This window comes from Mustela erminea, chromosome 14 (assembly GCF_009829155.1).
Source record: "Mustela erminea isolate mMusErm1 chromosome 14, mMusErm1.Pri, whole genome shotgun sequence".
NCBI lineage: Eukaryota > Metazoa > Chordata > Mammalia > Carnivora > Mustelidae > Mustela > Mustela erminea.
This window is the reverse complement of record NC_045627.1, coordinates 54,710,980-54,820,395: the sequence shown is the minus strand read 5'-3', so window position 1 is coordinate 54,820,395 and position 109,416 is coordinate 54,710,980. Positions and strand designations below refer to the sequence as shown.

Sequence of the window (109,416 nt, the reverse complement as noted above, 5' to 3'; positions counted from 1 at the left end):
CAATCCCTGAAGGTGACCCAGAAGACCCAGGGAGAATGCAAAGTTTTCAGTTACAAGACACCTTAGGCTACAGGGTGGGTGGAAATGGCTACCAGGTGGAGATTTTCTTGATATGTTATGGGGTTAGTAATTATTACCATTTTAATTTTTGGAGACTCTTCATAAATAGGAAAAGATGAAGGCATTCATCACAGGTTTAGCAGACCAAATTATTTTACAGTCACTCGTTATATTGGGGGAATGCTTGGCATAGTGGCAGATTATGAGTCGATGACAATAGTAAAGAGCGGTTTGTCAAAAGAAGCTGACTCCAGAAAAGAAAAATGGGTAAAGTAAAAGCAAGAGCGGTCAGAGGAGGTGAAAATGTACTAGGAGAAAATTAAGACAAAATTACAGAAAATGGGTCCTACAAAAATCAGGTGTTCTTCCTGGGTGGCTCAGTGGATTGGGCCGCTGCCTTCGGCTCAGATCGTGGTCTCGAGGTCCTGGGATAGGGCCTCGCGTCGGGCTCTCTGCTTGGCGGGGAGCCTGCTTCTTTCCCTCTCTCTCTGCCTGACTGTCTGCCTACTTGTGATCTCTCTGTGTCAACTAAATAAATAAAATCTTAAAAAAAAAAAAATCAGGTGTTCTTAAGAAACCCCATGATGACTCCATCACAGCTCACGCTGTATAAAGTCTGGTTCTGGAGAGAAAATGCAAGCAGCCAATCTGAGGCAAATATTAAAATTGTATCAAAAAAGTAGTGCTTCAGAATGAAGACACCGTGAAGCCAGGTCCAAGAAGATATCTTCATGTTGTCGGTTAAGAGAGACTCAGCCAAACGGGCTCTCAAATCCCTTCAAGTCTGACAGTTCTCCATTATTCATCAATGATGCAATAATCTTTGATGGCTTCCCTGAATGAAAGACTAAGACCTTGGCCTGATTATGAACCTCCCTCTGGTTTTAGGAGTCATCACAGGTGCCCACTATGCTTTTTTCCTGAGATGGGAACCGGCATGGTCACATGTAGACCCTCTTTCACAGTGAGGGCTGGAATTGCTCATACTAGTACCACAGATCCAGGCCTTTTCCGCAAATGTCCATCTCACCAACTGGAAAATGTTTGCCCACACCTGGTCTTCTTGGACCACCTCAGCTATAGGGTCTTAGGGGCCTCCATTCTTTTCACCTCTGTGTCCACAAAAGGTATCTCACCTAAGCTCTGAAATCTAAAGAGACATGTTTGTTTGTTTGTTTGTTTGTTTGATTGTTGGGAGTACCTACAGAGAGATGCACCTTTAATGTTTGTGGTTTAAAAACAATTGAATTCACCACAAGTGAAGATCGCCCCAAGATGTACCCTCTCACAGAGACTGACCTGCCTTTTTATTCCCTGTTATTTATGTAAATAGATTATCACAAATTTAATTCCTTTCAATAAATATTTTTAAGTTTCAGATGCAGGCTCCTCTGTGGAAGCCACTCATCCATAACAAACGGTACCGAAGTTTGTATTGTCTGGAGTCTATTAAAATTATCCAGTTAATACCCCCTTGAAAGAACATTTTACCCATTAAGCTTTGCCCTCCCCCACAACCCATGCACCTTCCCCAAGAGAGTGCTAATGGGTAGGCAGGATCCCTGAGGCTCAGAGAAGGCTTTTATTCAAAGCCATAGTACCTGTCAGATAGCAATGAAGATTACAGTAGTTTACATGTATTGCACCTTCACTGTGGTTTGCACTGCTTCTGAATACGCAATTTCATTTAACATCATAGCAATCCAGCAGTAGATGTTACTACCATCACCATTTAGTGGAAAGGAACTGAAGTGCAGAGTCACAGACACCTACAGATGGCACACTGAAACACTCTGGTTCTGTGGTATGCACTCTTAAGTGCTGCACTCTTGAACCCAAAAGAGAGAGATCTTCTAGACTGGCTCACGAGCCCCTTTTCTGGCTTCCTTTCCCATTGAGAGAAGGAAAGAATGAAGTAAAAGAGCAAATTGAACTGTCCAGCAGCAGCAAAGAGCCTGTCCAAATGTAATGTTTCTCCTTGAGGTCAGGTGCTCTAGTAGGCAGAGATTGAGGGATGAGATAACCCAAGGGGAATGAAGGCTGGTTCAGCAGTCACAGCCTCATCTGAAGAATTTTCCTGACCAATACAGAAAAATACACCTTTCTGAAAGAGGTCAGTTGTATGGTAGTTAGAAATGTGGTCACTTCGTAGTATATGCAGATATTGAATTATGTCTACACCTGACATGAATACAATGTTATATGCCAATTTTATGTTAATAAAAAAAAAGAGAAATGTACTTTGAAGCAGCACCAGTGCTTCAAGAAGTAAGTCATCACCCCAGATGGCGGGCCCCTTGGGTTATTTGCTGTCATTTCAGGGATTACTTCACAGTTATTTCAAACAGCACTTCATATTAAGAAGTGAAAGAGGAATTATGGCACCTCTCTGAGCTTAATAGTTACTTGCTTGAATTAGGTTTGTTTTTGTTTTTGTGGGGTTTTTTTTTTTTTTTGGCCTAGCAAAAGACTTCTTGTGGACTGGGTGATACTGGGCAGTCCCTTTGACCATCTCCTCATCAGGGTGAGCAAGAAAAAAGCCCTGGCTTGGACATTAGTGAACTAGGTCTCTCTGTTTTCATTCAGAGTTGTAAGCTTTTAGCTTGATTAGAAACTATGTACAGAAGATGCCTGTATACAAAACTATGTACAAAACTATGTACATTTAGATGCCTTCATTTCTGTGGGGGCTCAGGAGAGTCAGAAAACTTCACTTGGACCGCATGTGGTGCTTTTCAACTCTTTAAAAAGCAATTACTAGGGCGCCTGGGTGGCTCAGTGGGTTAAGCCGCTGCCTTCGGCTCAGGTCATGATCTCAGGGTCCTGGGATCGAGTCCCGCATCGGGCTCTCTGCTCGTCAGGGAGCCTGCTTCCCTCTCTCTCTCTCTCTGCCTGCCTCTCCATCTACTTGTGATTTCTCTCTGTCAAATAAATAAATCTTTAAAAAAAAAAAAAAGCAATTACTATATATATATACAGTTTTTGAATGATGAACTATTTCATCCCAGGAGAATCAATGGGAAGTATTAAAGTTTGGGGATCAGAGAAGTAACAAAAATGTATGATCATTTACATACATTTTTTGAAAGAATATTGCTTGCTGTGATACAAGATTGTATGAGTAGTTGTATCTTGATCCAGTTTTGAGGCCCTGGCTAGAAGGTAGTTAGTTCTTCTGGAATGACCCATTAAGTCCACAACACCAAACATCTCCCTTATCTGAATTATATACTCTGGACCACCATACACCCACTCTGATTATGCCAGGGTCAAGGATCAGGTATCCTGGGATAGCCCTGAGAACCTAGAGCCTGGTGAAATTATTCCAATTAGCCAATCCTAAACCTTTTTGCCTTATCTAACCCTTTCTTTCCCGCAAAGACCAGAATAAAGGTGCTTGCCCACAGTTACCCATTGCTCTGCCTTTTGACCAAACTGGTGCTTCCCCTGAGTGGCGTTGGGTGACCTGATGTGTTCTCTGAGAGCTGTTGAGTACAGAAAACTCAAACCATTTTCTTTCTCTTGATCAGTGCCTGACCTCACCACACCTCACCCAAGGTACTATGGTGAAAACGACTCCTTCCCACTTCAACTTCTCTTTCAAAACCATCATGGTTGGGTGTGTGGGAGGGAGCTTGCACTGAGGTCCCTGTGTCAGCCCCACAACTCCCCTGAATACTAACCCGTTATTAGGGAGCAGTCTCTCCTGCCTCCAATTCTTCACAGCAGACTTTGTGCTCCCCAAAGGCAAATGAGAAAGGAGCCAGTGTTGCCAAGTGATTCCTGAGCCTCACTACATATGGGGAAGAGGCGATAGGACAGAAGTGTGAGCAGAGGCCATGTAGATTCCAGTCCCCCCTCTGAGAGCTGAATATATGCTAAGCATTTTCATTATCTATGCTTTTCTCAGAAGGTTTTTTTTTTTCTCACTTTTTTTCACTTGAGAGTTATTAAGCTGCAATGGTGTCCTGCTAACATGTACATTTTGACTACTTTATTTATAAAACAACAACAACAACAACAAACAAACCCAGATGTTATCTTACAAAACTGGAACAACTTTGAGATTTTTATCTTCATAATAGGAGTTCATAATGTTGAATTTCAAGGTTTTTGACCTATAACAGAAAAAAAAAATGGGGGACAGCAGTTGAGTAAAGTGGTTTGGTATATGGGTGGCAATGAGATAGAGAGAAAAAAAAACAGTGGATAAGTCTCATTCTCTGTACAAGAAAGAAAAAAACAAAAATTACCTGTATCACAGTATCAAATCAAGAATCACTAAAATGGGGGCGCCTGGGTGGCTCAGTGGGTTAAAGCCTCTGCCTTTGGCTCAGGTCGTGATCCCAGGGTCCTGGGATCGAGCCCCGCATCGGGCTCTCTGCTCAGCAGGGAGCCTGCTTCCTCCTCTCTCTCTCTCTGCCTGCCTCTCTGCCTACTTGTGATCTCTGTCAAAAAAAAAAAAAAAAGAATCACTAAAATGTGCTAAATAAACTCTTGCTCTTCTCAGGGCATACCAAAAGGGGGGGCCACATGGAGTACTATAAAGAAACCAGGGTCAGTGGCTTCACGCTGTGGCAGCCTGGTTAAGCTAAAGGATATTGCCCAGAATTCCCTTCCCTGTGTGTTTACATTTGGGGAGGGGACTCCCAAGAGAGATCCTTGTGTGAGGTTTCAGGGAGCAGAATGGGCTGTTCCTTATCATCATCGGCGGGTGGCAGAAGCCAGCCTTATAGCTGCTATATATACCTCCCCTATATTCTCCTTTAACTTCCCCAACTCCTGGGCCAGGAGTGTGTTTAGCTCAGGAAGGTCTTCTGCCAGATGCCCACACTACCAATGTAGAGTCAAGAACAAGGAGAGCTAAGGCGAATTTTCGCTTGATCTCTGACTTGAATTCCAGCTGTTCTGGCTGTCCCCGGCTTTATATCCATCTTCCCTTCTTTTTTTTATTTTTTTTTTAAGATTTTATTTATTTGAATAAATAAACAAAGAGCAGAGAGCCTGACACAGGGCTCAATCCCGGGACCCCAAGATCATGACCCAAGCCCAAGGCAGAGACTTAACCCACTGAGCCACCCGGGGGGCCCCTCCATCTTCCCTTTTATTTATTTATTTTTTTAAAAGATTTTATTTATTTATTTGACAGACAGAAACTACAAGTAGGCAGAGAGGCAGGCAGAGGGAGAGGAGGAAGCAGGCTCCCTGCTGAGCAGAGAGTCCAATGTGGGACTCAGTCCCAAGACCCCAGGATCATGACCTGAGCCGAAGGCAGAGGCTTTAACCCACTGAGCCACCCAGGCACCCCTCCATCTTCCCTTTTAGACAGAGACTGCTTAACCAGCTCCCACAGTGGCATAAGGCTCAAATTCCTGTAACAAATTATACATACACATTACCTGGTGGTACTTTTCCTCTCTTTGAACCTTGATAAATATGGAAGGCCACTCAAAATTTTTAGTTGTGCTTATACAATAAATGCCTACTTAATGACATGGCTGAGTTCTCAGTGCCCTCCTGCTTCATATACTGAGAGAAATAAATCACCTGATCTAACAAGCAGTTAACTCTGCTGCTTTCCTGACATGCTTTCCTGGCATGCCCAGCACAGTGCCTGACACAGAGCTCAGTCTCATGACCCTGCGATCATGACCTGAGCCAAAATCAAGAGTTAGACACTTAACCAATTGAACCTCCCAGGAGCCCCTAGCAGAAATCCTTTTTTATTTTATTTTTTTTTAAAGATTTTATTTATTTATTTGACAGAGAGAAATTAGAAGTACACTGAGAGGCAGGCAGAGAGAGAGAGAAGGAAGCAGGCTCCCTGCTGAGCAGAGAGCCCAATGCGGGACTCGATCCCAGGACCCTGAGATCATGACCTGAGCTGAAGGCAACGGCTTAACCCACTGAGCCACCCAGGCGCCCCTATTTTTTTTTTTAAGAGTGGTCTTGGGGTGTCGGGTGGCTCAGTGGCTTAAAGCTTCTGCCTTTGGCTCAGGTCATGATCCCAGGGTCCTAGGTTTGAGCCCCACACCAGGCTTTCTGCTCAGCAGGAAGCCTGCTTCCTCCTCTCTCTCTGCCTGCCTCTCTGCCTACTTGTGATCTCTGTCTGTCAAACAAATAAATAAAATCTTTTAAAAAAAAAACAGTGTTTTTTGCATACATTTTCCTAAAATTATGTATTTACATCAAATGTGCAATATATATCAACATACATGAAGAATTTCTATAAAAACGTACCTAAAAGTGTTAACAAGGTTTCCTTCATGCTCCCACTTTTCTGAATATTGGGATAACCACCTGCAGTTATTCCTGCCCTTTGTCCTTCATGGTTTCTCCTGTTAAAAAAACAAAAGGCTACTGAGTAAATCTGAAGATTAAACTGGCTTTATTAAGTGATTCATGAATCAAGCAGTATCTCATCAAGCAAAGAGTTACTCCAAGGAGTTTTACAAAACAGAAGGCTGTTATAAAAAGGAGGGTTAGGCAAGGAAGTCATTGGCAAAGGAAAATTGAAGGTTCATTGGAAGAAAATAAGAGTTCAGGGTGACAGTGGCTTTTCATTGGCTGAGCTGCAGCATTTTGCCATTGTTTGGGCTTCTTGCTGGGCAGAGGAACATTTTCCTTCTTCTTGGGAGGGTAGTAAAGTAGTGACATCTTCCAGTCAGGATAGGAAGGGATAAGTGTTTGGGATAACTATTTGAGATAACTGTCTAGTGGTGGTAGGGGATGAGAGCTTTCTCTAGAAGTCTTCCCAACTCAAATGTTAGTTCAGGTTTCCTCTATTAATTTTCACATTTCTCCCGTTTGGGCAAGATCTGTCTCTAAAAGCATCACTGATCAAGAGTTACATTTCCCAAATTCAGTAGCCTTTGTTTCTTGGTGCCAAAAAGGACCTTTCCTGGGGCACCTGGGTGGCTCAGTGGGTTAAAGCCTCTGCCTTCGGCTCAGGTCATGATCCCAGGGTCCTGGGATCGAGCCCCACATCGGGCTCTCTGCTCAGCAGGGAGCTGCTTCCTCCTCTCTCTCTACCTGCTTCTCTGCCTACTTGTGATCTCTATCTGTCAAATAAATAAATAAAATCTTAAAAAAAAAAAAAAAAGGACCTTTCCTGTGGATTGTTTCCTATGTCAGAGGGAAAATTCATGAACCAAAAAAAAAAAAAAAAAAAAACCCTTGAGGCCACCTTTCAGTTACCAAAAAAAGTAGTAGGGAGAACTCTCAGGTATTTTTTAAACAAAGTCTATATTTTATCAAGGTCACAAGCATTGGAAATCATCTCAAAATTCTGAGCAAGGATCACACTCCAAACTTAGGGGCTTCATTGTAGTGACTTCACTTGTAGGTCATCTGGGTACCCTTCTGAAACAAGTTGTCTCTTTCTGCTTTTACAGGTTTTAACTGCCCAATATCAGTGTTAATTTCATCGACTACCACCAGAATCTGAGGAACAATCCCTCGTCAGAGAGAAAGTTCTTATGCTTCCTCAATGACCACTTGATAAGAACAAGGAATAAAATATTAAAGACTATGAGTCATTTGCCTTGTTATTCTTTTTTTTTTTTAAGATTTTATTTATTTATTTGACCCACAGAGATCACAAGTAGGCAGAGAGGCAGGCAGAGAGAGAGGAGGAAGCAGGCTCCCTGCTGAGCAGAGAGCCCAATGCGGAACTCGATCCCAGGACACTGGAATCATGACCTGAGCCAACGGCAGAGGCTTTAACCCACTGAGCCACCCAGGCGCCCCTGCCTTGTTATTCTTAATGCCTATGACTAGTCAACCTATATATATATATATATATATATATACACACACACACACACACACACACACACACGCTTCCATATATATGCTCTTAGAAAAGAACAGTGAGGAGTGTCTGGGTGGCTTGGTCATTGAGTGTCTGCCTTAGGCTTGGGTCATGAACCCAGGGTCCTGAGCTAGAGTGCCACATCGGGCTCCCTGCTCAGCGGGGAGCCTGTTTCTCCCTCTCCCACTTCTGCTGCTTGTGTTCCCTTTCTCATTGTCTCTCGCTGTCAAGTAAATAAATAAATCTTTTTTTTTTTTTTAAAGATTTTATTTATTTATTTATTTGACAGAGAGGGACACAGCGAGAGAGGGAACACAAGCGGGGGTAGTGGGAGAGGGAGGAGCGGCTTCCCCCCTGAGCAGGGAGCCTGATGCGGGGCTCGATCCCATGATCCTGGGATCTTGACCTGAGCCAAAGGCAGACGCTTAATGAGCCACCCAGGCACCCCAATAAATAAAATCTTTAAAAAAAAAAAAAGAACAGTTATACAGAAAACTAAAATTACAGATGTGGCACCTGGGTGGCTCAGTTGTTAAGCATCTGCCTTCGCCTCAGGTCATGATCCCAGGCTCCTGGGATTGAGGCAAACATAAGGCTCCTTGCTCAGCGGGGTTCCTGCTTCTCCCACTCCTACTCCCCCTGCTTGTGTTCCCTCTCTCGCTGTCTCTCACTGTCAAATAAATAAAATCTTAAAAAAAAAAAGCTAAAATTACAGATATCAAAAAGATAATATGTTAGTTGTTATTGGAATGTATTTATTTTCTCTCTCCCTCTCTCTCTCTAAGTAATCTTTAGACCTAACATGGGGTTAGAACTCACTACTCTGAGATTAAGGGTCCCATGCTCTACTGACTGAGCCAGCCAGGGACCATTGGAATGTATTTATTTTTGCATTTTGCATTTGTTTTTATTTAAGATTTATTTATTTTATTTTATTTTTTTTTTTTTAAAGGTGGTTTATTAGAGCACGGGGACAGGACCCGTGGGCAGGCAGAGATGCGGCTGCCTAAGATTTATTTATTTTAGAGAGAGAACACTAGCAGGAGCAGCAGAGGGAGAGGGAGAGAATTCTCAAGCAGACGCTATGCTGAGCATACAGTCTGATGAGGCCTCAATCCCAGGACGGTGAGATCAGGACCTGAGCTAAAATCAAGAGTTGGATGCTAAACTGACTGAACCATCCAGCTGCCCCTATTCTTGCACTTGCTAACAGACTAGATAATGGGGCACCTGTGTGGCTTAGTGGGTTAAGCCTCTGCCTTCAGCTCAGGTCATGATCTCAGGGTCCTAGGATTGAGCCCCGCATCAGGCTCCCTGCTCAGCTGGGAACCTGCTTCCCTCTCTCTCTCTGCCTGCCTCTCTGTCTACTTGTGATCTCTCTGTCAAATTTTTAAAAAAAGAAAAAAAAAAACCAGACTAGATAATGTTCTGGACATTGTTCCAACCCAAATTATAAAGATACCATGTAGATGTGACTCAGAGAAACACAGATCATTGCCCAAATGCCATCCTTTTCCTTACCTAACACCCCAGTTCCACCTTCTCCCTGGTACCTTCCTCTAGATAGTAACTTCCTTCCCCACCCCCTCAAAAGTGGACACCTTAAGTAGTTTTAGGTTTCAGACTGCAGGAAGATGAAGAGATATGCTTCCACAAAGTATTTTATCTTCCTATTTAATAACAATAAGAATATAAAAATAATTTTGGAATTGCCTATGGAAAATTTCTATTCTATTTCTGCTGCTACTACTACTACTCACAAGCCTGGAGGGTATCTGTCCAGTGCTGTGAAACAAGAACTTGATGTGATCACTATTTCTCATAGTAACCTGAGAGATGGGATAGTTTTATCTTTACAGGTCAGGGATGTGTCTAAGATGTGAAAATGTGTTAAGGAAACCTAACTCAGAATTAGGAAGTCATGAAGGGAGGACTCACACACACCACTCCTCACAGCTTGCAAAATCCAGCAGGAGGAAAATTTCCTCTCAGTTCAGTAACCAGTGAAAGGCCACCACTGCTTTGCCTGCAGCCAATGAATTCCTCCAATGGACTTTTGTTTAATAAACCCCCTCCCAACTTCCTTCTTTCCTCTATAAAGTATGTTCTTCTCCACTGTTCTCTGTACTTGCCTGTGGTTTGCCATAGTGTGCTTGTCCCACATTGCCATTCTTTTTCCATTCCCGAATAAACTTGCTTTTACTGGCCAAATTCCTTACCTTTCTCTTTTAAAAGATTGACAGTGGTTATCCTGAATTTACTTATTTACTTTTTTTTTTTTTTTTAGGATTTTATTTACTTATATTACAGTGAGAGTGAGAGCATGAGCAGGGAGGAGGAGGCAGAGGGAGAGGGAGAAACAGACTCTGTGCTGAGCAGGGAGCCCAATGCTGGACTCAATCCAGAACCTTGGGATTGTGACCTGAGCTAAAGGCAGAGGCTTGAGTGATTGAGCCACCCACGCACCCATGGTTATCCTGAATTTAAACCAGTCTAACAAAACCCAAGTCTATGTTCTTCTTAAACTCTCTAGTAAATTGTACCTGGACATAGCCAGATCTCACTTTGAAGGGTTCCCTTATGCACAAATTACACTCACCGTAATTTAGTTGCATAACAGTTCCTCAAAAACAGTGCAAATTTTAGTTACAACACTGTATCAACTGTAATTGCATAAAGTATAAACTTCACTCCTAGTTCTTCAGACCACAGATCACTATATAAATAAAGGATGTGTATCGTGGTAAGTGACAAGTCATGTAAACTCTCTGAAAGTCTGCCAGTGGTCACTTTGAGTCTGTTGCTTAGCTCTCATATGGACAGAAAAGCATGTGATTGGGTCATCTTGTCTTCCAAAATCAACCCATGGGACATTTAGGAAAAAAAAAGGATGATCAAAAGAGGGAACTGATCAACAAGGACAAAAGTGCAGCAAATAAATGAAAAGTGTTAATGCTGGGAGTGAAATTGGAACTGAGCGTAAGTGGAGTTATATCCAAAAGAGCTGACGGGGAATGTTGATCATTGCTGTTGTCCAAGAGACTCCAGATCTGCAGCCAGAGGAACTTGTCCAAGGAGAACTTAACATAGGAAAAGTGTTTATGATGAAAAGGTTAAAGATGTCCTAAAAGAGATGATGCTGGCAAAATAACTTTATGCTGGGGATTTTTGAAGATATTTCTTTTTTTTTTTTTTTAAGATTTTATTTATTTGACAGAGAGAGATTACAAGTAGGCCGAGAGGCAGGCAGAGAGAGAAAGGAGGAAGCAGGCTCCCTACCGAGCAGAGAGCCGGATGTGGGACTCGATCCCAGGACCCTGAGATCATGACCTGAGCTGAAGGCAGTGGCTTAACCCAATGAGCCACCCAGGTGCCCCTGAAGATATTTCTTAACATTGAAAGTGTGAATAATAAAATGTTGGAAGGTGATCCAAATTTATAAAGGAGTATGAAAATTGAGAGAAAAATTGAAAAGATGCTCTTTCTGTCATACACTATGCAATGAAAATAAGAGGCAAGCATTGTTTAGACTATTCCCAGTAAGGTTTTACAAATAAAACACTGTAATTCTCAATGTTTCTAATAAGTTACAGAGTACAGAAATAAATATTAGTTTTAATGTTGTTTTCATCTCCCAATACACTTAGAGCATTTTTAATGTTTTGGCAAAAATTTCAAAGATTACAGAAATAATATTTTTTCCCCATAGACCCATAAGATTGCTTTGCATAGTTTCAACTTGCATGGTCACTTTGACGGTTTCACGCTACTGTACAGAGTGAGGGACACACAAGCACACACACACACACAGCAAAGAATCAGTCTGGCTTAAGAGGATCACTAGAATGGGTCCCAAGCATTCTGGGTTTCTGTGCAATAATTTACTGTTTGGGTGACTTTGGAAAAGTCATTTAACTTCCTGGGCTGAATCTCCTCAACCCTGAAATAAGGGGTCTTAACAATGACTTTTCTGTTCTGGCCAGTCCGAGTCCTGCTAATTGACAACCAACAAGTTAATATTGCTAAGGACCTTCCTATTACCTTCTGAGAGGGTAGCCTGAGTCAGTCTACAATGTAGTCATGAATGTTGAATCTACAAATAATTCTACTGAAATCTGTAAACGCAATGAAAAGCATTTTGGCATTTCCTGAAAATGTGAACTATAAAGTCTTCATTTTCTATTAGGATGTTGGCTTATTTAGAGTCACAAAGTTGGTTTTCATTCGTCTTCACCATAACTGACAGAGGCCTCCATTTCTGTGGCTGAGCTCCTGTGAGCATGACTCTTCTGGTTCTGAATGTATTCAGGCAGCTGTGCCCTTTAAATGTGGCTTTATGTTTATAAAATCTGAGAGGATGTCAACAACCCAACTTTTATATGGAAGTTCTTAAGGATCAAGAAATGCAATTACCTACTCATTTTGTTTTATTTTTATTTTTTTAAAGATTTTATTTTTAAATAATCTCCACACCCAACGTGGGGCTTGAATTTACAACCCAAGGGGGCAACTGGGTGGCTCAGTGGATTAAGCCTCTGCCTTCAGCTCAGGTCATAGTCTCAGGGTCCTGGGATCGAGCCCCACATTGGGCTCTCTCCTCAGCAGAGAGCCTGCTTCCTCCTCTCTCTCTGCCTGCCTCTCTGTCTACTTGTGATCGCTGTCTGTCAAATAAATAAAATCTTAAAAAAAAAAAAAAATTACAACCCTCAGAGATCGAGAGTCACATGTTCTACCTACTGAGTAAACCAGGCGCCCCATAAAGTACACCTTTGTTTTGTTGTCTTTTTTGGTTGTGTAGGTTTGTCTTTTTTTTTTTTTTTTTTTTTAAGTCATCTATCTGCCCAATGTGGGGCTTGAACTCCTGACCTCAAGATCAAGAGTCACATGCTCTACTGACTTGAGCCAGCCAGGCGCCAGCTCTACTCATTTTAAAGCAGTTTACTTAAAAAAAAAAAAAAAAAAGTTAGCTTTCATTTACTTATCTATTCAATACTACTTGAGTCCAAGTCCTTCAGGCAGGAGACCATCCCAGCTGTTCTGGATACTCAGAGACTAAGCTAAACTTGGTGCCTGCCCTTGATAACTGGTGAGCAAAAAGATATTTAAACCTTGTTAAATAAAACAGGATAATTCATTTAAAAACACATTAACACCTATAGAAAAAGCATTTCTGGCCATCAGCAAAAATTTAATGAGAACTTATTTGAGACCTGTGCTTTATGGTATGGAAGACAAAGAGAATTAAATTGTTACATCTTTGCATTTAGAGAGCTTACCACCAAGCCAAGGGATTTTTGTTCTTTTCTGAAAAGGCAAAATTTATTTCTTATCAGTCTTTCTTATACATTATGCCTTTTCAGAAAAGAATAAAAATTCTCAGGAGCCACGTTAACTAAAAAGACTTTGAGAATAGAAAAACTGAATCACATAGTAATAAAATACAATGATTACTATAAAAACAACTCTAGGGGTGCCTGGGTGGCTCGGCCAGTTAAGTGCCCATTGAGCTCAGGTCATGATTTCAGGGTCATGAGATTGAGCCCTGTGTCTAGCTCCATGCTGGGCACAGAGCCTGCTTAAGATTTTTTCCCTCCCTCTCTACATCTCCCCCCCTACACTAGCTTCGTTCACACTCTCTCTCAAAAAACAAACTTAAAATAAAAATGAAAAAACTCTAATCTTTTTTTTTTTTTAAACTCTAATCTTTATCTAAAATATATATTGAGCTGCTGATACGAAACGTAAAGTATACTAAGAACTGTGAATAAAAGCAAATCACAGTTAAGACCTAGAGCGAAAGTCAAGGGCAAAACTTGATGATGCCTCATTTAGCTCCTTCACCTTTCTTTCTGTACCTGAGATGTCAAATCTCTGTGCTCTTCACAAATGAGACTTTATAAAAATTGCTTTCAAATCCTATTCATTGGATCACAGTGATTTCTGTGTTAATCCATTTTGGAATAAACTTTCACGGGTTGACAACTGGAGTTAGAGGAAGTCTCTTGGGCCTTCCTTTGAGAAATATTACACCCACAGAGTCAAAGTAGATAGCTAACAATTAGCCTGCCCTGCTCTCTGTATTCAAGTGAAACTCCCTAAAGGAAGCCAAAGCTTATTCTGAGTATTTCTAACTGGCAAGACTTAGGTAACAGGTTCTAGCCCTCCAGGCAGTGTGAAGAAAGCCAGTGACTTAGAGCAGAGACAGAGCCACAAGAGACGGCCCTTTCAAAGTGACAGTTGAAGATAGTAGCATTTCAGTTCCTCCCTTCTTAGCCTAAAGCTGCACTGTGTGATAAGAGGGCCATTTACCCACACAGCCCGGTTGAGCACTTGAAATGGTAGGCAGAGAAGTAGGCAGAGATAGAAGAGGAAGCAGGATTCCCGCTGAGCAGAGAGCCAGATGGGAGGCTGGATCCCAGGACGCAGGATCATGACCTGAGTTCAGCTCAGCAGAGGCTTTAATCCACTGAGCCACCCAGGCACCCCTGGGTTTTATTTTTTAAAAGTAATCTCTACACCCAACGTGAGAGTTACATGCTCTACTGACTCGGCCGGCCAGGTGCCCCTGACTTTTTTAAAAAATTAATTTGTTTACTTACGGGGGGGATAGGGCAAGGAGCAGAGGGAGAGAGAATCCCAAGCTGACTCTGAACTCAGTGCAGTGCTCAGTGCAGAGCCCAATGTGTGGCTCATTCTCAAAACCTTTAATCTCACGACCCTGACTAAGATCATGATCTAGGCTGAAATTAAGAGTTGGACACTTAACTGAATGAGCCATCACCCAGGCACCCCTGACTTTTCATTTCAATTATAAAATACACACCATAAAGTTGACCGTCTTAATTTTCTAAAATCAGTAGTATTGGGGCGCCTGGGTGGCTCAGCTGGTTGGCATTTGCCTTCAGCTCACGTCATGGTCCCAGGGTCCTGGGATGGAGACCTGTGTCAGCCTGTGTCAGCCTGTGTCAGGCTCTCTGCTAAGCAGGAGCCTGCTTAGAACTCTCCTTGCTGCTCCCCCTGCTTGTACTCTTAAATAAATAAAATCTTTTGAAAAAGTCTTTAAAAGGGGCACCTGGGTGGCTCAGTGGGTTAAAGCCTCTGCCTTCAGCTCAGGTTATAGTCTCAGGGTCCTGGGATTGAGTCTTGCATCAAGCCCTGCATCAGGCTCTCTGCTCAGCAGGGAGCCTGCTTCTTCCCTCTCTCTCTGCCTGCCTCTCTGCCTACTTGTGATCTGTCTGTCAAATAAATAAACAAAATCTCTTAAAAATAAATAGCCTTAAAAAAATCAGTAATGTTAAGTACATTCAGTGTTGTGCAAGCAAGCTCCATAGTCTTTTTGTCTTGAAAGCCTGAAACTCTATACATAGTAAATAATTCCCCATTTCCTGCCTCCCCACAGTCCCTGGCAACATCACCATTCTTCTTTCTGGTGCTATGATACTGAGTACTTTTGATACCTCATCTATGTGGAACTATGCTATATTTGTCTTTTTGAGACTGGCTTCTTTCATGCAGCGTGATGTCCTTGTTTCATCCATGTAGTAGCATGTCTTAAATTTCCTTCTTCTTCTCCTTCTCCTTCTTCTTCTTCTTCTTCTTCTTCTTTTTTTTTTTTTTTTAAGAGAGAGCATAGCAGGGAGGGGGCAAAGGGAGGAAGAGAGAGGGAATCTGCTGAGCTCCAGATGTGGGATTCAATCTCAGGACCGAGATCATGACCTGAGCCAAATATCAAGAGTTGGGATGCTTAACTGACTGAGCCACCCAGGCACCCCAGAATGTCCTTCTCTTTTAGGGCTGTTATGCATCTATCAATGAATTGGGTTGCTTCCACCTTTTGACTGTTGTCAAAAATGCTGCTATGAACATTGGTGTACAAATAGCTTTTAGATTTTGCTTTCAATTATTTTGAGTATATCCAGAAATGTAATAGCTGGATTACATGGTAATTCTTTTTTACTTTTTTAGTATTTGCCGTACTGTTTTCCATACTGGCTGTACCATTTTGCATTCCTGTTGGCAACACACAAGAATTCCAATTTCTTCGCATGTTTGCCTTAATTTAAATTTAAATACTGATAATTCAGTTACTGGAAAACTTTTAACTATGTTTGGAACAACATGGATATGTGAATCTACTTTTTTAACTGTAAGTTTTACAAAATATAAATAATATTCCCAACACAAATTTAACATCTGTATTCAGATGTGTTGTTCAGTAGAAAATACACACCAGGTTTCAAAGATTTAATCCAGTAAAAAAATAATAAAAAGTGTCTCATTGATAATTTTATATACTGATTACATGTGAAATAATATTTTGGGAGTGTTGAAACAAACAAAAACATAAAATTAATTTAACCTATTTCTTCCTACTTTTGTAAATGTGGCTCCTAGAAAAATTTTAAATTACTTATAGGGCTTACATTCTACTTCTATTGGATAGCACTACTGTAGAGGTAGCCTCCACTTTAACATAGTGAAAATCACCAGATTCCAGAAGATAAACTCTTCCCGGGGTCCCAATTGTTTTAAAAAAAAAAAAATTAAAAAAATAATAATAAAAATAAAAAAATAAAATTTTTTATAAAGACCCTGAGACCACCCCCCCCCCCCCCAAATCAGGCTCTCTGCGCAGTGGAGGAGCCTGCTTCCCCCTCTCTCTCTCTGGCTGCTTCTCTGCCTACTTGTGATCTCTGTCTCTGTCAAATAAATAAATAAAATCTTTTTAAACAATAAATAAATTAAAAAAAAAAGATTTCATTTATTTGAGAGAGAGAGAGAGATGGAGAGCACAGAGGGACCAGGAGAGGGAGAAGCAGACTCCCCAATGAGCAGGGAGCCTGACAGAGGGAGATCATCCCAAGAACTGGAAATCATAACCTGAGCTGAAGGCAGACACTTAAGCACAACACAGCCAACCAGGAAGCCCCCCTCCCACCCCGCCCACCCTCACCAGTTGCTTTAATATTTGTATCATCTGCCCTTAATATCTTAATACATCTATCTTTCTTTTACTGCAGGAGGATTCCCTGAATGAAAGCCCCTCCCCCCTTTTTAAGATTTACTTATGAGAGAGAGAGAGAGCGCGAGCACGTGCACCCAAGCGAGCATGAGGTGGGGAGGAGTAAAGGGATAGGGGGAGAGGAATTTTAGCAGACTCCGTGCTGAGCAAGGGGCTTGATATCAGGAGCCTGAGATACAGACAGGAGCCAAAACCAAGAGTCTCTTGCTTAACCAACTGTGCTACGCAGGCCCATCCTGAATGACACTTTCTTCACTGTTACCACAAAAAGCCAGGCCGTTATACCCATTTCCCTAGCGAGTATCTGGTGTTCAGTTTTGGTATCCTATTTTCTATGTTTTGTTGGTCTATCAGAACCTATGCCTTCCATTGCAGAGTCCTCCTGTTTGTGGTGGGGGGTGGGTGAAGGGGGTGGGAGTTAGGGGGAGAAGGGGGATGGGGAGGTGGCAGTGGTGCTGGCAGATGCATAACACCTCAGCAAGGAGAGCTCAGGCGGTATGTTAATGTGTTTACAAAAGAAAAGAGGCAGTTTCTTTAATTTGACAGTGCTGCCTGACAAAACTGTACGTTTTGTGTTTTTTACCACTTACAGCTTATTTCCACTCTGAAAGTAGTCATAAATCCTGGACTGACTGACTTCCATATTACAACAAAGTAGTGGGGCAGTACATGGACGAGATGTGGTCACTTTCAGTGACTAGGGGCTACATGACAGAGAGGTGTGTGGGAGCCAGGAAGAAACCCTGTCATGCTGGGATGGGAAGAACCAAAAGCTAGATTTGAGACAGTCGAATTGTAGTTGTGAATGTATTTACCTCTCATACCAGAGTCACTCAGGATATAATAGCCATCACTACCACTCCAGTGCAAACAAACAAACAAACAAACAAACAAATACCTCCTCCATGGAGGATAATTGTTCATAAATTTTTTAAAAAGATTTATTTATTTATGTAAGAGAGCGAGCAGGGGCACAGGGGTAGAACAGAGAGGGAGGGAGAGAAAGAAACCTCAAGCCAACTGCAGGCTTGCTCCAGAAATCATGACCTGAGCTGAAACCAAGAGTTGGACGCTCAATCAGATGCTTAACTGCATGAGCCACCCAGGTGCCCCAATTCATAATTTTTTTTAAATAAAATTTTTATTTTGGGATCATTTTAAATATACAGAAAAGTTGCAAAGATAGTACAGGGAATACCTGCATACCTTTTACTGTTTTTCCTATATTCGATGTGTGATATAAACATGGCACATTTAACAAAACTAAGAAATTCACACTGAGAGTGCTGGGTGGCTCAGTCAGTTAAGTGTCTGCTTTGGGCTCAGGTCATGAGCCCAGGATCCTGGGAGAAAGTCTTGCATTGGGCTGTTTAGTGGGGAGTCTACTTCTCTCTCTCGCTTTACCCCATCCCCCTGCTCATGTGCTCTTGCTTTCTCAAAAATGTAAAAAAAAAAAAAGAAAAAAAAAAAAGAAAGCGATTCATATTGGTAGAATACTCTTAAACTATAGACTTCAATTTGATTTTACCATTAATGTCCTTCTACTTTTCTGGAACCCAACACACAAGCTAAACTGCATTTCTAATGTAAGCTTTTTATATACCAAGATCTTGCCCCATTTTGCCATTCACATTAATGTTTTTACTTCTTGGTACAGACTGTAAGGTTTTATTTTTGTGTGTATGCTTACTTATAATTCTGAAATACGTGTTTATTCATACTGGTGGTGCCTACCAAAGACTACCAGACATAGTTGTGGTCAAACAATGAAGGGTTATTAGCTGCTGTAGTGAGGGAAGACCTCACCCCAGGGGGAGTCTCGTTTCCGTAGTGTAATGGTTATCACGTTCGCCTCACACCCCAGGGGGAGTCTCAAGATGGGGGTGTTAAAGAGGGCTCATTATAGTATATGGGCTTCTGTTAGATGATTTGGGGGAGGGTCCAAGGAAACAGGTTTTGTTCTGGTTCAGTCAGAAAGCAGGGGCAATTCAAGGACTAGCTTAATTTTTATCAGAAAGCAGGAGGAATTGGAGCAGGGCTAGAGTTGCCATTAAAGCGGTAGTCACTCACGTTAGCTGGAGATGGGATGTTTGGTCATCTCTGTGCTTGCACAGTGTCTGTTTTTATCTGTTCATGCAGAATTAAAGTGGTCTTATTTTCTTCTTCTTTGTCAGAGAGAGAACTCATTCTAACTTTAATATTCCTCGGCATTGCTTACGTTCATCAGGGCATCCAGGCCAGCTCCCAACCGTGGCTCTCAGAGCTGCTTTTCTTAGCGCAGCACCTGATCATAATTAAGACAGAAAGCAACAGAAGACTGCTTAGCAGCTTTTGCTACAGAAATGGCAACTCTGGTCCGCGATACTGCTAATTCCAGCTGTGTACATGTGCTTAACGAGCAACTCCCCATCAAGGGCTGACAAGTTCAGTCTGTCTCGTTTAGAGCAAAAACACGGGTGGCCTGGATGTAATAGGAACTCAAATGACACTGAACTGGAGCGTTTCTCCAGCAACGAACATTCTCTCCCCCCCCCCCCACCCCCGCCTTGTCTCTGAGAACCAGGCCAGAGGGCCAAAGCCCTGCCCGCCGGGGGAACCGGGTGCCAGGAGAAGCGACCCGATAGTGCGGAGTAGCGACCCAAGAGCCGGGAGCACAGCCCGCGCCCGCTCCTCAAACTCCGCCCTTGGGAGCCGCCTTTATGTCTTCACTGTTCTCGGTTCCTTCTTTCTCCCTCGGCAGGAAATGGCTCCCATTTTCTCCTCTCACGGTGGTCTTCGACCCAGGCGTCTTTGGGGCTCATTGATTGGGGTGCTTTTCAGTCTGTACTTTCCGGGGCTCAGGATTGCTCTGCCGGCCGCTGCCCTCCCGCCCCCCTCCGCGGGTCCCGGCTCCCGCACATCCTGGGCGCGCTCATCTCCGCTCCCGGCCAGGCGTGTCACAATGGCGCCTTCGCGGCCTCGCCCGCACCCAGCCGCGCTCCACTTCCAGTCCCATCTTCCCGGAGAGGTGGGGTTCTGCGGGGAAACAGGCCGGCGGGTGCGCGGGCTCCCGGGCTGTGGCTCCTGGGTGCTGGGTACAGGGCCGAGAGGGGACCGAGCGGGGACCGAGCAGGGACAGAGCAAGCCCAACATGGCGTGCGCCCGCCGGGCGGGAGTTGTGCACTCGGGCCTGCGGTGCGCCGACCCCGCCCGGCGGAGGCCCCGCCCAGGGCGCGCTGCCAGGGGTTTCCATGGTGATGGCAAACTAGCCTCAACTGCCTCAGCTACAACTGCCAAATTCCCCGCGTTCCACCCTCCTCTAGGTGCTCAGAGGGACGATCGAGGTGCGGGATGTGAAGAGCGGGAGCGTGGAGACTCGGATCCCGAGGTGAGGGGCGGGACCGGCGGCGGGTCCGAGGCTGAGGGCCGCACTACTGGGACCGACCGAGAACTGGGTCCTTGGGTGTGGGGACAATGTGTGTGTATGTGGGAGGTCGGGGGGAGGATTCGTTGTAGAGGGAGCCAAGATTCTTGGCTCCAGTGGGGGAATCGCCAGTCCATCTGGGAAGATGGAGATGAGGGGATCTAGAGGGACTGAGTTTGAGGAATCCCTTTCTTAGGCCAGGGATGGCGGGGGAGTCCTAGACCCGCAGATCTGAGACGTCTGCGCCAGCCCGCAGGGACACCTTTAAGGGTAGTGAGACGTGGAGGGGTGGGGGTGGGGGCTCTTAATTAAAGGCAATACATTCACATATTTCAAGAGTCACAAACTTGCACAAGGCTTTATTACTCAAAAACTTTTCTTCTCTCTATCGCCCCATTTCCTGCCTCCCTGAGGAAATAATTTCCAACCTTTAAACTTGTCTTCTCCAGAAATGTTACTTCTTCCTCTTTTATCTGCATCTCTTCTCTGTGCTCTTCTTTTATTTGCTTTACTAAATTTGAACACTTCAGTCTGAAATCTTTCCTCATTGATTTCCTTTGTCTCTTGGTCATACTTTGCTGCTGCCTGTGTGTAGTCAGCCGTTTGTTTTTCTTTACCTTTTCCTAGTCATACCCTTGACTGCTTTTTTGCACTGGTTCCTTTTTGACATCTCATCTTGGAATAAGCCTAAATTCAGAGGGGTGGGAATGAGTCCAGAGCTTTGTCTCAGGCTCTCATATACTTTCTGTATGATCAAGATTTTCATGTGTAGTGGTTTTTTAATTTTAAAAATAAGAGATATGACATTTAAGGATTATATTGTGAAACATGTCTTGAAGGTGATAAGAATACTACTTAACCTAAAATCTGTGTATGTACCACTAATCTTAATAGAGCTCTACCCTGATTTATAACTTTTGGTGTAGTATCAATCATTAACTGCCCCCATTACTGTTTTGAACTTTATACTTTTAAATTACTTGTTTTTAATTAGAATTTAACTAAAATTGTTTTTATTCCTTCCTCCCCAAAATGAATTGAATAGTTTTGATGTAGGAAAGATGTTAGGGTTCAAAGCCGAGAGCCAAGAAAGAATTGAGACGTCTTTGGTGCAAAAAGATGATTTTTTTAAAGCAGGGGGACAGGACTCGTGGGCAGAAAGAGCTACCATGGGGTCATGAGGAGTGGCCCATTGTATACTTTCAAGTTGGAAGGGGGTTAGGAATAGTGTAAGTCTCTAAGGAATTTTGGAAGCAAGGTTTCCAGGACCTTGAGGGGGCTAGCTATTGTTAAGAAAAAGTCATTTATTACAGTCTAATAAAACCTTAGTCATGTGACCCTTCATATGTATATTGGTGGGCCATATGCTTGGGGGATGATTACCAACACATATATTGGGGGATTGAGGGGGTTAGAGATAAGGGAAGTTTCTGAAGGAATTTTTATGTGTTAAAGTAGACTTACAGGATCTTAGGGGGAAGGGGTGTCAGGCCAGGATTGACTTTTGACCTTAGCAAAATATTAACATCAAGTTAGTTGAGTCCCTAGAGTAATGTCATTCTGCCTGTTTCAAGGACTTGTCAAGGGTCTGTAGGTAATAAGGAAATTTAATAATTTTTCTTCTGCCTTTGTTTACCACATCAGTTTTACATGTCTTTGGATTCTATATATTAATGTTTTCATACTGTTTTCCTCAGTGCCTTTCTTTTGTTAATTAGCCTTGTCTGTTGTCTTCACAGGATTATTCTAAGACCAAGTATATAGCTGTAATATTTTTTGCTGCTTTATAGTATTCCATTTAATAAGCAGGCAACAACTTACTTCTCCACTATTCTGTTAAAGGACATATAAGTTGTTTCCAGTTTGGGATATTATAAACAGTGGTATTTTGAACCAGCACATGTCTTCTGGGGGCACCCCTGATATAGGAAACAAAGGCAGAAGGAAATGTAGATAAAATTAAATGTCCATATAACCTGCAGCCCATTGACAAATACTTGAGGCAAGCAGAATATAATCATCCTTCCAGAAGTTCCTAACTGTCTCCTAAGTGTCTTAATGTTAATAATTTGCTAAACGGAAATACAATCTCCCTTTGACAATAGCGAGGTCTATGATATCCTGTATCTTCTTTAGCTTATGAAGATCCTTTTGAAACTTCTCTTATCTCATGAATTCTTTCTTGGTTGTCAGCTCCCAAACTCACCCCACCAAACCTCACCTATATTCCAAAACTATGTCACATGTGCCAGATTTACTTTAGACCATCCCTACTGCGGAATTCCTGGGTTCTAGGATTTGCCCACATTTAACTTCCTCACATAAAGATACTTTGTAAAACAGTTGTACCAGTTTACCTCCCTCAAGCCAGTGGGACTGCTAGATTATAGAGTGAGTAAATGTTTAACTTTGTAAACAATTACCAAACTTTTCCAGAGTTTCTGTACCATTTTCCCATTAACAATGCACGAGAGTTGCAGTTCGACATGTTTGCTAATTCTTGATATTGTGGGTTTTAAAAACTTAAAATATTTATTTTAGCCATTCTAATGGAGTATATGGCCGTATTTTATTATGGCTCTATTTACTTTTTTTAAAGATTTTTAAAATTTATTTATTTATTTATTTGACAGAGAGAGAGAGAGAGATCACAAGTAGGCAGAGAGGCAGGCAGAGAGAGAGGGGGAAGCAGGATCCCCTCTGAGCAGAGAGCCCAATGTGGTGCTTGATGTGGGGCTCGATCCCAGGACCCTGAGATCATCCCAAGCCAAGGTAGAGGCTTAATCCACTGAACCATCCAGGTGCCCCTGAATGTTAGATCTTCTGTTACAGTCCCAGAGGTTCCTTCCTGAGGTTTGGTTCTGGTTTTTTGCTGCTCTTTTTCTGTCATTCAGATTGAGTAATTTCCATTATTTGTATTCAAGTTCACTGATACCCTGCTACTCCCCCTCCCCCTTCTTCATTCTGCTTTTGGGCCCATCTAGTGAGTTTTTTAGTTTGTAATTATATTTCTCAGTTATAGAATTTCTGTTTGGTTCTTTAAATCTTCTGTTTTGGTTCTTTAAATCTTCTGTACTTTTTCACTTGTTTCAAACATGTTCGTAATTGCTCACTGAAGCATTTTTGTGATAACTGCTTTAAAATCCTTGTTAGATATTGCAGCTATTAGTGTTGATGATGGTTTTCTTTTCTCATTCAAGTGGCATTTTCATGGCTCTTGGCAGGTGAGAATTCTACCACTGAACCACCAATGCTTTCATGGCTCTTGGTATGACATTTCTTTAAAATTGGATCCTGGACGTTTTGAGCAATTTTTTGAGGCTCTGACTCTTACTAAATCTTCTGTGTTGTTGTTGTTTTTAAGATTTATTTATTTTTATTTTTTATTTTATTATTTTTATTATTTACTATTTATTATTATTTTATTTTACTTGAGAGAGAGAGAGTGAGAGTGAGCGTATGAGCAGGGTAATGGGATAGAGGGAGAAGCAGGCTCCCCACTGAGCAGGGAGCCCAATGTGGGATTCCATTCCAGGACTCTAAGATCATGACCTTAGCTGAACGCAGATGCTTAATGACTGAGCCACCCAGGTGACCAGATTTATTTATTTTAGAGAACGATAGAGAGCAGGGGCGAGGGGTAGAGAGAGAGGGAGGGAAAATCTTCAAGTAGATTCCCCGCTGAGCACAAAGCATGTTGCCGGGCTTGATGCCAGGACCCTGAGATCATGGCTGATCCAAAATCAAGAGCCCTACTATCCTCAACTGACTGAGCCACCCAGGCATCTCCTAAATCTTCTGTTTTTAGGAGTTCTTCTCTGACACCACACTGGCAAGAGAAGGAAAGATGCTATCTCATTGCTGCCCATTAAGGTAGAAATCCAAGTTTTCTACTTGGCCTCTGTTGACAGTCTGGAGATTGGGAATGGAAGGAATGTTTTATTCTACTGGACAGTAGTGGCTGTCAGGTTCCCCACTGGACCTTCAATGATGGCACCTTCATAGGAGGGTGTACTGTGTCTTGTTAAAGCCTAGAAGAGGGGTAAGTCTAGGCTTCCTATTAAGCCTTTGCTGATATGGGTAGGGGTGTTGTCACACTTGTTGTCTATGGAGTTTGGCTGGAGCAAGGTGTTTATTATCTCAAAGTTTTCTGTCTTGTAAGGCTGCCCTTTTCCTGTCCTTTTGCTGGAAAAAGCATGCTATTCTTAGGCTTTTAAAAATCTGCATCCAGGGGTGCCTGGGTGGCTCAGACGGTAAGCGTCTGCTTTCAGCTTGGGTCATGATGCCAGAGTCCTGGGATCAAGCCCCACATTGAGCTCCCTGCTCGGTGGGGATCCTGCTTCTCCCTCTCCCACTCCCCCTGCTTGTGTTCCCTCCCTCACTGTCTCTCTCCATCAAATCAATAAGTAAAATCTTTAAAAATAAAAATCTGCATTCATTAACATTTTCAGATTGGTGGCTTTTTTTTTTCCATCGGGTCTTTTTTTTTTTTAAAATAATTATTTATTTGAGAGAATAAGAATGAGAGAGAAAGAAGAAGCAGCGGGGAGGGAGAAGCAGGCTCCTCGCCGAGCAGGGAGCCTCATGTGGGGGCTCGATCCCAGGACTCCAGGATCATGACCTGAGCCAAAGGCAGACGTGTAACTAACTAAGTCACCTAGGTACCCCCAGATTGCTGGCTTTTCTAACACATAGTTGGTAGACAAGAGGCAAAAAGAAAACCCAGGGACCCCAACATCATGTCATTTCTTGGGTCCTAAGATCCCTTCTTGATCTGCCATTTTCTCTCTACCTTTTAGTCTTATTTATTTATATAATGTTCAGCATGTTTAGTTGTACTTAGTGGGGGAATATGAGGTATAGCTACTCTATCTTGTCCTGCACTGGAAGTTTTGCCTTTATTTTTGAAAGATATTTTTAGTATCTCTGCATATAAAGTTTTATCTTTTAATACTTTAAAACCATCATTCCAGAGGTGCCTGGGTGGCTCAGTGGGTTAAAGCCTCTGCCTTCAGCTCAGGTCATGATCTCAGGGTCCTGGGATCAGCCCCGTGTTGGGCTCTCTGCTTGGCGGGGAGCCTGCTTCCCTTCCTCTCTTTGCCTGCCTCTCTGCCTGCTTGTGATCTTTGTCTGTCAAATAAATAAAATCTAAAAAAAAAAAGTGTAGACTTAAAAAAAAGCCATCATTCCACTGTCCTGTTTCTTACATTGTTTCCATTTTTTAATGTAAGAATTAACAAAACTTTTGCATAAAATATTCTTTTACAGGTGACTTAGTCTCTCATATTTCTTTGAATATATTAGACACACATCTTTCAGAATCTCTTGTTTGGTGTGTTGGCTTATTTTCCTTCAGTATTAGTTTTTGTCCTTCTGGTTGCATAATACTCTTTGGGGTGTTGGTGTTTCTCAGATGTCATATGAGAGTCCTGCTGGCGTGACTCCAAATACTATTGACTTCTACCCTTTACTGGCAACAGGATGGAGCGTTGTGTGGTCTGGGTGCGGGAGACAGTAGTGAGGTGGCATTCCTAAGGTATCTTAGTTGCTGCCAGACACCAAAGGCACTTCTTTGAGGCTCTGGTCATACTAACTGTGTCCGCCTGGGAGTGGACCCACAGCTGCTTTCCAGCCGTCTGGGCTGGAGGAGGAGGGAGCCCCAGCCCTCAGACTGTCTGTGGTGCTTCTTGCCTCTTTTCATGCTGTCATCTTCTGCTATTCATGCTGTCATCTTCTGCTATTCTTAGTCTTTTAAAAATCTGCATCCAGGGATGCAAGGGTCCTGAACTGTGGATCCAACTCTGTGGTCATCCCATCTTTAAATCCTTTAAAATTGCATGTCCACTGAGGGTGATGCTTCTCATTTTCCAGCAATGATAGCCACTTATGTTTTTAAAATACCTTTTGTCATTTTTAGAGTTTTTGGTCCAAAGTCCTACTGAAGTATGTGCTCTGAGTGTCATTTTGATTCCATTCAATTATAGACTCTCTGTAATATCAGAAAGTGCTTGTAGGTGGGGTGGGCGTATCTGTACATGCTTTGGAATCAAGAGTCTTGGGATTAAATCTCAGCTCTGAAACCTATTTGATTTTTTTTTTTTAAAGATTTTTATTTATTTATTTGACAGACAGAAATCACAAGTAGGTAGAGAGGCAGGCAGAGAGAGGAAGGGAAGCAGGCTCCCCACCAAGCAGAGAGCCCGATGTGGGGCTCGATTCCAGGACCCTGAGATCATGGCTTGCACTGAAGGCAGAGGCTTCAACCCACTGAGCCACCCAGGCACCTCCCATTTGATATTCTTAAGGCCGTTTATATTTTACTTTACCTTCCTCATCTATAAAATGGGGAAAATAATGTTTATTATGTATTCTTGTTACATATATTAAATGAAAAATTATTCAGTTTTTACTTTGTTTTCAGCCACAAAAGATTGCACCCAAACTAGTTTGATGCTCTCCTGTCCAGTGTCCCTTCACTGATGCTTGTTCCTGAAGACATTGGAGGCCCAGCTCACCTTGGTGCTGTCTGCTGAATTTGTACAGAATTTCCAACATTGAAGATGGGGTATCAAGTGTTCATTTCCTTTTTTGTTTAACTCTAAATAGAAGATATATCAAATGGTCTTAAAAAGGGGGCGGGGAAGAAACTGTGGAACACAGATATATTAAATTATTCAAGTCCCACAGAATTGAAGCAGCTCAGGGTTGAAGGGCAGTGTCATATATAGTATTAGTCAAACAGCTCAAGCTGATATAGCTTGTTTTATAGGAAAACTCCACTGGCTACAATCTAATCTTATACAGGGAGCCCAGGAAAAATGTGCAGCTTGTTATTACAGAAGTGGAAGCTGTGTGACCGATTTGTACCATGAAATTGTGAAATCAGTATTTAAAAAAATTTCCTTTTCAGTATTTTGTAATGCCTCAAAATGTCTCTTGCATTTTGAGCTTGCTTCAGTTTATATTGTAGTAGTGTACCTCAGCAATTAAATGTGCATATTGAAATTATTTCAGTTATGTGAAATAAAAAAATAAAAATAAAATATCTAAAAATACCATGTTGCTGTAAACATATTTGAAAAATTCAATTAAAGGAATTAGATTCATCATTTTTAAAAATTTTGGTTTCTTGGGGCACCAGGGTGGCTCAGTGGGTTAAAGCCTCTGTCTTTGGCTCAGGTCATGATCCCAGGATCCTGGGATCGAGTCCTGAATCAGGCTCTCTGCTTTAGCCAGGAGCCTGCTTCACCCCGCCCCCCCCCCCCCCCCCCCCGCCGCCTCCCCGCCCCGCCCCCCACCTGCCTCTCTGCCTGCTTGTGCTCTCTGTCAAATAAATAAAATCTTAAAAAAATTCTTTTTTAATAATTTGTTTTATCCTAATCCTTTTTTTAGGATTTTATTTACTTTAGAGAGAGAGAGAGTACACGTGAATAGGGGGAGGAACAGAGGCAGAGGGAGAGGGAGAATCTTCGCGCTGAGTGCAGAGCCTGATGCAGGCCTCCATCCCGTGACCCTGACATTATAACCCTAATGGAAACCAAGAGTCCAACACTCAGCCAAATGAGCCACCCAGGAGCCCCTTTGTATCCTAATCTTTTTGGTTTTTCTTTTTTAAGTCTTATTTTTATTTAAGTAATCTCTACACCCAATGTGGGGCTCAAACTCACAACCCCAAAATCAAGATATATATATATATATGTTATTATTATTTATTTTTTATTTTTATTTTTTAAAGAATCACATGCTTTTATGACTGAGCCAGCCAGGTGCTCCTCTAATCTGTTTTTCTTTATTTATAATCCTTAAGGTAAGTTAAGATTTAACAACATTCAGTTTGTAAATTGAAACATGATACTGTAGGTTTTTGGTCTTTGTGATTATATGAAATTGTGAAGCCTCAATTTAAAGCTTTTTTTTTTTTAAGATTTTATTTATTTATTTGACAGAGAGAGAGATCACAAGTAGGCAGAGAGTCAGGCAGAGAGAGAGGGGGAAGCAGGCTCCCTGCTCAGCAGGGATGCTGAGGCAGGTGTGGGGCTCGATCCTAGGACCCTGAGATCATAACCTGAGCCAAAGGCAGCGGCTTAATCCACTAAGCCACCCAGGCGTCCCTTAAAGCTTTCTTTTTAACGTTAGTTCATTTTATTTTATTTTGTCTTATTTATTACAAAGATTTTATTTATTTATGGGAGAGAGATTGAGCATGAGCTGAGTGGGGAGGCAGAGGGAGAGGAAGAAGCAGGCTTCCCACCAAGCAGGGAACCCCAAGAGGGGCTCTATCCCAGGACCCCCTAGCGTCATGACCTGAGCCAGAGGCAAACACTTAACCCACTAAGCCATGCAGGTGCCCCCTGTTAGTTCATTTTAAGTGTGTTTTGTTAAAGTGAAACATTTTAACTAAAATTGCTATTACCAAGTTAAATTATCTTTCGCAGAAAGATTCATAGGACTCAGGATATAGTTATCCTTGTGGCTAAGATTTATTACATTATAAGGACCCAAAGCAGACTCACCAGAGGGAAAAAGGCTCATGGGGTGATATCTAAAAGAAACCAGACCTGAGCTTCCCAGACTCCCCTTACTGGAGTGAGACAGGATGCACTGAATTCCCCCAGCAACAAGTAGCAACAACTTTTGTGAAGCGCTGTCTACGAGGGACGCTCACCAGAGGCTAGGAATTCACGTTCTTCCTCAGGAGTCACGGAGGCACACATTGCTGGCATTACCGTGCCAGTCGCTGAAATTCCAGATGCTCCGAAGGAAAGCAGGTGTCCGGCATACATTTTGTTTGTCAGTTTAAGTGCCGTGGGCCACTCTTACCATTTAGGGAAAGTTTTGTATGAGTGTAGGCAACTGTTTACCAGGCCAGTTCTCAGATGCCAGCCAGGGACCAGCCTTGCAAGCAGGCCTTGATAAGGTTAGCAGGTTCAGGCCTGCTGTGTTAAATTCTTTTTGGCATGAAATAGAAATGGTATAAAAACAAACCAATTAAACAACTGAAATGATCAGAATGGATTAAAAAAAGACTCATTGTGTAAAAAAGTCTAGGTAGGTTTTTTTTTTTTTTTTGAGATTTTATTTGGTTACCAGATTTTTTTTTTTTTTTAATGTAGGTTTTGTTTTTTTTTTTTAAGATTTTATTTATTTATTTGACAGACAGACAGAGATCACAAGTAGGCAGAGAGGCAGGCAGAGAAAGAGGAGGAAGCAGGCTCCCTGCTGAGCAGAGAGCCCGATGCGGGGCCGATCCCAGGACCCTGGGACCATGACCTGAGCCGAAGGCAGAGGCTTAACCCACTGAGCCACCCAGGCGTCCCTAGATTTTTTTTTTTTAAGATTTTATTTATTTATTTGACAGGCAGAGATCACAAGTAGGCAGAGAGGCAGACAGAGAGAGAGGAGAAAGCAGGCTCCCTGCGGAGCAGAGAGGCCAATGCGAGGCCCGATCCCAGGACCCCGGGACCATGACCCGAGCTGAAGGCAGATGCTTTAACCCACTGAGCCACCCAGGCGCCTCTTGGTTACCAGATTTAATTTGATGGGGTTCTCTTCATGTTAAATCATTAGTAAAATGTTGCATCGGGCTATCAGAAATCTTTAGTTCTGTTACAAGAGTGTATTATCTCCCTGGTCCTGTTCTAAAATCATGTTCAGAGTCTTCTGGTGTATTTTCTATATTCCAGTCACAAGAACCCTCTTTGGTTATTAATAAAATCCGGGGAGGTGCTTTAGCAGCTCAGGTGCTCCTGTGAGAGGTCTGCCTCCCGCCGTGATTGTAATCTGTGGCCATGATACTACTATTTTCTTAAGGCTGCTGTACAAATTGCCACAAATGTGGTAGCTTTAAACAGAAATTCTCTCACAGGTCTATAGAAGCCAGAAGGGGTTGGTAAAATCGACTCTATCTGGTGTTTCTGAGAGGGGCTCCATGCCAGTCCCCTCTCCTAGCTTTTCATGGCTTCCGGCAGTCCTTGGTGTTCCTCGGTTGGTGGCTGCCCTACCATTTCTGCTACCATCTTCACATGGCTTTTTCTTCTATGTTATCTCGGTACAGCTCCTTTTCTGTGTCTTATAAGGACACCCGTCATTGGATTTAGGGCCCATCCTAATCCAGGATGATCTCATCGTGAGATTCTTTAATTATACCTGCAAAGAACCTTATTCCAAATAAGGTCACCTTCACACGTTCCAGGGATTAGGACTTGGACATAATCCTTTTGGGAGGCTGCAATTAAACTCACTACAGTACTAGTTTGTTTACTAAATGTAACAACTTGCCCGAGCCCCTGTTTTGGTCAGGAATGGTGCCAGGCCCTGGAAATAGAAAGATGACTAAGAGTGATACCTTTTTTAACATCACAGAGCCTAATTCCAAAAAAAAAAGATATAAAACCCCTCACACACATAATGAAATCTAAGTATAATGAAGAGATAAATACAAATCTTGTGGAAACACGAATTGGGATTCTCACAAAAGAATTCCTTAAAAAGAATGTTTGCCTAAAACTGCCCTGTCTGATACGAAGCCACATGTGGCTGTTGAGCACTTGAAATGTGGCTGTTGTGACTAAAGAACCGAATTTTTCCCGATGCCTGGGAGGCTCAGTCGTTAAGTATCTGCTTTTGTCTCAGATCATGATCCCAAGGTCCTGGATCAGGGCCCTCTTGGGGCTCCCTGCTTGTTGGGAGGCCGGCTTCTCCCTTTCCCACTTCCCCTGCTCAGTGTCTCTCTCTGTTAAATAAATAAAATCTTAAAAACAAAAAACCTGAATTTTTCCTTTTAGTTTTTTAAAGATTTATTTATTTTTTTTATTTTGAAGGAGAGAGTGAGCATGCTCAGGGGGAGGGGCAGAGGGAGAGAATCTTTCAAGCAGACTCTGCCGAACATGGAGCCCAAGGCTAAGGGGCTCGATCCCACGACCCATGAGATCATGACCTGAGCAGAAACCAAGAGTCGAGGGCTTAACCAACTGAGCCACCCAGGTATCCCTCCTTTTAATTTTAATGTAAGTGTGTATTAAATATAGATATTTGGGGAAAAAATACAGATACTTAATTTAGTTACTGGTATTACGGAAAACTTTTAAATGTGCCTGGAATGATTTGGTATATAAATATTTTTTCAGTAGTAAATTTTAGGGGCTTCTGTGTGGCTCAGCTTGTTGGGCATCTGCGTTCGGCTCAGGTTGTGATCCCAGAGTCCTGGGATTGAGTCCTGCATCTGTCTCCATGCTCAGCAGGGAGCCTGCTCCTCCCTCACACTCTGCCTGCTTGTGCTCTCATTCTGTCAAATAAATAAAATCTTTTTTAAAAATAGTAAATTTGGGGGCACCTGGGTGGCTCAGTGGGTTAAGCCTCTGCCTTCTGCTTGGGTCATGATCTCGGGGTCCTGAGATCGAGCCCCGCGTCGGGCTCTCTGCTTGGTGGGGAGCCTGCTTCCTCCTCTCTCTCTCTCTCTGCCTCTCTGCCTACTTGTGATCCCTCTTTGTCAAATAAAGAAATAAAAACTTTAAAAAAATAAAAATAATAAAAATAAATAGTAAATTTTATGAAATCTAAATACAGATAAAATATTTCTTTTCTTTTTAAATTTTATTTATTTGACAGAGAGAGAGGCAAGGAGAGACGGAATACAAGCTGGGTAGTGGGAGAGAGAGAAGCAGGCTTCCCGCTGAGGAGGCAGCCCAATTTGGGGTTCAATCCCAGGACCCTGGGATCATGACCTGAGCCAAAGGCAGAGGCTCAACGACTGAGCCACCCAGGCACCCCAGATAAAATATTTCTGATGAAAATTTAGCAATTGAATTGAGATGCTCTTAAGTGTGAAATACACACCAGATATTGAAGACTTAGTACAAAAAAAAAAAAAAAAGCTTCATTGTATTGTCTCCATTTCCTCATCTGGAAATTGATTGACAACACTTTCACTGTGCTGATCATATTAGCAATCTATTCGGAAAAGCACTGTCAGTTTCAAATTTCACATCGTTTTATTATTGGAGAGTTTATAATGCCTACTAATTAGTGGTAGGATGAAAGAGGAGTGGAGTATTAGAAAAGTGTTCCTGCATCTCAAGTAAAAACTGTACTGGTTCTCAGAGGAGGAGGACGATAGCATGCTAAGAATAAGGGACTTATAAAATCCAAATGGATGAAAGTGTGTGAAATAAATATCAGAGGCATAAAACTCTTTGTAATAAAAAATGTACCTTGATAATTTTTGTATTGATTACATGTGGAAATAATATTTTGAATATTTAAAAAATGTTATTGAAGTTAATTTCACCTGTTTCTTATTTTAAATAAAATTTAAAATTACATATATGATTCTCATTATATTTCTTTTTTAAAAATTAAAAACATTTGTAATTTTTAGACAAAAAGAGAGTATGTGACCAGTGGGGAGGACCAGAGGGGAAGGGAGAAGAAGGGGGACAGAATCTCAAGCAGACTCTGAGCTAAGGGCAGACCCCAATGCTCGACTCCATCCCACAACCCTGTGATCATGACCTGACTCTGAGATCATGACCTGAGCCAAAACCAAGTCAGATATGAAACCAAGAGTCAGATGCTCAACCAACTGAGCCACCTGAGCTCAACCAACTGAGCACCCCATCTCATTATATTTCTACTGAACTACAGCACTGCCAGGTCTAAAATGGTGAAAGGGAATGAGATTAGGGAAGAAAGAGTATTTCACAGAAGAGAAAGAGGTATTCTGGGTCATGATAATTAATTACTGAATGAATGTATGGATTTAGTTTTATCCCAATGCCCTATTCTTGCTAGATCCCCTTCCTCCACCTTTAAAAAAAAAAAAAAAACCAGGAATGTGAAAGGGTGAGAAGGAAGAGCATTTGTACATGTCTCAGTGTTAATCTCCACCTTTGGGCATGGGGAGCAGTCAGAACAATAGTAGTTCACCTTTATCTCCAGAGGAATTTACTGAATCTGGGACATTCTTAATGCATTCTGAGTAAAGTATCTGGAAAAAAAAAATCTTGATAATATCTCTGGAAATTTTTGAAACCAGAGATCCCTGTCAGATTAAAAAATCTTTAATCATTACAGTCTCTTAAATTTTTTTGCCTTTTTAAAAAAAGATTTTATTTATTTGACAGAGATCACAAGAAGGCAGAGAGGCAGGCAGAGAGTGAGGGGGAAGAGAGCTTCCTGCTGAGCAGAAAGCCAGATGCAGGGCTCGATTCCAGGACCCTGAGATCACACCTGAGCCAAAGGCAGAGGCTTAACCCACTGAGTCACCCAGGCACCTCCTTTTTTACCTTTTTAAAAAGGGATTTTACTTTACTATTTTTTAAGTAGGTCTCACACCCAATGTGGGGCTTGAACTCTGGACCATGAGATCAGGAGCCTCACACTCTACCAACTGAGCCAGCCAGGTGCCAATATACACAGCAAAATTTATCTTTTTTTTTTAAAAAATATTTTATTTATTTGAGCGAGAGAGAGAGAGCACAAGTAGGCAGAGTGGCAGGCAGAGGCCCAGAGGGAGAAGCAGGCTCTTCACCGAGCAGGGAGCCAGATGCGGGGCTCCATTGTAGGACCTGGGGATCATGACCTGAGCTGAAGGCAGCCTCTTAACCGACTGAGCCACCCAGGTGCCCTGCAATATTTATCATCTTAACCATTTCTTTAAAATATTTTTAGAGCGTGCGAGCAGGGAGAGAGAGAATCTCAAGCTGACTCCCCACTATCTGAGGCAGGGCCCTATCTCAAAACCCCGAGATCAGGACCCAAGCTGGAATCAAGAGTTGAAAGCTTACCTGATGGAGGCCCCTAGGCACCCCTGAACCATTTTTTAAGCTACAAAGAGAAAACCAGAATACAAGGGAAGAGTTGAAAAATGGAAGAAAAAATGCAGAAGAACATCCAGAAGAGAAATAAGAGAAATATGGGTGGGTGTGAAGAACTTCACACACACACACACACACACACACACACACACACACACACACACGGCCCTGTTTGCCTTCTATGGAGGACATCACACTCTCCTTCCTTCTGGGAATTTGTCACTCTCAGTAATCCTGCCCCCAGATTCACCTCTTTGTATAGTCCCCTCCCACATTGTGTGAGGGTTGCCTGTGCCATCAATAGAATGCAGCAGAAGTGGCATGTCACTTCTTTTTTTTTTTTTTTTAAGATTTTATTTATTTGAGAGAGAGACAGTGAGAGAGAGCATGAACAAGGAGAAGGTCAGAGGGAGACGCAGACTCCCCTTGGAGCTGGGAGCCCGATGTGGAACTCGATCCCGAAACTCCAGGTTCATGACCTGAGCTGAAGGCAGTTGTCCAACCAACTGAGCCACCCAGGCGTCCCGGCATGTCACTTCTGGGGCAAGTTTCTGAAGGACACTATGTCTTCTGTCTCTCGTTCTCTCCCCACCCGCCTCAGACTGGTTGTCCTGAGGGAAGCCCGTTGCCATGTTGAGACGCTCCCAAGGCCAGGAAGTGAGGCGCCTGCCAATAGCCATGTGTTGTGTCATCCTGGAAGCTGATCCTTCAGCCCTGGCCAAGCCTTCAGGTGGCTGCAGCCTGGCTGATCAAGCTGTGGTGCCACCTCAAGAGAAAGCCTGAGACAGAACTATAGAGATGAGCTACTCCTGACTCTCAGAAGTGGTGTGAGATAATAAACATTTTTTAATTTAAGCCACCAGATTACGGGTTATTCGTTATGTAACAAGTAACAAATAACTAGTAAAACAAATAATAAATGCCTGCAAATCTGTGATTGTAGCAATTTCCCTTTTTTTAAAAAGCTGTCCTTTTTTTTTTTTTTTTTTTAAGGATTATTTATTTGGTGTGTGTGAGAGAGAGAGCACAAGTAGGGACAATGGAAGGCAGATGGAGAAGCAGGCTCTCCACTGAGCAAGAAGCCTGATGCGGGACTTGATCCCGGGACGCTGGGACCATGACCGAAGGCAGATGTTTAACCGACTGAGCCACCCAGGCGTCTCTGTAGCAATTTCCTAAGAACTAAATTGCAAAGGGACACTTGTCTCACTATTTTCGTATGTGCACAAGCATTTTGCTGGACATCAATATATTGAGTTGATAGAAGACTAACACAGTGACTGAAAGAAACAAAACAGAGAAACAGCATCACTTCCTTAGGACTTCATCCCTTTTGTCATTTCCGTCAGTTCTGTCGAGTTCCCCTTCTGCAGGTTCCTCGGGCTGTAAATCTAGAGCCTCTTAAATTGGTGACAGTGTTGATACTCCTTGGCCAGCTATTGCTTCTGGAGCTCTAAGTTCGATCTGAGTTTCACTTCCAGCATTGTAACTTCCGCTGTCTTTGTTGTAATTTTATCTTCATTGGCCGATTCCCCCTTAGTTATCTAATTTTTTTAAAAATGCCATTTGAGTTTGTATAATAGTTTGACTCTGTATTTAACCCTGGATTGATGACAGCTTCCAGCTCTACCCCTTTCTTCTCCCTCTGCCCTGTGTCACAGCAAGCAGATGAGAAAACCCATGTGCTCCCCTCTGACTCTGGAGGGAAGTTCAAGTCACAGAAGCCCCAGCTCCAGCCACCCCTTAATTACAATAAAACCCTTAAGCCAGTCTTTTCCAAGCTCTCACAAGCCATTTTTGGATTGAGTGGTAACTATCCCTATTCACTCCACAAAGCCCCATTATATGAATAATAAACCTAAATTTAAAAATAAATAAATAAATAATAAATATTAATAATAAACTTAAAAAATGTAGAGTGCCATCCGTTTTAACGTCCAAACCAAACTTGGGGTGGGGAATCCATCTCATTTCTTCAGGGTATCAAAGATAAACACAGCTGGACATTAGTTAAGGCTGTGAAAATAGATTCTATCCAGTAACTACTGACAGTAGGGGAAAGAGTTGAGCTCCATTCTAATTTTGCAGAGGTGATAGGATATTTTAAAAGGAGAATGTGGTGGGGAGCAAGGAGAGACTCAGAAAAGTGAAATATTAAAAAGTAGAAATGCAGAGCGCCTGGGTGGCTCAGCCAGTCAAGCATCCAACTCTTGGTTTTGGCTCAGGTCATGATTTCAGGGTCCTGAGATCGAGCCCCACCTGGGGCTCTACCTTGTGCCTGGAACCTGCCTAAGATTCTCCCTCTGCTGCTCCCCCACTTGAGAGCCTGCTCTCTCTAAAAAAAAATAAAAAAGACAAATGCAATTAGGTCAGCGGCATCTGTAATTATCGAAATTAGAATTCTTTCCTCCCACAGAGACTGAAAGACACAGGCCCTATCCTTCCCGAGGAATACATTTCATTTCAAGGATCTGGTTTTCAGGTCCTTGACAGAGCTATGTCTGAGTTGTAGGAGATACATGTACATCTCAAAGGGACAGAGGAAGAATTCACAGTGAACACTCTAAGGGAAGTCAGCGGCCTATCCTCCCTGTTGGCTGGCACAAACAGCAAATTCTGGCGGAGTTGAGTTTTTTTGGGCTGACATTTTAATGGTGTGTGTGTCTGTGTGTGTCTGTCTGTGTTTGTCTGACAAGCAAGGTGTGTGTGTGGGGGGAGGGTGGGCATGGGAGTGGTTGGGGTAATCATAAGGACACAGCCTTATGTTGGTAGAAGCCATGCTAGAATTTGTCTCTCAGGAGAGGTTTGGGCAGAATCCTTATGTGCTCACAATTCTGCAATTCTCAGGAGCTAAAACAGTTTACCAACGGGAGACAAAGAGCCCACACAACTACAACTGTTGCTGTCCCTGTGTGAATTGAGGAACAGATTTGCAGTGACTGGTGACCAACAGACTTTGAAAGGAGAGATGGGACTTGTCACTGATCATGATGTGTAGCCATTATTAGTGTAGTGATTTGTAGACCAAAGAGCTAGCAGCTGTTTGTACTTTATGTGATTACTGACAGTTAATATAAAGTGGTAACTGAAGTTTGAATCATGTTGTTGGGGTCCTGGTATTTTTTAACTAAACCATGGTGACTGAAATTCATGCATATGTGAACCGTGCAGAGGACTGCCTGTTGAATGCAGTGCTGTCACATTTTATGGGAATTTAAATTGTGCAAATTTAAAATAATGTGAATAAATACTTGAAAAGTTGTATGTTATATGCAAAGTTTGAAATAATGCGATTCTCAATATTTTAAAAAATTGTTGGGAGTCATAGAATTTTAAAATTGTCTTTTTTTTTTTTTTAAAGATTTTATTTATTTATTTGACAGAGAGAAATCACAAGTAGATGGAGAGGCAGGCAGAGAGAGAGAGAGGGAAGTCGGCTCCCTGCTGAGCAGAGAGCCCCATGCGGGACTCGATCCCAGGACCCTGAGATCGTGACCTGAGCCGAAGGCAGCGGCTTAACCCACTGAGCCACCCAGGCGCCCTTAAAATTGTCTTAAACAGTAACTTGAGGTCAGTATTTGTTATTACTATGCATAATCCCCTTCACCTTAATCACACAAAATTTGACTATCATGTGTCAGTCTCGTATAAGTGCTGTTTGTGTGCTTTGAAACATTCCTTTTGTGAATGATCTGCAGACTTGTGCTGCCACTCTAATATTCAGTGTTGCTGAAATACAAATCTTTTTTTAAAACCAACTAACCCAAATATTTACTCAGGAGTGGTATTCATACTTGTGCTGTAAAACATGCCTGAAAATTGATAACTTTGGAATGGAACTTTTATTTTTATTATTTTTTAAAGATTTTATTTATTTATTTGTCAGAGAGAAAGCTTGAGCTAACACAAGCAGGGGAAGCAGCAGGCAGAGGGAGAACCAGGCCTTCGACTGAGCAAGGAGCCAGATGTGGGACTTGGTCCCAGAAAATAGGAAGCAGAATTAAAACAAAATTTCTCTATCCTATTGGTAGATTTATGCTCTTTTGTAGTAAGAATGCACTTACTACACTTATTCCAGTGGGAAAATAAGTACTCCATTATCTAGAGAGTAAATCTTGCCTTGTTTTCACTTACCCATTCCTTACATCACTACTATGTACTATAATGTGTGGGTTTTATTGTTTTGGGATTTGTTGAATCCTGGTTTTTATTTTACTTATTTATTTACTTATTTTAAATACTTTATTTATTTTTTAGACAGAGAGAGAGAGGCACACAAGCAGAGGGAGCAGCAGGCAGAAGGAGAGAAGCGGATTCCCACTGAGCAGGGAGCTCACCGCGTGGGACTAGATCCTCAGGATCCCAGAACCCCAGGATCCCAGGATCATGATCTGAGCCAAAGGCAGCTGCTCAACTGACTGAGCCACTCAGGCCTCCCAGAATCCTGGTTTAAAAAAAAAAAACCAACTTCAAAAAACTTAACAAAATCTTTGTAGTAGACATTTTGAAACAGTTGGGGAAATATGAATATGGAGTTGATACTAGAAGGTTTTTATGGAATTACTGTTCAGTTTTATAGGTGTGGTAATGTTATTGTGATCATGTAGGAGTATGTCCTTAATCTTAGAAGATCAATGATGACATATTCAGGGCTGAAGTGTCATCATAAATGACTGACTATACATTTAGATAGATAAAATAAACCTGGCAAAATATAACAGCTGTTGACTCTAGGTGAGGTGTTTATGTGTGCTCATTGAATTCTTTCAAATTTTCTATTTGAAATTATCAGTAAGAGCCGGGACATATATTGACCGAGAAAATGTTTATATTCTTCACTGAAAACATGCTATAATAGTCACACCCTTAAAATGCATTTGTATAATGCCCTTAAAATGCATTTGTATAAAGATTGTGTACAGTCATCCACGGGAGATCGGGCTGCGTGTGGTAGTCGTTTTCTTTTAGTTTGTGTGTATTTTTATTCATCTATAATTTTTATGCATTACAAGCAATTTTGAGAAGCTGGCACTATCATATTTTATTATCATTACGACTACTGCCGACACCACCAGCTCTGTGGTAGGAAAAGCTCTGCGGTTACGGGCTTGTTTTCTTTTTTAATGTTCGCACTGCCTGTATTTTTCTCGATCGTTCCCTCCCGGTCAGTCTGCGAAGCTGAAAGTCGGCCTCACGCCCCCTGGCGGTTCTCCCCGACGCAGCTCCGGCCCCACCGCCCTCTCCCGGGCGGGCCTCCTGCCGCGGGGCCTGACGGGAAACGCCCCTCCTGGTCCCGGGTTTGCGTAGCGCGGGAGCCCGGGGGCGAGCGTTTCGGCGCATGCGCCGCCCACGCAGGGCCCTGCCCTGGGCGAGACCGGTACTGTAGCGCCGTTGGGGCGCCGCCCGTGTTGAAAACGAGCTGCGCCTGCGGAAGGGCGGGCCTTGGGCCTCAGGTCCCAACCCGACAGAGCTACCCGGGCGGGCGGATCGCGGCGCGAGCTTTGTTCGCCTATCGGGGCCTGGGGGTTCGCAGGCTTGACAGTGTAGGCGGCTTCTGTTCGGAGTCCGCCGCGCGCTCAGGGATTGTTGCAGGGAGTCTCCACCGTTCTGCTTTAACAGATTAGGAAACGGAGAGTCAAGACAGGCCAGCGAGCGCCTCAGACCGCGCAGCCGGCGGAGGCGGCGCTAGGAGGCACATCCACAGCTGTCGCCTCTTTCAAAAAAAAAAGGGTTGTCCCTAAATCCGGCGTCGTAGCCCACCCAGCACTGAGCCAGGGGGCATTGTCGTCGAGTATAATGTGGAATCCGCTTTGTCGTGGGACATTTGTATTTCTGGGATTCTTGGCGTCTCTGTGGGCTTCTTGGGTCACACTTCATAATGGTTGGTTACGGGCCTGGTCTGAACTGTCCAGCCTGTGTGTCCTCAGTGGTCCTGGTTTGGGTGTTTTGAATGCCCAGCCCAAGATTCCGGGGTACAGGGAGTTCCAAGATTTAAGACCCTTATGGTAGGTTACAACTAAATGGTTTTGGCCGTTCCAGTCCTGCTTCCTAGGAACAAACCAACTCCTAAAGTAAAGCGGAATCCCACCTGGCAGATGGCCAGTCTGAATGGCGACCTCCCACCAGGGCTTCAGAGCAGAGGAGGAGGAGGCTGAGATAGAGCGGACGCTAGATTCACGCTGCTAGTAGTAATATGGGATCCTTGTGTTCTGCAAGCCATTCTTCAAACTGCTGACAGCCCGAGGTCGGAGCCGAGCTTTGGGAGAGGCGAGCTGGGTGAGCTGGGGCTAAGGCAGGCCTGCCAAGGACAAGTCCCTTCATTTGAGGGTCTGAGAGAGAATGGCCTGGGGGAAAGAAAGAACCATCTACCACCAGGAAAATTCTTTCTCAGACCTCCCTAACAGCCTTTGACTTCTTTCAGAGCCTCCGCTGTTTTCAGAGCCACATCTAGCACTGAGACAAGTGGTTGCTTCCGCCTTTCTGGTTTCACAGACGCAGAAAGTAGTGCCGGACAGAACTTCCTGAATTACCTGTTTCTGCTCGCAATGAAAGATGAAAAACACGGAGCTAGAGAGGTTATCCTGTTCATTTGTGGCCTAACCAATAGTCCGATTTTCAGGCACAGTTAAGTCAAAACGAGTTTCTCTCAAAAGACTGAGAAACTACCGCAAAGGTAGGTAAGGACCAAAGGATGTTCTCTAACAGGAGGGCGTTTTTTCCAGCTAGTGAGGTGGAGTTTTATAGGCGGAAGAATCCAGGAGGTATGAGGCAGGTCAGATCTCTTGTGATTATTCTTTCTTTCTTCTCGCCTAGCTCCACCTTTGTAGTTCCCTGCATGTATCCTAGTTCCATAGAAAATGAATAGATCTCAGGTGAGTTGTTTATTGTTCTTCTCCCTGTTTTGTTTACTGTGACTGTCTGAGGCTTTCAAGGGTCAATAGGTTAAAATAGAAATACAGAAATAGATGAAAATCAGCTTCAGAGAAAATATCCAGGAGTGCATCAATATCAGGACTAAGTGGTATGCAGAAATACGCAGGTTTTATGATATTACAGCCAAGTTTGATTTTTCTTTTGTATGGTACCCCCCACCCCCAAGATTTTGTTTATTTACTTTAGAGAAAGAGAGTGCATGTGCTGAGGGGAGGAGCAGAGTGGGGAAGATAAGTAGGGGGAGAATCTCAAGCAGACTCTGTGAGGTGCCTGACTCAGGGCTTATTCCCACCACTGAGGTCATGACTCCAGCGGAAATAAGAGACGCTCAACCTACTGAGGCACCCAGGCACCGCTTTATTCTTATTTTTATTTTTTTGAAAGTAGGCTCCACACCCAGCGTGGGACTTGAACTCATAACCCTGAGATCAAGAATCATATGCTCCAGTGACTGAGCCAACCAGGTGCTCCTAAATTTGTCTGACTTTTCTGAAAGACATTCTTTGTTGCATGATTTGAACTGGCTCTTAAATTGTAGTGGTAATTCCTCATGCGAAGTAAGAGTTCTAAAAAATGTTCCTGTTCTGATTTTCCTGTAGGTAACAGTAAATAATCTCTCAGGGATTAGGGGAAATCAATATAGCCTGCTGCCTATAATTGCTCCTCAAGGGAAGCAGGGCACACTGTGTTGAAGGAGAATTCAGTCAATCCAGGTTTCTATAGGCCCAAGTGCCACCATGGTCCCATAGACTTCTTTCTAATGATCCCACTTGATCCAGGCATAGAACCATGTCTCCAAGGAAGAATGAATAATATAGATAAATAGTTAGATAGATAGATATAGATAATCTCCTTTAATATTATAAATAGATTGTGCAGCAGATGGATTAAAGTTGTGTTTTCTAGCAAATATGTCCCCATTTCCCTTTCATGTTTCAAATCACTTGTTGGGTCTGTCTGGTAAGAGGCAATGGAGATCTTATTATGGCAAATGTCATGGATACTTTAGTACTTAAATTACCTTGAGTTCAGTGAATTGAGCATTCTGTCCAATTTTGGTGCCCATGTCCAGTCTCTCCTAGAAAGTCTTTTTTTTTTTTTTTTTTTTTTTTAAGATTTTATTTATTTGACAGACAAGTAGGCAGAGAGGCAGGCAGAGACAGAGGAAAGGAAGCAGACTTCCTGCTGAGCAGAGAGCCTGATGCGGGGCTCGATTCTAGGACCCTGGGGATTATGACCTGAGCTGAAGGCAGAAGCTTTAACCCACTGCGCCACTCGGGCGCCCCTCGTAGAGAGTCTTCTTGGTTGGTTTCTAGTCTATTCCTCCCCCTGTGATTATTTCTTTTCTGTATTTTCCACAGTGTCTTCCTCCTCTTCTTGCCTCTTATTATTGTTTCTTCCACAGTGTCCATTACTGATTTCCTGTTGTGCTCACTCTCCAGGTCTTGTTGGCGAATCTCTTCAGACTTCTGGGGATGTGCCATTTGCTGGGATGCTTGAATCTGGTCTCTAGTCCAGACCATTCCCTTACCCCGGACCCTAATGGCCAACTCTGCTGGACATTTCTTTATAGCTCATCTACAGATCCAAATAGAAAGTTGTTATTAATAGCCAGCCCCCCTGCTGCCTTTCTTTATCTCTTACCAAATGTTATCACCAACCAGCCCATTGTCCAGGTAACAAACACAACATGGTTTTTTTGTTTTGTTTTTTTAAAGATTTTATTTATTTATTTGTCAGAGAGAGAGAGAGATCGCGAGCACATGCAGACAGAGTGGCAGGAAGAGACAGAGAGAGAAGCAGGCTCCCTGCTGAGCAAGGAGCCGATCCCAGGACTCAATCCCAGGATGCTGGGATCTTGACCTGAGCTGAAAGCATCCGCTTAACCAACTGAGCCACCCAGGCGTCCCCAAACACAACATGTTTTAAGTGTCATCCTTTACCTGCTACCTAAACATCCAGTTGGTGATTAAATCTTGTTATTTTCAAGTTGTTAATATCTCTTCCTTTTTTTAATAAATATTTTTTATTTATTCATTTGAGAGAGGAAGTGAGTACATGCGAGAAAGCATGAGCAGTGGGGAGGGTCAGAGATAGAGGAGCAGACTCCCCGAGGAGCAGGGAGCCCCAAGGAGGGGTGATCCCAGGACCCTGGGATCATGACATAAGCTGAAGGCAGCTGCTTAACCAACTGAGACACCCAGGTGTCTGTGGTCTGACTTCTTTTATTCAGTGTTAGGTCTGTGAGAGCATCCCTGGGTAGAATTAATTTGTTTTTTCTCCCCTGTGTGACTATACCACAGTTTATCCATCCTGTTCTGGATGGATTTGTGGGCTGTTTCTTTTTCTTTTTTTAAAAGATTTTATTTATTTATTTATGAGAGACAGAGAGAGAGGCAGAGGGAGAAGCAGGCTACTGATGCTCTGATCCCAGAACCCTGGGATCATGACCTGAGCAGAAGGCAGACCCTTAACCCTTTCAGCCACCCAGGCACTTGGGCTGCTTCTAATTCTGGCTTTTGTACATGTCTTTTGGTGTATATATGCACTTGATTCTGAAGGATATAAACCTAGAAGTGGAATCGGTGGGTCATAGAAGATGTATATGTTTGGCTTTGACAGATTCTGCCAAATGGTTTGACAAAATAGTTACACTACTTGACACTCCCAGCTGCCATACACCAGTCCTGTTGCACCATAGCCTTAATTAACACTTGACACTTGATGGCATTTGGTATTATTTGTGAGGTTTTCTTTTAGTTTTTTTTCTCTTTTTTTTTTTTTTTTTTTTTTGGTATTTGGTGGGTGAGTGTAGTATCTCATTGTGGTTTTTTTTTTTTTTTTTAAAGATTTTATGTATTTATTTGACAGAGATCACAAGTAGGCAGAGAGGCAGGCAGAGAGAGAGAGAGAGGAGGAAACAGGCTCCCTGCTGAGCAGAGAGCCCAATGCGGGACTCGATCCCAGGACCCTGAGATCATGACCTGAGCCGAAGGCAGCGGCTTAACCCACTGAGCCACCCAGGCGCCCTCATTGTGGTTTTATTTTGTACTTCTCTGAAGACCGATGATGTGGAGCATCTTTTCATGTTAAATGACCATTTTGATATCTTTTTTTTTTTTAAGTGTGTTTCAGTCTTGTCCATTAAAAATTTTGACAGTTGGGGCACCTAGGTGGCTCAGAGGAAAAAGCCTCTGCCTTTGGCTCAGGTCATGATCCCAGGCTCCTGGGATCGAGCCCCACATCGGGCTCTCTGCTCAGCGGGGAGCCTGCTTCCCCCTCTCTCTGCCTACCTCTCTGCCTACTTGTGATCTTTGTCTGTCAAATAAATAAATAAAATCTTTAAAAAAAATTTTTTTTGACAATTTGTCTTTGCTGTATTAACTTATAGAAGTTCTTTGTATGTTCTAGATATGAGTCCTTTGTCAGATATGTGCACTGCAGGTATCTTCGAGACTTGTTCTGAATTTAATTAAGTCCAGTTTATCAATCTTTTCTTTATGGTTAGTGCTCTGTGTGGCCTGTTTGAAAAAAAAAAATCTTTGCCTATCCAAAAGTCGTAAGGGAATTCTCCTGAGTTTTCTTTTAAAAGCTCAAATTGATTTACTTTCACGCTAAGTGTATGATCATTTTGAATTTTTATATATATATCTTTTTTCTTCTCTCTCTCTCTCTTTTTTTTTTTTTGGCATGAGCTATGGCTAACCAGTTCCTGCAGTACCATTTATTTAAGGCCTTCCTTTCCCAACAGAATATTGTTGAAAATCAGGTGGCCACATATATGAGCATTTATTTTGGATTTTTTTAAAAAAAATCTATTTATTTATTTATTTTAGAGAAGCAGAGACAGGGAGAAGAGAGACCAGGGGGAGGGGCAAGGGGAGAAAGAATCCTGAAGCAGACCCCTTGCTGAGCACAGAGGCCTGTGCATGTCCCGCCACCCTGAGATCATGACCTGAGTTGAAATCAAGAGTTGGTCTTAACTGACTGATCCAGCCGGGCACTCCCTTTTTGGATTCTTATTTCTATTGCAGTTGTCTCTTTATCTAGCCTCCTGCCACTAGTACCCTACCTTATTATTGTAGCTTTATAAAAACTATTCGTTTTCTGTGGGTATAAGTTTTCTACTTTCATTCTTCGAGAATTGCCTTGGCTACTTCAAGTTCTTTATATTACCATATCAATTTTATAATAATCTGATTATCCCCCCTCTTACCCCCCCACCCTGCCTGCTGGACTGCTGGAATTTGGTATTGCATTGAATCTAGAGATTGATTTGGCAGACTGGTCATATATATATATATTTTAAAGATTTTATATATTTATTTGACAGACAAAGATCACAAGTAGGCAGAGAGGCAGGCAGAGAGAGGGAAACAGCCTCCTTGCTGAGCAGGGAGCCCGATGTGGGGCTCGATCCCAGGACCCTGGGATCATGACCTGAGCCGAAGGCGGAGGCTTTAACCCACTGAGCCACCCAGGCACCCCCAGACTGGTCATATTAATGTAGAGTTGAATTTTCAATGCATTAACATGGCATTTCTGTTCACTTACTTATGTTTTCTTTTTCTCAGCAATGTTTGATAAAATTCCATGTATGTATCTTTTTTTTTTTAAGATTTTATTTATTTAATTGGCAGAACACAAACAGAGGGAGTGGGAGAGGGAGAAGCAGGCCTCCTGCCGAGCAGGGAGTCCAATGTGGGACTCCATCCTAGGACCCTGGGATCATGACCCAAGCTGAAGGCAGTTGCTTAGCGACTGAGCCACCCAGGCGCCCCTCCATGTATGTATTTTATAGTTTTTTTGTTAGATTTATTTTTAGGTAGTTGAAAATTTTTCTCCTTATTTGGGTGTTGCTAATACATAGAAATATAGTCAGTTTTTGTATATTGAACTTGTTTGCAATGACCTTACCATTCATTAACCTTTATATTTGATCTGTAGATTATTTTGGATTTTCTACCCACACAGCTGTGTTGTATGAATATTTCTTACTTTTTAATTCAATTTTAAACTTTTATTTATTTATTTTCTCTCTTTATTGCTGAGCTAGGGGCTATAAAGTACTATAGAATAGGGATAGTACAGCCTGTTTTCTTCCCAGTCTCAAGGGAAGATTTTCAATATTTTATTATTTTGTTTGATGTTTGCTGTAAGTTTTTTGGTAGATATACTTTGGGCAGTTTCCCTCTGTTCCTAGCTTGCTGGAAGTTTTTATCATCCAATGGGTGTTGATTACTGAGATGATTATATTATAATCTCCTTTATTCTTTTAATGGGTTGATTGATATTAACATAGTGATTGAAGTAACATTTTTGATTGAGGTAATTCTGTTAATATTTTGTTTCTTTTTAAGATTTTATTTATTTACTTGAGAGAGACAGAGCATGAGCTGAGGGAGAGGCAGAAGCAGGCTCCCCTGAGCAGAGAGCCTGATGTGAGGCTTGATCCCAGGACCTTGGGATCATGACCTGAGCTGAAGGCAGACCCTTAAGCGACTGAGCCTCTCAGATGCCCCTGTGCATTGATTTTCAGATGTTAAACCAGCTTATTTTCCAGGGGGGAAAAAAGAAATCCAATCCGATCTTGATATTCTGTCAACTTTAATTATATTTTATGGTAAACTGCATACAGTTTTTGTCTTTGTCTTTGTTCATGAGAGAGGCTGTTATTTTCCTTTCTTGTAATGTCTTTGTTAGTTTTTTTTTTTTTTTAAATATTTTATTTATTTATCTGACAGACAGAGATTACAAGTAGGCAGGCAGAGAGAGAGAGGGGGAAACAGGCTCCCTGCAGAACAGAGATCCTGGTGTGGGCCTCGATCCCATGACCCTGAGACCATGACCTGAGCCCAAGGCAGAGGCTTTAACCCACTGAGCCACCCGGGTGACCCTCTTTGTTAGGTTTTATATCAATTTTCTATTGGCCTCAAAAAACTTGTTAAGTATTTTCACATTGTCTGTTGTCTGGAGGTGTTTGTGTAGACTGGATTTATTTATTCTTTAATTATAAAACTGAATTTATCTCGGGTCTGGATTTTCTTTTTTTAAAGATTTTTATTTTATTTATTTGACACACACACACACAGAGATCACAAGTAGGGAGAGAGGCAGGCAGGGAGGGGGGCAGACAGAGAGAGATGGGGAAGCAGTCTCTCCGCTGTGCAGAGAGCTCGATGTGGGACTCGATCCCAGGACCCTGAGATCATGACCTGAGCTGAAGGCAGAGGCTTAACCCACTGAGCAACTCAGGCACCTGAGTCTGGATTTTCTTTATGTGAAGTTTTAAATTATAGGTTTAATTTCTTTATATTAAGAAAATTGTCCTTTAGGACACGATAAAAGTTGCAGTTGTTTCTTCCCAGTTTGTCATTTGTCATCCCAGGTAGGCAGTAGGTGCTTTTTTTCTCCAGGGCCAAGTATGGTTCACCCACACCAGTTCCGATAACAAGAGTCACACAAAGGGTTTCTCACATTGGCTTTGCTTTCTGGCTCTATTTCCCCCTAGGCTGATCTTCTAGGAAGAGAACCAACAGTGGTGTTAATTTAGCATCCTGATATGAACTGAAACCCTTAATCTTATTCCTGTCCCTTATTATTTTTAGTCAAGGTCAGCAGTGACCTCCATTGCTGAATCCAATGGTGAAAGTCTCAGTCTTCTTACTTGCGTTTTTTTTTGTTCTTATTTTTTAAAAGATTTATTTATTGGGGCACCTGGGTGGCTCAGTTGTTAAGCATCAGCCTTCCACTCCAGTCATGGAACTGAGTCCATGCTCAGTGGGAAGCCTGCCTCTCCCTCTCACATTCCCCCTGTTTGTGTTTCCTCTTGCTGTCTCTCTGTCAAATAAATAAAATCTTCAAAAAAAAAAAAAAAGATTTATTTATTTATTTATTTATTTAAGAGGAGGTGGGAACATGTGAGCAGGGGGAGGGGCAGAGGAAGTGGGAGACAGGTGGGCTCAGGGAGTGTGCTGAGCAGCCAGCCTGAGGATGTGGGATTCGGGGCTCAGTCCCAGGACCCTGGGATCATGACCTGAGCTGAAATCCAGAGTCTGATGTGTAGCCAACTGTACCACCCTGGGCTCCCTTACTTGTTCTTTTAGCCACTTTTGACACCACTGGTTACTTTTTCCTTCTGATTCACTTCACTCACTTGGCTTTCACAGTCTGTTAATAATTCTTTCTCTCTCTCTTAACTTGGTGGTTCCTTCTTTTCCTCCTATCTCTGAATGTTGGTGTGCCCTAGAGCACAGTCCTTGGTCCTGTCCTTCCTTTGTCAGAGGCCCCTCCCTTGATGATCTAGTCTGTTCTTATCTGCTGATAATCTGTGATCAGCCTTCTCTTCCTGCACTTGAGATGCGTTTATCTCACTGTCCAATCTGTATCTCCATTTGAATATTTATAGACTCAAGCTCCCCTTGACTAAAACTGACCTCCTGAGCTTTGCCTCCCAAACCTACTTGCTCTGGTGCCTTCTCCTTAATAGCGGACCCTTTGGGATGATCCTTGACCTGTTTTTTCTTATGCTCTGTATCTTGTTTGTTAGGAAAACCGTGGGGCCCTATATCTAAAATATATCTAGGGTCTGACCTCTTCTGATCTTTTCTGCTACAGTTAATCTCACCAGGCCAGAATAATGAGTCTGGTTTTGTCTGGATTACAGAAATAGTCACAGAGCAGGTCTTGCTGCTTCTCAACCCTGGCCCCTCAACACAGCATCCAGAATGCTCCTTGTAGAATGTGAGTCAGGTTATTTTATGTCACTCCTGTGTTCAACATCTCCATTTTTCTTTGAGCAAAAGCCAAAGTTCTTACAGTGGTTTATGTGGCCCATTTTTTTTTTTCTTAAAGATTTGATTTATTTATTTGGCAGACGGAGATCAGAATTAGGCAGAGAGGCAGGCAGAGAGAGAAGAGGAAGCAGGCTCCCTGCCAAGCAGAGAGCCCGATGTGGGACTCGATCCCAGGACTCTGGGATCACGACCTGAGCCAAAGGCAGAGGCTTTACCCACTGAGCCACCCAGGCGCCCCTGTGGCCCATTTTTGATCCGATCTTGCTTCTTAGCGCCTTGATCCATCTGCTCCAGCCTTACTTGCTTTCTTGCTGTTCTAGAAACATACCAGGCCCAGTGCCACCTTTATCCTTACACCAAATGCATAAATAAATAAAATGTTAAAAAAAATCCTTGATTAATTTTTACCATTTATTATTACATGATATTTGCCTTTGCCCCATTGAAAGTTAAGACTGTAAATTCTACTTTATCTGAGGTAACTAAGGCCATGCTTGCTTCCCTTTTGTTTGCATTTTCTTATAAAATTTTGTTAATTCCTTCATTTTTCACCATTTTTATCACTTTGAGATTTTTTTTTTATATTAACAAATGTCAGCATTTTTGGTTTTTTAGACCATTATGTTAGTCTGTCTTGGATAAGAAATACATCCCTCACATTTTCTGCAGTAATCCATGTATTTGGTTTTACATATCCATCTTAGTTTGCTAAATATTATATTTGAGTATAACATAAATATATACCCTAGTTTTAGCTATTAATTGTACATTTTTCAGAATCTGAATCCTCCAGCCCCTCTTAGGTGACCTTAGAAAGCTTTAGTCCACCCTACCCTTCACCCAGACTCCTTCATTTTGCTAATTTATCAGTGTATTATTGGTTCTTCCCTATGGAGAGTCTTTTCTATTTCAAGACGCCTTTTTTCTAACATTGTATTGTACATTTCAAGTAGGCTCCACATCCAATGTGGGGCCCAAAGGGTGGCTTGAACTCATAACCCTGAGATTAAGACCTGAGCTGAGGTCAAGAGTTGGAGGCTTAACTGACAGCCACCAGGAGCCCCTATGTTGTACATTTCAAATTATGTTAATATTATCCATCTGGTTGAAGCTGTATATCCCTACAAGATCTGTTGTTTCCCACTCCTTCCCTTCCTCTTCAACTTTCCCTTGCTTGAGACTATTGAGCAGTTTATTTGTACCTACTCGGTGTTTTCTCTGTGGAGGTAACATAGGTGATTTAGCCCTTGAGGCACTGCCCATTTGAACACATCTGGTTTGGGGCCTGTCATATGAAAGGCAGTTTATTTGTGCATACGATTTCTAGATTGAAATTATTTTCTCATAATCGCATTGTCTTTTTGTTTTCACCACTGCAGAGGAGAAATCTGAAGTTGGGATACATCTCTTTGTGAGTCAGTTCTTTCATCTGGAAGCTTGTAAGAGTTTATCCTTGTTATTCAGTATTATATAAATGTATGCCTCGGTGCATCTTTTTTCATTAATTCTAGGTTGGTGGCTGCTTCTTTCAACGTTTTAGGTATTTAATTCCCCTCTTCTTGCTTGCATGGATTCTGAGAAGTCTCTTGTAATTCTTATCATTGTTCCTTTGTAGGTAAGAGGCACATCCCTCTAGGCTTCCCCCTACTCCCCACTTCTTTGCTTCTCTCAGGATTTTCCCCTTTGTCTTTGGTTTTCTGGAATTTATTTTGTTTTATTTTTTTTAAAAGATTTTATTTATTTATTTGACAGACAGAGATCACAGGTAGGCAGAGAGGCAGACAGAGAGAGAGAGGAAAAAGCAGGCTCCCTGCTGAGCAGAGAGCCCGATAGGGGGCTCCATCCCAGAACCCTGGGGTCATGACCTGAGCCAAAAGCAGAGGCTTTAACCCACTGAACCACCCAGGCACCCCTGGTTTTCTGGAGTTTAAATATGATATGACTAGATGTGGTTTTGTTGGTATTTATCCCACTTGGTATTGTCTGAGCTTCCTGGATCTGTCATTAATTTTGGAATTTTTTGGTCATTGTTACTTCAGATATTCCCTCTGCTCTGTTCTTCTGGTATTCTACTTGTGCATATATTATAGCTTTTGATGTTCCACAGCTCTTGGATGGATGTTCTATTTTTTTCATTCTTTTTCTCTTCACATTTCAGTTAGTGAAGTTTTGTTGACCTCTCTTCAAGTTCACCGGTTCTTTCCTTGGCTTGTGTAATGTGCCTTTCAAAGGCATTCCTCATTTCTATTACTGTGGTTTTGAATTCTAGCATTTCCTTTTGATTTTTTTTCTTGGAATTTCTCTTTGCCTGCTTATGTAACTCATTTATTCTTGAATTTTGTCTTATTTTTTTTTCATTCAACTGTTTAGCATATTAATCATAGTTATTTAAAACTCCCTCTCATAATTCCAGCATCTGTATTATATCTGAGTCTTGTCCTGATGATTACTTTGTCTCTTCCAAGCGTGTTTTTTTCTTGCTTTTTGATATGCTTTGCAATTTTTTTTTCTTCCAAAGCTGGACACGTATCTTATAAAAGAACTGAGATAAAGGGGTTTTATATGATTCTGGCTAGGAGATGGGCTGTGTTTAATGTTGTAGCTGGAGGTCTCAGAGTCTCCAAATTCCTTAAGTGTCCTTGTTTTTGACTCCCATCTTGACTTTGGGCTTCCCTGTGTACTCCTGTGTCTTGAAACTGTTCATCTGTAATCTGCTCTTATTGCCCTGGAGCCAGTTGATGTGGTGGGAAGCTGTTGAGAGGGAAGCATTTCCTAATCTCATGATTAAATTTCAGTCTTTTAATGGTCCTATATCCCAGAATTTTTTTTTTTTTTATAAAGATTTTATTTATTTATTTGACAGGCAGAGATCACAAGTACATGGAGAGGCAGGCAGAGAGAGAGGAGGAAGCAGGCTCTCGGCTGAGCAGAGAGCCCGATGTGGGGCTCGATCCCAGGACCCTGGGATCATGACCTGAGCTGAAGGCAGAGGCTTTAACCCACTGAGCCACCCAGGTGCCCCATATCCCAGAATTTTTAATAAGCTGGAAAACTGTTACTATTTTATTTCATTTATTTTATTTTTAAATTTGTTCAGTTTTATTGAGATATAATTGACAAATAAAATTGTAAGATTTAAAGTGTAGGGGATCCTGGCTGGGTTGTGGAATAGCATGTAACTCTTGATCTCAAGGTCATGAGTTGGAGCCCCATGTTGGGTGTAGAAATTATCGGGGGGGAAAAAAACTTTAACAACAACAAAAGTATACATTTTGATGATTTGATATACATACACATTGTGAAAAGATTCCCCCATCTAGTTAATTATTTATTACAATTGTTACCTCATAAATTTATTTATTTTTTACTATTTTGTGAGAACATTTAAGTTCTCCTCTCTTAGCAAATTTCAGTATACAGTATAGTGTTATCAACTGTAGTCACCACGTTATACATGAGATCCTCAGAGTTCATTCATCTTATAGCTGGAAATTTGTAACTTTTTACCAAACTCTATTTCCACTGCTTGTCAGCCCTGGCAGTCACCTTTTTACCTTCTATTTCTGTGAGTTTGCCTTTTTTTTTTTTTTTTAAGATTCCATATATAAGTGGTACTGTTCAGTAGTTGTCTTTCTCTGTCTGAATTATTTCATCCAACATAAAAGTGATTTCAGAGTCCATCCATCTTGTCCCATATAGGAGGATTTCCTTCTTTCTCATGGCTGAATAATAGTCTGCAGTGTTTATAAACACTGTTTATATTTATAAACACTGCAGACTATGATCTATCTATCTATCTATCATATATATATATAGTGTGTGTGTGTGTGTGTGTATACACACACATGTATATCTTTGTCCATTCTTCTGTTGATGGAGAACTTAGGTGTTTCTATATCTTGGCTATTGTGTGTAATGCTGCAGTGATTATGAAGACTATTGAAGATGTTACAATGTAACAAAAGTAAAAATATATGTAGGCTTTTTTTGGGCAGAGTATATATGAATATCTTATATGAGAGAAATTTTATGTGATAGGTTTATTTATTAGAACTGAACATTATAGTAGGAAACATATATGTTTGCTTAATAATATATAATTTTGAATCGATGATTTTAATATGAATACAAACTGGGTAAGGTGTCTCATACTTAATACCTATGTAACTGTTTTGTTTTAATTGAAATGTTCATTGTGATAATTGTAGATTGTAAGATGCAGTTTTACATTTTTTCAAAAATTCTAAAAGATTTTATTTATCTGTTAGAGATGGGGAGGGAGGGAGAGCACAGAGGGAGAAGGAGAGGGAGAAGCAGACTCCCCAGTGAGCGGAGAGCCCGAATAGAACTTGATCCCAGGACCCTGGCAGAAGCCCAACTGACTGAGCATTCCTGGTGCCCCTAAGATGTGGTTTTAATAAAACAGAGAAATCAGGTGTTGCCTTTACCCAGCTTCCCCCAGCGGTAATATCTTGCAAAATTGTAGTACAATATTAGCCCAGGGGAAATGACCATACTGATACAATCCACCAATCAGTTTATAGTTTCTCAGTTTTATTTATCCTCATTTATGTGTATGTATATTGAGTTCTGTGCATTTTTTTTAAAGATTTTATTTATTTGTCAGGGAGAGAGTGCACAAGTATGGGGAGAGGCAGAGGGAAAGGGAGAAGCAGACGCCCTGCTGAGCTGGGAGGCGGATGTGGCACCCATCCCAGGACCCTGGGATCATGACCTGAGTCAAAGGCAAACAGACTCTTTTTTTTTTTTTTTAAATATTTTATTTATTTATTTGACAGAGACAGATCACAAGTAGGCAGAGAGGCAGGCAGAGAGAGAGGAAGGGAAGCAGTCTCCCCACTGAGCAGAGAGCCCGATGTGGGACTCGACCCCAGGACCCCGAGATCATGACCTGAGCCAAAGGCAGCGGCTTAACCCACTGAGCCACCCAGGCGCCCCGGCAGACAGACTCTTAATGACTGAGACACCCAAGTACCCCGAGTTCTGCACAGTTTTATCACGTGTGTGGGTTCGTGTATCCACCACCAGTCAAAGTACAGAGCAGTTTCATCACTATGGCGGTTCTGTGTTTCTCTTCTATAACCACATCTCCCTCCCTTCCAGATCTCATTCTAGCTCCTGCCAATAAATAATGGGTTCTCCATTTCTAAAATGTTGTCACTTAAAAAATGTTACAAGAATGGAATCATACAGTATGTAACCTTTCAGAATTGACTTTTTTCACTCAGCATAACTGCCTGAAGATTCATTTAACCGTGTTTCTCTGCATATCAGTAATTTATTCTTTTTTATTGCTCAGTATTACTTTGCAGTCTGGATGTACCACAGTTTGTCTACCTATTAAGCTAGGCTATTTCCAATATTTTATTATGAATAAAAGTGTTATGAATTTTTCCCCCCATTTTGTTTACTGTAGTGACTAGAACTTCTAATACTGTGCTAAATAAGAGCGGTGAGAGTAGGTATCTCCACTTGTTCCTGATCTTAGGGGCAAAGGACAGTCTTTCAACATTAAGTATGATGTTAGCTTTAGATTTTTTAATAGATTCTCTTTACCAGGCTGAGGTAATTTCCTTCTATACTGGGTGTCCCAGGACCCCTGGGTTTGCTGATTTATTTGGAGAACTCAGCATGTAGTCCTTTTCATGGCTAAAATGTATTACAGTGAAGAGATAAGGCAAAATCAGCAAAATGTATAGGCATGGGGGGCAAAGTCTCCCCTTGGGAAGCAGACACAAGCTTCTGCAAGTCCTTTCCCAGTGGAGTCATACAGGATGCATGTGATTCCTCCAACACCAAATTGTGACAGTACATGTGAAGAATTGCCTACCAGTGAAACTCTTCAAAGACTCAGTGCCCAGGGTGTTCTCTCTAGCACATATCCAAATTCCAGTTCCCAGAAGGAAAGCATGTTTTCAGAATAAGGCGTATTGTCTGAACAGTTTAGGCACAGTAAGACATTCTTATTGGGGAAAGATGGGAATACTCCCGAAAATTGAAGTTCCCGGGTGCCAGCAATAGGCCTTGAGAGCAGGCCTTCCTAATGATATATATATATATTTTAAAGATTTTATTATTTATTTGACAGACAGAGATCACAAGTAGGCAGAGGCAGAGAGAGAGAGGAGGAAGCAGGCTCCCTGAGGATCAATCCCAGGACCCTGGGATCATGACCTGAGGCGAAGGCAGAGGCTTTAACCCACTGAGCCACCCAGGCGCCCCCTTCCTAATGCTACTAATCTTGGGCTTGCTATGTTAACCCTTTTCTGCACACTTTCTATTTTTGACTTTTTCAGCGTTTGTCCAGGTGTTGGATTTTGCGAAATGGTTTTTCTACATTTAGTATGATCACATGAGTCTTCTTCATTAGCTTGTTTATATGGTGGATTACATTATGATTGACTGACTGATTTTTAAGGAAGCTCTAGGCCCAATGTGGGGCTTGAACACAGGACCCCAAGATCAAGAGTGGCATGCTCTATTGACTGAGCCAGCCAGAGCCCCTACATTATGAATTTTTAAATGTTTAACCAGCCTCACTACTTGGAATAAATCCCTCTTGGTCATGGTGTGTGGTACTTTTTATACATGATTGGATTTGATTCGTTAGTATTTTGTTGCAGATTTTTGTGTGTAATTGATGAAAGGTATTGGTCTTTTTTTTTTTTTTGCATTGTATGTATGGTTTTGATATCAGACTAATATTAACCTTATTAAATGAGCTGGGAAGTGCCCTTCTTCTGTTTTTTTTTTTTTTTTTTTTTTTTTTTTTGGTAAAAGAATGTCTAATTGAGGGGCGCCTGGGTGGCTCAGTGGGTTAAGCCGCTGCCTTCAGCTCAGGTCATGATCCCAGGGTCCTGGGATCGAGCCCCGCATTGGGCTCTCTGCTCAGCAGGGAGCCTGCTTCCTCCTCTCTCTGCCTGTTTCTCTGCCTACTTGTGATCTCTGTCAAATAAATAAACAAAATCTTAAAAAAAAATGTCTAATTGATATTAATTATTCTTTTAATGTTTGGTAGATTCTCCAAATCTGGATTTGGAGGTGTCTTTTTTGGGAGCTTTATAATTATGAATTTTGTCTGTTTTATATTGCTGAAGTTGTGGTGAAGTTTCTAATTATAATTATGATTTTTTTTAGCCTTATTGTATTTTTATGTTTTATGTATTTTAAGGCTCTACTGGTTGGTTCATATACATTTAAGATTTCTAAATGTTATGTCTTTCTATTACATACCTCATTTTATCATTATGTAATATTCCTCTTTGTTTCTAGTAATTTTCTTTGTTCTGAAGTTTACTTTATTGGATATTACACTTTTGTAATTGTCTCACAGTATTTGGATATTGTTTTGTTCTGTTCTCTTTGCATTTCAGTTTTGGAAGTTATTACTGACCTTTCTTCAAGCTTGCTGATCCTTTCCTCAGCCATCTCATCTCTTCATGAACCCATAAAAGGCATTCTTCATTCCTTTCACAGTCTTTTTGATTTCTAGCATTTGTTTTTGATTCTTAGAGTTTCCATTCTCTGCTTACATTACTTATCTGTTCTTGTATGTTGTCCATTTTTCCATTGGTGCTCTTAACATAGTAATCATAATTTATTTTATTTTAAAACTATATTTATTTGAGAGAGAGCAGTGGGGAGGGACAGAGGGAGAGGGAGAAAGAGTCTCAGCTAGACTCCGCACTGAGTGCAGAGTGAGATCAGACCAGAGCTGAAACCAGAAGTTTGATGCCTAACCAACTGCACCATCCAGGTGCTCCAGTAATCCTAATTTCAAATTCTCAAGTCTCATAACACCAACACTTCTGCTATACCTGAATCTGCCTCTGCTGCTTTCTCTTTCTTTTCAAACTGTCTTTTTTTTTTTTTCTTTTAGTATGACTTCAGTTTTTATTGAAATAGGGACAGTGGCGCCTGGGTGCCTCAGTCGTTAAGCATCTGCCTTCGGCTCAGGTCATGATCCCAGGATCCTGGGATCGAGCCCCAAGTCAGGCTCCCTGCTCAGCAGGAAGCCTGCTTCTCCCTCTCGCACTTCCCCTGCTTGTGTTCCCTGTCTCGCTGTCTCTCTCTGTGTCAAATAAATAAATAAAATCTTAAAAAAATATATGAACATGATGTACTGGTGTATTAGAATTCTCCGGAGAAAGAGAACCAATAGGATAAATGTAGATATTTATAAGAGGAGATCTATTATAGGATTTGACTCCCACAATTATAGAGATCACAAAGGTCAAGGACCTGCTGTCAGTAAGCTGGAGATCAGGACAGACAGTGGTGTCATTCAGCCTGAGTCTGAAGGCCTGAGAGCCAGGAGTGCTGATGTCCAAAGGCAGGAAGAAGATGGATGTCCCAGCTAAAGCAAAAACAGTGCTCTTCCTCCACCTTTTTGTTCTGTTCAGGCTTTTAGTACATTGGGTAATGCCTACTTGCACTGGTGAGGGGGATTTTTACTTAGTCTGCCATTCAAATGAGAATCTCTTCTGAGAATACCGTCACAGAGACACCCAGAAATGTTTTACCAGCTTTGTGGGCATCCTTTAGCATAGTGAAGTTGACACTAGATCATCGCAATTGGGTAAAGGAAATGGAGATAAATAGTCCTTTGGTGTGTGGCCTTAGCCTGATCTGTCTAGGGGTTAGGCTGCAGTTACTGTTTGTTGTTGCTATGTTACCGGGTGAACTGGGGAGATGGCTGGCCTTGGGTCTTCGACCTAGACTATCTGAAAGATGTCCCCAAAGGCTCTTGGTCTCATCATGAGAAAGAATTCAAGGACAAATACAACACAGCAGCTGAGGGTCACAAATGGGAAAGTTTGTTAAAGTCAAAGTACATTCTCAAGATGTGAGAGCTGGTGAGTTCAAGAGAGAGAGCGCCTCGTGCTCTAACTTTTTTTTTTTTAAGATTTTATTTATTTATTTGACAAACAGAGATCACAAGTAGGCAGAGAGACAGGCAGAGAGAGAGAAGGGGAAGCAGGCTCCCTGCCGAGCAGAGCCCGACGTGGGGCTTGATCCCAGGACCCTATGATCAGGGCCTGAGCCAAAGGCAGAGGCTTTAACCCACTGAGCCACCCAGGCACCCCGGGTTTCTAACTTTTATTGATAGTTGTTAACAAGGGGAACAATATTCATTACTTGAGGAGAGGATTTTTCCAAAGTGGGGTTTTGTACTTTTTCTTGCTTATTTGATCAGGAGTTCCTGTTGTAACACCTGTCATCTTGGGCCTGGCTGGTTTGATCCAGCTTTTTGTGCTTTGTTTTGGAGTGCTGCCAAGACACGTTTCTGACTTTTCCAGATAGCTGGCCACGATTTCCTCTTAGTGGACTCCAGGCCTCCCTTTAGAACTTAACCAACTGCCTCTAACAGCTGTAGGTATCAATATTTGTGGCAGTTGCTCCCAGTATCATAATGTATATGTAACTGAATGTTTATCACAGTTGACTTACGTCAGTATTTTACCACTTAGTGTGAAGCATGGAAACTTGACTTCCATTTAGTTGTTTTTCCTTTCCCTACTTTTAAATATTATTCTCTTGAGTATCACATTGATGTAGGCAGGCTGGGTTTGAGGACCCAGACAGGGGGCCTGCAGGACCAGCCAAGAGAGTCCTTGACTTTGCATAGGACAGAAATCAAACTCAGGTGGAGGGGAAGTGAGAACAATTTATTGAAGGCATAGAGAGCAGATAGAGACTGTTAGGTGTCCTTCCGAAGTCACTTATGCTCTGGTGCCAGGGGTCTTGCTCTGTCATTGGTCTGGAACACTGTATGTGACACTGCATGGTCACTCTTTAGATGTTATCTATAGTGCTGGGAGACTTCAAAGAATCGTTAACTCCTTGACCTTTATAATTATGGAGGACACAGTGTGTGTCGGGCACGGGTGTAGGTCCCAGCAAGAACAGAAGCAGGAAAAGGAGCAAGAAGCAGCCCTTTGTGGGATCTCTTCAGTGTCACTGACTCAATATGGTATTTTAATTTTTGTTTCAACCTTGAAATATGATTTATAAAACTCATTAGGAAAGGATAGTTTCTTCTTTAGCCATTCTTTAATGGTAGATCTCCTTACAACAAATTCTGTTAGTTTTCTTTCATGTGAGAGTGTCTTAATTTCTTCTTCATTCGTGACAGAGAGTTTCAAACCAGATGAAGAATTTACAATTTAGAGTATTTTCCTATGAGCTTTCAAAAAAAAATGTGACAATTTGATCAGGCATCCCAGTTAGGCGTCTGCCTTCAGCTTGGGTCATGATCCCGGGGTCCTGGGATCAAGTCCCATGTAGGGCTCCCTGCTTAGTGGAGAGCCTGCTGCTTCTTCTCCCACCCCTGCTGTGTTCCCTCTCTTACTATCTCTCTCTGTCAAATAAATAAATAAAATCTTAAAAAAAAGAAAGGAAAAGAAAAATGTGACAATACCTTCCAGCCTCCATGATTTCAGATGAAAAATCCACTGTCATTCAAATTGGTGTTCTATGGGTGATGTGTTGTTTCTTTAATGCTGTTTTCAGGGTTTTTTTCTTTAGCTTTCAGAAGTTTAATTATGATATGTCTAGGCGTAGATTTTTGGGAGGTTTGACTAGTGTCTTCTATTTAGATTTGTCTTTTGTCAGTTTGGGGACATTTCCAGCCATTATTTTTTTAAACATAGAGCTGATGGCCAAGAGGCTTCTCCCCACCCCCAGCCTATTTTCTCTTTGGTTCAGATGGGCCCATCTGTTGTTCTATCCTCAAGTTCAAGGATTCTTGTCATCTGCAATTGTTATGGGTTGAATGAAGTCCTCTTGAAAGATATGATGAAGTCCGAACCTCTGGTGCCTATTTGTGACCTTGTTCAATTATTCAGTTTTACCCTTAAGAAATTTTAAGTTTTGGGTGCCTGGGTGGCTCAGTCAGTTAAGTGTCCTACTCTTGATTTTGGCTCAGGTCATGATCTCAGGGTTGTGAGGTTGAGCCCCAAATGGGGGTCTGTGCTGGGTGTTGAGCCTGGTTAAGATTCTCTCTTCCTCTCTCTTTGCCTGCCCCTCCTTGCTTTCTCCCTCTCTCTAAAAAAAACCTAAAATTTTTTTAAAAATCAATTTTAGGGACTCCTGGTGGCTCATTTGGTTAGCAACTGCCTTTGGCTCAGTCATGATCCTGGAGTCCAGGGATTGAGTCCCATGTCCGGTTCCCTGCTCAGTGGGGAGTTTGCTTCTCCCTCTGACCCTCCCCACTCTCATGCTCTCTTTCATTCTCTCTCAAATAAATAAAATCTTAAAAAAAAAAAGAAATTTTAGATCTTCTCATAGAATTTCAAAACTGGTACTTATCTTGAGACACTTTACGTATTCAAAAATTTGCTTTTAACTTCTGCTCTTTTTTTAAGTCTTATTTATTTATTTGTCACAGAGGGGGAGGTAGCTAGCATGTGTGCACAGGCAGGGAGAGCAGCAGGCAGAGGGAGTAGCATATTCCCTCCTGAGCAAGGAGCCTGATGTGGGACTGATCCCAGGCCCCAGGATCATGACAGGAGCTGTATGTAGGTAGACGCTTAACTGAGTGAGCCACCCAGGAGTCCTTCCAGCCTTCTTGAATACTAGACTCTATCCTCCATACCTGCTCTCTGCAGGGGCTCAAGCCTTATTCTCAGCCCTTGTTTGTGCCAGAATTTGTTAAGTGGTCCTGGGTTAGAAGTGGGTGTAGATACTGAAGAGCAATTCACTACAATTTCTAGTGTTTTCATATCTTGCCTGTTTTGTTTTCAGAAAGTCTTTATTTTATTTTTTTTAAAATTTTTTAAAATTTATTTTCAACATAACAGTATTCATTATTTTGTCACCACACTGAGCGCTCCATGCAATCCGTGCCCTCCACCTGGTACCCTAACCTCCCACGCCCCCTGTTTTCAGAAAGTCTTTATATTCTAAGCGCTACAAGAGGGAGATAGACTTCATTCTGCCTTTTCGGTCTCATCTCATTAGTCTCTTAGTAGAAACTCTTGAATCTGTCATTCCTGTCATAGCATACCACTGCTCAAAGTGTGCTTGCTTTGTTTTTTCCTCAGCAGAGACATAGTACCTGGGGCAAGACAAGCCCAGAGGCTCTGCTTGCATCCAAAATTGGAAAATGCTATCAGGAGAAGCACACACACATACAAACAAACAGCAGGAATTTGGGAGTTCACCTCCTTGCGATTCTTTCTGTTCTCAAGTTTTGGTCTCCTTTATCCTTTGTTGCTCCCACAACAGCTGGATGCCTTTAAGTATATTTTTGTTGTTTATATGGGTTGTACTAGATGTTTTTAGAAGGAATATTGGCCTAAAGCAATGTAATACATCCTACTGTGAAGGAGGGGTGTGTGTGTGTGTGTGTGTGTGTGTGTATTTTAAAAGAAATATATAGCTGGTCAGGCATATGGGGAGTGCTGAATTTAAAGCAGGTCTCTACTTCTCAGTTACATGGGTTGGTGTTTTCACTGTGAAGTCTGGGGCGTCATGTGTTTTATTTTTGAGCTTCCCCAGAAAAGACTGGCTTGGAATCCAGGTTAATGCAGATTCCCTCCTGGTTGCAGAATTGTCTGGCTGACCCAACTTCAAGATGCAGGCAGCCTTTCTCTTGCTGAAAAAATGAATTTCCCAGATGATACTCCTTTTCTGGTGAAAGTGAATGGGTAGCCCAGTTGGCAGATAATTCACAGGAGACATCCTTTTGCATTCATGGGATTTGAGCAATTCTCCATTTAAAGAAAAAAAATTTTATTTATTGGGGTACTTGGGGCCTCAGTTAGTTGAGCGTCTAAAAGTGTTGATTTCTCTTTTTTTTTTCCCCCAAGATTTTATTTATTTATTTGACAGACAGAGATGACAAGTAGGCAGAGAGGCAGGCAGAAAGAGAGGGAAGCAGGCTTCCCGCAGAGCCGAGAGCCCGATGTGGGGCTTGATCCCAGGACCCCGGGATCATGACCCAAGCCAAAGGCAGAGACTTTAACCCACTGAGCCACCCAGGTGCCCTAAAACTGTTTTCTTTCTTTCTTTCTCTCTCTCTTTCTCTCTTTCTTTCTTTCTTTCTTTCTTTCTTTCTTTCTTTCTTTCTTTCTTTCTTCTTTTTTAAAGATTCTATTTATTTGAAAGAGAGGGAGATCACAAGTAGGCAGAGAGGTAGGCAGAGAGAGAGAGAGGGAAGCAAGCTCCCTGCCAGGCAGCCCCCAAACTGTTGATTCCAGCTGAGGTCTTGATCAAAGTGTCATGAGTTCAAGCCCTACACTGGGCTCCATGCTCGGGGTGGAGCCTACTTAAAGGAAAAAAAAAAGACTCTTTTACTACTCAAGTCTGTGTGTCTGTGTGTGTGTGTGTTTATGTCTTGCATAAGAAAGTACTATAGCATTTTGGGGAAAATTTCAGTTGTGCAAATATGAAAAAATATTTTTCTATATTATAAGTAGTACTGTATAATACTAATAAATTTTAACATTATGCACAAAATTAAAAACAATGCAGTTCCTTCTCAAATTTTCAAAGTTGTCAGGAATTGTGAATGTTCAAAAGCTTGTGTGTCCAGTGAATTAGGAGCTGTGTTTATGGTAGTATTACTCCCTATTTCCCTTCATACCCTCATTAGGTATTATTATTATCTTTTTTCCCTGGTTTAATTTTCTTTTCTTTCTTTTTTTTTTTTTTTTAAAGTAAACTCTGCCTTCAATATGGGACTCAAACTCATAATCCTGAGATGGTCACATGCTCCATGGACTGAGCCAGCCAGGTGCCTCTGGTTTAATTATTTTTTAACTTACTGGTTATACTCCATTTCCCTAGAAACTTTATTTCCTCATTTTTTATAACAAATTTATTGAGATATAATTAATATAACACAAAATACAAGTATGCAAATTAGGGATTTGGGGTATATTCATAGAGTTACGCAATCATTACCATGACAAGCTATATCAGGTATCTTGTAGGTTCAGTTCCAGAATACCAAAATAAAGCAAGTATCACAATTAAGCAATAAATGCCTGTCTAGACCTCATTTGTGGCAACCCTGAGTCGGGCACTCAGTGTTGTGTATTTCCTTCTTAGCACTACTTCAGTTAGTGTGTCATAATTTTTGATATTTTTTTTCACTTTCTTTCAGTTTAATGTATTTTTAAAAATTTTGTCTGAGAGTCCCCTTGACCCATAGATTTTCTTACAAATGTATTGTTGAGTTTACAAGGGTTAGGAAATTTTCTTGTTCTCTTTCTTTTATTGATTTCTAGTTTGGTTACATTGAGGCTAGAGAATGTACTATATGTGATTTCAGTTCTTTTAAATAGGCTGAAGTTTGTTTTATGGTACATGTTCCATGGGTACTTGAAAAGAGTGTGTATTTGCTATTGTTGGGTGAAGTATTCTATAAATATCAATTAGATCTTGTTTGTTGATGTGCTACTGAGTTCTTTTATATTCTTGGTGATTTTCTGTCTAGTAATTGTTTCAGTTATTAAGAGTATGTTGATGTCACTAGCTATAATGATGGATTTTTCTATCCTTCAGTTCTGTCAATTTTTTTTTAAAGATTTTATTTATTTATTTGACAGATGGAGATCACAAGTAGGCAGAGAGGCAGGCAGAGAGAAAGGGGGAAGCAGACTCCCTACTGAGCAGAGAGCCCGATGTGGGACTCGATCCCAGGACCCTGAGATCATGACCTGAGCCGAAGGCAGAGGCTTTAACCCATTGAGCCACCCAGGCGCCCAGTTCTGTCAATTTTTACTTCACATACTATGTGCTCTGTTATCTGGTATATATGCATTTATGCTATGCCTTCTTGGAGTAACCCCTATTATATAATGTTCTTCTCTTTATTGGTATTTTTCTGCATTCTGAAGTCTACCTTATTTGATATTTATATAGCCACCCCTGCTTTTTTATATTAAATTTAAAAATTAATGTTGGCATGATTTTTTTTTTCTATTCTATTACTTTTATCCTGCCTATAGGATTGTATTTGAATTCAGTTTCTTCTAGACAGAATAGTTGGGTTATCTTTTTTTTTTAATTTATTTTTTAAAGATGTTGTTTATTTATTTGACAGGCAGAGATCACAAGTAGGCAGAGAGGCAGGCAGAGAGAGAAGGGGAAGCAGGCTCCCCGCTGAGCAGAGAGCCCGATGTGGGGCTCAATCCCAGGAGCCAGGGATCATGACCTGAGCTGAGGGCAGAGGCTTTAACCCACTGAGTCACCCAGGTGCCCCTAGGTTATCTTTTAAAAATACACTTTGGCAGGGTACCTGGGTGGCTCAGTGGGTTAAGGCCTCTGCTCAGCAGGGAGCCTGCTTCCCCCTCTCTCTCTGCCTGCCTGTCTGCCTACTTGTGACCTCTGTCAAATAAATAAATAAAAATCTTTAGTAGAAAAAAATTAAAGATTTTTATATTAAAAATATATTATATTTTATATTAAAAAATAAAAATCCACTTTGGCAACCTCTGGAATTATCTAATAATTGGCATTATTAGACCACTTAGATTTAATGTAATTATTGATATGTTAGAATTTATGTCTGCCATTTTGGTTTGCGTTTTATATTTGTTCCCTTTGTTTCTTGTTTCTTCATATTGCCTCCCTTTCTGTGGATTACCTGAACATTTTTTAGAATTCCATTTTGATGTATATATAGGGTTTTGAGTCTATTTGTAGAGCTATTTTAGTGGTTGCTCTGTATATTATATATATATGTAACTTACTAATTGTTCATTTTATTTGAGTGGAGAAAAGAAATTTTCCCTTTACATTTTTTTCCCCTCTACTGCTTATAATGTTTTTATTTATTTATTTGTCAGAGAGAGCACAAGCAAGGGGAGCGGCAGGCAGAGGGAGAAGCAGGCTCCCTGTTGAGCAAGGAGTCTCATGCCTGGCTGGATCCCAGAACCTTGGGATCATGACCTGAGTGGAACACAGACGCTTTACCGACTGAGCCATCCAGGCACCCCTGGAATATTGTTGAAGACTGAGTCTTCTTTTTGTGAAAATCATAGGGCTATCTACCTTTTCAAGTCTTTTAATGTTATGCACCAAAAAATGTCTTTTTTTTCCCACAAATTTACTTCTTTTATGAACTCGAATTTTTAAAAAAACTTTATTTGAAAAAAAAAAAAAAAAGACTATTTATTTGAGAGAGAGAAAACAGCAGGGGAGTTAGGGCAGAGGGAGAAACTGACTCCCTACTGAGCAGGAAGCCCTATGTGCTGCCACATCCCAGGACCTCAGATCATGACCTGAACTGAAGGCAGATGCTTAACTGACTGAACTACCCAGGTGTCCCTATTTTGTACCACTTTTGATGTTATTGTGAATGGATTATTTCTGCTATCGTAGGAAAATTTTTTTTCCCATTTTACAAAATATTTTTTTCTGCAAGGACAGTGATAAAAACGATGCATATAATCTCATTCCTGCAAACTACAAGAAGGTTGTGTATCTAACGGTTAAGCACATAAATCTCAGGGAGCAGGAGGTGAAGCTGTGTCCATTGTTTTTGTTGTGTGTATTTTCTGATTTTCCTAAAATTTTCGTGTTTCACTGTATAATCTTTGCAGGCTAGCATCGTCAGAAGAATGATGATGAAACATCCTCACTATTGTCCTACCCTGGGAGAAGCCCTGCTGTTCGGATGCAGGTCCCTCTTCGGCTGGCGGGTCTCAGGTCTCCGCTTCCCGTGTTGTTGGGGCCCCGCGTCTCCCAGAGCCTCCGCGGTACACGCTCTCCGCCGGGGCTGCTGGGAAGTTGCCCGCGCGGCCCCGCTAGGCACGTACGCTCGGCGGCGGGGCCTATAGCTCTGCTGCGTTGGGTGGATGGCCGGTGTCCGTATGCGTAACGCGGTTGTGAGGACCCCGTAGTGGGTGCCTCCCGACCTTGGGGTGGGAAAGGCGGTCCTCCCACAGGAAAAGCGGGTCTTGGCTCCGGAGGCCTGGGAGGGTTGCAGCCCTGGGCGGGTGCGCCCGGCCTGCGAAGGCGGTTCTGGTCCGCTCCCAGCAGCGCCCCCTGGAGGAGGCCCGGCTGTTCAGCTCGCTTCTCTGCGCTGAGAACCAAGGCCTGTTTGAGCCCAGTAGTGCGGGGTGGTTAATGATAAAGCCGTTGGCATTTCGTTGAATTTTCACAACCATTTGTTGTAGCAGATAAGAACTAGTTTTGGAGAGATGATGATTCACCCGAGTTCACATAGCCCACAGATGAGGGGGTTGGGTTAAAGGCCAGATCTGTTTTCCAAATCTCTTGCTGCTGCTAAAAGGCCACTCTATCTGGAAAGTACCTTGGGTTACTTCACAGCGGCCAAGTGGCAAGATGCCTGGGGTCAGAGTCCATAATCGAGACTGTGGGCCCCTCCCAGTTCTCCCAGCTTGTGTGTCCAGCAGTTCTGATTTGAGCCTATAGAAGGTCTAATCCTGGGAGCAACCTTCGGGAGAGTCAGACTGGGGGTCTTGTGTGAAGATTCCAGTTAAATGATTTTGTTCCGTAGGCCCCAGTTCCATTTCTTTAGGAACAAAGCAATTCTAGAAAGATAAAAGGGAAGGAACGGCACAAATCAGAAACCCACCTGAAAGAAAACACCCCTGTGACCTTCCTCAGACCTTTCACCAGAGTTTTGAACATAAGTGGAAGTAACCCCCCAAAGAAATAGACTCCAGATTTCCAAGGCCAGAAGCAATTTTTTATCTCCCCGCTCTAAATGAGCATGCTTTCAGATGTCACATCTGAAACTTCGACATCTCTGTGACAGTGGAAGATCAAGACCAGGTTTCAGCAAGACAGGTGTGCTGCCGTAAGTGGTGAGTGGGGCAAGATGCGCAGAAATGTCAGGCTCTGTGGGTGGTTGGCTTGAGGAAAGGATCACCAAGAAGGAAGTTTAATTCAACTCTCTACACAGCCTGTGTTTCTTTTGTTCTCTTCTTTCCAAATCCTGAACTTGTACATGGTGTATATCCATGTATTTAGTATCTAGATTTTTATTCTTTATTTTGAACTTAGAATCAGATCGTAGTAGCACAGGGTTTTCAAGAGTATCTATTTCTGCCTCATTTGAAAGAAAATGTGGAGTCTCAGAAGATAAATGAATGTTACAGATCACTCCTTTCTTACTGATTAAGACAGAAGAGTTTCTTGGCTTCTTGATTCCCAAGCTGTCTCCTTTGCATGGCAAAAACAAGTTTCTTATCAAAAAGTTTATGAAATTGCAACTAATTTGGACAGATTAAAAAAATACTAAAGCGCTGGTTCTCTTTTTCAGAGTTTCTGTGAATTGTTCTTTTTTTTTTTTCTAAACATTTTATTTATTTATTTGACAGAGATCACAAGTAGGCAGAGAGGCAGGCAGAGAGAGAGGGGGAAGCAGGCTCTCTGCCTAGCAGAGTGCCCGATGCAGGGCTCGATCCCAGGATCCTGGGATCATGACCTGAGCCAAAGCCAGAGGCCTTAACCCACTGAGCCACTCAGGCACCCCTGTCTTGTGTTGTTTAAACTGCTTCTTCTGTGGAGCATTTTTGAAAGGTGAATCCAGGAGCCGCAAGGCAGGCCATATTTTTTTTTACTTCATTCTTACTTCTTCCCAGCTCTACCTTTATACTTCTCCGTACTTTTCCAAAACCAGCAGAAAATGAAGAGATCCTAGGTGAATTGTTTATTTCTTATTCCCAGTTTATTTATAAGGCCTTGTATGAGTCTTTGAAGTTAGATTAGAATGGAAATGTAGAAATTACAAATCAACAACAGGGAGAATATACAGTAGCAGATCAAGAACAAGATGAAGTAATATATAGGTATGGACAGGTTTTGTGATCTTACAGAGTTATCAAAGATGAGCCGCAGATTTATTTCTGATCTTTCTGATAGTCATGGAAAAATATATACATGTTACATGATTCACATTTTCCACAAAGAGAAACCACATTGATTGTTAATGGGGCATGAAGACTTCCTAGCATTTAAGTCTAAAAAAAATTTCCTTTCTTGCACTCCATATGGATGATGAAGTGTGCAGCCTTTCAACAACTTCCCTAAAAGAAATCTAGCCTCTTTCATTCAGCAGTTCTTCAATAGGAACAGAAGTCTCTAGAGCTAAGGAGAACTCAGTGAATATATAGATTTTCAGAGAATCAAAATATTATGTCTGGTACTATATGTTGTCCAGTATAGTAACCACTAGCCACATGTAGATATTTCATTTAGAACAATTAAAATTTAGTTCTTAAGCCACATTTCAACATTTTAAGTGCTTAGTTGCCACCTGTGAGTAGTGCCTACCAAATTGGCAGCAGTGCTCTAGACCATTTTCTAATGTTCCTATATGATCCAGGGATAAAATGTAGAGTATCTGGAGGAAGCAATCAAGTGTATCTCCTTTAATGATATTTAAGTAAATGATCACCGCCCCCCCCAACAGGCTGTATTTATTGGTGTCGCAGATAGTTCAGTGTTCTACGCTTTGGCTTTTTTTTTTTTTAAGATTTATTTTTAAAATTTATCTGACAAAAAAGAGAGAGCATGCACAAATGGGGAGCAGCAGGCAGGGGGAAAGGGAGAGGGAGAAACAGACTGCTTGTAGAGCAGAGAGCCCGATGTGGGGCTAGATCACAGAACCTCAGGATCAAGAGTCACATGCTCTTCTCCTTCTTTTCTTCTTTCTTCTTCTTCTTCCTCCTCCTCCTCCTCCTCCTTCTTCGTCTTCTTCTTCTCTTTCCTTTTTTTTTTTTTTTTTAAAGATTTTATCCATCCATTTGACAGAGACACAAGGAAGAGGGAACACAAGGAAAGGGAGAAACAGGCCTCCCACCAAGCAGGGAGCCCGATGCAGGGCTCCAACCCAGGACCCTGGGACCATGACCTGAGCTGAAGGCAGATGTCCAATGACATCTAGATGTCCAGTGCCACCCAGGCACCCCTACTCTTTGGCTTTTATGTCCATAGTTCTGTTTCACATGTAAGACCATTCTTGCTTTTTCCATTCCAGTTGTCTTAATCTCCTTTGGTAAAAGTCACAATGATGTAATTATAAAATTTAAATATAAAATGATGGCTCTTATCAGTGCATACTGCCTAATGGACACTGTTGACTGTTCTCTCCTGAGAGTCTCTTGTTGGTTTCTCTGACATCACCCCAAATGGCTTGTGCCTTTGTCTAGATTTTCTGTTTCATCGTACTTTCTTTTATGCTTTTGCCCTTAAACATTATCCTCCTCTCAGGAGCCTGTCCCAGTCTTTCTGCTTCTTGTTATTCTCATTTTCCCTCATGGGTTCCATCCTCTCTGTGCTTATAGCTGAGGAGCACCTGTGGGACTCCAGAGTTTGTTTTTCCAGTGTACCTAGCTGCTAGTCCCCTGTGTGTAACTTGTTCAGAAGCAACATTCATAATTAGGAAGTACTCGTGTTTCATTAATCTCTGTCAGATGTTAACACTGCTTAGCCAGTTATCCAAGTGATAAGAAGCAGGTCCTAAACCACTCTGTATCTCAGTTCTCCTACCCATCTTGTTAGTCATCCCATTCTTGTTTCATTTAAATTGTTAATATTTCTTAAATTTGTTTTTTCTGTCTTATCCTCGTAGCCTACCATAGCTTCATTTTCTCTTTGTTCCGGTCTTTATGCTTCTCTTCTACGTCTCCAGCTTGTTTTCAGTAACTTGTCTAAAATGTTCATCAGTGGGACGCCTGGGTGGCTCAGTTGGTTAAGCAGCTGCCTTCGGCTCAGGTCATGATCCCAGCGTCCTAGGATCGAGTCCCACATTGGGCTCCTTGCTCCGCAGGGAGCCTGCTTCTTCCTCTGACTCTGCCTGCCACTCTGTCTGCCTGTGCTCACTCTTGCTTGCTCTCTCTCTGACAAATAAATAAATAAAATCTTAAAAAAAAAAAAAAGGTCCAAATGCCATCTTTTTAAAAAAATAAATAAATAAAATAAAATGTTCATCAGTTAGTGTTTCTTCTACTTTCTGGACTGCCGGCCATTCACGGGGTAGAGTTCAAAGATCCTGTGACACAGGAGGCTCCTGCTGATACCAAGACTTCCTATTTTCCATCACTGAATACCTACCATGGTTGGTTTACTATTTACTAGTGAATTATTGAGTAACAGTGGTATGTTTCTTCTGTGGAGTGCCTTTTTATATATTTGCTCACTTTCCTCTATTTTTTATGACCTTGTAAAAATCCTTTATGTAATTTGGACAGTAATCCTTTTTCTCTTATTTATTACTTACCAATACTTTTTCTCACTTTCTTTGAAAAAAATTTAATAATAAAATTTAATAACTTTATTAATAAAATTTTAAATTTTATTTAAATTTAAATTTAGTGGAGACTCCTAAGCTCTTTAAATGTCAGAGCTGAAACCAAGGTTTTGTTTTGTTTTGATGCTGAATCTTTTTAGCATGTCTCTTTCAATGTGAAAACTCAAAGGCTTTCAACTCTGAAAGTATCTTATTTACATCATGATTAATTCTCTTCCGTCTGTTCCTTTAATTTACTGGAATCCTTGTTCTTTACATGTTAGCTCTTCGTATGTGAGCCAATACCATTGTCTTTGTATACTAATTATGTTGCTTGGACTTGCTTTCTCAGGATTCTGGTTCCTCTTATATCGGGTAGTTATTGCCCTTTACTCGATCTAGGTTGTGTATTTCCTGAGTAATTTGATAGACAGGTTGTTAGGATCTCTTGAGCAGATGTTGCCCAGCAGATAAGAGAGGGTAAGTGAGTTTCTACTTTTGTGATGGCTGATAAGCTGGAAAACTGTTACTTTTCTGTATTATCAGGAGAGAAGGCTCTACCTCCCATGTGCATTTGGCGGTCTGTCTTCCATTCTACATTCTAGGAAATTTGCAGAATTGGTCATTTATGTCCATCCATTCTATTTCAGGCCTTCTCTAAAGAGTTTTGAGTTTGTTCTTCACAATTTGGTAATCAAGTTTTTCAATTTTTGAGAATTATCTCTTGATCTCTGATGGTTCCTTATTATTAAAAATCAGTCCTTAAGCAGTTTTCTACTCTAATCTGTAAAAGCACCATGGGGAACTCAAAGCAGATTTTCTTTCATTTCTTGCTGTGATTTTATTTTAGCCATGTTCAGTTGTTTTGATTATCTTAGTTCTTACCATTATGTCCTTGGTTTTTAGAAATCATCCCTGCTTCTTCATTTTCTTTCTTTCTTTTTTTTTTTTTCAAAGATTTTATTTATTTATTTATTTGACAGACAGAGATCACAAGTAGGCAGAGAGGCAGGCAGAGAAAGAGGAGGAAGCAGGCTCCCTGCCGAGCAGAGAGCCCGATGCGGGGCTCAATCCCAGGACCCTGGGATCATGACCCGAGCTGAAAGCAGAGGCTTTAACCCACTGAGCCACCCAGGCGCCCCTGCTTCCTTCATTTTCTATTCATTTTTTGTAAGTGAAGAACTATGCGTTTAATGTAAATTGCTAGTTTTGTTTTTTACCTTTTGTATATTTTTTTCTCATTTTTCATGGCCTGTTCTTCCAGACACCTATGTGGAGTTCTGTCTTTCCCTGTGAGCCATCTCATTCACTGCTGGTTTCACTTACCACCAAAATGCCAGTTACTCTGCTATTCTCACCTTCCTCTTGGGCTTCCTCCCTTCTGAGCTCAGAACCACACATCCAACTGCCTCCTGGAGATTTCCGTCTGCCTGTTCCACAGATGCTTCAGACACAACATGCCCAAGACCTTTCTCACTCTTATTTCCCTCCAGCATCTTTGTCTCTGCTTCCCACTCTTTGTAAATGGCACCTGGCTCACCTCAGATGCTCATAAAGATACCCTGGGAGGCAATTTTCCTCCTTTCCATCTTGACTAAGAATCAAGGACGTGATCTTCTTTGAGCTTTTTCTGCTAGATCAAGTCTTTGTTCCACCTCTCCATTATTAGCCCCTGGGTTAGGTGATGAAAGGCAAAGACCAGGATGAGAATTGACCACCTAATCCAGGGTTAATAATAGAAAGGTGGAACAGAGACTTGATCCAACAGAAAAAGCCATATATGTAATTTAAATTTCTCTAATAGCTGTATTAAAAAAAGATAAACAAGTAGAATTAATTTTCATCTTGGGTTTCCCTCCTAAGTTCAGAACCATATATATCCAGCTGCCTCATGGAGCTGTCTGCCTGTTCCATAGATAAGTCAGGTACAGCATGCCTAAGACACCTCTAACTCCTAATTCTGCCCAACATTTTTTTGCTCTATATTTTCATTATAACCAGTTGTAACACAGATTCTACTTCAGGTTGTACTGAATTAGTGTTTTTTCAACCTGTTTGAAAATATTCTCTCCTGTATTTATACATAGACTGTTTATAAGAACTAGTTCTCCAATCATTTGAAACTTACTGTTTTTAAAAATTTTTATTTAGGGCGCCTGGGTGGCTCAGTGGGTTAGGCCGCTGCCTTCGGCTCAGGTCATGATCTCAGGGTTCTGGGATCCAGTCCCGCATCGGGCTCTCTGCTCAGCAGGGAGCCTGCTTCCCCCCGCCCTCTCTCTGCCTGCCTCTCTGCCTCCTTGTGATCTCTTTCTGTCAAATAAATAAATAAAATCTTTAAAAAAAAATTTTATTTAAAAAAATTTTAATTTGAGTATAGTTGGCATGCAATGTTACATTAGTTTCGGGTGTACAACATAGTATTGGAGAAATTTATACATAATGCTATGCTCACCGCAAGTGTAGCTCTTCTTTGTCACCAAATAGTGCTATCACTGACAGTATCATTGGCTATATTCCTTATGCTATGCTTTTTATTCCCGTGACGTATTCATTCCATAACTGCAAGTCAGTATTTCCCACTCCCCTTCACCCATTTTTGCCTACTCCCCACTTCCCTCCCCTCTGGCAACCATCAGCCATAAGGTTGTTCTCTTTATTTATAAGTCTAATTTTGCTTTTTGTCAAACTCCTTGTTGACATTCTAAATAAACAATAATAATTGAGTAGGGGTGCCTGGGTGGCTCAGTGGGTTAAAGCCTCTGCCTTCGGCTCAGGTCATGATCCCAGGATCCCGGGACTGAGCCCTGAATCATGGCTAACTGCTCAGCAGGGAGCCTACTTCCTCCTCTCTCTCTGCCTGCCTCTCTGCCTCCTTGTGATCTCTGTCTGTCAAATAAATAAAATCTTAAAAAAAAAAATTGACTAGTAACATTTTTTGACTTATCAAGAGCAAGGAAAACCACTTGATTATTTGCCTTGTGTGTGTGTTTTTTTAAAATTTATTTATTTGACAGACAGAGATCACAAGCAGGCGGAGAGGCGGACAGAGACAGAGAGGAAGGGAAGCAGGCTCCCCGATAAGCAGAGAGCCCCAGGCGGGGCTCAATCCCAGGACTCTGGGATCATGACCTGAGCCAAAGGAAGAGGCCTCAACCCACTGAGCCACCCAGGCGCCCTGCCTTGTGTTTTAATTGACAATTAATGTTTGCTTCCAGTATTTTCAACTCTGTGAGCAACTCTCTTCATTAAGAGGCTAATAGGCATAAACAAGTTTATTTTCTCTGGATAAATTTCTTTAGCTATTTAATAAAATATTTATTTTTTTATGTGAAAATTCATCATCATCATTATTATTCGGCTCTTCCATAAACCGTTTGACTCCTGGCAAATCACTTTCCTTCTCTGGGAATTACTTTTTTTTTTTTAATTTTATTTATTTGACAGAGACCACAAGTAAGCAGAGACAGGCGGAGAGAGAGGGGAGGAAGCAGGCTCCCCACCGAGCAGAGAGCCCGATGCGGGGCTCGATCCCAGGATCCCGGGATCATGACCTGAGCCGAAGGCAGAGGCTTTAACCCACTGAGCCACCCAGGCGCCCCTGGGAATTACTTTTTTTAATCCATAAAATGAGGTGATAAACTAAATGAGACCGCTAAGCATGTGATTTATTAGGTGAGTGAATCTGTGGCTTATTACACTGATGTCTCAAAACAATGAAACCTGGGGTACCTGGGTGGCTCAGTCGTTAAGGGGCTGCCTTCAGCTCAAGTCGTGATCTCAGGGTCCTGGGATCCAGCCCCACATCAGGCTCCCTGCTTAGTAGGAAGCCTGCTTTTCCCTCTCTCCCTCCCCCTGCTTGTGTTTCCTCTCTCACTGTGTCTCTCTCTGTCAAATAAATAAAACTTAAAACAGAAACAAACAAACAGCAAAAACGGGAAACCTGAGTAGAGAATGAATCTAAGCTCCTTGTCTTCCCTAAGCCTAAGTTTCCTCATTTATAAAGTGGATGTAGTGATACCTCACTGAATTGTCATGGTGGTTAAGTAATATTAGGCATATAAAACCCTAGCATAATGCTTTTCATGTGCTACATATTAGAAATTGATAGTTATGATCATCACTATGTATGTGATGTTTTAAATACTTTATCCCAGTGGTTCACAAACTTGAGCTTGATGCGTCCAAGTCCCCACTTGGAGATGAGGCTAAATAATTTACATTTCTCTCAAGTACCAAGTGATCCTGATGCTGCTGGTCCAGAGACCACACTTTGAGAACTGCTGTATCATTTAATTTAATCCTCTCCAAAATTATAGATATTACTTCAACAGAGAGGTTAAGTAACTTATCACAGTTTCTCCAGCTGGTGAGTATTTTCATTTATGATTGAAAAATCTTTAAACATAACTTTTTAAGTGGCTGAATGAGGGGCATTTGGCTGGCTCAGTCAGTGGAGCATTTAACTCTTGATCTTAGGGTTGTGAGTTTGAACCCCGCATTGGGTGTATACATTACCTAAAAATAAAATCTTAAAAAAAAATAAATGGCACCTGGATGGCTCAGTTGGTAAAGCGTCTGCCTTCAGCTCAGGTCGTGATACCAGGGTCCTGGGATCGAGTCCAGCCATCGGGCTCCCTGCTCAGTGGGGAGTCTGCCTCTCCCTCTGCCCCTCCCTTTTTCTCATTCCCTCTCTTTCTCTCTCAAATAAATAAAAAAAATTAAAAAACAAATGGCTGAATGAGATTCTATTACTGATAGTTTTATTTTTAAATTTTTTAAAAAACTTATTTATTTGACAGCCAGAGATCACAAGTAGGCAGAGAGACACACAGAGAGAGAGGGAGAAGCAGGCTCCCTGCCGAGCAGAGAGCCCGATGCAGGGCTCGATCCCAGGCCCCTGGGATCACGACGCAAGCCAAAGACAGAGGCTTAACCCACTGAGCCACCCAGGCGCCCCAGGATATTTTTATTTTCTAAAAAATTTCTAAAACATGTTACTGCTTTTGAAATTAGGAAGTGATGATTGTCAAAGGAACATGCAGGTGGCCAGATAGAAGAGTATATTATAAAATATACTCATTAGACTTGAGTGGAATCATATATATATACTACTGTGTGTAAGCATTTTTCACTTAGCATAATATTTGATATTTATCTGTATTGTATGTTTCTTTCCTTCTTTCCATCCTTCCTTTAACTTTCTGAGTATTACTCTGTTGGATGAATATACCATAGTATATTATCCACTGCAGTAGGTGGAGTTTTGGCCCCTGTGATTTTTACTTTTGCTGTTACATCCATGAATGTTACATTACTTGGTAAAAAGGACTTTGCAGATGTAATTAAGATGACTAATCAGTTGGCCTTAAAATAAGGAGGTTATGCTGAATTATCATGAGGGTCCAATATAAAAACATGAACTCTTAAAAGCAGAAGAGGGAGGCAGAGATACTCAAAGTATGAGAAAGACTTGACATACCATTGCTCGCTTGAGGATGGAGAGAAGCCACCTGCAAATCATGAAAAGGAAAAGAATTATGCAAAAACCCAGTTAGCTTGGAAGAGGGTCCTCATCTCACCACATGAGACCTGATGATCAGCCAGCAGCTTGAGTTCATCCTTGTGAGATCCAAAAAGGAGAACCCATATGAGCCATGTAGTATATCTTTTTCTCTCCCTCTCTCTCCCTTCCTTCCTTTTTTCTTTCTTCCTTTCTTTTTTGATTCCACATACAAATACGAGTGAGATCATATGTTAAAATACAGATTGTGGTGCCTGACTGGCTCAGTTGATAGGGCATGTGACTCTCGATCTCAGGGTCATGAGTTCAAGCCTCATGTTGGGTATGGAGCCTACTTAATAATAAAAGAAAAAAATACAAGTGAGATCATGTTTTTCTTTCTCTGACATTTTACTTAGCAAAATGCTGTCAAGGTCCATTTATGTTGTAAATGTCATGTTCCTCCTCTTTTTATGGCTTTATAATCCATTATGTGTGGAATCCCACACTAATCTGTGATTAAAAAAAAAAAACAAACTTCAGTAAACTAGGAATAGAGTGGAGGTTTCTCAGCTTGGTAAAGACTACAAAAAGGCCTACAGCTAACATCATATTTAATGATGAGAAACTCAAAGCTTTTGCATTAAGATCTATTATAAAGCAAGGATGTCCCCTCTTACCACTCTTTTTCAAAATTGTACCAGAAACTCTTATTGTTGCAAGTAAGGCAAAAGGGGAAATAAAATGTATACAGATTAGGAATGAAGATATAAAGTCTTTGTTTGCAGGCAACATGCAGAAAATCTGGGAGAATTCACAGAAAACTCCAATGTATTCCATTATGTAGATTATAGTATCTATAGATATTAGAGAGAAGAGGATATTATGAAAAACAGTAGGCTAGTAAATTTCACAACTTAGAGGAGGGGGACAAATATTTTGAAAAATAAGGTATACTAAATCCAACATAAAATTAAATAGAAAAGGCAGAACAGCTCTGTATCTGTTAAGTAAATTGAATCTGTACACATGGCATACTCACTGAGACCGTATTCTGGGCCATAAAACAAATCTAAATGTGATTAAAAGGATTAATCTGGCATAAGTAAGAATCATTGAATTTGAAGATAGATCAGTAGAGGTTTTCCATTCTAAATAACAGTCAATACAAACTATCTCCCAGGGTTTCCAGATTCTGGACTTAACAGGAAAATTGTTCAAAGAAGCTATTATAAATATGTTCAAAGAACTAAAAGGAAAAACAGTGCTTAAAGATTAAAAGAAAAATATGACACTGGCTCATCAAATAGAGATCATCAATAAAAAGAAATTATTAAAAAAATGGGAGATGTGGACTTGCAAAGTACACATCTTTTTTTTTTCACTTGCAAAGTGAAAAAAAATCAGTAGAAGGATTTTTAACATCACATTTGAGCTGGCAGTGGAAAGAATCAGTGAATTTGAGAGTAGCTCAGTAGGGATTTTACAGTCTAGACACTTAGAAAGCACAGGGGGAAAGAGGAAAATTGAACAGAGCCTCAGAGACCCATGGTGTACCACCAGACATATCAACAAAACAATAATGAGAGTTGCAGAAGGGAAGGAGAAAAAGGCATACATAATATCCAAAAACTTCTCAAATTTGATGAAAACTGTTAATCTACATATTCATGAACCTCATGTGTGAGACACTGCTGGAGAGTAGCCAGTTTCTTTGAGGTATGGGGAGGGAGATTAAGAAAGAGGCACATAAGGTTATCAAAGACATTAAAGGGACACGGTTCCCAATGACTACCCTCCGATTTCTTTAGGAAGTCTGCCCATGAGCTTGTGTCAGATCCCAAGGATCTCCTACTGGGATCATGTCTGCCCTGAACATCCTGTGTACCAAACCCACATCTTTTCCCACTCTTCTTCCACTGTGGTTGGCTGCTTGTGTACATTCCTGAGTGTGGCCACAAGAGTGAGTCTAGTCAAACCATAAGAGACTCTTAATCTCAAGAAACGAACTGAGGGTTGCTGGGGGGTGGTGGGAGGGATAGTGTGGCTGGATTATGGATACTGGGGAGGGTATGTGCTATGGTGAATGCTGTGAATTGTGTAAGACTAATGATTCACAGACCTGTACCCCTGAAGCAATACGTTATATATTAATTTAAAAAAAAAAAAAAAGAGTGATCTAGTAATCAGTAAATGGAGTGCTATCAGAAAATCAGACCAAGATCTGTGGGCATGGGAGAGTCCTCAAACTTGAGTTTGAGTACCATCTTCTGGAAAACAAAGGAGAGAGGTTTGAGCAATCTGGTTGGTGAATTACAAAAACCAGGAAGGACTTAAAAGTTTAAGAATTCTGCCACAAGAGGGAGCAAGAAGTGTGTAGCCAGAGTTTCTCTACAAAGGCCCCAGACAGAACAGGACCAATGAGTAATATACCACATTTGAAGGCAACTAGTAATGATTTGAGGAGGTGTCTGCTACTTCAAATGTGAAAACAGCAATGCAAAACCACAAGGAAGATGAATAAAGAAAACGTGTCATCACTAAAATATAACAATTCTCTAATATTTGAGCTCAAAGGCATGGACTTTAGTGATCTAGCTAGCAAAGAATTCAAAATAGCTGTTTTGAAGAAACTCAAATCAGCTACAAGGAAACTCAGTCCAGTGAAATGAGGAAAAACACATGAACAAAATGGAGTATTTGCCAAAGAGATAGAAATCATAATAGTCAAAGATAATCCCTAGTGCTGAAGAATTCAGTGAGTGAAATGGGGGGAAAAAAAGCAGTAGAGAGCAACTGCATCAGAGTAGAGCAAATGGAAAGCAGAAGAGGTAAACTAGAGGGCAGGAATTTTGAAACAACCCCGTTAGAGCAGAACAAAGGGGATAGAAAGAGTAAAGAAAGCCTACACTATGGTGGTAATCATATTGTAATATAGAAATATGTCATATCAAGATATTGTATACTTTAACTTACATGATGGTATATGTCAGTTATACCTCAAGAAGAAAAAGAGAAAGAGCTGAAAGGAAAAATAAAAACTACTCTGTAAAACAAGAATTCTAAATCTAGTAAAATTACCATATTAAAAAATGAAGGTGACAAAATAATGGCATTCCATTTGCACACCTATTAGAATGGTGCAAATCCAAAACACTGTCACCACCAAATACTGGTGAAAGTGTGGAGCAACAGGAATGCTCACTGATTGCAGGTAGAAATGCAAAATGGTACAGGCAGTTTTGAACACATTTTGGCAGTTTCCTATAAAACTAAACATACTACGAGCACCTGGGTGGCTCAGTTGATTAAACAACTGCCTTCGGCTAAAGTCATGATCTCCAGGGCCTGGGATGGAGTCCCTCGTCAGGCTCCCTGCTCAGTGGGAAGTCTGCTTCTCCCTTTCCTGTTACCCCTCCCCCTGCTCGTGCTCTCTCTTATTCTCTCTCTCAAGTAAATAAATAAAATCTTAAAAAATATTTTTAAAACTAAACATACTAATTCAAAAAATGGGGAACTCTTGCCATTTGCAACAACACAGATGGACTTTGAGGGCATTATGCTAAGTGAAATGGGTTAGAGAAAGCAAATACTGGATGATCTCGCATCCATACAGAATCTAAACAACAACAAAACTACTATAAAGATCAGATTTGTGGTTTCCAGAGGCAGGGGTGGGAGGAAGGGGAATTGGAGAAAGGTGGTCAAAAGCCACAAACTTTAAGTTATAAGATAAATAGGTATGAAGGACATAATGTACAACATGCTGAGTAGGGTTTCCACTGCTGAGTGATATATATGAAGAGAGTTATTGTTATGTTGTTGAGAGAATAAATCCTAAGAGTTCTCATTACCAAGAGAATTTAGTTATTTTTCTTCCCATTTCTTTTTATTGTATCTATATTAGATGGCAAATGTTAACTGAACTTATTGTGGTAATCATTTCACAATATGTAAATCAAACCTTGATGCTGTAAATTGGAAACTCACTCAGTGATATATGTTAATAATATCTCAATGAAACTGGGTTTGTGTGTGTGTACGTGACTAAATATATTCTCACAATGCAATATAGCAGTCACAGTGGTATTTACCCAAAGGAGTTTGAAAGTTATGTCCACAAAAAAAGTATGGATGCACATGGATGTTTATAGCAGCTTTATCCATAACTGAAAACTTGGAAGCAATCACAATGTCTTTTGTTAGAATAAACAAACTGTGGTACATACAGACAATGGAATATTAGTGATAAGAAGAAATGGCATGGCCTTTTCATACTGTGAAAAGACACCTTAAGGGACCTTAAGTGTTTATTACACTAAGTGAAAGAAGCTAATCTGACAAGGCTAAATATTGCATGGTTTCAACTACATGACATTCTAGAAAAGGCAAAATTATGGATACAGTAATAAGATCGGTGGTTGCCAGGGGCTGGAGAGGAGGGAGGGATAAATAGATACAGAGGATTTTTAGAGCAGTGAAACAATGTCGCATGGTACTATAATGGTGGATATATGTCATTATACATTTGTCAAAATCCATAGAATTTAAAACACAAAGAATGAACCCTAATAAAAACTGTGGACTTTGGGTGATAATGATGTATCAAGTAGATTCAACTGTAGCAAATGCACTCTGCTACTACAGAATGTTGATAATGGGGGAGGCCATGCATATGCTGGGCCAAGGGGTATTTGGGAACTTTCTGTACTTCTGTTCAATTTTGCTGTGAACCTAAAACTTATCTAAAAAGTAAAAGTGTATTAAAGACAATAAAATCGGGGTGCCTGGGAGGCTCAGATGGTTGAGCATCTGCCTTTGGTTCGGGTTGTGATCCCAGTGTTTTGGGATCGAGTTCTGCCTCGGGCTCCCTGCTCAGTGGGGAACCTGCTTCTCCCTCTGCCTGCTGCTATCTCTGCTGGTGCTCTCTCTCTCCCTGACAAATAAATAAAATCTTAAAAAAAAACACAAACAAACAATAAGGGCGCCTGGGTGGCTCAGTGGGTTAAGCCTCTGCCTTCGGCTCAGGTCATGATCCCAGGGTCCTGGGATGGAGCCCCACATCGGGCTCTCTGCTCAGGGGGGAGCCTGCTTTCCTTCTCTCTGCCTGCCTCCCTGCCTACTTGTGATTTGTGATTTCTCTATCAAATAAATAAATAAATAAATAAAATCTTAAAAAAAAAATAAAGGAGGAACAGCAACAAAGACATAAGACGTACAGAAAAGAATTAGCAAAATAGCAACATAATTTCTCCTATATTAATAATCTGTTTTACATTTGATGTTATTAGGCACATTAATAAAGAGCCAGTGATTTTTAGACTGGAAAGAAAAATCTCAACAATATCCAACTATATGCTGTCTTCCAAAAATACACTTTAGATTCAAAGATACAAATAGGTTGGACATAAACAGATGGAAAAGATATACCATAAAAACAGTTATCATAAAAGAGCTGGGGGGGTGGTGCCTGGGTGGCTCAGTGGGTTAATACTCTGCCTTCGGCTCAGGTCCTGATCCCAGGGTCCTGGGTTCAAGCTCCACATCGGGCTATCTGCTCAGCAGGGAGCCTGCTTCCTCCACTCTCTCTGCCTGCCTCTCTGCCTACTTGTGATCTCTCTCTCTCTGTCAAATAAATAAAGTCTTAAAAAAAAAAAAGAGCTGGAGGGGCTATATTAATCTTATACAGAATAGACTTTAAGACAAAAATGTTACTAGAGACAAAGAGGGATATTTTATAATAATGAAAATTTCACTCTAGAAAATGATGTGTGTCAAATAAATACATAGATTTTTTTGTTTCAAAAGTTTATATAATGGGGTGCCTGGGTGGCTCAGTCAGTTAAGGTCAGGTCATAATCCCAGGGTCCTGGGATCGAGTCCTGAATTGGACTCCCTGTTCTCCCTCTCCCCCTGATGCCGCATCCCTTACTTATGCTCTCTTTCTGTCAAATAAATAAAATCTTAAAAAAGTTTATATAAATGTTGTCAAACTGTGTCTATCTTTATGCAGTTTGCTTTTTTTTTTTTAAAAGATTTTATTTATTTGACAGAAATCACAAGTAGATGGAGAGGCAGGCAGAGAGAGAGGAAGGGAAGCAGGCTCCCCGCTGAGCAGAGAGCCCAATGCGGGGCTCGATCCCAGGACCCCGAGATCATGACCCGAGCCGAAGGCAGCGGCCCAACCCACTGAGCCACCCAGGCGCCCCTATGCAGTTTGCTTTTTAAAAGTTAAATTTGTTTTATATGATTTATTCACATTGAAATATGCAGATATGGTTTATTTGTGATATTTTGATGTATGCATAAATCAGAATATTTTGTCCAGTTCAAGACTGATGAAAATTTATCTTATTTCCAATGTTCCTCAATTTCAGAAATCGTTGCAATGAACATTCTTATACATGTCTCTGTTTGCATATGGTGGACAGTTTTTCCAGGGAGCACACTAGAATGGAATAATTAGCTGGCAGGATAATGCCAAAATGCTTTCTAAATGGGATGTCCAAATTTTATATTTTTATTTGCAGTATATGAGAGAATTCTTGTTTCCATGCACGATGGCCAAAACTTGAAATTACTGGGCTTATGATTTTTGTAAACTAATGTTCATGAAACTCATTTTTGCTGGTTTAAAAAGATTTTATTTGTTTATTTTTTGGAGAGAGGGGGAGAGATCTTGCACTAGAAGGGGAAAGGGACAGAAGAAGCAGGCTTCCCACTGAGCAGGGAGCCTGATGCAGGGCTCCATCCCCGAACCCTGAGATTATGACCCGAACCAAAGGCAGACATTTAACCAACTGACCCACCTAGGTGCCCCATTTTTGCTGTTTTAATTGCATTTTTCTGAGTAGTATTAATGTGGCACATCTTTCATGTTAATAGGTCACTCTGCTTTTTTCTTCCATTAATTGCTTTCTCTTTAAGAATTATGAAAAAAAAGTCGCAAAAGTCTTCATAGATGTTCTGGATAAAAATCTTTTGTTTGCTATATTCTTTGCAAATATGCTTTTCCAATCTGTTCCTAATACATTCAATTTCACTTATGGGTTATTTTGTCAATGAGAAAATTTTAGTTGTAAAGTATTAAAATTTATATTTTTTCTTAGTTTTTGCCTCTTAAATTTTTTTAAAATAAAAATTCTTTCCAACCCTCATTATAAACAAGTACATATTTCCCTCTAAAAGGATATTTTACGTTTTCATATTTAGGTCCTAAATTCATGTAAAACTTACTTTTCTGTTTCACTTATGGTAGGAAATGCTAGTTTTCTTCCAAATGGAGAGTCAGTTGCCCCACCATCATTTGTTATATTACCTATGCCTTTTCTGGTTATTTTAATGCTTTCTTTGTTGTGTTCCAAATTACCATTTATTTGATGATCTGCTTTTAGGTTCTGTATTTTCTTCTGCTGGTTAATTTGTCTAGCCGTATACTAATAATAGACACTTTAGTAACTTTTAAATAAATCTCAATGTAATATTTTAAATATAAATCTTAATACATTTTTAAAAGATTTTATTTGACAGAGATCACAAGTAGGCAGAGAAGCAGGCAGAGAGAGAGGGGGAAGCAGGCTCCCTGCCAAGCAGAGAACCCGACACGGGGCTTGATCCCATGACCCTGAGATCATGACCTGAGCCAAAGGTAGAGGCTTAACCCACTGAGCCACCCAGGCACCCCTAAATCTTAACAATTTTTAAACAAATTTATTTATCTTTTTAAGTAGTAGCCCAGTGTGGGGCTTGAACTTACAACCGTGAGATCAAGACCTGAGGCAAAATCAAGAGTCAGACGCTTAACCAACTGAGCCACCCATGTACCCTTCAATATAATGTAGCTATCTTTATTCTTGGTTTTCAAATTCAACTAACTACTCTTGTCCCTTTTCTCTTAATATATGAATTTTAGAATCAGCTTGTCAATTTTCATAAAAATCTCCTGCAGACATGGACTCTGGACAAGGTTCTAGGCCTATTCCTGTTCTGGGATGGTACTAGAAATGGACCTTCATTTTAACTAATTTTGCAATAAATGTTGGAAATAAATTGCTTTACACTTATTTGGTCCTGATATGATACATGTAGCCAAACTACAAAACAGTCAGGAGTGGGCTGGAAGGACAGGATGGTATAAAACCAAAAGAGCATGTCAAAGGGAGCTTCTGCAGTGGAAAGAATCCCTACTTTGTATGGGTGGTATAATTCATTGCTTCATTTTCTTCTGGAACCCTGGGGGTTTTAGGAAATTCTTCTTAAGGAATACTTTGTTGTTTCTTGATTTGTGTAACAGCCTTCGTAAGTTACCATGCACATAGCCAATAAAAGAATCTTTACATTCTGTTAATTGGTGTATTTCTGTAAATCCTATGACCTTCCTGATAACATCTTTGCACTGAGACAAAAATGCAAATTAGAGATAGAAGTTATATTGAGGGAAAGTCCCTAGATCTTCGTGGCCCTGGTTATTTGAGGGAAGGAAAGGAAGTCAAAGTGAAGGAGAGTATTCCAAAAATTCCAAGATGGGTTGACAGGCTATCTTTGACATAGGATCATGAACTTTTGCAACTGGAAAATGAGAAAATATTTATTTCAATAGCGGATTTCTTTTTCTTTTCTTTTTTTTCTACTTTCTGTCTCCTTCCATATAGTTTGGCTTAACTGAGAAACAGTTCTAGTTCAGAATGGCCAAGTTTTAAAATTTCTTGTTGATTCACTAAGATATACCTAAGAATGGCCTAGGAAGCAGTCATCTGGAAAAAGAAAAGAAAAGAAGCAGCAAACTCATCTGAGACTTTGGAAACCATATTTTGGTCTAAGAGAACTTTGTATTGTATCCTGCTTTATGTGACGTATTTGTTAAATTTTCATACCCTTTTCCATTTATTTGATTTCATGATATACTAAAAAAAAAAAAAAAAGATTTATTTATTTATTTTAGAGAAAGGAGAGAGGGGGAGATAGAGGGGGAGAGAGAAAATTTCAAGCTGACTGGGGATTTGACCTCACAACCCTGGGATCATGACCTGGGCCAAAATCAAGAGTCAGACACCCCACCAACTGAATCACCCAGGTGACCCTAGGCAGAATTTATTAGACAGAACTACAAAAACTAAGATAAATTATTGCCCAAATAAAATAACCTTATGTGTTTATCACATCATTAGGCTCTGAAATGATCTGAGAAATGAAACTTCCTCCCATGTAACTGGGGATCTTTGATCTTAAAGTGGGTTAGTGCTGCTGACATAACCCCCCCCCTTTTTTTTTTAAGATTTTATTTATTTATCTGACAGACAGAAATCACAAGTAGGCAGAGAGGCAGGCAGAGAGAGAGGAGAAAGCAGGCTCCCTGCTGAGCAGAGAGCCTGATGCAGGCAGGGCTCGATCCCAGGACCCTGGGATCATGACCTGAGCCGAAGGCAGAGGCTTTAACCCACTGAGCTACCCAGGCGCCCCGACATAACCCTTTTAAACGTTCAATGTACTTTTAACTGGATTCTACCAATCTGCCTCTGTTAGTTTGTTCTTTGAAAGCAGTCAAGAAGTTGCCTATTTTGATAACAGTTTGTGGGGTTTACAGGTATCAAGATATAGCTTAAAGGCAGTTTGTGGTTATGTGTAAGAATTTGAAACAGAATGGTCAATATAAGTTTTCCAAGAGGTTAAATAAATAATCTCTATCTCTGTCCTGCTCTCAATCTCTGTCCCTCTTTCCGTCTTACTCTTCTCCCACTCTCCTGGGTCTGAAAGACTCTCCATCTTGATTCAGGGGTTCTCACTTTATCAAATTACTGCTCTTTATATTTTCTTTTCTTTTGAAAGATTTTTAATTCATTTATTTGATCCATGAGGGTAGGAGGAATTGAGAGGCATTACCCTAGAGATGCTGAAACAGAGTAACATCATTTGTGATACTGCCTTAAGGTATCCAATCAACTGAAGGCTATTATGGAATGCTGAAGGGTGGATGCTCAGTCACCGCCCTAATCTTCCCGTATAGAATGCTTGCCCAGGGATGGAGTCAAGTATTCTGGAATGCTCTCTTAAAGAAAGGCATATGTCTTAATCTCTCTCCTTTATGCCTTAATAGAAATTAGCTGTTCCCCCAAAGTTAATGTATGCTTCCCTGTTATATCTATGTCCAGTTAATGGACTCAGATTAAATTGGTCAAGATGTATCAGTTACAATCCCACCTTCCCAAGCCAATAAATAAGGCATCCATATTTTCTCTACCATTTTTTAAAATATATGGATACTTGTTATTGGTGAAAAACTGGAATATTGAACACTGGGTAGCCTCCTAAGAGATGCACAAGGAATCATTAACCATCAGTTAGAAAATGAGGGCTGCTATCACCTCCTCATTGTGTCGTAAATTCCAATTTAGTTGCGTACATAATCACTTTTCTACTCTCAACTATTGCTTGAGCTTCTAGTATTAACTTCTAGGGGATGAATGTCTAACGTAGTGAGGTGTCCCAGTTTCACACCCCAAGTGAATTATATGTGATACAGTGCATATTTTAAGCCTGATCATCCCAAACATATTCTCCAAAAGTTTTAAAATGTTTTTATATAGCTATTTTTATATAAAGTACTTTCAGCCAAATACAAAAATAATTTTATAAATAAGTTATATGTCTGTAGTGAGGCCTGAAGAGGCTGGGAGTGCTGTGAAAACAAGCAGGATTTGGGGGTACATCAAATATTAAAACAAGAGATAAGGCCAAGGAGAAAAATAATAGAAACTGTCTCTCCTGACTTGTTTTATATAGTATAAAATGATGAAGAAAATAAAGGAAATGAGGTACTGAGGAATTAAATGCATTTAAATATATTTCAACTTCATTTACTATGTTTCAACATGGTATATGTACCCTACTTGGCTTTAGCTTGGCAGCAGGGGGTCATCTGAAGTGGTGAAATCTGGAAAAACTCCAATAGACCAGCGGCACCCAGGAAAAAGAACTACTTATGTTCCTGAGCAGCTGCCTCAAGGGGAGAAGGGTAGGGGATTCAACATCCTATAGTGTATGGGGTATACCACACAAATAGCTCTTCTCCACCTTCTTCTTGTGTAGCCACAGACTGTTGTATATTTTAAAATAAACACAACAAATTTCATGCCCTTAATATCTCCAACCACTCCTTCGACCTAAAATTAGCATGTGCAGTCATAGTTTAGTGAGGCTAATCAGGCCTGGAAGGAAATATGAAAAACACAAGTCACAAGATTTGAAGAGAAACCAGAGTTTCAATTTCTCAGATAATATGAACAAAGGGAAACATGTCCTACTTACACAAATAAAAAGTTCTTCCACTTAAAAATCTGGGTAGGACATGTGGTTCTGACAACGCTGGTTGAACTGCAAAGTACAGACATTTCATTCTACCCACATGAGGAACCGGAACAATCAGCTCATTGTATAGTATACAGAAAAGCTTGGTACTTAAATACTTTAAATGAATGATTTTCAGTGAGGGAACAGAAAAGAGTAACTTTTACTATCTCTCTCCAGAGAATATAAAAGAATGATGTTAAAAATATTTAAGTCTTTACTCTATGAGCATACTGAAGATCTTATTTAATGGGATCTTTCCTATGAACCCGTTGGTGGATGTGGAGGTTGGAGCTCTGGCTGAAGCCTTTCCCACACTTGCTGCACTCATAGGGCTTCTCTCCAGTATGCACTCTCTGATGGATGAGGAGTTTTGAACTCTGGCTAAATCCCTTCCCACATTTGCCACAGTGATAGGGCTTCTCTCCAGTGTGGACTCTGAGATGGATGCGGAGATCAGAACTCTGGCTGAAGCCCTTCCCACACTCATAGCACTGGAAAGGTTTCTCGCCTGTGTGTATGCAGCGGTGAATGTGAAGGTTTGAACTCTGACTGAAGCCCTTCCCGCACTCCCCACACTTGTAGGGCCTCTCCCCAGTGTGGACTCGCTGGTGGATGTGCAGGTTGGAGCGCTGACTGAAACTCATACCACACTCCCCGCACTCATAGGGCTTCTCTCCAGTGTGCACTCGCTGGTGGATATGCAGTTTGGAGCTCTGACTAAAGCCCTTGCCACACTTGTCACATTTATAAGGCTTCTCGCCTGTATGGACTGCATGATGAATGAGCAGACTCGAACTTCTTGTGAAGCCTTTCCCACACTTGTCACACTTATAGGGTTTCTCATCGGTGTGGACTGCTCGATGGATGAGGAGACTGGAGCTCCTCGTGAAGCCCTTCCCACACAGCTCACATTTGTAGGGCTTTTCCTCTGTGTGGTGTCTTTGATGAAGCAGTAGTTCTGAGTGCTCACTGAAGTCCTTACCACACTGACTACACCTGTGTAATTTCTCTGCAGGGTGGATTTTCTCACACGGATGACCATCTGAGCTGTTGTTATGTCTCTTCTCAATGTTGCAATGGTTACAGGGTTTCTCCTCTGTATGAGCTCTCTGATGACTACGACTCACCACTCGTGATTTCCAACCACAAACATCTTTGCAGTTACAGTCAAAGAGATCCAAAGACTCTTTCAATTGGCCATTCTGGCAATTTGCCTCACCAGAGACCAATGGTGAGACCAGTTCTGTTACATCAGACATAAGTTTAATTTGAAGGTTCTCTGAACAATGATCCATGGGAGGACTTTCTCCCCGCAAGACTTTTCTCTCAGTGCTTTCTTCAGTTACAAATAGACTTTTGCTTTTCTGAAGATCCTGGGGCTCATTTTTACAGAACGTCACTGAGGAGTCCTGTGTGGTCATTTGGCTTGGGACTTTCAAAGACAAATACTCTTCATTCGCCATGTTTTTTTAATCATTACTTTGAAGAGTTACCACACTGCTCTTATTTCTGGAAATATAGAAGATGCCCGTCCCTACTTCTGATAAGGGGAAAAAATCTAGTTCAGGATTCCTGCATACTTCTCCTGGAAGATTCGCAATATAATCCCAATTCTGTTATTGTGCTGGCCATATCTTCTAAAATTAGCCAGCAGAAAAGCCCCTATATAATAGATCCATCCCTAAGTCCTTTCTCTTGAAGACTCTCCATAGAATTTTCATTCAAGTCTCCTAGGGAACAAAGAGAATTCAGTGATAAAAACACACAAAGAGTAGATTTCAAGATTTTATTTTTTGTTTTAAATATTTTCTTTACTTGTCAGAGAGAGAGAGCGCGCGCAAGCGTGAGCACAAGCAGGGGGAGGGGCAGAGGCAGTGAGAGAAGCAGGCTCCCCACTAAGCAGGGAGCCTGATGCCGGCTGAACTCAATCCCAGGACTCTCTCGGATCACGACCTGAACTGAAGGCAGATGCTTAACTGACTTAACTGACACCATCAAGGTGTCCCAGATGAGAACTGGGCTGCCTATTGCCTGAAGAGTTAATAACTGGAAAATGTTCAGTCTTGTCCTTATAGTCATGTCCTTTGGGTTAGTGTCAGAAAGAGAAAACTTAGCTGTACAAGACATCTTAGCTTGTATAAGAAACCTTGTCTTGCCTTTTTTTTTTTTTTTAAAGATTTTATTTATTTATTTGTCAGAGAGAGAGCGAGCGAGAGCGAGCACAGGCAGACAGAGTGGAAGGCAGAGTCAGAGGGAGAAGCAGGCTCCCTGCGGAGAAAGGAGCCCAATGTGGGACTCGATCCCAGGACGCGGGGATCATGACCTGAGCCGAAGGCAGCTGCCCAACCAACTGAGCCACCCAGACGTCCCCTTGTCTTGCCTTTTAAGCACAGTCAATAAAAGTGTGTTCCCCTACCCTGCAGATGCTATGAATTCCACGTCCTTGTCACAAATAACATTTCATTTCACTTCACTATACTTTAATTAAATTTGTATTTAATTAGTAACCCACTTTAATAGGTGCTGGGTATACAAGGAAGAAAAGAGAAATTCTTTTGCTATTCAAGCTAGAGCCTACTGCGAAGAAAAAAAAAAAATCAACAGTAGTAACACTCTAAGTGCAAAAACAGATGCATGCACAACCAGTCATGGGAGCACAGAGTATAGACTTGACCTGAATCTTGGGGAAGATTTCTGGGAGCAAATATAAGGGAGATTAAAAAAATAGTGAAAATGTAGAGAAAATCTGACATGCCCAGGAAAACTGTAAGTAACTTCTTATGGAGGCTATAAAACAGGTGATAGTGGTAAAGAACGTGCCCTGGAAAAGAGGACTGGAGCCAGAACAAAGGGCTTTGGGTGTACCACTAAGGATTTAGGGCTACAACTATCAGGGATTTAAAATTTAAGGACTTCAGCGGGGAGTGAAATGCCTAACTTTGTGATTATAAACACCATCAGAAATAAGCAAGACTTTAGGTAGTGAAACAACTGCTGCAGCAAATCAGAAGCAAAATGATAAAATGATAAGGATGGTTACGGAGAGAAAGGGAGAGATTCATTCTAAATCATGCAATGACTAAACTTGGAAGGAGGCGCCAGCAAGATCCTCAAGTTCTTTGCTTGATTGACAGTATGAGGGTATAAATGGTAAGACAGGTTGGAGCTGGGAAGAGGGAACCAATAAACACAAACTTTGACTTGTTTAATTTGTGGTGCTGGTAGAACATTCTTGAACTGTTCAGTAACATGGGTCTAGAACTCAGAGAGAGAGAGAGCTGGGCTAGGAATGCAGATTTTAGACTTACTAGTATGTATGTCAGTCAAAATAATTAGAGTGAATATCTTAATATGACACTGAGATGACAAAAAAGAAGTCCACAATAGTCTTGGAAAAAAAGAAAGTTTGCAATCAGCAGAATAAAAATGTTGAGGAACTCCGAGATGATGAAGAGTAGGTGGATGACAAATGATGGGGTAACTAGAAAAAAATCCAAATGCACAGCTCAAATCACATACAGAAGGCTTCCAAAAGACTAAGAGATCTTCTCAACAAAGCCTAGAAATGCAAATTCCAAACTCAGAACCAACAACTATAAAAAGAGGTTGATCTTGGAAACAGGTTTATTAATTCACATTAGGCCTTTCTTTCTCTTTCCTTCCCTCCCTGCCTTTCCTTTCTTTCTTTTCTGTTCACTCACTCATTCTTTCATTCTATTCAAGTATCTCTTGAATACCCACACCCAATGTGGGACTTAAACTCATGATCCCAAGGTCAAGAGTCACATGCTCCTCCAAATGAGCCACCCAGGCGCCCCTCACGTTAGGCATTTCTAATGGCTTGACTAGTTGTTGCCATTAGCAGTACCACTTCCCTAAATACCTTCCCTGCCAAAAATGAAATCCTGGATGGCTCAGGGTAGTGGCCCACACAAAGCCTCAAGAAAGAATAAAAAGCCAGCCAAAGAAAGACTTCTAATGGTATTATTTGGGCTGGAGAGAGTAGCAGAAGTTGAGGTAATACTGAACCTACACAATGACAGGGTTGATTAAAGTACAAAAAGAAGCAAGTGACTCCACATTTGCCCAGAATAAAAGCTCAAGGTAACCCCTGAAATGGGATTTCTGACAAGGGAGATACCTCAGAGCTAGAGCTTGAGAAGCGTAGGATGTCCCAGGTAACTCACTGGACTGAAAAGGCAACATCAAATAGGTGGTTGTAGAATTACCCTCCGTGTGGATTCTTATAGTCACCTCAAGCCCAATCAGCAGATGCCTCCTCTGTAAGGACAGCACGAATGTACCAGAGAGGGTCAAGCATCAGCTGAGGAAGTATAGTCCAGTACCATACCGTGAATGTAAGACTTTTTTTTTCAAAAGATTTTTAAAAGATTTTATTTAGGGGCACCTGGGTGGCTCAGTGAGTTAAAGCTTCTGCCTTCGGCTCAGGTCATGATCCTGGGGTCCTGGGATCGAGCCCCACATCGGGTTCTCTGCTCAGCAAGGAGCCTGCTTCCTCCTCTCTCTCTCTCTCTGCCTCTCTGCCTACTTGTGATCTCTGTCTGTCATATAAATAAATAAAATCTTTAACAAAAACAAAAAAAGATTTTATTTATTTATTTGAGAGAGAGAGAAAGAGAGAAAAAACACAAGTAGGGAGGAGGGGCAGAGGGAGAAGCAGGCTCCCCACGGAGTGCGAAGCCCAAAGCAGAGCCTTGATCTCAGGATCCTGGGACCATGACCTCAGCCAAAAGCAGACACTGAACCAACTGAGCCACCCAGGTGCCCTGGAACATAAGACTCTTGAAAAGAAATATGAGATCAACATAATAAAAATAATATAAGCAGACCAAAAAAAAGTAAAAAACAAACATAAATGAAGATTGGCTTCAAGAAATAATGAACAGAGGAAACAGAATTTAAACGGTACATAATTAAAATCCCAAAGAAATCTGAGAGGATATCACATTTAGAAAAACAATATAATCTAATAAAATATAAACACATTGCTATAAAAAATAATCAGAATTCTTTTAAATTAACCCAAGGATTGAAAAAGCAACAACTGTAATAACTAAGATCTACTGGGCCCATGTGAAGCACTCAGGCTCTAGCTGCATTATCACGTAAGAGAACTCATAGGACCTCCATTCTACCCATGAGGAAACCCAAGGTTGAAGAAGTTAAGTGACTTCTGTCATAACTACTGTCAGGGAGACTGCTCTTAAGGTCTGAAATCTAGATGGGTCGAGTAGCAAAATTAACACATGTTTAATAAGTTTTAAGACTGAGAGATCCTCCTAGAATGTGGAGTAAAAGGACAGAAAGATGGAAAGATAAAAGTAAAAGCCCATATTGTAGGAGTTCCATGAATACAGTGAAGACAAAATGAGGGAAAGAAATGATCAAAGCACTAATAGATAAAAATCTCGTAGAATCCACAATTCATGGCTAACTGAATGCTTTTAGTTATGTGGGAAACCTCTGGATTTCAAGGAAAGAAACAAATCCCAGAAAATGCTAAAAGCATCCAGACAGAAAAGGCAGGTTGTGTGCAAATAAATGAGAATTATGTTGACACTGAACTAACAACTAGCAATGCTGGATACATAAGGATAACTGAGCAGTATCTTCCAATTACGGAGAAAAAGTAATTGTGAAAAAAATGATACATGATACAAGAAATAGCAATGAGTAAAGAAGTCAATAAAACAATGAAGTTCAATCAGTTGTTGCTATACAAAACAATAATTAACCAAATTAACCCAAATGTTATACAATAGTCTGGGATGAAATCACCCCACAGTTAAAAAGCAAACATTAGCTTTAGGAAAGAAAAAATAAAAAAGGAACTATAATCAATAGTGCAGTACTTGACCCTGCAAGGAACAAGAGTTATGAGGTCAAAGCAATGTAAGCATTAATCACTGATGTGACCCTGACATAAAATCTTGGGAGGGTGCTGCCTGCCTGTGCTCTCTCTCTCTCTGACAAATAAATAAAATATTGAAAAAAAAAAATCTTGGGAGGATGGGCATGTTGGGGAAATGATGTAAAGGAGCTAAATCCTCATGTGTGATGTAAGAAAGTCAATACAGAATACAAAATATTGATAAACTGAAAAACAGCAGTATATTATAATAAACTCTAACTATACTGAGATACCATTTTCCACCTGTTACCCAAAACCTGAAGACACAATGCTTGTTAATGTAAATTTGTATCACCCCAAAGAAGGACATTTTGACAATTATCTATCAAAATCATAAATGTATGCACTCAGCATTCCAGCTTGGGGGTTTTATTCTTCAGATTTCCGGGCAAACTTGTGAAATGATACCTGCGCAAGATTTACTCACTGCAGATGGCTTGTGATAGCAAATGACCATAACCTGGAAGAGAGGAGTTAGGGACATGAAGGAAGGCTTACATTGTGCACCTTTTTATTTTTGCAGTATAATTTTAATAATTTAAAAACATTTAGTACATTTGGGAATGTTCAAAATTTCCATTGTACATTTTTTCCAGCTTTATTTAGGTGTAGCTGACAAGTAACACTGTGTACTTTATGCTTTTTTTTTTAAACCATATGAATGTATTTGTTCCTTTAAAAAAAAAGTAATGGGACACCTGGGTGGCTCAGTTGGTTAAGCATCTGACTTCAGCTTAGGTCATGATCTCAGTGTGCTGGGGTCTGGGCTCTGTGCTCATCGAGGAGTCTGCCTCTCCGTCTGGGCCCCCTGCCCCTGCTCGTGTTCTCTCTTCCCCTCTAGCTCTCAAATAAAATCTTTAAAAAAAAAATTAGTAGCTGCATATTTTCAAGAATTAAAACCAAGTGACTATGAGAAGCCACCCTACGGCATAAGGAGCAGCAGAAGAGGGAGAATGGCTTTTATAATAAGACTTTTGATAGAATTTGCTTTACCTAGGTGAATGTATTATTTGTTCACAAATTTTAAAAGTAATGGCAAAAGAAAAAGGAAAAAGAAAAATAGTGCAGTTTGGAACAGTTAAGTCACGTGCTGGGCCAAAGTTATTAAATGGTCAAAGGACACTGCCTCAACGTTCTTGCTGTACAATACCTGGGAATGACCGCAGAACTGGAAGGTCTATGAAAATCAGTGGGGGAGATATTGTATTAATGGTAGGTTCTATAAATAGTTATGAAACCTTGTGATATTAGTTTTTAAAAATATTTAAAATATTATAAAGAATGAGTATTTAATATTAGAAGAAAATGCTGATGTAATGAGAAAAGGGGTTCTTTTACAGGGAGTATTTATGTCATAACAGATCTCTCAGACATACTGCATAAGATTGTCAGTTGAATAATACATGTAGGGGCGCCTGGGTGGCTCAGTTGGTTAAGCGACTGACTTTGGCTTGGGTCATGATCCTGGAGTCCTGGGATTGAGTCCCACATCAGACTCCCTGCTCGGCTGATCTCTCTCCTCTCATGCTCTCTCTCTCTCTAATAAATAAATAAAATCATTAAAAAAAATTTTTTTTAAAAAAAGAAAAATATATGTAGTATAATCTTTTAAAATTTTAACACATATATTTGTAATATATACACCTATGTATGGAGTACATAAAAAGAGGATACACTAACTATCATTAGTGATATCATTTCATAATAATTCTGTGTTGATTCTTTGAGATTTTTATATCTTACTTGCATTAAAAATGTTGGACAACCACTCAATTTTTTATCAATTAAAAATGAAAACCCAGCACCAAGATTGAAACTAGAAACACATATCCTACTTCGTTTTTCCTCCATTGCAAAACCACTTTCTACACAGCAGTCCCACTGATACTGGATAAATTGGATCATACCACTATGTTGTCCACTGGCTTCCCACTGAACTTAGCATGAATCCACACTTTTTACCCGTGCCTTCAATGCCACAAATGAGCCAGGCCCTGCCCACCATATCTTCCCCACTCTGTTCTTCTCAGGTGCTCCCTGAATTCTTGCCACACTCCTTCCAGGTCTTGGGTTTTCCCTTGTACTATTCTCTCTGCTTGGAATATCCTTACCCTAACCAGTCACCTGTGTCATGCCTATGAAGCCCTTAGATCTCAGTTGAAATGTCATGTCAGAGGCTTTCCCTGAAACTTTCAACAATCACTTGTCTTGTCCCATACCTTCATTCTCTCAGGGCACACTATTTTATCCTTCACAGGACTTAGCAATTTATAATAATATATTGTGTTTACTTAATATTTCTTCTTTGCTAAACCCACAGTAGTCAAATTTTAAATCTTGACTATTATTACCCAGCACAGGAAGTATTAAATACACTGCTTTCCCTCCAGAAACTTGGCTAGAAACAAGGAAAATAAATCAGACTTGTAGATCCAAGGTTAATATAAAAGCATACAAAAAATATCCAATCAGGTCTGATGAGACTGTGAGATAGAAATCGAAAGCTCTGAGAAGGGAGTCAAATGGAAGCAGTAGTCAAAGGTTTCATACTAGACTTTGAATAACATCTTAAAGGACCAAATTAATGAGGAAGCAGAGCATGGTAATCATCAAAGTTTCTAGAGAAATCCAGGTAGGGAATTTTGAGGTTCTAAACCAGCAACTAAGGGTAATTCCAGGTTTTTATGTGAAGAGTGACATGATAAATTATATGTTAAGGGAGATAAGCCTACTTGCGACACCCAACTTGAGCCTGAAGAATGATGTAAACAATCTGTCTCATTGTTACCGCTGTTAGCATTAAGTGTACCTTTTTAGAGGGCAATCTGTGAGACCTGAATGTTAATAAATTTAAAAGAACTTCAAGTAAAAAAAGAATTGATGAGAGAATTACAGATGCTGGGGATGGCGAGGGATAAACTTTATGGCTTATTTCTAATCTAGGCGGCTGGTAGAATGTTAATACTAAAAAAGTGGGAATATGAGAAGTTAAAAAAGGAAAATAACTTAGAAAATTCTCAGTACACTGAATGTGAAGTGACACTGCATATTCAAGTGTAGATAGCCCATAGCCAAGAAAGTACATGGGAAGAGAGTTTCATATAAGAATAGGAAATAAAAGACATTAAGGATCATTGAGGCCATTTTTGCATGTGCTAGCTCTTTGCGGAAGGCAGACAAGTGTACAGACAGATACAGTGTACATTCTCAACAGGGGCAATGTTGACACTAAGGGGGTGATAACAAAAAAAAAAGGTTGAGAAACACTGATAAATGGTGATCTAGAGGCAAAGGACCTTTTTAAGATTTCCAAAGCTGGAGGGAAGACAGAGAAGCCAGTGAACAGGCAGAGAAAAGTAACAGGAGAAAGGCCAGAGGAAACAAGAAAACAATGACTTCATACATATCAAAAAATTTGAAGGTTAAGGTGAACACTATCAAAGCCATCAGAAGAACTGGTAAATCTCAAAAAAAAAAAAAAATTAAAAAAGGAAAAGCTCTGAAAGGGACAAAAGTTTAATAGTGACCTCCAGGTAAGCAATTCTGGTACAAAGATAGAGCACAGGCGTTAGGTTTACATAAAGGAAATAGAAACATGGGACTCTGACTACTTACAGAGACCCAATTCATTCTGTGGTGCTTGCCTTGCTTCCCAGGTGTAGCTGAAAATAATGGTTTGAGAACCACGGTTATGAAGACAAAAGCAGGAAAAAGCCCTGAAAGCCACCATCTGTCCATGTGGACAAAGGTAGGAAAAAGCCCTGAAAGCTACCATTACAGGCTACTTCTTTTCAGTGGTTTTTGTACAATGTCCATTTTTACTACAAAATGGCAATTTCACATGGTTTAATCTAGTATGTATATATGTATCTTATAGTCTAAATGTTTTTGAGAAAAACTGTGTCAATTATACCCATATCATTCTCTATGGTATGAAATTTTGTCCCATCACAAGTTTTGTCTGATGTTCAGAAGGGGAGATGGATGAACCCCTGAATGGGAAGAAAAGAAGCAATGGAAATTAGATACCGTAGGGTGGGGATATTTAATGAAAATAAAGTCCAAGCCAAGATGGTAGGTACAAGGCCAATGTGGGGAAAGTGTGGGAAAAGATAAGAGTACCAATAAGAAGGTGTAAATGGGGGGGCGCCTGGGTGGCTCAGTGGGTTAAGCTGCTGCCTTCGGCTCAGGTCATGATCTCGGGGTCCTGGGATCGAGTCCCGCATCGGGCTCTCTGCTCGGCAGGGAGCCTGCTTCCTCCTCTCTCTCTCTGCCTGCCTCTCTGCCTACTTCTGATCTCTCTCTGTCAAATAAATAAATAAAAATCTTTATAAAAAAAAAAAAAAAGAAGGTGTAAATGGGAAAGACAACAACTGTCTGAAAAGGAAGAGGAGAAATAAGTGAATAGACAAAGGTATGTCAGTATGTGGAAAGTATCTTTTGGAGGCCCTGGCTTTCTTCACAGACCAGAGAACTTCAGAGAGAACTCAGAATATTTCAAAAGGGACTCCTCTTCTATGTATTAGTCTGGGCTTGTAATCTGCCACAGTGCCTAGCTGATTTCTTTGGAGTTCATTCTCCCTTATATAATGATCTTCACCCTGCTCTGAGAGATTACATCTGGGAAACAGAGGGATCAGATAACTATGTATAAAGCAAAATCATTCCCAAGAGATGGTTTTATAATGGACATGGTTTCTAAGACAACTCAGTAAAGCTACATTCTCTGATTTTTAACAAGACAAATTCTTTGGCTGCTTACAATAATCAGAAACATACTTTGTGCCAAAAGGAAACTTTGATTCCTAAACCACAATCCCTGGGGTCCCAACACTATTTAAAATTGAAAAAACAAAGAGTCCAGTGGGCAGGTGTCCAGGCTCTTGTTCTTACCTACGGAGACCGTAGGTAACTGGCTGTAGTTCTCCAGCATCACAGCTCGGTGCAGCTTCCTCTGAGTGGGGTCCTGGCAGCCCCACTCTGCCTCAGTGAAGCCCCCAGAGACATCCTTGAATGTTACTAGTTCCTAAAACATCAAGCACATTCCTCCTCAACTGACAACTGTTTGCACAAATGCCCTGGAAGAAAGGTGGGGCTGGTAACACTGGACAGGGTGAGAAGGGGACAGAAGAAGAGTATAGTTCAGGGAGCTGAGTCATCTAAGTCAAGTTTTGTTAGATCAGCTTTCCTTTCTCAACTACTTTGCTACTTCTATCCAAATCCTTCCCCTCCTGCCCACAACTCACTCAAGCTCAAGCTGTCCAGTTACTGAATCTTTTCTTGCCACTGTCATCTCATGGTCATTGCTGAGTTGTCCTTTCCACCCCAGTCCTACCATTCTGACAACCTCAACACTCAAAAGAGAACAATTTGCTGCATGCTCTAACCTTACATTTCTTAATTTCTTCATAGTGCTAGTCATCCCTGTCTCATTTCTTTACGCTCAAAAACCATGACCAGGGCCATTTCACTGTGGAGACCACTCTGCTTTTGAATACTAATCTCTTAATAACCTACTCCCTAAAAACACCTTCCTGACCTTTTTGTTCTTCCTCTTCCATCACACCTGGTTTATCAAGATCACCACCCTGAACTCTTCTGCTTTTTTTCTTCCCAGTCCAAGTATACTTTTGATCTTAAGTCTTTCTCTGGTCCTATCAAACATATGTTCTTTCTTGTTCTAAACTAAGTACTTGAACATTTCTGGAAAAAAGAAAATAGCACACATACACAAACCATAAGATACTCTCCTTAGGTATTCCCAAATACTTACTTCCAGCCATGTTTCTCCTCACCTCCAGGCTCCATACTTTTACCCAACATCTGCACTTGAATGTCTAAGAGGCACTTAAAATTTAATAGGCCCCCATGGAACTCTTGCTCCCAACAATCTCCATCAATATCTGCTTTTCCCTAGGGGTCGCCACTTTAGTAAATGATCACATAACGCACCCAATTGCTGAAGCCAGTCTCAGAAGTCATTTTGATTCTCTCCTCTCTCCCTCACATTTTATTATCACCAAGTCCTACCTCTAAGATGTATCAGAATCTACCCACTTCTCTCCACCTTGCACAGGTATGGTTATACGCCCCAGCCATCATGAAGTTCCAACTGTACCAACCTCCTAATTTGTCTCTCTGCTTCCACACTTGCTCCTCAACAGAATGAATTTTCTACATAGTAGCCAGGGTAATCTTTTAAAACATATACCACCTCAGGGATGAAACCCTCCAAAGGCTTTGCAATGGATGTCAAGTAAAATCCAGACCCTTCATCTTGGCCTACAGGGTTTTACAGACTGGGGTCCTGTCATTTCTCCAATCTCAATCTGAATCACTCCTTCCTATCTGTCACACTCAGCCCCAGTGACCTTGCAGGTCCTTGACAACATCAAACCCATCTCAACTTAGGGCCTTTGCACTGGCTGTCCCCTCTGCCCAGAACGTTCTTTTCCCACATCTTCACACACCTGGTTCCTTATCTTTCAGGTTTCAACCAAACTGCCAACTCCTTAGAGAAGCATTTCCTTGACTGTCTAATCCACAGTGGAATCCAGAAACCATCACTTCTTGTTTTAATTTCTTTATACTACTTATATCTTACCCCATTTTCTTATTTATTCATTTGGTTTCTTATTTAACTGTCTCTCCCCACTAAGATACATATTCCTTAAGAACAGAGAGAGGTTTGATCCTTATATCCTCAAGGCCTCAAGCAATGCCTGGCATCTGATCGGAATCCAGATGTTTAGTTAACTTCACAGTAACACTGGTTCCTTCCAGCGTTCTCTTGATGGAGCAACACTTCTCAAAGTACCTCTGGTGAAGGACCAGTTTATTTTGAAAAGTTTCTAATGTGTCACACTTTTGTCAGATATTTTTGCAAAATACAATAAAAAAGAGTTACTAGAAATAAAAATCCAGATGTATAAAATATCAATGCCATTTAAAAAATATTAGATTCAACAGACAGAACATTTTTAAACACTTTCAGTTTCTCTCCTTATCTGTATGCAGACTGGTAACAAGCAGTCTGTGGACTGGCACCAGCCTTCGGGCCACACCCTGAGAAGCAGAATGACAGAATGTGACTGAGAACTGAGTGAAGCCAAAGCAGCAGCTCAACTTGGGCTAGGGAAGTACCGGATAACCTTCAAACTCTGACACCTCAGGCCTGAGGGGCACTACCCACATACTTCTCAGGAAACTGAAGAAAACCAGGCTGCTTGCAGGAGTGACCGGATTATCCTACTTATCACCAGCGGAAAAGGTAATGATAAGGGAAGCTGGCAGTTTCCTCCTCCACTGTGTCTGAGGAGAAAGAGATGAGACTGGGCTCAAGAAGCCTGCAAGATCGGTGGCACCCGGATGTTGGCTAAGCATCCAATTCTTGATTTCGGTTCAGGTCATGCTCTCAGTGTCCTGGGATTGAGCCCTGTGTTGGGGGGGGCCACACTCAGTGGGGAGTCTGCTGGACGACTGCCCTCTTCCTCTGCCGCTACTCCCATATGTGCTCTCTCTCTCCCCTTCTCTAAAATAAATAAATGAATATTAAAAAGAAAATAAAAGAAAAAAGCCTGCAAGTGCCTGTGCAAAGATGGGACAGAGAAGGTGTAGAAGTGGAGGTTGCTGCCTCAGGGAGCCATACAGACACCCATTAAGACCACAGCACCTAGGGAACATGGAGCTGTAGAATTAGCCCCTCTCAGACTTTCTTCTCCACCTCAGAGAACAAGGCTGCTTTCTGTCCAAGGTTAACCTGTCCCGATGCATGCTCCAATCCATTTCTTCCTTCTGAATCTAAGTCCATCAGTTACCTTTTTTCCTTTCATTTGTTATCCATTTTTCCACTCAGTCATCTGGATAGTCTAAAACTCCTACCAACCTCAATAATATTCAAACCACTTCAGATCTTGTCAACTCATTTCCCAAATTTCTCTCCAAAGTGTTATCTCTTCTTTATTTTCACTGCCACTGTCCTAGGTAAGGCCCTCATCTAACCTAGATCACAATAACTCCTTACCAAGTCTTTAAAATACAAGTTTTGTCGTCTTTCATTCCACAGGCTGAAAGAATCATTAATTTTTTAAGATCTCACAGACAAAGTGGTGGGGAGAATTCCATGCCAGGAATGGAAAGGGTAAAAATATATATATGTATATGTCTATATAATATATAAATACAAATAAATATAAATGTATTTATATTTATATTTTCTTTTTGAAAGGATATATTAATGGACTATTAACTCTGCAGTAGATTGAAGGTTCTTGGATAAGAAATGGTAGGACAGGGGGTGCCTGGGTGGCTCAGTAGGTTAAGCCTCTGCCTTCCGTTCAGGTCATGATCTCAGGGTCCTAGGACAGAGACCTGCATGGGGCTATCTGCTCAGCAGGGAGCCTCTTTTCCGCCCCCACACCACCTGCCTCTCTGCCTACTTTTGATCTCTCTCTGTCAAATAAATAAATAAAATCTTTAAGGAAAAAAGAGGGGTGCCTGGGTGGCTCCAGGCCACCCAGAGGGAGGCCACCCAAGAGGGAGCCTGCTTCCCTCTCTCTCCCTGCCTGCCTCTCTGCCTACTTGTGATCTCGGTCTGTCAAATAAATAAAATCTTAAAAAAAAAAAGGGAAATGGTAGGACAGTGGGCCAAATGAAAGGAATCAGCATGACAAAGGAAAAGGGAAAGAAAATAGTGGTTCTGCTAAAGACAAGCTGGGAATGAAGGAATCTGAATAATTAAGAGGGCCTCCCTGCCCCCCATCCCGGCCCCACTATCAGTGGAGCTAATAAATTACACCCAAGATAGACTCAGTATCCTGAAGGCCAACCAAAGGGGAAAGTCATGTTGTTTCCTTTCCTGTTCCCACCTGACAAATGTCAAACTCTTTAAAACTACATGTATCATGTGGCTTTCCACTTCTTTTCCAGAGCTCATCTCCCTGGATCCAACAACTTACTTAAAGGTAGGAAATAGTAATGCTGAAGTCAGGAGATGGACAAGAGCTGTCATCGCACTGGATTACCTGTAGTCAACCAAATGTCATGCTATAATCTAGAATAGCCCTTTACATGCTGCTTCTGCCTTGAGTTGTATTTCTCCAATCCATTTTGCAACTCCTAATTTCAGGACAATCAACAACTACCTTTCTCAATCATGATCTCTTCCAAGATCTCATAGTATTTTTCACATCTCTCTACCAAAGATATAAAATCTGTCTTCCAAATTGGCTACAAGATTCTAAAGGATAATGGCCATGTTCTGCTAATCTTGAAATCCCCAGCAACTAGCTCAACTGACTAGGAATCTAAATGATATTTATAAATTCATATTCAACTTAAATGAATAATGAAAAGATACAAGTAAAACTGAACTTCAAGATCATCAAGGAAACTCATACTTTTAAAGATGAGAAAACCAAGGTTCATGACAGTGAAGTGACCTACTCAAGGTCAGAAAAGGAGGGGTTAAATTGGGACTTGTCCCTTTCAGCAGAGTCAAGGACAACGTCTGGTACATAAGAGAACACTCAGTAAGTATTGGCGGAATGAAGTCCTTTCTTTAAATTCAGGTTATTGGGACGCCTGGGTGGCTCAGTGGGTTAAAGCCTCTGCCTTTGGCTCAGGTCACGATCCCAGGGTCCTGGGATTGAGTCCCGTATGAGGCTCTCTGCTCAGGAGGGAGCCTGCTTCCACCTCTCTCTCTGCCTGCTTCTCTGCCTACTTGTGATCTCTGTCTGTCAAATAAATTTAAAAAAAAATAAAAAAATAAAAAAAATAAATGATGGTATATGGTATATGTTACTAACATATACCAGAATCCCAAAATTTCACTGTATTAGCAACTCCCAACTTCATGATAAATAATCTTCATCAAGGACCAGGTAGAGGAAAAGGAGGGAAAATATAGAGAGCGCAGGGTCTTATTTACATAAATTTCCCTTGAAGTTCTCAACTCCCTTTCTAGGCATAGAGATGGCATTCTCAGGACCCTGAGGCAGCTTGCTGCCTTCTAAACTGATTTTTATAAGAGCTCATGTTCTCTTCCTATGTATGCAAGAACTGTATTTGCCAAGCAAAAAGATGGTCTTGCTGGTAGTGGTATTAAGAAACAATTATTTCTTCCTTAAAATCCAGCCTGATATTTCGCTCAAGTAACTTCTGGTGTAATTGATTTGTTTAGTTATGGAGAGGGAAAAGCACTGAGATGGAAGACATGGGGTTTCCTTCTGACTCTGCTGCTCTGCAACAAAGGACACTGTGTTTCCCTTCAGCTTTCTCAGAATTAGAGCTCTTCTTGGTAAAATGCCAGCACCAAGGCAGAGAGGGGGCTGGCTGATCCCTTCCATTTCAAACATTCTGTGTCTTAAGTGTCAATCTTGAGGTAACTTTCTAGGAATGGTTTTATAGAGACAAATGAGCAATCAGTTTCTTAAAAAGTGCTACTCGGTAATTTAACAATTTATTGTACCAATTAAACATGTAGATATTTTGGTAAAGGGAACAAAGCAATCAGAGCATAAAAGATGAATAACCCATCTTACGTACCTTAATGATGTTCACATCAAGTATGCAGAGAAGTTTCTCACAATAAATCCAAGAAATCTTTGGCCAATGGGAGTAAAAAAAAAAAAAAGTGAAATTCTCCTTTTAGTAGGTTTGGGGTTGGAGGGAGTGCCTATGACTTTTAATTCTTAAAAACACACACAAATAACTCTGATGAACATCCTGGTTAGAAGCATTTCTGGGACTGATTTGGTAACTACTGGGCTGGCATTTAACAAATTTTTTAATATTTAGTAAATGGTTATTGTTAATATGTGTATTTTATTTTTTTCATACATGGAATCTGCTCATGAAGAAAAGCACAATTTATAATTCTATTTGTTTTCCTGAGACCACTGAACACTGGCCAGAGCATGTGATAACTGATTAACTTTCAATTATAAGTGAAAAGTCTTGGCAGGAAAAGGGTGACTTTGAAAGAGGACCAGGCAAAGATGCTGTGTGGAGTCTTTCAATAGAATAGATGAGTGCTCTGGGGAGTGGGCCAAGTTCATGGAGGGAGGGTGGTTCAGTGAAAAATGATGTGTAATTTAAAGTAAGCAGCCACCTGTGCAGGCTCTGGCAACATCATTTGATAGCTACATGTCCTCAGTATATTCATGTCCTAACACCCATTATTTATAAAGTGTATGTCTCACACTGAAGTCTGACAATAAAAAGAATGTACAGAACAAACACAGAACCTGGCCCCAGATAGGCACTCAATTAAATCTGATGTTCTTCCTTTGCTCCAAGCAAGAAAGATTATGTTCACTCTCGGAGACAAGGCATTTTCAGAGAAGAAACCCCAACTCACCTGGAATTTGGTCATTTCCTCCTCTCTGGAAGGACAGAGTCCTGGAATGGTAGAGTTAGAGAAAGAGAGAAAGCCATGAAAATCAGGTCCACCTTGCAGGAATACAGACTTGCCACTCCAGAAAGACTGTAGGAAAAAAGTGCTCCTGCTACTAATCCCTTTTCAGTCAGCCCCTCACATGCCCTCCCCTGAGACGCCTCCCTCACCTCTCTCCACAGGGCTTTGAATTAAACAAGCCAAGCCTCCCCAACGAAGCCACGAGGCTGAATAAATTCCATCGCCCCCAGTCACACTGTGTCCATTTGCTCAGGGTTTCTGATTTCTGCCCTGAAGTTCGAGAAAGACCAGGAGGGGCTCTTGGCTTGGATGCTTTGCTTCAGAATGAATTTCGACTCCCTGAGGCGCTTTCCCCGACCTGTCTCATTTCTGGGGTGGTAGGACAGTGCTGTGGGGACAGAAACCTGGGTCCCTCAAAGAAGCCCCTCTCGGTCGCCTAACGTCCACCGAAACCCGTGGAATAAGGCCAGTCACCCGCACAGAAATGGCCGGTGCGGCCAACTACGGAGCCTCCAGGCCGGCCAAAGCCAAAGCTCAACCGGGTGAAAGACTGGCCTCTCGGAGCCGCACCCACTTCAGCGCTGGGGACCTCAAACTCAGGTGATCACAGCCAGGTCTGACGGACAGAGCGGCGGTCGCGACGCCTGGACACACGTGCAACCCCGGGCCGCACCTCCTCCAGGTCGCGCGCCCTCCCACAGCAACCTAACTAGGCTTCCGAGTGTCAGCGGCCCTACGCCTCCCCCGAGGCACTCCCATATCCCATCCACCGGACGCCTCGCTGTCCGCGGCGCTGGCTGTCCGGTCCTGAGCGTCTCACCTCCCACGTGGAATCCGATACCTGGAAGAGCAAGGACTCCCAACACTGACCCGCGCCCGCGCCTAAGGTCTTGGAACTACAAGTCCCAGAAAGCTGGGGCATGACCACGCCCACTTCCGGCACTCGCTTCCGGCGAAGGTCCGAGCTTCGTGGGCCTTGGGGCCGAGGGCGGGTTCCCGTCCCTGGCGTCTGCGTGTAGTATGCTGTTCTTTGAGGTTAGGGACTAATTTGTTCAAGTTACCTTACCTTTTTTTTTCTTTTTCTTTTTCTTTCTTTTGTTGTTACAAACTGAAGGATTATTTTAGGAATACCTATTAAAGGGTTTTTTATTTTGCTGAAGGGCTTCTGGCATGAAAAAATTGTAAATATCACCTGTTATTTTATCTTTACCCTTAAAAATATTCTGAAACGAATATATGCTATTCGACATCACCATCTTGACTCCAAAGTTCATGCATTTGGCAAACATGAGGGCCTACAATGTTCCAGGAACTTGAAAATCACTGCGGATATTAAGCTTTAGTGGGGCAAACAACAATATTTATTTATACATAAATGGTATAGTTTGTTATAAAGCGATAGTGTGTTACGGAAAAAATAGAGCTGAATTGGAGGGTTAAGGGGTGCAGTGTGTGTTGGAGTGGGTGTGTGGTGGGGTATGCTTTGCACTTTTAAATGGGGGTTATTGGAGCAAAGATACTGACGTGAGGTGATCAGTCTTGTGGCATTCAGAACTCTTTCCTACATGTACACACACAACTATGCACAGACATACTTTTTTTTTTTTTTTTAAAGATTTTATTTATTCGACAGACAGAGATCACAAGGAGGCAGAGAGGCAGGCAGAGAGAGCAGGGGAAGCAGGCTCCCTGCTGAGCAGAGAGCCCGACGCCGGGCTCGATCCCAGAACCCTGGGACCATGACCTGAGCCGAAGGCAGAGGCTTTAACCCACTGAGCCACCCAGGCGCCCCCAGACATACTTTTTAAAAAGCATGGGATCATGCCATATGTATGGGCCTATGGTTTGCTTTTAAAAATTCGATAGTACTTAATACTGTGTATCATAAATTTACCAGTGAAACAAACCCTACCCCCTTAAAACCCTTCTAACTGTTAAACAGCCTTCAAGGGGGTGAAGATCAAAATCCTCCTAGGCTGCACCTTCATTACCTTCACCCCTTGCTGAGGGGCACAGGGCCACTTCCAACTCTCCCAGGACATTCCCTTCAGATTTATTCTGGGAGTTAACTGTTGCCTGGACATCTCCTCTGTATCTTCCCCCTTCCTTGGTGTATTAGTGTCCAATTGCTGCTGTAATAAGTTACCGCAAACCTAGTGACAAACAACAAACATTTATTTTCCTACAGTTGTGGAGGTCAGAAGTCTGAAATCAATTTCGCTGGGCTAAAGTCAAGGTATCAGGACAGCTGGTTCCTTCTGGAGGCTTAGAGGAGGATTTGATTGTCTTTTTCAAAGTACATTTGATAGCCTCTATTCCTTGGCTGTGGCTTCTATTTCCATCTTCAAAGTGCTTATCTCCAATCTCTGCTTCTGTCATCACATTACCTTCTCTTGCGCTGACTTTTCTTGTGTTCTTCTATGAACTCATGTGAGGCCTTACATCAGGCCCACCTGGATAATCCAGGATTATTTCCCTACATAATGATCTTAAATCACATTCACAAAGTCCCTTTTGCTGTATAAGGTAACATCCAGTTTCTTCGGATTAGGACAGGGACACATTTGGGTGACCTACCGTATTTGGAGAGGCTGCTCCTAAGTTGCTTTCCTACCTTTTGTCTGAAGAACATAAAGTATCTCCCTAGGACCTTACTGCTCTCCTAAATATTCCCTGATCCATTGATTCTGTCACCCTTGCTGTGACACTCACTTTCTGATGTTCTCAGTTACCTCCTCAACCAATTTAGAGGCCATGGCTCATCACTATTGTTAGTCCTTTGCATGTCCTGTCAGCTCTCTTGCCCATGTCTTCCTTGGTTATATCTCTGGATAAAACACCAAACCTGGTTGAATCCAATTTTCTGCCTGTTCTGTGCTTGCACTTGTGTAGTAGATGTGGCCTTAGAAAAACACAGGGCCAAGGTGACTGGTGTCACTTTCAATTTATGACCACTAAGGTCAAGTGGGCCCTTAATGCTGCCCAGCTATACTACTACATTTGCTTAGTCCATTCATTCTCTTAACAATTTCATAGCTTCTCCTCACTCTTTAAGCCTCTAACAACTCCTCCCATTTCACTCACAGCTGATGACTTTGCTTTCTATGAGAAAAGAAAACTATACTGTCCTACAAATCCATCTGTCCACCTTTCTCCACTGGAATCTGTACACTCTACTTTCCATTCTGAACGAACAGCCTCAGTTCCTATTTAAGAAAACTCTCCATTTGCACCCTGAATTGTATGGCATTCCCCTCTCTCTTCTGTATTACCAGGTTTTCATTCCATACTGAATCAGCAACATGCAAATGAATATGCTGTAATATCTTCTATAAAATACTTCTTTATCCTTCATCCCATTTCTCTCAAGCTATTACCCTATTTCTCTGATCCTCTTTATTGCAAAACCCCTCAAAAATTGTCTTTAAGAGATGTTTCCTATTCCCATTCTATTGAATCCACTGCAATTAGTTATTACCCCCTAACAATCCAATGGAAAAGTCACCATTAGATTTCAATATCCTATATTCAAAAATCTATACATCAGGGCGCCTCAGTGGCTCAGAGGGTTAAGCCTCTGCCTTCAGCTCAGTTCATGGTCTCTGGGTCCTGGGATCGAGCCCCACGTTGGGCCCTCTGTTCAGCAGGGAGCCTGCTTCCCCCTTTCTCTCTGCCTACTTGTGATCTCTGTGTGTTAAAGAAAGAAAAATTTTTTTAAAAATCTATACATCAAAGACTTTTAGGATAGGAGAAATTGACAAATTACTATCAAACTTGGGTATTTTGACATACCTCTTACAGATAAAAAATGAAGTCAACAAAAATCTGCTGGGGATGTACAAGATCAGAAAAACACTGTTAAGCCTGATTTAGTAGGTAAATATAGAATAGTGGACCCCCAAAGCAGAAAATAACTTTTTAAAAAAATGTGAAAAAGGGTGCCTGGGTGACTCAGTGGGTTAAGCCTCTGCCTTTGGCTTGGGTCGTGATCTCGGGGTCCTGGGATTGAGCCCTGCATCAGGATCTCTGCTTGGTGGGGAGCCTGCTTCCCCCTCTCTCTCTGCCTGCCTCTCTGCCTACTTGTTCTCTCTCTCTCTCTCTCTCAAATAAATAAATAAATAAAAATTTAAAGAAAACGTGAAAAAGTCACAAAAATCCTATTAAAAATGGCAAAATATCAACAAATTTCAAGGAGTTTATATTACATAGTCAACTTGCAGTTATGAAAATGGACTTTAGATGGATCCTCTCTATAGATGCTATGAATATGCTCTCTATAGATGCCATGAATCTGCTGCCCACAGGGTTTCTGACATCATCTGCCAGAGTGCTGAGCTTTTTTTCTGTCCATCTAAGAGCTCCAAATATTACTTCAACAGCAAAAGCTGACCACCAATCCTGTAAAGATGGCAGCCATCTGAGAAAGGCCTGGGAGGCAATGCTCTTTGGAATATGTAAACCATATATTGTACTTTCATATAAAAACCAATTAGAGCATTAGAACATGTATCATTTACGGCTCTTCCCACTTTCCAAGAATCTAAGACTGTGTCACCTGGATTATTTTGACTTCTATAATGTGCAACCAAGAACCTTATCTTTCCAATACTATCACCATTTTATAGATGTAGAAAACTAAGACAAAATGAAATTTTCCTGAAGTCATTCAACTTGTTACTGCAAACCCTGCTAAGCCAAGAGACTGCCTCTTGTCAGGGCAGTGCTTTTTTTCCCCTTTAAAAATCTGTCCCTGGGGGCGCCTGGGTGGCTCAGTGGGTTAAGCCGCTGCCTTCGGCTCAGGTCATGATCTCAGGGTCCTGGGATCGAGTCCCGCATCGGGCTCTCTGCTCAGCGGGGAGCCTGCTTCCTCCTCTCTCTCTCTGCCTGCCTCTCTGCCTCTTGTCATCTCTCTCTGTCAAATAAATAAATAAAATCTTAAAAAAAAAAAATCTGTCCCTGGGGTAGGGTGGGGGTGGATGGGACCATCTAAAAGTCCAGCTTAAAGTTCTAGGGAGGGAGATAGGTCAGATGGTTAACAAAGGGATATAGGGACAGACCTGAGACTTACATCCTTCTAATAGGGCAACAGCTCTTCTCAGACTCTGCTGTTTGGAACAGGAAAAGGCCCACTTGGAAGAACATGTTCTTG

At 41.3% G+C, this 109,416-nt stretch overlaps 3 protein-coding genes and 1 long non-coding RNA gene across 21 annotated transcripts; 1 reads left to right on the top strand and 3 right to left on the bottom strand.

Moving 5' to 3' along the window:
* Positions 1-4,038: 4,038 nt before the first annotated feature.
* LOC116573645 lies at positions 4,039-19,180 on the bottom strand. Its single transcript, XR_004278907.1, has 3 exons — positions 18,966-19,180; positions 6,301-6,398; positions 4,039-4,178 (listed from the first exon to the last, which is right to left on the bottom strand). It is a non-coding gene; the product is annotated as an uncharacterized LOC116573645 (long non-coding RNA).
* A 119-nt stretch (positions 19,181-19,299) lies between these two features.
* On the top strand, positions 19,300-104,187 carry LOC116573641. Of its 18 annotated transcripts, XR_004278905.1 has the most exons (6): positions 19,300-20,262; positions 40,926-40,984; positions 96,508-96,599; positions 99,869-100,121; positions 101,780-102,381; positions 104,150-104,187. XR_004278905.1 is itself a non-coding variant. In XM_032313846.1 (3 exons), the coding sequence occupies exons 1-2, from the start codon at positions 19,378-19,380 to the stop codon at positions 40,956-40,958; spliced, it is 918 nt and encodes a 305-aa protein (XP_032169737.1). In that variant the 5' UTR covers positions 19,300-19,377; the 3' UTR covers positions 40,959-40,984; positions 96,508-96,641. The 18 variants fall into 18 exon arrangements, 15 of the variants coding, with proteins under 15 accessions (XP_032169737.1, XP_032169743.1, XP_032169738.1 ...); XR_004278906.1 differs by lacking the exon at positions 104,150-104,187 and having other exon boundaries at positions 99,846-100,121; positions 101,780-102,471; XR_004278904.1 differs by lacking the exon at positions 104,150-104,187 and having other exon boundaries at positions 101,780-102,470.
* On the bottom strand, positions 86,247-88,555 carry ZNF239 (zinc finger protein 239). The gene has a single exon (XM_032313855.1). It carries the CDS (start codon positions 88,380-88,382, stop codon positions 87,159-87,161), a length of 1,224 nt encoding a protein of 407 aa, XP_032169746.1. The 5' UTR covers positions 88,383-88,555; the 3' UTR covers positions 86,247-87,158.
* On the bottom strand, positions 88,561-107,023 carry LOC116572829. The gene is made up of 7 exons (XM_032312204.1): positions 106,980-107,023; positions 105,150-105,295; positions 104,941-105,108; positions 104,211-104,251; positions 103,397-103,453; positions 97,745-97,877; positions 88,561-88,649 (listed from the first exon to the last, which is right to left on the bottom strand). Exons 1-7 carry the CDS (start codon positions 107,021-107,023, stop codon positions 88,582-88,584), a joined length of 657 nt encoding a protein of 218 aa, XP_032168095.1. The 3' UTR covers positions 88,561-88,581.
* Positions 107,024-109,416: the final 2,393 nt, after the last annotated feature.

Bases quoted from the DNA above. Each gene is read 5' to 3' on its own strand.
- LOC116572829 (XM_032312204.1), bottom strand. From the start codon at position 107,023: ATGGCCTCTAAATTGGTTGAGGAGGTAACTGAGAACATCAGAAA. The intron at 97,878-103,396 runs GTACGTAAGATG...TTGATGTTTTAG, and splicing joins TTGATGTGAACATCATTAAG to GAACTAGTAACATTCAAGGA. The intron at 88,650-97,744 runs GTAAGAACAAGA...TTTGTTCCCTAG, and splicing joins GTTACCTACGGTCTCCGTAG to GAGACTTGAATGAAAATTCT.
- LOC116573641 (XM_032313838.1), top strand. From the start codon at position 19,378: ATGACACTGAACTGGAGCGTTTCTCCAGCAACGAACATTCTCTCCCCC. The intron at 20,263-23,498 runs GTGAGGGGCGGG...TTCTCATTCAAG, and splicing joins GTGGAGACTCGGATCCCGAG to TGGCATTTTCATGGCTCTTG. The intron at 23,567-26,719 runs GTATGACATTTC...CTTTGTTTTCAG, and splicing joins CAATGCTTTCATGGCTCTTG to CCACAAAAGATTGCACCCAA.
- ZNF239 (XM_032313855.1), bottom strand. From the start codon at position 88,382: ATGGCGAATGAAGAGTATTTGTCTTTGAAAGTCCCAAGCCAAATGACC.